Raw genomic sequence first — 131951 nt, 5'->3', positions numbered from 1 at the left:
GCCATTCCAAATAAGTAATTGTTTCCAAGAAAGGCAGCATACTCTTGTGTGTGACCAAGGGGTGCCAAGGTGTCTAATTATACTGTGTTCTTCCCTTTGAAATGAGTTTGTATCTAACTTTTCCTTTAGAATTCAAATAATTGGTAGCATGAACAATAGAGCTGTAACTAAAGGATTGTATCCAGCCAATGTCTTTATGTGACATTCTGCCCATTTCTTTCTTTGCCTTAACCCTAAAAGAATTTCTCTCAGTATGTAACCATCTCATTCTTCTGAACTGACAAGTGGTAAGTCAGCTAAGTGGACCATTACTTTCTGAAAGTTTTTCACAAATTCTGTGATGCTCCCCTTCCCAACACAATCACTGAAGACAAAATGGATGCATAAGCAACTGTGGTAAGGAAAGCTAATGGTGTCTGTCTAGCGGGCATCTAACAGGGAATCAACAAAGCCCACATGGAAGAAACACACCAGCATGAGCGATCGGGAGGAATTGATGGAATCAGGTATCAGAAGACCCAAATCAATCATATAGATGCAAATGAGAGTGGAGACCCAAAGCCCATATGTAGACAATTGGATATGCCTAATAGAAGTGCCACAAGGAAGGGACCAGTCAGTCAATGCACAGTATGACACTGAGGAAACATACAACACTCCTCTAGAACTTTAATGCTTCCTCCCCCAACTATCATGACCCTCACTTCTACCTTACAAATCCACCTAGACCAGAGCATGTATGCTGGTACTGATAAGAGCTCCTGACACATGGAATTCAGGACAGATAAACCCCCCAGGTACAATAATGAGAATGACCATACCATGAGGGTAGGTGAAAGGTGGGGAGAGAAGCAGGAGAAAGGGAGAGTACTCTAAATTATCGACGGGTAACATGGGTGAAGGGGGACAGCACATGGTGTAAGATATGATCATAATAATTTATAAATTATCAAGGAGTCATGAGGGAGGAGGAGGGAAGGAAAAAAAGAGGAGCTGGTACCAAGGGCTCAAGTAAAATGAAAATGTTTGAACATGATGGTGGCAACACATGTACAAATGGCAATACATGTACAAACGTATGGATTGTTAGAAGAGGTGTAAGAGTCCCCAATAAAATGCTTTCTGAAAATAAATTTTGAAAGCTTTTGCCAAGATGCATTTTGGGATAGGCATTTCTGTCTACCCTTCGGTGAAATTAGAAAGTTGGCACCGATTATCTATGAATGGCCAGGGTACTGCTTACATGAATATGTTGTGTTCAGGAGCTAAATTTGTAATATAATGTTACATACTTAAAGGGCATTACTGTGTTTTGTTTTCTCTCCAAATTACTTAAATTATTGTATTTCTAAATGTCTTTCTAATACTCATTATCATACTTGAATATTCATGTATTCACTAGAGGATGTGGAAGGGATATCATTGCTGATGTCAGAAGGACATTGGATGAAAGTAGACTTTTTTTTAATTGAGTAGGCTATGGCATTTGACTGTGTGGACATTAGCCAGGATAAGAATGGGAATTCCAGAACACTTCATGGTGCTCACGTTGAATCTACATAGGGATCAAGAAGCAGTTGTGTGAACAGAGTAAGGGAATACTGCAGGGTTTAAAGTCAGGAAAGATGTAAGTCAGTGTTATGTCCTTTCACCATATTTAATCAATCTATATGTACAACAAATAATAAGGAAGCTGGCTTATATGAGGAAGAATGTGGCATCAGGATTGGAGGAAGGCTTAGTGATACCCTACAAGAAGCAGATGCTACAACTTCGCTTGCTGAAAGTGAGGAGGACTCAAAACACTTGCTGATGAAGATCAGGAATTGTAGGCTTCACTGTGAACTATAAATCAAAAATGAAATTTCTCAACTGGACTAATAGGTAACAAAATGGTAAACAGAGAAAAGACTGAAATAGTCAAGGATCTCATCTTGTTTGGATACATAATTGATGCTCATGGAAGCAGCAGACAAGAGATGAAATGACACATTGCATTGTGCCACCCTCTCTAAAGTATTGAAAAGCAAGGATATTATTTTGAGAACCAAAATGTGCCATGGTCTTTTCAGTTGCCTCACATGCATGTGAAAGCTGGACACTGAATACGGGAGACGGAAGAAGAAACGATGCATTTGCATCGTGGTGCTGGCGAAGAAGACTGAAGGTACCACGGACTGCCAAAACCACAAAATCTGTCCTGGAAGTACAGCCTCCTTCGAGGCAAGGATGGTGAGACTTCCTGTCATGCATTTTGAATGTTATCAGGAGAGACAAGTCCCGGAAGAAGGATGTCACGCTTAGTAAAACAGAGGGACAGTGAAAAAGAGGAAGACCCTCAACAGGATGGATTGAAACAGCGGCTGCAGCAATGGGCTCGAACTGAAGGACAATTGTGAGGGCAGTGTTTAGTTCTGTTGTACACAGGGTCAAAATACTCAATGACACCTAACAACAAAAACCCTTAAATCAGCCATCGGGTTTCATGAGTATCCTTCTTGGTTGGTTCTTAACCAGAACATACAGTTATCTGGCAACCTGCTGTCTTCTTTCTCAGACTATTCAATTAAAGAGATTAATACGTTCAATATTAGCCAGCTATTTTCTTGGCAAACCTGATCTCCCAAAGCTCGGTTTTGTCCTCTTGGTCCCATTCCCCAACACCCTTCAAATCAGATGGGGAAAGCACATACTGGATCCAGCGCTATCCTCTCCAGGAGCTTAACGGGGTCTCGAAAGGCCCCAAGCTCGGTAATTTGGGGGAGATACTTTAATGACTGTTCCTAAAATGCACCTAGTCTGTCAGTTTGTCCTACTGTCTTGGTCTGCACGTTGCTGTGATGATGGAAGCTAAGCCACTGGTGTTTCAAATAGCAGCATGGTTCTCTGTGGTGAACAGATTCCATGGAACTTCCAGACGGACATACTACGAAGAAGGCATAGGCTGTCCACTTCTGAAACAAATAGCCACCACAACCCTGATGAGGAGCAGTGTAGCACTGGCCAATATAATGCCAAAAGATGAGTCCCTCCTTGGGCCTCTACTCAAACACTCCCTCAATACATGAATACTTTCTTCTATTAAATTGGCATTCTGTGATGCTCACCCTCCCATCACAACTGCTGAAGACAGCGGGTGAATAAGCAAATGTGAAGAAAGCTGACGGTGCCCGGCTATCAAAAGAGATAGTGTCTGGGGTCTTAAAGGCTTGAAGATAAAAAAGGGGCCATCTAGCTCAGAAGAAACAAAGCCCACATGGAAGAACACACCAGCCAGTGTGATCACGTGGTTCCGAAGGGATCAGTTATCAGGCATCAAAGAACAAAAAATCATATCATTGGGTGCACACCTCCATAATATGATCGCTGAGGACAAACGGGTGCATAAGCAAATGTGGCGAAGAAAGCAGATGGTGCCCGGCTATCAAAAGAGATAGTGTCTGGGGTCTTAAAGGCTTGAAGGTAAACAAGTGGCCATCTAGCTCAGAAGCAACAAAGTCCACATGGAAGAAGCACACTGGCCTATGCAATCACGAGGTGTCGAAGGGATCAGGTATAAGGCATCATCAAAAAAAAATCTTACCACAGTGAATGAAGGGGGAAGTGCAGAGTGGAGACCCAAAGCCCATTCGTCAGCCACTAGAGATCCCCTCACAGTGGGATCTGGAGGAAGAGATGAGTCAGTCGGGTGCTATGTAGCACCGATGAAGAATACAGCTTTCCTCCAATTCCTAAATGCTTCCTCCCTCACCCCCCCACCCCCACCCCCACCATCATGATGCAAATTCTACTTTGCAAGTCTGGATAGAGCAGAGGTTGTACAGTGGTGTAGATAGGAGCTGGAGGCACAGGGAATCCAGGGTGGATGATACCTTCAGGACCAGGGGTGTGAGGGGAGAAAAGGGGAGGGTAGAGGGTGAGTTGGTTGGAAAGAGGGAACCGATTACAAGGATCTACATGTGACCTCCTCCCTGACGGACAGACAACATAAAAGGAGGTAAAGGGAGATGCTAGATAGGGCAAGATATGACAAAATAATTTATAAATTATCAAGGGCTTATGAGGGAGGGGGGAGCGGGGAGGGAGGGGAAAAAGAGGACTTGATGCAAAGGGCTTAAGTGGAGAGAAAATGCTTTGAAAATGATCAGGGCAAAACATTTACAGATGTGCTTTATACAGTTGATGTATGTATGGATTGTGATAAGAGTTGTATGAGTCCCTAATAAAATGTTTAAAAAAAAAACAAAAGATGAGTCCCTACGGTTAGAAGGAACTCAGAATATGAAAGGGGAACAGCTACCTCCTCAAAGTCTAGACAATCTTAATGCCAAGGATGGAGCAAAATGTGAGGGGCTTTATTTGATGAGGGACATGATTCAAAACTAGAAGGGCTGCAAGCATCCATTAATAATCAGAAGGTGGGATCAACAAAGTATGCATCTAGGAAACTCAGAAAATTTTAAAAATAAAATAGAATGCAAAAGATTAATATTCCAAGCATTAGTGTGCTGATTGGGCAGGTATTTGCCATGTTGACTTGGACAATCATATGGCTTACTATACCAGGAATGACAAATTCAGAAGGAATGACATCATATACACTGCCAAAGAAACTTCTGAATGTGATCTAGAGGTCCACAAGGACATCCACTTAATAAAACTATTCTTCCAATTTACACACCAGTCACTAAAGCTAGTGGTGAAGAAATCGAACACTTCTACTAACTTATTCAACCTGACACTGATCACAAACACAATCAAGATGCACTGATAATTATGACTAGAATCCAAAAGCTGGACACACAGAGGAAAGGACAGAAGTTGGAAAGTATAGTCTTGGTGAGAGAAATGAAGTTGGAGGTACCATGTTAGAATTTTAAAAGACGGATAACTTCATTAGAAAAATCACTTCCCAACAACATAAATGAAGACTATACACCTTAACCTTGCCAGGTGAATCAAACTGACTTGATCTGTGAGAAGCTCACGATCATCAGGCAAAACAAAGGGAGGAGCAATGGTGGAATCGACGATCAATTGGTCATATGGAAGTTCACGCTGAAGTTGAAGCCAATTAAAGTCAGTCAGTCCACAAACACCACAATAACCGTGGCTATGTCCCAACAGAGTTTAGAGAACATCTCAAGAACAGATTTGACAGACTGACTACCAAGAATCAGAAGACCTGACCAATTGTGGGATGACATCAGATCGTATAGGGAAAAGTGAAAGGTTATTTAAGAGAGAAAAAAGAAGATCAAAATGGTTATCAGAAGAGACTTTGCCACATGCTTTTAAACATGTGGAGCTAACTGGAAGAAATAAAGAAGTAAATAATTTTTTTCAAATAACAGTAAAACATACTGAGAGGTGCAAAGATCTGTATTTAGAAAGTAAAAGGACACACTCAGCGTACCTCAGGTTTAAGAAACTGGAAAAAATGGAAAGTCTCAAGTGAAGAATTCTACGGGCACAATATTAAATTATGCAGGAAGCATCTGAAGATGGAAGAAATAGAGTCTCTGTACTAAAATGAATTGGTTGGCATTCATTCATTTCAAGAGGTAGCAGAGGATCAAGAACTTATGGTAATGAAGGAAGAAGTCCAAACTGCACTGAAGGCATCAGTGAAAAACAAAAGTTCCAGGAATTAATGGATTAGCAATTGAGACATTTCAACAAGCTGATGAAGCTCTGGAAGTGCTCACTAGACTATGTCAAGAAATTTGAAAGATGGTATCTGGCCAACTGAAGAAGAGATCCTTATGTGTGCCCATTCCAAAGAAAGGTGATCCAACAGAAGGCGGAAATCATTGAACAGTATCACTAACATCACATGCAAGTAAATATTTGCTGCAGGTAATTCCCAGACAGTTCCAACTGTACATCAAAAAGGCTGCTGCTAGAAATCCAAGCTGGATTTCGAAGGTGTGGAATAAGAGAAATCACGGCTGACATCAGACAGACCTTGGCTAAAAGCAGAGACTGCCGGGAAAATGTTCGTATTCTGCTGGTGCAAAGGCGTTGCACTGTGTAGATCATAATGAACTACAGATAACATGGAGAACAACGGGAATGTTAAGAACATTAACCTGTGCTCTTGCACTTTCACTAAGCAGGAGACCCAAATGGCCAACAAGCATATGAGAAAGTGTTCCTGGTCATTAGCCATAAGAGAAATGTAAATGAAAGCAACCATGAGAGACTACCTAACACCCCTGAAGCTAGCCCAAATCAGCAAATTCAAGAGTAACAAGTGTTGGAGGGGCTGTGGTGAAGTAGGAACCCTCGTCCACTGCTGGTGGTCGTGTAGATGTGTACAGCCACTGTGGAAAGCATCTGGCCATACTTAAAGAAAATAGAACTTGATCTACCTTATTACCCAGTCATAAGGGCATATACCCAGTGGAAGCAAAAATAGAACGTGACCAGTCATCTGCGCTCCATGTTTATTGCGGAATAATTCACAATAGCAAAGACTTGGAAACAGCCTAAATTTCCATCGATAGATGAATGGATTAGTAAACTCTGGCGCATACACACAATGGAGTACTATGCAGCATTGAAAAGCACAGATGATCACATGTAACATGTTGTTTCATAGGAAGATCTGGAAGGAATCATGTTAAGCGAGGTAAGCCAAACTCAAAAGGACAGGTATAAGATGAGTCCCCTCAGGTAAGTACAATCAGCACGGCAAGAATAGAAGAATACACACCTATTTCGCAATAAACGGGAGGAAGCCTAGATAGTTGGGGAGAGGGCAGACCACACCCAGGGAGGTACATGAGAGTCCAACATAAAGAAGGGGAAGGGGGTCAGGTGGAGGGAGAAGAGGGGTGGGGAGAAACTGAGTTGATGTCATGGGGGGATCAGGGCACTAAACCACCTAGGGGGAGAGTATTGGTTGTGTCTCCACAGAACTGGAATGTGCATACAGACCCAACCATGACATGCCAAACCAGGAGGGAAACATAATGTGCGGAGGAATCCACAAAAAGACTGGACCATACGCCAGCCCTAACCAGAATTAGCCTGACCCCTACCATCAAAGGGAGTACCACAGAAAGTGAAAACAGATCGTCTGGTGTGGGAAAGGAACTGACCTACCACACCCAGAAGAAAGCTGAAGCAAAGGGAGGAGAAGGAACACGGAGCAGAGCACACCTGGGTCTACCAAGATCAGAGGATGATAGCCTGGCTTGGAGGGCCCAGTGCACAGAGAGGACCATATAGCCGGCCCCATTGAGAGATGCGACATCCTGCACTGACCCATGGCCCTACACGAGACAGCACTTGAGACACAGTGGGGGGTGTGCGACTGAGCTGACCTCACCACACTGCGGCAAAACACTGGGTACGTGCAATGGAGCGGCAGAGGAAGCAGAGCAAGGAGGTCCCCAGTGAGTATAAAGGATGGACTTTGGGGCTAGGACGTGGCACCCCATCAGACTCGTCCGGAAAACACTCCTAAAGGTCAACAAACAGACCTTGAACATTAACAGGCTTTTCTTTTTTTTCTTCTTCTGGGTTTTTTTGTTTCTTTTTTTCTCTTCTTTTAAATGTTGTATGTCAGTGGCTTTTTTGTTTGTAAGCTTTTTTGTTGCTGCTGTCGTTGCCATGTTCTTATGTGCCACTTTGGTGCTGTCAAAGCCATCCACAATTTTATGCACATATTGTTATCTCTGCAAGTCCACCTAGATAAGATATGCTGGACAAACAATGTGAGAAGAAAATAACGGGACCAACAGTCCTAGAGGGGCATGAGAGTGTGGGAGGTAGGGGAAGGGATGAGGTGTTGGCCAACCCAGGCACAAGGGAACAATGAGTGGTTCAAAACTAGTGTCAGGGAGGGGATGGGAGGACTGGTAGGGAGTGACCAAGGGTAAGGTAACTGAGAGGAATTACTGAAATCAGAGTGAAGGCTGAACATGGTAGTGGGACAGGAGGAAAGCATAAGGAAATAGAGGAAAGGAGTAGAGGGTAAAGGGCATACATAGAAGCCTAAATACAGGCATGTATATATGTAAATATATTTATGATTATGGGGGAAATAGACTTTTGTGCATATATTTATAGGTTTAGTAGTAGGGTAGCAGGTGGACATTGGGCCTCCTTGTGTGTATTCCCTTAATACAAGAGCACCTTGCTTAGCTAAATGGTCATTCCATGATACCCATCCTCCCAACAGGATTGCTGAAGAAAAATGTGTGCATAAGCAAACGTGGTGAAGAAAGTTCATGGTGCCCAGCTATCAAAAGATATTGCGTCTGGGGTCTTAAAGGCTTGAAGGCAAACAAGTGGCCATTTAGCTCAGAAGCAGCAAAGTTCACAGAGAAGAAGCACACAAGCCTGTGTGATCACGAGGTATTGAAGGGATCAGGTAGCAGATACCAAAGAATAAAAACCATCTTTGTGTGATCACCTTCCCCACATAAATGCTGAAGACGAATGTGTACATAAGTTAGTCTGGTGAAGAAGGCTGATGGTGCCCGGCTATCGAGAGAAATAGCATCTGGTGTCTTAAAGGCTTGAAAGTAAACAAGAGGCCATCTAGGCCAGAAGCAACAAATCCCACATGGAAGCAGCACACCAACATGTGTGATCATGAAGGGCCGAGGGGACCAGGTTTCAGGCACCAAAGTTAGGGGGGAGTCATATCATTGTGAATGAGGGGAGTACGTGATGGGCCCCAATGTCCATCTGTAAATACATGGACATCCCTTGCAGAGGGGTAGTGGGGAGGAGATAAGTCAGGGTTCAGTGTAGCAATAATGAAACTCACAACCTTCCTCTAGTTCTTAAACGTTTCCTCCCGCACAACTATCATGATCCCAATTCTACCTTGCAAACCTGGTTAGACCAGAGAATGTACAGCGGTACAGATGGGAACTGGCAACACAGGGAATCCAGGACAGATGAACCCTTTAGGACCAGTGGTGAGAGTCGCAATACCGGGAGGGAAGGGGGAGGGAAGAGGGAAGGGGGAGAAACTGATCACAAGGATCTACATATAACCTCCTCCCTGGGGGGTGGGCAACAGAAAAGTGGTTGAAGGAAGATGCCAGGCAGTGTAAGATAAGATAAAATAATAATTTATGAATTATCAAGGGTTCATGAGGGAGGGGGGAGCGGGGAGATGGGGGGAAGGGAGAAAGGAAAATGAGGAGCTGATTCCAGGAACCCAAGTGGAAAGCAAGTTTTGAGAATGATGAGCGCAACGAATGTGTAAGTGTGCTTCACAAAATTGATGTATGTGTGGATTGTGATAAGAGTTGTATGAGCCCCAATAAAATGATTTTTTTTAAAAACTGTGCTCTTGCAACGCCTGTACATGGGCCAAAAGGCAGTTGGACATACAGAACAAGGGATTGCTACAGGGCTTAAAGTCACACAGGGTGTGAGACAGCATTGTATTCTTTCACTTTACTTATTTAAACTGTATGCTGAGCAAATGACCTAGGAAACTTAGGATGATTTGAAAGAAGAATGCTGCATTAGGATTGGGAGGAAGGTGGCTTATTAACAATCTACAATATTCAGATGACACAAACTTGCTTGCTGAAACACTTGCTGATGGAAATCAAAGACAGCTGCAACCTTTGGTGTGGCTTTCCACACAATGTAAAAGCAAAACAAAACTCCTCATACTTTGACAAAGTAGGCACGTCATGATAAACAGGGGAAAAAATGGAATTGTCCAGGATTTGATTTTTCTTGGATCCACAATCAAGGCTCATACAATCGGCCGACAGGAAAGCAAGAGAAAAAAAAGAAAGAAATCCAGCGACATTGTACACAACCAAATCTCTTTAAATGGTCAAAAAGCAAACATGTTCCTTTAAGAACTAAGATGTGCATGTAAAAGTTGGACAACTAATAAGGCAGAAGTGGTGCATCTGAATAGTCGTGTTGGTGAAAAATATCGAAGGTATCATGGAGGGCCAGCAGAACAAACAAATTTTTGTTTGAGGAAAACAGCCACAATGCTCCTTAGGAGCTAGGATGTGAAGAATTCATCTCAAGCCCTTTGAATGGATTATCAGGAAAGACTAGTCCCGGGAAAAGGATATCAAGCTCGGTAAAGTAGAAGAGCTTTGAAAAAAAATAAATAAATAAAGGGAAGAGCCACAACCAGATGGACTGACACAATGACTGCAACACTAAACCCAAACGTAACAATTCTGAGTTCCATGCAGGACTGGGCAGTGTTTGCCTCTGTTTTACACACGGTCACTAAGAGTTGGAACCAACCCACCAGCACCTAACCACAGGCTCAGAAGGAATATCCTAGTCATGTACAAATAGAATATAGAAAATGAGATGTCCAATTACTTGGTGCTCTGACATGAAAACATGAACTTGTCACAAGGGGACAGACAGCAAAAAGGGGGGAAAACACTAAAGTCGGCCTGTAGGGTTTGGTGCCCCAATAGACTGGACTGGAAAACACTCCTAAAGGCCAACAAACAGTCCTTGAACTAACTAAAAACTTTGCTTTCTTCTTATGTTTTATTTTGGCTTTTCTCATTGGTTTGTTGTTGTTGTAGTTTTGTTGGATATTGTTGCTTGGTTTTGTTGTCTTGTTTTTGTGCATGTTATTATCTCCGCAGGTCTGTCTAAATAAAATAGGCTGGATGAACAATCTGGAGGAGAAAACAACAGGACCCACAGTTCCGGGGGGATGTGGGAGAGGGGGAAGTGGGGGGAAAGGTAGTGTTAATAAATCCAGGGACAAGGGAACAACAAGTGATCCAAATCAGTGGTGAGGAGGGTGTAGGAGTCCTGGTACGATGTGATCAAGGGTATTGTAACCAAGAGGAATTACTGAAACCCAAATGAAGACTGAGCATGATAGTGGGACAAGAGGAAAGTCAAAGGAAAATGAGGAAAGAGGAGACAAAGGGCATTTATAGGGGTCTAAATAAGGCATGTTCATATGTAAATATATTTGTATATGAAGATGGGGAAAAGATCTATGTGCATATGTTAATAAGTTTAGTACTAAGGTAGCAGAAGGACATAGGGCCGATGCTCAAGTACTCCCTCAATGCAACAATACTTTTTTCTATTAAATTGGCATTCTAGGATGCTCACCTTCCTGACACAATCGCTGAAGACAAAGCAGGTCAATAAGTAAATGTGGTGAAGAAAGCTGATGGTACCCAGCTATCAAAAAATATAACATCTGGGGACTTAAAGGCTTGAAGATAAACAAGAGGCCATCTAGCTCAGAAGTAACAACTCCCACACGTAAAAAGCACACCAGCCTGCATGATCATGAGGTCCCGAAGGGATCAGTTATCAGGTATCAAAGAACAAAAAATCATATCACTGTGTGCTCACCTCCCTGATATGATTGCTGAAGACAAATAGGTACATAAGCAAATGTGAGGAAGAAAGCTGATGGTGCCTGGCTATCAAAAGATATAGCATCTGGGGTCCTAAAGGCTTGAAAGTAAACAAGCGGCCACCTAGCTCTGAAGCAACAAAACCCACATGGAAGAAGTACACCAGCCTGTGTGATCATGAGGTGTTGAAGGGATCAGGTATCAGGCATCATCAGAACAAAAAATCATAACCTTGTGAATGAGGGGGGGTGTGGAGTGGAGACCCAAAGCCCTTTTGTAGACCATTGGACATTCCCTTACAGAAGGGTCTCAGGGAGGAGACGAGCTAGTCAGGGTGCAATGCAGTAACGATGAAACATACACCTTTCTTCTAGTTCCTAAATGCTCCCTCTCCCCCACTACCATGATCCCAATTCTACCTTACAAATATGGCTAGACCAGAAGATGTGCACTGGTACAGATAGGAACTGGAAACACAGGGAATCCAGGGTGGATTCAGGACCAGTGGTGTGAGTAGCAATACTGGGAGGGTGGATTAGACAGGGGGAACCAATTATAGGGATCTACATGTAACCCCCTCCCTGGGGCATGGACAACAGAAAAGTGGGTGAAGGGAGACGTCAGCTGGGCAAGATATGACAAAATAATAATTTATAAAATATCAAGGGTTCATGAGGGAGAGGAGAGTGGGGAGGGAGAGGGAAAAAATGAGGAGCTGATGCCCGGGGGTGATGTGGAGAGCAAATGTCTTGAGAATGATGAGGTCAATGAATTTACAAATGTGCTTTACACATTTGATGTATGTATGGATGGTGATAAGAGTTTTACGGGCCCTTAATAAAATGATAAAACAAAACTGACAAAAAAAAAAAAACAACAACCAAAAAAGCAGTCGTCAGCCTGAATTGCCATGCATAGCAGTAAAGTCATAGCAAATCCCCCAGTGCCAGTGAAGTCGGGTCAACTACCAAAATCTCGATTAGTACACCAAGAGGCCAAGAAGTACTTTAATCTGTTTTTGTTTTTTAGTTTAAGTGGCAATACAACCATGATGTTGGTACAGCACAGAAAAAAGGGTCTTTGCAGGCAACAGTGATTGGATGTAGCAAAACACTTGGTTGGTGACACACACATAAATAAAGAACCTCTACCCTATGTAGTTAGAGTGATACTGAAAAACAGTCTTATTTAATGTGACTCAAAATTTACCTTGTCATTATCTATTGCTTATTTATTGAGGGTTGTAAATAACACTTATATAGAGACAGATGTGTAAAAATGAAACATCGTGAAAAAATACAATTTTCAAATTCATATGAAACTCAAGGTATAAGTTTTCTCTAATATGGAATGTACCTACATTTGTTCATAGTAGGGCTTGGAAATACATTTTAAAGCTGCTTTTATGTTGTTTTTTTTTTTACAAGAAGCAAATCTTCAGCAATTTATTGTGTTGATGACCACAAGTTTTCTTAATATGATTGAATGATTAAATTGTATGATATATGAATTATATGTCAATAAAACTATATTTTAAGAAAGCAATGGTGTTGGTTTCATCTATGCTTTTGTGCATCAAGTCAAATGACTATGTGGTTCTTTTCCTTTGTTCTATTAAGGTGGTATATTTTATTTACTGACCTTTAAAATGTTGAACCACCTTATTTTTTTTAGCTAAATCTTACTTGGTTATGGTGATAACCTTTTTTAATATTTTATTGGGGCTCATACAACTCTTATCACAATCCATCCATATATCAATTGAGTAAAGCACCCTTATACATTTGTTGACCCCTTCATTCTCACAATTCGCCTTCCGCTTAGGTTCCTGGAATCAGCTCATTTTCCTTTTTTCCCTCCCCCTGATCCTCCCTCATGAACCCTTAATAATTTATAAATTATTATTTTATCTTATCTTACACTGCCCGGCGTCTCCCTTCACCCACTATTATGTTGCCCATCCCCCAGATTGGAGGTTATATGTAGATCCCCGAGATTGGTTCCCCATTTCTATGGCCCCTTCCCTCCAGTAATCACCACTCTTACCATTGGTCCTGAGGGGTTCATCAGTCCTAGAGTCCCTGTGTGTCCAGATCCCAACTGTACTCCTGTGCCTCTTCTGGTCTAACCAGATTTTCAAGGTAGAATTGGGATCATGATAGTTGGCGGGGAGGAATATAGGCCACCATGCACGTTCACTGTTTTTTCCCAGCATGCTCAAAATGAGTATTTTCCAGGGAAGTCTGTTTTTTCATCCCAAAGTCTACTATGATTTCCTAGAAGTTGTACTGGCCCCATCGTGGAAAAATCATTTCCACGAAGACTGCGGTGGCAGCTTCTTCTGCATGAGGGGCAGTCTGAGATTTAGGAAACAAGTAGAGGAAGTTAACAGTCCAAATCCTTATGAAGGATGACATTCAGTTATTAAATTTTAAAGGCTATCCAATGGCTTTTTCCAGGCATTCAACTAAAGAGCCCGCAGAAAGAAAATCCCTCTCCACTTCTACAAATTTGATGTAAATGGATTTGGGAGAAACTCCAGGATCCACAATACAGTTATGAGACAAAAATCCATTAATACCAATCCAATCTTTGCTAAAGGTTTTGGTATTAGCTTGGAAATGTAAAAATAAGCATTGCTGTAGAGTCCTGACCTCAGCAATCCCGAGGTAGCAATAGACAATTTGGGTGGGCTCCATTTCCACCTGCAATGAGGTTTGTGCTGACAGGGTTTCCATGTCAACCCCGCCCTCCTTCCCTGGGTCCAGGGACTGTCGCTCCATGTGCGGTGAGAGAGGCCTCTCGATACATTCTTCATAGCCAATGGCATAAAGGCCTGGGCTCTTAGGAATGCCTCCTGGCAATAAATACTGAACAACATTTCCTCCAGTGGGTTTGGAGTGAGCAATGGGTATCCAGTCGACTTCCATGTGCAGCTCCAGACACCTCGCTTCGCTAATGGTGATCTCTAAGAACTTGTAGTAGACATTTTTCCAGTTCATTTTCTGTACTCGAGTCATAATGATCCGCCCTTCCGGCTTCTCTGAGTTGAAGTACTCCCGAAGTCGCTTGCCTAGGGGCACCTGGGAGCTGATTTCAGCATAATGGTACCGGATGTCCTCTTTCCAACGGGTGTTATAGCCAATTCCAAAAATGGCCAGTTTATTTGAAAGATGAAGCCTGGAAAAGTCTGTCCAGCTCTGAAATAGTTCCCATTTCAACTGTACCGATTCCAAAATCTGCACAATATTCTGCATGATATCTCTCTTCCTAGAAAGAAATAAAAAACAAAATTTCTCAGGTGCCTAGATCAACACTCTCTAACAAACTTCTTTATTGTCATAGACATGACCTTTAGTTCTACTGCATAATAAGTGGGCATTAGCACTTAAGTCATAACTATTAAGGTATTGCATCCCATACATTATTTAATTTGTAATTTAACTTTAAAAAGCCACATCTCACTAGTGGCTACTACATAGGACAAGGCAAATCTAGACAATCACAATAGTAAAATCTGAGAAACACCCCCAGAGAGATTGTCTCAAAAGTCCATAATAAACTGCTTTCCATTCTTTCTATTGTCTGGCTACATCAGATAGCAGCTCCGAGGATTTCGGGACTCTAAGGATCACACCTATGAGGAGGCTGGAAAGGTTCAAGGTGAAATGGAATTAAAAGGTAATGGAATTTTCCCATGAACTTCTTCAATCCCCTTTATGGCTCTGATCATGCATACTAATGATGGTCTTCAGACCTAACTACCCGAAACACGAAACTGTACTCAAGAGAGGGTCAAATGCTGCTTAAAATAATTAACAGTTTAATTTCTGCCCTCAAAAATCTGATGCTAGTTCAATACAGGTTTGTCTATACTTGCCTGGTGTAGCGAAATAAATCAGTGATAATGGAAGACAACATACAGATAAAATAACATTTTCTTCAATTTGTTTGTAATTCGTCACTATTCACACACTTAAATGCACCATAAATTTAGGAAGGGTAATCTCAAACCATTCACATGAAAGTTTCTACCAGAGAAGGAGTCAAGAAAATGAGTTGGCTCTTCCAGGAAATCCTTTACAAAGGGCGGCAAGGGTGTAGAAATTGTCAATTTTGACGTGTACAGTAAGAGAGTAAGAAAATACGTGGAAATTCTTGTCTCATGTGCTGTTTAACTCATATTTTGTAATGGATACAGAGGAAGGAGAAGAGTTTTGGGAATTCTCACAGAAGCCTTCCACAAAGCCATTCTTAAACTGTCCTCTTACTCTCAACTTTTAATTTGTAGGATGACAAAAGTGCTAGTATCTTGTTTGGGCTGCTAATTGAAGTCTCAAAGGGGACCTTGATTTGCCCTCCACACTTCAGTTTGGCTTACAACCGTCTCTAGTGCGATCATCTAGAGAAAATCACTCTAACTTGGGAATTATACCCACCTTCTCAGGGGACACAGAAGCACTTGATGGTGACCACTCTTACATGTTTGGTTTGTAGTACTCGAGAGGTTAAAAATATAAAATTAGCTCCACATTTCTGCATGAGTAAATATTATAATGAAAAACTATTTCTCATAAGCACTAACCTCCTGTATGTAGTTTTAAAATGTGTTTTACTGATCTCAAGAAAAAAGTAGGCTAAGGAGGTGACATGAAGGGTAGATCTTTGCCTGTTTTAATCAATGATGTATCTCAGTACTTGACATAAAGTAGACACTTGAAAAATATTTGTTGACTAAGTGGGTGACTCCTTATCACAGGTGAAGGATATTGCATTTTACTGCTGGTTAGGCCAGCCACTTCAGGTTAATTCCACCCTGAGAGTATAGTTGGGTTACACATTGGTCAGCAATTCCAAACCCCAGCCTCTCTGTGACAGAAAGATGAGGCTTTCTACTTCCATAAAGGGTTAGATTTTTAGGAACTCACAGAGGCAGTTCTATCCTGTCCTATAGGGTCATTATAAGTCAAATTTATGTGATGGCAGTGAGTGTTTTTTGTTTTTAACACCTACAAAGAAAAATAATCCAGTTAACCAAACAAAACTTATTTTTTTTCATTCAACACAGCCACTGGCCTACGGCACCTTACTCCTAAACTCAGATTTACAAGGAATAGCTCCAAAGACACTCTTGCACCAGGAAATCAACAACCTAACAAGAATCATGTGAGCTGCACAGGTTGGATATTTCAGGGAAGCCCATCAATTTCCTATGTGGTTGATTTGATCTAGGCTTGACATGCCGTGGGTTCCAGGCTAATAACAGCTATTCAAAGCCATAGAGCACAAATGAGAATTAGACCCACCAACTTAACCTTACAGTGGCTCATCGCATATACATCATCCACCAACATTTTAAGACTCTCAGTTTTCTTGGGAAGTTGCTATGCCATTCTAATAGTACTGCTACGTGTGTGCGCGCGCGTGTGTGTGTTTGGTGTGGGGTTATAAATAGTCAAAAACAAGCCTCTCTATACCAATTGTTCAACAAGAGTAGATTTAGGACATACATGTCACATAATATTTTTCCATCTTCAGATAAACTCATAATTTTTCCCTTCTATTTTAGCATGCCTTCCATTACTGAAAACACATGCTATGAACAACAAACCCCAAGGGCAAAACCGTTTGGTCATGAGAGTTAAATAGTTCCTGAGATCTGTGCTGTAGCTCCTGTTTTCTTAAGTTACAACCACAGGAAAAGTTCAGGTGCTTTGGCTTTGGTGGTAGTAATTCTGTGAAGTTGGAGTCCATCCCCAGCTACACTGACTACAGGGCTTGCTCTGCACGTCTCTAGTGGCTTCAAGGGAGAGGTAGGACATTTTGTGAAACAGCCGATGGCTAGGTTGGGGACAGAGCTCTGAACCTGTGATAACTCAGTTTTTAAAAACAGTATTCATAATGCTCCCCCTCCTTTGAGACACTTTGAGATCACAATCTTAAAAAAAAAAAAAAGAAAGAAAAGAGAAATCACCTATAATTCTCACCAAGAGATGGCCTGAAACGTACAGATCTGGACCATAGCTTGCTTGCTTTCTTCTTTGAGTGCCTTAACGATTATGAGTATGGGGAACAACTCCTGATCCTTGAAACCTGATTTTCTCCTCGGGCATGGAATCAGATGACAATGGGAATTCTTTGATTCCAAAGAGATGCTTTAAAAGAGCAATGAGTATCCACAAAGGAAAGGAAATGGCGTTGGCTTGCTAAAAGAAGAAACTACAGACACTCCTCATTTATCACGTATACATACTAGGTGTGTTATATGAAAATCAGTGCCATGTGACAAGGGATGAGGACGACACCATGTCACAGCAGAAGGATCACTGTGAGACAACAACCAAGCATCATTATTCAAAACTGCCAACGCGCGGAGAATCACGACCCAAGTCAACACGTAACCTTCACCATCATAGCCAGTGTTACTCTTGCCTCATGCCTTGACATTCACTATTGCCAGAGGTATGCTGTTCCTGCACACACAGAAACTTACTTTTCAACATGGCTGTAATGACAATATCAGCTAAAGAGAGATTTGTTAAGGGACGAGGAAACGTGTTGTTCTTTGTTGTATTATTTGTAACCAGTCTCTCACATCTTGCCCCTTCTACTTTTTCTTTAAAGTCTCACAAACACCAAGATTACATGTATGGAAAGGCATATGCAAGAACAATAATTTTCCTCCTTTTGGCCCTAAATTCCTCTATTTTATTCTCTTTAACAATTAGATTTAACCAAGGATTTACTTAAATTATTTAAAGAACCACAAATAAAAAAGTCTGGTGATCTATTTTACATTTAATTTGAAAAATTGGACAGATCTTGCCATCATGAAGTAAGCTTCATAGATACTTTTATAATATACTTTTACATGTGATAAGCTAATATGGAAAAGATCTATTAGATGCCTGAAGAAAAGATGCTTGGTAACTGCTATAGTGACAAAATAGGAATTGGAAGTATTAAAATAATGTGACAACTATTTTTAAATGGACTGTAATTCGCTGAGCATATCAACTAAAATGGGGGCTGTGGCAGGGGAATTGAAACTCAAGAAAATATTAGCATGATTGCTACTGTCGAAAACAGTGGAATTAGTCAAACCTGAGGGAGTTCAGAAATGCGTTATAAAGGGATCATGGAGACCTTCCGGTTCTTCCTATCAAAAGTAAGTCAGGAAAGGTTATACTTTCCACATTTGTTAATGATTAATGATAATATGTAATTAAAAGATTCTGTTATCACTTTAAATGAAACAATTTAAAAACTGATTCTAAATCTGAGCGTAAATAATGCTCGAATCTAGGAATTCACCTCCTAGATTCAACGATATATCAGATTCAGCAAGAACCTCAATTTGGCTTTCATGGGGCACTACCATACAGACTCGAGTATAAAGTTGACGCGAATATCAGCCGAGGCACCCAATCTTACCACAAAAAACTGCATTGAAAATGTGCTGGGAAACTCGGCTTAAACAAGAGCATATACAGGATGTCCTCTTCCACACAAAAGTCTTACTTCTCCTCCCCTCTCTTTATATTACTCATTTCAGAATTGTTTTAAAATTAATGACTCTGGATGACAAAGCGTATACTTAAAGCTATTAGACTTAGCCACAATTAGGATTAATAATACTTTCCTTATTGTTAGAAATCTCCATGGGACACTGGTATTATCTCAGTTTCCCTTTCTGAGGGATTCTGTATCTTCAATGAGGTCATAGGGGTAGAGAGCAGGAGTCCAGAAATCTGGACAGAGCTAAAGCAGAGGTAACAGCTTGCTCAAATGGTTAGATCAGAGGAGATCACGGGCCCTTATTTCATCTGAGAGAAGTGCCAGGTGAATGCTTACTACGTTCACCGGTCTATGTATTTAACGACTACAAAAGCAAAGAACTGGAGAAAAGGCTTCAAAGGTGTCCAATCACCAAAGCAGGGAAAAAATGAAGATGGCTGAAAACTGACAAGGATAAAGTGAGAGTTCTGCCAAAGTTTGGATTAGAGTGAAAGGAACGGAGAGAATACAAGAATGACATCCACTGTGGATGAATGTAAGGGGAGTCTATGGGAGAGAGGGGCAGGTAAACAAAAGCAGGGCTTTGAGATTAGCAGGATTTGGGGGTTTAACGGCAGCAATGCAGAGAAAGACCCAGGGTTACAGTACACGTAACATTAAATACAGTGCACAATGCAGCTAGCTTGCCAAAGTAAGTAAATCCAGTATTGGGTTGTATGAGCAGAGGAATCACATGTAAGCTATGAAGGTGGCTCTTCCTCTCTATTCAGCACCGGTGAGGCCACAGCTGGAGCACAGCATTCAGTTCTGGGCATCGAACCAGCTACAAGAGAGGGAAATTGTAGAGTTCAGAAAAGGGCAAATAAAATAATGAAAGGCTTGGAAATTAAGATTTTTAAGTAGGGCCAGTGGTTTCATCAAAGCCCTTTCTGACACTATGATTTTGGAATGAATAATGTTTCTTTTGCATCAATGTCTTCTAATCCTCCCAGACCCCCCCACAGAGGTTTGGCCACTCTGACTGCAGGAGGGGTTACTGGGGGGCACTGTAATGGGAGTCATGGAAAGCACCTTAGCTGTCTTCTAACCCAGACTACAGCAATTGCTGAAATCCCTGTTTCAATAGCCCTGCCAAATTGTGCTCCATTTCTGTTCAGACAGGCATCCCTAGGTGACACTGACAGGTCAGGGGTGCAAGTGCAAGTGCAGTCCAGAGAAGCCTCAAGCAATGACCTGACAAGATACTCCCCCAAAATCAGTCACTGAAAACCTAAATGAGCATACTTCTACTCACATTCACATGGGGATTCCCAGAGGATGGCAAGTGGTAAGATTTGTTGTGGATGTTGTCTTCTAGAATACTCTCTGTTTCAAGGAAGTGATTTCCACTTCTGGAAATTCTGATTGTTAGACAATCCTCCCTCGTGTTGAGCCAAAATCTGTGTTAATGTATTATCTGCCTATTGGTCTCCGTTCCTGTCCTCTTTGCCCATCAGAGGGGCTCTGGTGGCAGAGTGGTTAGGTGCTGGGCTGCTAATCTCAAGGTCAGCAGTTCAAAACCACCAGCTGCTCAATAGGAGAAAGACAAGACTTTCTACTTTTACAGAGTTATAGTCTTGGAATCCCACAGGGGCAGTTCTTCCCTGTCCTACAGGGTCACTCTGAGTCAGAATTGACTCCATGGCAGAGAGTTGGTTTCTGGGGCCACCAAGAGAGATGAAAATCAGTACTACACACCAGCCCTCCAAATATCTGAATACAGCTGGCATATTACACCTCCTTGCTCACCTCTAAGTAGGTTCTAGTTTGGGGTTTGATGGAAGTTTGAAGTACAAAGTCATAAAGGTGATACCAACAAACAGATACGGGGTTCATATTCCTTTATGGCCACACCCCTTTTCTACCATTTATCTTGGTGCTGGACAGAATCTGAGCCATGAATGGAAGGTTCCCTGTGACATGGATGGTACCCTTAGATGCAAGACTTTCTCTCTGAGACCCTTTGTTCCCCAGGTCCAAGGGCAGACACACTCTCTGTGCAGGGGGTAACCTAAATTATGACCACCTAGATTAGAACAGTTGGAAAGGGGGCATTGCCGTTCCAGTGGGATCTCAGGGGGATGTAGGATCAGGATTGGATTCAGGATGTGGGGAGTTTTAAGTGGGTCAGAGAAAAATTTAAAGTGCATGGGTGACTAGTGTGACCCCAGCTAGCCTTACTCAGCACAGTAAAGTTGATTAACCCCAAGCCATTGGTGTAGAAGTCTGGTGGGTGGTTACCTTGGCAGAGGTAGGTTCCAGTATCCAAGGGGTGGACCTCACTCAATTTCAGGATGGCTACCCCTCCTGTCGGGGGTTGGTGATACTGAAGAAGGCGGGCCCGCTTTGCCTTAGAAGCAACCAGAAGTACAGGGTCTGTGAAGAGGCAGATGAAACACACTTGTGACTTCCTGCTTCTCAGCGCCAACCCCTTTAATGCTTGGGAAGACACCCCGTCTCGCACTTCACCCCCCCCCCACAGGCCACGCCCCACCTAAGCCCCTACTGCCAACTCATGCCCCTAGCCTTTGCTCTGAGCTCTCAGGATGAGAAAGAGAGATGGGTTATTCAGGCGACACAAAGCTCCACTCCAAGGCAAAGTTGTCTCCCACTGAAGTGCTGTAATTGCAAGTCAACTCAGCAGTCGTGCCCACCGGCACGCTCAGTAGCTCAGCAGGCACCTTCACCTCCATGGCCAGCCCAGGGACTGGGGACACAGAGGTAACCCTCAGAAGATGCGTGGAGAGGTACTGGGTGAGAGTGGAGGCTAGAACCAGGTCCTGGTAATATTGGGGGTCCAACCCTTTATGTGGCTTCCACAACAGAGGTTGGGGGTCACACATGAAGAGTGTAAACCCCTGCCTTGAATCTGCTCTCATTTCTCCAAAGATTTAAAGGCGGAAGGAACTTGGCCAGGTAGTTCTGGGTGAAAGGACCTGAGCCAGGTGAGGGTGTGTTTGTAGGGCAAGAAAACAACAGCACTGTGTGATTAAGCCAGGGGTCTGAGAGGCCACATTCTCTACCCTGCTCCCATGCCCTCCCCTCTGCATGTTCGTCTCCTGCTCCAAGGCCTCAGTGCTACAGAGGGGTGACTACTCTGGGCTGAAGTAGCTCAGAAAAGTGAGGTCTCAGGTCACAACTCTCGGTGGTTCTGCCCCAACTCCTCTCCTTACCAATGATGGTGATGAAGCCCAGCAGAGCACCACATAGGAAAGGCCCAGGGAACGCGGCCATGGCTCAGAGAGACCTGCTGTCCAGTTGTCTGTCTGCCTGCAAAGGTCTGGGTCTAGGAAGGGACCGCCCAAAGGGCAGCAGCCTTTTGCTGGTCAGGAGTGAGATTGGCTATCTCAGAGCAAACAAGGAGAGAGGCCCGTCCTCTCAGGGAAGGAAACACTCCTCCTTCCATGAAACCCACTCAGCCTCTGCTTCTTCTGTGCATCCTTTCTCTTCCCCGTCTCTGCAGCTGCCAGGTCCTGGACAGGGGGTTGAGCCAGGCCCTGGACAGGGGGTTGAGCCAGGCCCTGGACAGGGGGTTGAGCTTAGTGTGGGCACCCAGAGGGGAAAGGGTCAGAACTGGAGATCAGGAGAGAAAATCACACTGAGGCAGGAAGGAAGGAGCATCGTTGAGCTAGAGCAGAAAGGGCACCAATCATCCCCTCGCGTTTCAGAGTTGGCCCCAAAGACCAGGCACACAATCTCACTTCAGAAATCTCAAAACCCCAAGGAGACACACTTCTTTCAATCTCTCTCTGTGTCTCTCTGTATGTGTGTCTCCTTTTATTGATTTCTCTTGCCGCACTACTCTTAACACATGTTGGGTTGCCATGAGTTGAAATCACTGGATGGCAACTGAGAACAGAATACTGACTCTGTTCCTCCACCTCTCCCCTTAGTCCAGCCAATAATCCCTGTAAGGATGGGAGGAAAGCAATCCTGAGGTGGTGAGCACGGGTCAAGGCTGGGTGCCGGAGCCTTACGGGTAGACAGTCTGGGGAGTCGCCTGGGATGCATCTTCCTTCGTCTCCATTTCTGGAACCCCAAGCGTGAAAAGTCATTGGCCTCTCACTTTTTATACATGCACAGCTCATCTTTATTGATGTTTACAAAATCAAAATCACATTTCAAGTTAGTTTTAAAAAGATCTTCCCTATCCCCTGCCGACAAAAGCCAAGCAAGGCAGCAGGACCATTTAGATGAATTAATGCAAGAATCTGGAGTGAGGGCAGAGGATGACATTAGGGAGGGATGCTGGACACAGAAGGGGAGTCTGGCGGAAACACTGACTGGCAATCCCACGAAGGCCATGCGGAGCAGCCAATCTGGGTGGAATGGGGAGGGAGAAGGGTCTTTCTAACACCAGGGCCACCGTCTCTGTTCCTTCTACTTCCTAGAAGTTAGCTTCTCATGAGTCTCAATTTTCCCACAAAGAGTAGTGAGAGCAGAGGATGGTTGGTCTCGAATGTGTCGCTCTCCCAGGATTGACCTCTGTCCTAGGAGAGACCCTCTAGAAAGGAGAGAAACAGAAAGTCAATGAGTGCGTGGGCCATCACACCAGAGATCCAGCCTGATTCTGGGCAGGCATGACAGCCACAGCCCCCATGCGACCCAGAGCAGAGGAAGAAAGTCGGCCGGGGCTTGGTGACCCTGGCTGAAGATGGGCTTCATCCGTTCTAGGCAGCCTTGGTGAGGGTAGGGCCTGCGTAGACAGACTGGGCGTGGGAGTTAATGTGCCCGGCCTGGGAGGGCCGTGGGGTGGTCGAAGGGCTCGTGCTGAGGTGACAGAGGAAAGGGTTCCGTTCTTGGAGAGTGTATCTGAACCCTTGGGCCAGGGCAGGGTCTTGGGTGCGATGGCATCCTCCCTAAATGTAAATAAGTGAGAGATCAGAAAGTGCATGGCTTTGACAGACAGATATGTTTTGTCTTATCCATCCCACCCCAACCCAACCCACTTCAACCCTCCCCTCCCTCTCCCTCCAAGTCTGCCCAGAGGAATGAAACAGAAACCTTCCCATTAGATGGCAGCTGCCTGAACTCCTAGGCTCTGTAAGAGGAGCTAGGAATGCCCTCATTGTGGTGAAGACCAGGGACACTTACTTGATATCATTAGCTGGCTCCTCTAGGCCATTATTCCGGCGTTGATACAAAACGACCAACCCGGCCAGCAGGCCTAATCCAATCAGCGTGCCCACAACAGCTCCAGCAACCACTGCAGGCCCAGGCCCTGCAAAAGCCTTGGTGTCAGCGAGGAGAGCCAGCGGATCCCATCTGTCTCCATCCAATCCCAACACTCTCTCTACTGCCATCATCTCTCCATTTCCATGTTAACATGGAGGCAGCTGGTCATTCAGAACATGGTTAGTGCCCATTTGTACCCAACATTTATATAAACTCTGTCCTGTGAGAACCAGGGGAGCCAGGAAACAGGTTACCCCCATTCTCCTGTAGCACCACCCTCACCACCATTGAACACAATCTTATCCACACTTGCGCCTCACTGACCTGTGCTCACTTCCAGAGTGATATTGCACTGGGCACTGCCAGCAATATTGTGGGCTTTGCAGATGTAGACGCCAGACACAGAAGCAGACAGGTTTGTCAGTCTTAAGGACCCACGAATGGGATCTGTAGACATAATTTACATAACTTAGCTCTCAGGCCAGAAATCATCTTTACCTCATACTCCCATCATTTCCTCTCCCTCCCCACCCGGCCCCTTGCCACTGCACCAAAAATCCTGCCCCTCCTCCAGAATGTCATCTTTTAACCTCTGTGGGCCGTTGTTTGATGTGGGGAATGAGTGTAAAAACTTCTACTTCCAATTGCAAGATGCTAGCTCAGTATCCCCCTCTATGTCCACTCCGCGGTCCCTGCCAGCTGATGCCTGAAAGAGGCTAAAGAAATGGTGCAAAGAAAAATCAGAACACTCATTCTTAAAACTTTCATTCATGGTGCCAGTGCGGTGATAAGAAAGAAGAACATATGGGTTGCAGAAAGACGTTGTGACATTCAGCAAGTTACCTGAGAGCTCTAGCTCTCCAATTCTTGTGGTGGGAGGTCAGATGCTCACAGGCATCTTCCCAGGAAGCAGTCCCTGCCAGACACCACAGGAGTGGACTTGCTCCCTGCTGCTAGAGACAATGGATTAAGGGTCTCTATCAGTTGAGCCAGAGAACAGGCCAAACTGATCTGTGGCATCCAAGGTTTGGATGCAAGCCTGTACCTAGGATCTGCCCACCTTGTCACATGTATACCCCCAATCCATCCTCTTCCTTTTGTGTATATTTCCCTAGACCACCCCCTCATTACTGTATTACCTATAGTATAGCCCTTTCCTGTGACGTACGTCCTCATCTGTAATTAGGGGGCATGCATGTCTCCAGAGGATATAAAAAGCCTGGGCTAGCATTAAACTCTCTCTCTCCTTCCACGTGGACCATCAAGCAGGGCTGAGGTGAACATGCTACTATGAATTGTGTCTGACTCCATTTATTTCAATATTTTGCTTCTATCTCTCATGCTCTCTATAACTTTACTATGATCTTTACTTATTATCGCTGTACAATTTGCCTACCAGATCCGTAATGATGTGTTAGGGGCTGGCTTCCCCTGACATATGGCGCCTAACGTGGGGCCCGGAGGGAAAGAACTCTTTTGAGTTATATCCCGTGTAACAATTGTAAGGCCTCATCGGACAGTGAGGGGGAATCAGGAAAAGTTTTTTTGAGTTCATTTTTTTTTAAGTGTGAAGTTTTTCATCTGAGTGAGATATGGGTCAGGCAAAGAGCACGGATACAGAGTGGTATCACTCTTTGCCACCTCTTGAAGAAACAAAATGTAGTGGTAACGAATAAGAGAATGAAGGAGTTTTTTCAATTGTTAAAGAAATGTAATCCTTCTTTTCTGGAGCCAGGAACTTTTGATATGGAGATCTGGGATAATGTAGCCATTAACTTAAGAAAAGCTCACAGGGAAGGACAGCGCATACCCATGGACACCTGGGTTCTGTGGGTGCAGATTAAAGCAGTGTTGAAGCCGCTACAGGGTTAGAAAGCAAAGAATCAAGACCAGCAGAGTAGTGAGAAACCTCTAAGCTACGCAGACATAAATCAGGTGAGAAGCAGGCAAATGAGTTTCAGGCAGAAGAGAAAATTTTACATGTAGCTAAGAAAACGAAGTTTGAATCAGGAAATGGCAGAGTAGAAGCATCTGCCCCGCCAGAGTATAGCGCAGAGAATCACAAAACTATCAAGCAAGCCAATGCTGGAGGAGAAGAAATTAGATCCAAAGAAATGCAAATAGAGAGACTTAACCTAGAAAGAGGCTCGGAAAGTGAGAGGCAAAGAGTCAGGGAGTAGGAAAACACCTTTGCTCTCACGGGTGGAGAAGAGTATAGCTCAAGAAGCAGACTTAGAATTCAGAATGGCTTATCCTGCTAGAATTATAGACAGGGAGCCTGACGAGCAGCACCCCGAAGGGAATCAAAAAGGTGATATACTGCCTTTCCCTTTAAGGTACTGAAAGATCTCAAGCAAGCAGTATCTAGTTAGGGTCCAGATTCACCATTTGTAATTGGTATGGTCAATAATATGACAGATATGGAATATTGGATCCCGGCAGATAGGAGAGCTTTGATGAAGGTGTGCCTTTCCCCTTCAGCATCTTTGCAATATCAGATGCTATGGAATGAGGCAGCCCTTGCACGAGCACGCAAAAACGCAGAAGAGGCATAGATATAGGGGTTCATCAATTGCTAGGAGATGAGAATTATATCACAGTTGAGTCTCAACTACAGTTTACTGAACAGACAATAGGACAGACACGTGAAGTTTGCTTAAGGGCCTGGGAAAAGATCATTCCATCAGAAGAGAGAAAGTCAAGTTACACAGCTTATAAGACTATGGAATGATGAGCCTTATGCTGACTTTGTGTCCCGACTGGAAGATGCTATTTCCAAATGTGTGAAGAATGTCCAGGCAGTAAGAGACCTAGTGCATAAGCTATCTTATGATTTCTCTAATAAGCACTGTAAAAATGCCTTGTGTCCCTACAGGGAACAGGGCACACTGCTAGGTTATCTTAGGATATGCAGGACTGTAGAGGCAGAGGAACACAACGCAGACCTCATGGCAACTGCCCTGGCAAATTATATTAGACCTAGAAGAGAGTGCTTTAGTTGCCGAAAGACAGGTCATCTTCAAAGAGAGTACAGACAGCACAGGCCGATCAAACTGCGGCCTGTGTCAGAGCATGGGCCGGGGCCACCTAATTCCGGTTTAAAAGAACCTGAACTCTGCCTACGCTATAGGAAGGGAACTCATTGGGCGAGCCAATGTGGTTCAAAATTCAACAGTGAAGGGTTGCCATTAGCAAAGGCTTCCCTATGGGAAAATAGAGGAAGGAGCTTGATACAGACCCCACCCAGCAGAACACGGGAGGCAAGGTGTTTGCCTGTAAAGATCTTAAAGAGAAACTGCAGGCATCCCCCAATCCCACAGCAGGAGACCAGACCTAGCCAAACTTGCAGAACTCCAGGCCCTGTTCTGGCTGCTATAACCTTGATTAACCAAGAGAAAGCTCAGAAGCCCTCACAGCAGTTTGCTGATTCTAAAGAACAAGAGCCTCTTATTGAAAGAGTAATACAGTTGTTATCAGGAAGTTTTAACCTAAGTACTCAAGAAATTAAAATTGATACTGGAGTTGATCAGAGTTGTGAAGTAAAGCCAAGCGCTGTGATTAAATCAGAAATTATTAAGAGCGGTAATTGGGGTTCGCTACCTAAAAGAACTATAGGATGCTTATTAGGAAAGTCTAATGTAAATTCTCAAGGTGTTCTGATTGTTGCTGGAATTATTGAACAAGATTATGAAAAAGTTAAGGCAGTGATGAATTCTGATATATCATGGTTTATAAAAGAAGATTGCTTAAGCCAATTTTTGCTTCCTTGCATTCCTAGAGTAAAAATGTATGTCTATCAGGAAAGAGTACTTGAGAAGTTTGACCACCCTTTAAATCAAGGGGTCTTCTGGAATGCTGTTGTGTGGAAACAACAGCTCCCCCACATGGAATTAGAAATTGAAGAGAAAAGGTTTTTAAACTTTGGATGTAGGGTCATTTTTTAGGGCATTCAGGAGGGTCTAAGACCCTCCCATTAACTTCCCCTAAATCCAGCTTGGTAAGAATGAGTGAAGTTAACCAAGGGAGATGATTGCAAGATTGTAAAATCATACAGTGTAAGAAGCCTGAAAGGCAAAGCGGCTTAATTGAGCCTGTAACCTTATTGGTAAACTTGGAGAAAAATGTCTGTTTGGTAAGTTGCTTCAAGAACAGCTGAACAAATTTATTAAGAATTTTTTCAGTCTTTCAAAGTATGGTAAGAAGTTTTCCCAATTAGTCAGCTCTCTTAATTCTGAGAGCTGCTAGACAAATTTACATAACAATGAAGGCTATCTAACTAGTCCTTATACTGGGACAAAGCCTAGCAAGTTAACTGAGATTGCTAGCAGTGCTTTGAAATTGAAGTTGTTAAAACAGAAGGGGGAGAAGAGGAATCTTATGTGTGACAAAGTTTATTTAGTCATTTTAACCAAAAAAAATTTCTCCTTAATAAAAGCTTCTAATAAAATTAGGGAAGATAAACACGCTTTCAATTCTACAGAGAAAATTGATCCTAAGAAATCCGAAGATGATGGGAACCGTATTTGGGATCCAGGTCCATTCACCTGGAGAAAGGGCTATGCATTTATGTTTTTACAGAATAAAGCCGATCGACTCCCTTTAAAAGGACACAACCACGTTTGGAGAAAGACGGTCAAGGAAGAGATGGAGAAGCCACCCAATATTAATCATAATTCCTTTTCCAGGTTAATGACACCCCAAAGAAAGGGGCTATTTGTTTATATTTTCACGGACAAAGGAGATAGGTGGATTTCTCTTTAGCCAGCAAGGCCCCGAAGAAAGGAAGAAAGCAGAGAAGCTGATGTGTGACTAGACCCTGTCCTGTTACTGAAGTTATTCAAAATATCAAGGAGACCTGGCAGATTCCTGAGAATGGCGATTGCTGACTACTGAGATATTTCTTCCATTGCTGATGCTGTTTAAGAGAAACTCTGGGACTTTATCATAACTGAACATTTTATACAATAGTGACTGGACTATTACTAAAGACTGTTGTTTTGCTGAAAGATCAAGATTTTGGACTTGTCAGTGCTATAATGTGATTGGAATGTAACTGATTTCTGTGTAACTCCTTATCTATACAATGGAACATTGTATGATTGGGATTTGATTAAGAAACATTTGCAAGGGTTTAAGGAAAATATTTCGTTAGCTGTTGACCAGCTTAAAAAGGATATTTTCTGTACATTCAAAGACAGGCTTGAGGCATCTCCTGGCTGTGATATAACGTGCTTGGGTTCAAAGTGTTTCTCATAGCCTGGGTTCCAGCCTAACAGTGCTGCTCATAATCACAATTTTTGTCCTGGCTCTCACATGTTGCTTCTATAGAAAGCTAAGGCGTATGAAGGAGAATCACATGGCCTCTATGGCACCTTTGAAGTTCTTGCATTAGGCAAATACCGCGAGGAGCAGAGAACAGGAAGAGAGGGCTTAAGGACGAATCCTTCATGGTCTCACAAAGGAGCCTGGAAGGCTAGGTTTCTTGTGAGTTGTAGGTAAGTCCTAATCACATTCTCATGACATTGTTCCTCACTTTACCCTCTTACATGGTGCTGATCTGAGGTTGTCTCCTTCAAGCACACAGCTGGTTTCTGTGTGGCCGGCAGCTTTAACTGCAGAAGCAGACATTCCTATTTGGCTCTATTTCTTCCTGCCGCGGTATCCAATCCTCTCTCATACCTTTCTGCAATAACAGATGAGGTCTTTATCCACAGTGCCTGGATTCTAAATGTTTCTATCAAGGCTAAATTTTTGGCTATGTTAATTGGATCATGAAGTTTTGCCTTGTCAGCTTTTGATATATAGAAAATAACCATGTTACCTGTGTGGCTTTTGAATTTAATATATAAAACAAAAGGGGACTTGTGGGGGGAGGTCAGATGCTCACAGGCATCTTCCCTGGAAGCAATCCCTGCCAGACTGCTGTCTCCCCACACCACAGGAGTGGACTTGCTCCCTGCTGCTAGAGACAATGGATTAATGGTCTCTATCAGTTGAGCCAGAGAACAGGCCAAACTGATCTGTGGCATCCAAGGTTAGGATGCAAGCCTGTACCTAGGATCCTTACATCTTGTCACATGTATACCCCCAATCCATCCTCTTCCTTTTGTGTATATTTCCCTAGACCACCCCCTCATTACTGTATTACCTATAGCACAGCCCCTTCCTGTGACATATGTCCTCACCCATAATTAGGGGGCATGCATGTCGCCAGAGGATATAAAAAGCCTGGGCTAGCATTAAAGCTCTCTCCCACCACGTGGACCACCAAGCAGGGCTGAGGTGAGCATGCTACCATGAATTGTGTCTGACTCCATTTATTTCAATATTTTGCTTCTATCTCTCATACACTCTATAATTTTACTATGATCTTTACTTATTATCGCTGTACAATTGTGCCTACCAGACCCGTATTGATGTATTAGGGGCTGGCTTCTCCTGACAATTTCTTTGTGTGCAAAGGTGAAGAAGTATGATGACCTATCTGATGGTATTGGAAGGATGGCGTGAAATCATGAGTATGACAGTTGACATTTATTGGATGCTCATTCTATGCAAAAACTATTCCAGCTCCTTTTTACAAACTTACTCAAGAGGAGTGCTGGTGGCATAGTGGGTTAAACATTGAGGTCCTTGCCACAAGGTTGGGGATTCATATCTTTCAGCTAATCTGTGGGAGAATGGTGAGGCTGTTCTCATAAAGACGGAGTCTCAGAAACCCGATGGGGAAGTTTGGAATGGAAGGCAGAGGCTTTAGTGAGAACTAGGTTTCTCAACAAACATACGAGGTAAGTATGGGTCCCCGCAGAAGAATGTATCCTGCCCGAAGGAAAAGTAGAAAAATGAAAATGATATGGATATCACTTGCACTCAACAACTGTGAACTTTATGCCACGAGAGGTCAGTCTCAGAGTGAAATCTGAAGATACAAGAATATTGCCCCATAAAGCACATTACCATTGCCATTGCTGACAAATTAATAACAAATCTGTAAAAGCATCTAATACTCCCACCATATTTAAGTGGTGCACCTTTGCCCTGAATGTCTTCTTAAAGCTGGTGTGTTCAAAGCAGGGTTATTAAGATGTTGCACCGTGAGTAGCAAACCTGCAATGTGAATGTAGTGATCTAGAGCCATTAGGTCAAAGGGAGATAACTGCTCCTTATAGGGCTCTTTCTCCATGCCTGCCACACCCTCCTCCATCATCCTCCCTCTCCTTAGCCCCATAGTTTTCAGTATTGCCTCCCCTTTCCATCCTGGTTCCTCTGGAAAAATCTCATCTTTCCCCTTCCTCAGTCATAGTCTTAGTTGTTTCAAGAGGTTCTCTCACCTAAAACTGGTGTATAGAAGACCTGGGAGGATGGAAGCAGCCTCTCCCACTGGTATTTGGCAGCAGGCTTACTTCTTGGGGACTGGCAGCTCAGGGTCACATTGTTCCCCACACGGGGCACGCCCTGGAGATGGCAGGATGGAGAAGCAGGAGGAACTGGGAGGAGAGACAGCATAAAAAGTGCACTTAAGGGACCCATAGGACAATCCCTGCCCCTTGTTCCCACCCCCACCAGCATGCCTTCCCCCAACCCCCCATCACCACCACTGTACATACTCCCTTTTGTGGGTCCATTTGCCTGTCTTTCCCCCCAGTCCATTTGGAAGAAAGACCTGCCTGGTCTTCCCTGAAGAGAGGAGTTGGAATTACAACCTCTGTGCTTCTCACTTACCCAGCACATTCAGATCCAAGCTTTTGGAGCTATTGCCCTTAGTTTTGTGTTGACTGTCAACCAGAATCACAGAACAACGGTAAGACCCAGAGTCTTCCTCTTGGATGTCCTGCAGCCGAAGTGACAAGTTCCGGGAGGGCATGGAGTAGACTAGAGACACTCTGGGATTTCTGGACACAACTTCATTGCTGTAAATGAACACCTGGTATGGGACACAAACCTCCCCATTATTACTCATATCCACTGTGTCCACAGACTTTCAGAAACTGCCATGCTGCAGATACCCCTCACCTGCAGCAATTCCTTCTCATCTGCCCCAGAACCCACTCTCGCCACCCTCTAATACCCCAGAATCTCCTGCACCTGAATAGTTAGAATTCTTCTCTACATGGTTTCTTCATCTCCCACATGAGGCATTTAGAAGGTGACATTATGGGGGAGCAGAGATCTTATCAACAGGAGGCTAGATTTCAGGGAGAAACCCAGGTTTTATAGGGCCTGAAATGTACAGGAAGAGGAAGGGAGGTGTCTTTAAAAAAGACAAGAAAATGTTTTCATTTTTAATAGAAGAAAAAATGACTCCGTGCTGATGCTTTCTAGGACCTTAGAAGTAGTAGCCTCTGCAAGTGAGAGGTGGTAAAAATGAAGTTTCATTCACTTTGGCTCAATCAGCCTGGGCATGTCTGCTGTGATGGCAGATAGCAGGTGGCAGATCATGGGAAGAGGTGTCGGCTCCTGGCCTCCTGTGATAGTTAGAATTGTGTGCCAACATGGCTCCCCTAGGAAGATGGACACAGAGTTTATCCTGTCAATCAGGTTGCTACTTGGTTGGAGGACCACCTAGATAAACGGCTTTATGAGGCTGGCTTCTCTTGCTCTTTCTCCCTGGAGGCAGGCCACACACACTCTGCTTCACCTTCCTGTTGACAAGCCACGCTGATGGCAGCCAGAGCCCTAGAAATGCAGCCACGAACATTGGATGTAAGGGACTTTTCATCCACTGGCCTGTGATCTTCCTGCATTTGGCATCATTGCATGTGGCTGCGTGATTGAGAAGAGGGATTTATGGACTCGTATCTGACTTATGGAGTAGGATCAGACTTACACACTTGATCTGGACTGGGCTGGGATGTTTTCTTCATATACAATTACTCTTTGATATAGAGCTCTTTCTTGTACCTAGCTGCATGTCTCTGGATTTGTTTCTCTAATCCACCCAGTCTAACACAGATCCCAGGGAGACAGTAAGGGCAGGGGAACAGGTGCCCATCATCTGAGAAGTGGCCTGTGACTGACACTCACTGGTAGGTACCCAGAAGCAAGGCAAATGTGGGTGGTTTGTGCTTTTTCACAAAACATAAGTCAGCCATGCTTAACTGGCTAACTCGATCATCTGACATTGCCAACAGTTTGCAAAATATGGGGAATTTTGATGGACTTTTCTCTTTTTCTGTCGTTGGTTTTTTGATTATTATTGTTTTGTTTTATTTTGCTCTGTCCTTTTGTGTCTGTGCTTATTAGTTTCTCTGCATATCTATCTAGATAACATAGGTGGGATAAAGCATCAATCAATATGAGAATGCAACGGGACTGATGGTTCTGAGGGGGACACAGGAGAAGGGGAGGCAGGGCAAAGGAAGTAAGTGTTAACAAACCCATGGACAAGTGAACAAGTGATCTAAAATCGATCGACAGGAGGGCATAGGATGCATGGTAGGGATTGATGAAGGCATGTAACCTAGAGGAATTACTGAAACCCACATGAAGGCCTAACATGATAGTGGGAGAAGAGGAACATAAAAGGAAATACAGGAAAGATCTAGGGGGCAAAGAGCATTTATAGAAGTGTAAATACAGATACATACATATGTAAATATATTTACACATAATGATAGGAAAATAAATTTATGTGCATATATTTATAGGTTTAGTATCAAGGTAGCAGACTAACATTGATCCCCTAGGCAAGACCTCCCTCAACGCAAGAAAAATGTGTTCTAATAACCCAGTATTTCGTGATGCTCACCTTTCTGACAATATCGCTAAAGACTAAAAGGTATGTACGCAAATGTGGAGAAGGAAGCTGATGGCGTACGACCATCAAAAGATACAGCATCTGGGGTCTTAAAGGCTTAAAGCTAAAAGAAGTGGCCATCTAGCTCAGAAGCAACAAAGTCTGCATGGAAGAAGCACACCAGCCTGTGTGATCATGAGGTGTCTATGGGATCAGGGATCAAGCATCAAAGACCCAGAACAAGAAAATCATATCATTATGAATGAGAAAGAGTTTTGAGTGGAGATCCAAAGCCCATCTAGAGGCAATTGGACATTCCCGTACAGAAGGGTCACAAGGAAGAGATGAGTCAGTCAGGGTTCTGTATAGCACCGTTGAAACTTACAACTTTCCTCTGGTTCCTTAATGCTTCTCCCTTGTCCCCCATTATCATGACCCCAATTCTACCTTACAAATCTGGCTAGACCAGAGCATGTAAACAGGTACACATACGACACAGGGAATCCAGGACCTCCAAACCCCTCAGGACCCATTTTGAGAGTAGTGGTAAAAGGAGGAGAAGGGGACGATAGAGGGAGAAAGAGAACCAACCACAATGATGTACATATGTACATATAACCCCCTCCCGGGGGGTATGGTCAACAGAAAAGTGGGTGAAGGCAGACATCAATCAGTGTAAGACATGAAATAATTCACAAATTATAAAGGGTTCATGAGGGAGGGAAAAGGGAGTGGGAGGGGAAAATGAGGAGCTGATGTAAAAAGCTCAAGAAGAAAGAAAATGTGTTGAAAATGATGATGGCAACAAATATACAAGTGTGCTTGACACAATGGATGCATGTATGGATAGTGATAAGAGTTGTATGAGCCCCCAATAAAATGATTTTTAAAAATACAGAGCATATGAACGCAGAATTTTGAATGTTGCCCTTTCCTCAACCTCCTAACTTCCACCACTCGATAATAAAGTAAAACCTCTCCCTGCTTCCCATGTTTGATGTGCTGGCTCTCTCCCGAGAGTTGGGGTAAAGAAAATATTTTAGGAAGCCTGCAAGATCTGAATAGAAAGGGAAGCTTTGAGGACATTTGCTTTTCCCTGAAAGTCTTCCCACCCCATCTTTGCTCCTGCGAAGTTGCCAGCTTTTCCCCCACAGCCTCTATGGGCTGCAGTTTGTCCACTCACCGGGTGCATTTCCTTCCCCTTCTGATCCAAGTACCAGATCAACAAAGGCAAATCCACAGGCTGAGATGAAGACAACTCCTCATTCAGGGTATACCACATGGGCAGCACCACCTCTGATCCCTCCACTGCTTGCACCCTGGACAGGCCTGCAGGCACATGCAGCTTCAGTTGGGCTCTTGAGGGTGATGCTAGGGGCAAGATGTAGGGAATTTGAGTGAGGAAGGCTGGCTCCTAGCTCCACCTGTGAGCCTGAACCCCACCACCCACAGCCTGAGGAGAGGGTCAACATAGTCGCAGAACAAGAACGAACCACCCCAGGTCCCAAAAAGGAGGCCTCAGGGATTACCCAGGGCCCACGGCCCAGGGTTTTACTTTGCATCACTGTGGGATCATTTATTTTTCTCCCCAGGTTCCTGGGTACTAAAACAAGTGTGTGCGCAGATTTCTAGAGAGAAGGGGAAGAAAGCTAGCGGGAAGGGTAGCGTCAGTACTTTTGAACTCCACTGGTATACTCCCTAATGCAACCTATTGACCAGGGTGCCTCACACCTGTCCTCTCTCCCATGGCCAGGAGTGTTGGGCGGCAGGTCTGCTGGCCTAATGATTAACCCGAGGTCTTTCTGAACTGCCCAAGCAGGAGAGGGACAGTGGCTCAGGGTCCAGGCCTTGTCCAGTGACTGCCATGCTCAGTTCTGATGGGCACGATTCTGGAAGGCAGGAGATTCACACCCAGAAAGTTCCTCAATTTCATTGTGAAGTCTAAGAGATCTGGGCAGGGCTTCTCTGGGTGAATCTTGGGCAGATCTGAGACAAAGGTCTCCTAAAGATCAATGACAAAGCTTTCTCTGTGTGTGTCAGTTTTTTGGTTTTTTTTGGGGGGGGGGTACAAGGAGGGGGTTATTGAATCAGTGTTTGTACCTTTCAGTCCAGAAACATTCACGTGTTACTGTTTATACAAGTAGTAGGGTCTAAAGGCTTCTGGGGCATAACCTTAGGGATGGTCCCTGGCAGGCCTGAAGGATGCTGGGCCCCTACTCAGCCCTAGGCTAACAGAGGCCACCACTCCAGAGGCCTAGCTCTTCACCCTCCTGGGCAGCAGCTGAAGACCTCTTTTGGCCAGGAAGTTTATCCTACCAGGATGCACGTCACCCCAGCAATTTCCGGATGTGCATCATAAGAGTCCCTTTCCCCATTCTTTGGCCTATGCAGCACCTCTTTCCCATTTCCTGGTGGGTCCCTGTGGGCAGGGCAGGAAATTTGTGTCCAGTGATAAGCCAGAAGACAATGGGAGGAGGGGCGAGCTGGACCTGAGGCTTTCTCAGGGAGGTGGGGGAGGAGACAGCACTGCCTTGAGGAGCCCATGAGATGCAGAGGTTTGAGAGGCCAGCTTTGCCTGCTTGCCTGCCCTGTGGGCTCTCCAGCTCCTCTCTGCAGCATTCCACCGCAATGGTGAGAACGTGTTCTGGACTGAGAAACCAGTTTGGGGCCAGGGAAGGGTACAAGCTTCCTTCGCCATAGGCAATCCCCAGGCCCTACATTTATAAGTGCACTTTGCAAAGCATAGAACCCCAGACCAAGGGCACTGCCTTCCAGGGGATACTGACTCACAGCAACCCTACAAAACAGACTAGCACTGCTCCACAGGTTCCCCAGGACACCAGTCTTTAGGGCAGCACGTAGCCTCCACCTTCCCTGAGGATCACTGGTGAGTGTGAACCCAACAAGTGGTTAGCTGCCCCACGCTTAATCCTCCCGGGCACTAGGACTCCTTGCCAAGCACGTAGGGTGGGTTAAAATCGGCAGTAATGGGGTGGTTACAGGGATCTGGGCAAATGTTTCCTGCCCCAAACCTCAGCTGGAAACTAGGAGCAGTGGAGGGCCCATTTCTTTCCCACTCCAGGAGGGTCTGTGGGAGGTCCCCACAACTTGTCAGCGCTTTCCACTCTCGGGGTCCCCTGTGCCACTGAGAGAGGAAAAGCGGGTAGACGGGTCTGAGTGAAGGGGACAAGAGCAGCCAAGAAAGGGAGGTTTCTGGCCAGCGAGCCCCAGTGCCCGGGAGCAGGCAAGTCCTAAAGGAGAAATTCCCTGCTCCCCAGGGCTCCTATTTTTAGTCTCCCTTTCTCTGAGAAACTTCCCTAACAGGCTTCTCACGCCCCAGGGGCAGCTCAGAAACTCACAGGCTTGTACACCAATGTTCCCTGGGGCACTATTCACACCAGCCAAAAGGTAGAAACCACCTATATGTCCATCAGAGGGGAAGCAGGAGCCTGCCTTCTCTATAACTTACGCATCCTGCAGGTATGCAGCAACACCCACACCCCTTCCCCGTTGGACCTGGACAAATTAATAACTGTGAGAGGGAAATAAGGGAGCAAATTCGCTTCTAGATGGTGTCCAGGATGCCCAGACAGCAACCCAGATGTACTCCCTTGCTTTAGAGACCTCCTGCCCCAGCAGGAAGTGAGGAGGGAGTTGGAAATAGAGTGATCAGGGCAGAAGGGAAAGGGGAACTGAACACTGATGTTGGAAAAACAGAACTGTGAAATCGAAGGATCCGGGAGCAATTTCACCAATCCTACAGGCTGTCTTGAGCCTCACGTTGTCTTGGCATCCTAATGCCTCATCTCTCTCTCCTTTGGGAAGAGATAGGCTAAAGGGGGCAGGGGTACGAGGGAGTTAAGTGCTCCCCATCTCTGTCTTTCTCATTGTAACTGAATTGCACTCCAAGTCTTTACAGAGTTTACTTCCTTGGTGGTCTTCAACCTAAGGACTCTTCCAAAAGTACCAATCACGCTCATTTCAATCCTTAGTTGGGAAGATAGAGTCCAGGAAGAGTAAAGGAACCAGTGGATAATGGATTTGGTTACTGCTGGGTCCTCCCCATCCAAAAAAAAAAAAAATGGTAATGATGCATTGGCCTATGGCCTAAGGGTGCTCCCTAAGCACTTGCTTCTAAAAAGTTCCCTTCCCCTCTGACCCATCCTGGTGCTTTCGGTTGTGATAACCCATAGGAAAATGGATCTCCTGGGAGAGGGCACAAGTCTCCTCTGAGTATCTGAACCCCTCCCCCACTTCCTGTGTCCCAAGTGACTTCAAGATCACACTTCTGGAGCTCCCCCTAGATTCACAGGGCAGGAAGAGGGTAGGGTAAGAGGGAGCATTTGGCCTAGGGAATTAACTTGAACAGCAGTGCCCATAGTGAGTCTGGAGACTAGGGAATAATTCCTCTAGGTTTTGTGTTGGGAGTGGAACTGGGGCAGGTTCAGAGTTAAGTCATTTACCCCTTTGTAGCTAGCATTTCATCCAGCAGTTCACCTCATCCAGGCCCACTAGGACAGAGTGGGACAAATGTGTCCTTGTGTTGGTAGGGAGAGGAGGAGGTTGGCGGAGAAGAGGAAAATCATTGGACAACTTGATCAAACATAATCTCTCCCCTAAGCCAGCACCCTCACTTTCCCCTACCACACATTGTGCTCCATTGGGAAGCCCATTCTGAGAGAGATCTCTACTAGTCATTGATGCCCTGAGGGGTTGCGGAAGAGGTAAAGGTGAGAGGTAGGAGCACCCAAAGACACCGCCCTTAGGGTCCGATTGTTCCCACACCCAGCCCAAGTCCTCCCCTGGTCCAGAGATCCACTCACCGAGCGCACTCAGCCCCAGGAACAAAAACTGCAGGAAGGTGGCCACAGAGGGCCCAGGCAGGAGAGTCCTGGCCCACCCAGACCGGGATGTAGTCATGGGTATTGGCTGCAGAGTGCAGGGACCAACAGGTACAGAGACAGCAGCTTGGGCAGTCCAGGAGCCAGCCAGGCCTCTGAAGACTCCAACTAAATTCTCTGATTATATGCAGGGATCGGGGTGGTGACCAACAGGGACAAGTGGGCGGGCCATTCAAAGGGGCGGAGAGGTTGCTGTCCTCCCAGGCAGGGAGAAGCTGAGACGCTCCAGTGGCCTGACCACTAGGGAACGGAAAGGGGGGCAGGGAAGCGTGTGTGCATATGTTCCAATAATCAGAATTCCCCAGTTTCTTCTCGGTTGGGCAGGAGGGCGGGGCGTGGTTAGTTGTGTCTTCTAGAGCTGGTCTGCAGGACAGTAAGATAAATGGACCCTTGAAGAGCCACTGGAAGCCAGTAAAACGAGGGCCAGGACGGGAGGGGAGTGTGGGGATTATCTGAAGATCAAGAAGCATCCACCTTGACATTGCTAAAGGCCAGGGCTCTGCCCCAATTAATCAGCTGGGAACTTGGAGCCATGTCACCTTTAGCCTACGCCGGGTGGCCTCCCTGAGGGTGGAGGGGTGGTGGTGGTCAGGAGTTGCTGTGTTCTCCATGAGCACTGCGCCTAGGCAGTGTGTGGGACAACGCATCCAGAAGGGTCCCAAGTGCCTTCTAGAACAACCCATTCTCCTGCCCTACCAACCACTTTTCCAGAGCCAGGTGTGAGGGAGATGATGGGAAGTTTGGGAGAAAGAGTCTGCTGGTCCAGATTCTTGTCTGCCAAGAAAAGGTGCGACAACACCTGCTGACGCCCAGCCTCACAGCATCTAGACCAGCGGTGGTTCTCAACCTTGGGTCGAACGACGACCCTTTCACAGGGGTCGCCAGATTCATAACAGTAGCAAAATGGGTTAAGAGGTAGTACCTAAAATAATTTTATGGTGGGAATGTGTGTCACAACAACATGAGAAACTGTATTAAAGGTTAGGAAGATTGAGAACCTCTGATCTAGACTAAACAAGTGAACATTACAGGGATGGTCCTTTGAACAAGGGCCATGTCCACCTGTGGGTAGAGAAAAAGAGGTGTTCTCTTTCTAGTTCTCTGCATCCCCTCCCATCTATTCCAATCCTTAGATTAGAACAGAATTCCCCACAGCGTGTTCAAGGTTGTAAGTCTTCACAGAGGCGGCCTCCTCCACACCCCTGCCTAGCAACTGGTGGGTTGCTTCACCAAAGCAGCCATGGCTTCTCAGGGCTCTCTCTCTGCGGTTCTCCTAAAGCACAAACCAAGGATTTCCCTGGCCTTGGTGCCTGTTTCCACAAGCAGGAAACAAGAATGGCCAAGGACTACAGCAGGATACTAATATTCCAGGCTCTGCCCTTTGCTGGAGAGGGATTGGGGGGGGGGGGGGCTGGGGGGGGGGGTGTTGCGCCGGACTGGTCAGTTTCTCAATTTCTTCTTTATCCGCAGAATCTTCGCTGCCTGTCATCCCAGCAATGAACCTCAAACCTGCTCTTATCCATTAAGTCCGGAAGTAGACCCTGTTTGCCTCGAATTTAATTTAACCACGACCTGCCCAGCCAGGCCACTCTGTTAAAAGGCACATCTGTGCCCTCTGGTGGCCACTGTCCCTTAAAAAACTTCACGCCCCCTGTTCTTGCTCCTTTGTGTCCTCCACTCCCTTCCACCACACCACTCTGCACATAGATAAAACAAACAAACAACAACAACAACAAAAAAAAAACCCAACACCCACAATGTACTAGAGATCCTGGCATAGATTAAGATCCGAGCAAAGGACAAAGAACAACAAATTCGTGCCGCTCCCCGCCATGGCTTGCAGCTTAGCCCAGGAAAGGAAGCCGGGCCTCCTGGGTTCCACTTCATCCCCATGGCTCTGCTCTCCTCACTATGGTCTTTTGCCACAGAGTCCCATAGACCCTCTCAGTCGAGGGTCTTTTGTGTGACTGGTGACTTGCCAGGATACTCTTCAAATACCCGTCATGCAGTGGTTCTGAGCAACGCCTATGCCAGTACTAGACCCCTCAAATAACTCCTGGAACCTATGCCTTGACAGCTCAGCACCAGCAAAGGCAACAAGCGGAAACAATAGCCAGACCCTACCAGTCTGGAATTCCCAAGTAGACTGGCGATATGGGAGGATGGCAGTTGTTTTACTTTAACTGCTCTATCACATTCTGATTTTTCTTAGCTTTGGTTATAATGTAAACCTCCACTTGTAAACAGCCTTTTGCACCTAGACTACCGGTAGTTCTGAAAACCAAACTCACTTCCATCGAATAGATTCTGACCCACAGTGACCCGAAAGGCAGACTAGAACTGCTCCTGTGGGTGTCAGAGACTGTAATTCTTTACAGGACTGGAAAAGCCTCATTTTCCTCCTGTGGGGCAGCTGGTAGTTGCACACTGTTGAGCTTGAGGTTAGCAGAGTAACACATACTCACTATACTACCAGGGGTACTCTGTAGGCTCCTTAAGCCATTCCAAATAAGTAATTGTTTCCAAGAAAGGCAGCATACTCTTGTGTGTGACCAAGGGGTGCCAAGGTGTCTAATTATACTGTGTTCATCCCTCTGAAATGAGTTTGTATCTAACTTTTCCTTTAGAATTCAAATAATTGGTAGCATGAACAATAGAGCTGTAACTAAAGGATTGTATCCAGCCAATGTCTTTATGTGACATTCTGCCCATTTCTTTCTTTGTCCTAGCCTCAAAATAATTTCCCTCAGTATGTAACCATCTCATTCTTCTGAACTGACAAGTGGTAAGTTAGCTAAGTGGATCATTACCCTCTGAAAGTTTTTGACAAATTCTGTGATGCTCCCCTTCCCAACACGATCACTGAAGACAAAATGGATGCCTAGGCAAATGTGGTGAGGAAAGCTAATGGTGTACGGCTGTTACAAGATATAGCATGTGGAGACTTACAGGTTTAAAGTTAAACAAGTGGGCATCTAACAAGGAATCTACAAAGCCCACATGGAAGAAGCACACCAGCCCATGAAATCAGGTGTTGATGGAATCAGGTATCAGAAGACCCAAATCAATCATATAGATGCAAACGAGAGTGGAGACCCAAAGCCCATCTGTAGACAACTGGATATGCCCTCACAGAAAGGCCACAAGGAAGGGACGAGTCAGTCAATATACAGTATAGCAGTGAGTAAAAACATACAATATTCCTCTAGAACTTTACTGCTTCCTCCCCCAACTATCATGACCCCCACTTCTACCTTACAAATCTGCCCAGACCGGAGCATGTATGCTTATACTGATAAGAGCTCTTGACACACGGAATTCAGGACAGATAAACCCCCCAGGTACAACAATGGGAGTGACCATACCATCAAGGGTAGGGGGAAGGTACGGGGAGAAGCATGAGAAAGGGCGAGTGCTCTAAATGATCGACGGATAACATGGGCAAAAGGAGACAGCATATGGTGTAAGATATAATAATAATTTATAAATTATCAAGGAGTCACGAGGAAGGTGGATGGAAGAAAAAAAGAGGAGCTGATACAAAGGGCACAACTAAAAAAGATACTGTTTTGAACATAATGATAGCCACATATATACAAATTTCCTTGATACAACTGATACATGGATTGTTAGGAGAGGTGTAAGAGCCCCCAATAACCATGATGCATGCCTTCCCTACACGATCGCTGAAGACAAATGTGGTGAAGGAAGCTGATGGTGCCCAGATATCAAAAGATATAGCGTGTGGGGTCCTAAAGGCTTGCAGATAAACAAGCGGCCATCCAGCTCAGAAGTATCAAAGCCCACATGGAAGAAGCACACAAGCCTGTGTGACCACGAGGTGTAGAAGGGACCAGGTATCAGACATCAAAGAACAAAAAGTTCTATGGGTGCCCACTTTCCCAATATGATCACAGAAGGAAAATGGGGCATAAAAAAAGGTGGTGAAGAAAGCTGATGGTAACCGGCTATCAAAAGATATAGCGTCTTGGGTCTTAAAGGCTTGAAGACAAACAAGCGGCCATCCAGCTCAGAAGCAATAACGCCCATATGGAAGAACACCAGCTGGTGTGACCTCAGAGTGTCAAAGGGATCAGGTATCAGGCTTCAAAGAACAAAAAATCACATCATTGTAAATGAGGGTGAGTGCAGAGTGGAGATTCAAAGCCCATTGGTAGGCAACTGGACACCCCTTTACTGAAGGGTTGTGGGGAGATGAGCCAGCCAGGGTGTGCAGGGTAGCAATGATGAAACACATAACATTCCTCTAGTTCTTAAATGCTTCTTCCCCCAAGCTATCATGATCCCAATTCTACCATACAAATCTGGCTAGACCAGAGGATGTACATTGGTACAGATAGCAACTAGAAACACAGGAAATCCAGGACAAATGAATCTTTCAGGACCAATGGTGAGAGTAGTGATGTCTGGCGGGTGGAGGGAATGTGGGGCGGGTGGAAAGGGGGAACCTATTACAAGAATCTATGTATAACCTCACTTTGGGATGGACAACAGAGAAGGGGGCGAGATGAGATGTGGGACAGTGTAAAATATGAGAAAATAATTTATGAATTATGAAGGGTCCATGTTGGAGGGGGAAAATAAGGAGCTGATATTAAGGGCTCAAGTAGAATGCAAATGTTTTGAGAATGATGATGGCAACAAATGTACAAATGTGTTTGACCCAGTGGATGTATGTATGGATTGTGATAAAAATTGTAAGAGCCCCAAATAAAATAATTTTTTTAAGTACCCAATAAAATGATCTGTGAAAAAAATTTGAGGAAGGGGCGAGAGAAAATGGCGACCAGATAGGACTCATCCCTCCGGAGCTCCTGCTGCCAGACCAGAAAACTGGGAGGTGAAGGAAACAGGGAGGTGACGTCCTGAAATTAGAACTAGGGTACCAGGGTCTCTCCTGAATCTCTTTTTCCGTGGGATTTCCACTCACAAAGCAAACCAAGAACGCTTTAAAGTGCTCTAGCTTTGGCGGAGGCTGCAGGCGCCAGCTGTGCCCTTGCCAGGAGCAGCGATCTCTGCAGACAGATGACCGAGAGAGGACAGAATCCCAGACTCGAGGGGAACCTCTCTCCGGAGCTCTCTGCTGCCTTGAGCCCATGGCCAGGGGAGTGGTGGCGGGTAGCCATAATTTAGAGTAAAAGAAAAAATATAGTATTACTTTAGGAAGATCGCGGTGTGGGAGAATATAAGCGGAACGTTGGGAGTCCAGGGAGCAAATTTAGTTCCAATTGGCCGAGAAGGAAGCAACCCCCCTAATAAGCTGGATCTCCCCATCTGGGGGCCAGCCTGACAGTCCCCAAATCCAAGCACATCACAAGCAAAAATAAAAAAGGGGTGAAATGTATATTATTGGTTTAAAACTCAAATCCAAGTCTGGTTGCTCAATTCCAAGGGAATCCGTTAACATAAATCTGCATAAGAAGTAACCTAGCTAAGGAATGTCAGAACTCAGCTACAGGGCCAGGCATCTTTTAGCATAACAAAGACCCCCTTTAAACAGCAAGGAGCTACAGCCCAGTGACTGTGAGAGACAATTACATTTGAGTATACTCTAGCTGGCCAAAGAGATTAAATAGAAAGATAGATGATAGATAGATAGATAGATAGATAGATAGATAGATAGATAGATAGATAGATAGATAGATAGATAAAATCCTCAGGCTCATCGGGCTTGCTTTTTAACTTTTTTGTCTCCTCTGCCTCTTGCTTGGTCTCTCACATTCTACTGCTAACCTCCAGACCACTCCCCTTAGCCTAGGGCATTTAAACCTGTACCACTCACAGCTAGGTGAGCTCCACCACACTCCAAGCTGCAGCAGGAACCTCTGCCCAACCTCCACAACACCAAAGCAGGCAACCTTTCTGGGTCACTCCCGAGACGGAAGCCACAGGAGGATAAAGTGGTAGGTTAATTCCATAGTGAAATAAGCTATAGGCAGTTCGAAGAAGCACTCCTACAAGTCTCCCAAAGAGAGCCAGTGCTCTTCGACTCCCAGGAAAATGGCACCTGGCTCCTCTAAATCAACGCAATGCAAACAGCCATCAGCCCCAACGCCCTCAGGGAAAAAACGGTGTTAGATTGGGGAAATGACCAGTTAAGATGCAAACAGTTGAGATGCAAACGTGGCAAAAGGAGTTTATTTGCTAGCTCAAGCTAGGGCTTCCTCCCTCCACTGCTCAGCACAGCAGGAACCCAAAAGGGAATCATCCCAGAGTTCTTTGTTCCCTGGGCTTCTATGCGGCTAGGGACCAGGGGGCAGTCCAGTGTTGCTGTTCTTTAAACTTATTGGAGAAAACTTCTGGCATCAGCGTTGTCCAGTGGTGGTTGGTGAGCAATTCCGCACGTATTCTCTTGACTGGTCAATTGGGGATGGTGGTCACTGCTCCCTACTGGTCAATCTGGGACAGGTGATGCCTTCTCTGACAGAAATTACCTCAGTGTCCAGGAATCTGAAATTAGAGCTTAAGCCTGCCCCAGACTTTGGTTTTATACAGCCTGTCATGGTGCTGGTGCCGGCAGTTGTAAACCAGGACCCCACAATGCCAGAAGATGTCCTGAACATAATGACATTTACAGAGGAAGCAGACATTGAGCTGCCACAGAAAGAAATTTTCAGAATGCTACTTGGAGTCATAGAGGATATGAGGGAAACTACAGAAAAAGGATGAAATGATAGAAGAGGTAAAAGCCATAAATCAAAGAGAAATACAGGAACTTAGGGAGGAGATAACAAAAACCAGTAGTACACTCATGGGCATTGAGAAGTGACTGGAGGAATCAGAGAACCACATCAGTGACTTGGAGGGCAGTCAAGCAGACTTTAACAAACGCAAACAAAATCTAAGATCATCAGAGAAGCTGAAGTAAACTTAAGAGCTATACCTGATGCTATGAAGTGGAACATTAGAATTATAGGCTTACCGGAGGAAGACACAACAAAGAAGTCAACTGCAACAATAGTAAGAGAATTCTTGGAGGAAAGCTTCCCCAGCTTAGTGAATGAAAACCAGGCAACCATTCAGGAGGGTGAGATAACCAAAGAAAGACAGGACCCCAAGAAGAAGTCAGCAAGGCACATAATAGTTAAATTATCCAACTTTGAGGAAAAGGAGAAAATCATGAGAGCAGCTAGGGAAAAACAAGCAATCACATATAAAGGTTCCCAAATAAGAATATGCTCAGACCTATCAAAAAATTGAAGGAAAACCATGCAAACCCAAGAATACTCTACCCAGCCAAACTATCGATCAAGATAGACGGAGAAGTAAGAGTCTTCCCAGTCAAGGAAAAACTCAAAGAATACGTTAGAAGAAACCCAGCCCTACAAAAGATCCTTCCCAATCCAGTATGGGCAGAAGAACAACACTGACCAAGCATAAATAAGAGACCACCACAAAGAACAACCTCACCCAGAGGGCAAAAAAGAGAAAACAACCTTCAAGATAGCATTGACTTAAATATAGAGTAAGCTTTAAAAAAAAAAAAAGGCAAATGGGGCATAGGGAAAAAGCTACGGTATACAAATATCCCTGGGGTGAGGACCAGGTAATATGGCAGGGAACAGACCAAATACAGGGATACACATGGTAGACAACTAAAAGAGGAGGTGGGGAAAGGAAAAAATAAAAAAAAAGGAAAGGGTAGAGGGGCACAGGGTATTAAACCACCCAAGGGGAGGGTTTGTGTCTCCACAGGGAAAGAGGGAAAAGATTTCATCCCGATGCTCCAAGATGTGAATGCAACATGCTGGCGAGAAGTAGGGAACCAGTGGAGAGGTCTGGGGGGCCGGCCCCAACCCCAACTACTAAGGGGACATCTGTCCCTCCCTTCAGAAGAATTTATATCAAAGGATGGCACTGAATCTACAGCTCTGGAAGAGGGACATATCTGATCGGAGCACAGGGGTGCAGAGGAAGGGGGAGGAGAGAGTGGAGCACATCCTAGCCCACCAGGCCAGATTGATGTTCCCAATTAGAACAGCCAGTGGACAGAGAAGACAACATGGCTGGCCCCACTATAAGGCATGACGTCCCTCACAGACCGACCCATAGCCCTACAGGTGACACCGGAGACAGTGAGAGAATTGCACCTGAACGGATCTGCCACACCGAGGCAAAACATTAAGGAGGTAAAACAGAACAGCAAGGGCATGGAGTAGCGAGGTCACCAGGGAAAGCTGAAGGTGGACTTTGGGGCCAGGGCATGGTCCCCCAACAGACTGGACTAGAAAACAGTCCTAAATGCCAACAAACAATCCTTGAATTAACGACAAGCTTTTCTTTCTTGTGTTTTGGTTTGTTATTTTGTTGTATGTTGTTGCTTCGTTGTGCTCTGTCTTGTTTTTGTGCAAGTTACTATTTCCAGGGGTCTGTCTGAATAAGATAGGCTGGATGAATAATTGGAGGAGAAAGCAACAGGACCGATAGTTCCGTGGGGACATGGGAGACGGGGAGGTGGGGGGAAAGGTAGTGGTGTTAATAAACCTAGGGAGAAGGGAACAAAAAGCGATCCAAATTGGGGATGAGAAGGGAGGCCTGGTTGGGAATGATCAAGGGCAACATAACTAAGAGGAATTGCATAAACCCTGGTGGGGACTGAGCATTATAGTGGGACAGGAGGGAAGTAAAATGAAACAGAGGACAGAGAGGGGAGGCAGAGTGCATTTATAGGGGTCTAGATAAAGACATATACATATGCAAATATATTTATACATGAGGATGGGGAAACAGATCTATGTGCATATATTTAAAAGGTTAGTATTTAGGCAGCAGAGGGACATTGGAACTCCACTCAAGTACTCCCTCAATGCAAGAATAGTTTCTTCTATCAAATTGGTATTCTAGGATGCTCACCTTCCCAACACAACCGCTGAAGACAAAGTGGGTGAACAACTAAATATGTTGAAGAAAGCTGATGGTGCCCGGCTATCAAAAGAGATAGCGTCTGGGATCTTAAAGGCTTAAAGGTAAACAAGCGGCTATCTGGCACAGAAGCAATAAAGCCCACATGGAAGAAACACACCACCCTGTGTGGCAAAGAGGTGCTGTAGGGATCAGTTATCAGGCATCAAAGAACAAAAAAATTGTATCATTTGTGCTCACCTCCCTGATATGATCGCTGAAGACAAATGGGTGCACAAGCAAACGTGGTGAAGAAAGCTGATGGTGCCCGGATATCAAAAGATAGAGTCTAGGGTCTTAAAAGCTTGAAAGTAAACAAGCGGACATCTAGCTCAGAAGCAACAAAGCCCACATGGAAGAAGCACACCAGCCTGTGCGATCACAAGGTGTCAAGGGATCAGGTATCATCAGAACAAAAATCTTACCATAGTGAATGAGCGGGGGAGTGCGGAGTGGAGACCCAAAACCCATTTGGAGACCACTGGACATCCCCTTACAGAAGGGTCTTGGGGAGGAGAAAAGACAGGGTGCAACATAGCAACGACCAAAAATACAACTTTCCTCTAGTTCCTAAATGATCCCCCGCCCACTGTCATGATCTGAATCCTATCTTGCAAGCATGACTAGACCAGAGGAGGTACTCTGGTACAGATGAGAACTGGAAACACAGGGAAGCCAGGGCGGATGATTCCCTCAGGACCAGTGGAGTGAGTGGCCATACTGGGAGGGCATAGGGAGGGTAGGTTGCAAAGGGGGAACCTACTTCAAGGACCTGCTTTTGACCTCCTCCCTGGGGGACATACAACAGAAAAGTGGGGGAAGGGATACGTGAGACAGAGCTAGATATGACAAAATAACAATTTATAAATTATGAGGGGTTCATAAGTGAAGGGCGGAGTGGGGAGGGAGGGGAAAAAATGAGGACCTGATTCCAGGGGCTTGGGTGGAGAGCAAAACTTTTGAGAATGAGGGCAACGAATGTACAAATGTTCTCTACACAATTGATATATGTATGGATCGAGATAGGTGGTGTATGAGTCCCTAATAAAATGACTTAAAAAAAAAAGAAGTGGAGGAAAGGGGATAATGCCATTATATTTTAATTCATTTTTCTACACCTTAAATGATACAATGTTTAATGGTATTTTTAAAATATTATATGCCAGATATGTAAAAAATAGAAAATGTTTGAAACCGACTGTGGTAGCAATGGTACAATACTGTTTTATGTGGTTGATGGAATGTTATGATATATGTAAGAGCTCCCAAAAATATTTTAAAATTTTATTGAACATTTTTGCCAATGCATTTTGGGATAGGCACTGCTGTCTACCCTTTGGTGAAATTAGAAAGTTGGAGTGGTCAGGGCACTACTTACATAAATGTGCTCTGTTCAGGAGCTAAATTGGTAATTTAATGTAAGACACTTAAGGGGCATTAGAATGTTTTGCTTTCTCTCTAAATTACTTATATTGTATTTCTGAATGTCTTTCTAATACTTTCTCATACTTCAATATTCATGTATTTAGTGGAAGATGTGGAAGGGCTATCATTGCTGATGTCAGATGGACCTTGGATAAAAAGCAGAGGTTTTTTTAATTGAGTAGGCTAAGGCATTTGACTGTGTGGATCTAATAAAACAATGGATAGCTTTGAAAAGATTGGCATTTCCAGAACACTCCATTGTGTTCACGCTGAATATAGATCAAAAAGCAGTTGTGTGAACACAGTAAAGTAATACTACATGGTTTAAAGTCAGGAGAGATGTAAGTCAGTGTTACGAATTCTCGCCATATTTTTTCAATCCGCATGCAGAACAGATAATCAGGCAAGCTAGCATACGTGAAGAAAAATATGGGATCAGGATTGGAGGAAGGCTTAGTGATACCCTGCGAGATGCAGATGCTACAACTTCGCTTGCTGAAAGTGAGGAGGACTCAAAATACTTGCTGATGAAGATCAGGAATTTTGGCTTCACTGTGGACTATAATTCAAAAATGAAATTTCTCAACTGGACTAATAGGTAACAAAATGGTAAACAGAGAAAAGACTGAAATAGTCAAGGATCTCATCTTGTTTGGATACATAATTGATGCTCATGGAAGCAGCAGACAAGAGATGAAATGACACATTGCATTGTGCCACCCTCTCTAAAGTATTGAAAAGCAAGGATATTATTTTGAGAACCAAAATGTGCCATGGTCTTTTCAGTTGCCTCACATGCATGTGAAAGTTGGACACTGAATACGGGAGACGGAAGAAGAAACGATGCATTTGCATCGTGGTGCTGGCGAAGAAGACTGAAGGTACCACGGACTGCCAAAACCACAAAATCTGTCCTGGAAGTACAGCCTCCTTCGAGGCAAGGATGGTGAGACTTCCTGTCATGCATTTTGAATGTTATCAGGAGAGACAAGTCCCGGAAGAAGGATGTCACGCTTAGTAAAACAGAGGGACAGTGAAAAAGAGGAAGACCCTCAACAGGATGGATTGAAACAGCGGCTGCAGCAATGGGCTCGAACTGAAGGACAATTGTGAGGGCAGTGTTTAGTTCTGTTGTACACAGGGTCAAAATACTCAATGACACCTAACAACAAAAACCCTTAAATCAGCCATCGGGTTTCATGAGTATCCTTCTTGGTTGGTTCTTAACCAGAACATACAGTTATCTGGCAACCTGCTGTCTTCTTTCTCAGACTATTCAATTAAAGAGATTAATACGTTCAATATTAGCCAGCTATTTTCTTGGCAAACCTGATCTCCCAAAGCTCGGTTTTGTCCTCTTGGTCCCATTCCCCAACACCCTTCAAATCAGATGGGGAAAGCACATACTGGATCCAGCGCTATCCTCTCCAGGAGCTTAACGGGGTCTCGAAAGGCCCCAAGCTCGGTAATTTGGGGGAGATACTTTAATGACTGTTCCTAAAATGCACCTAGTCTGTCAGTTTGTCCTACTGTCTTGGTCTGCACGTTGCTGTGATGATGGAAGCTAAGCCACTGGTGTTTCAAATAGCAGCATGGTTCTCTGTGGTGAACAGATTCCATGGAACTTCCAGACGGACATACTACGAAGAAGGCATAGGCTGTCCACTTCTGAAACAAATAGCCACCACAACCCTGATGAGGAGCAGTGTAACACTGGCCAATATAGTGCCAAAAGATGAGTCCCTACAGTTGTAAGGAACTCAGAATATGAAAGGGGAAGAGCTGCCTCCTCAAAGTCTAGACAATCTTAATGCCAAGGATGGAGCAAAATGTGAGGGGCTTTCATTTGATGAGGGACATGACTCAAAACTAGAAGGGCTGCAAGCATCCATTAATAATCAGAATGTGGGATCAACAAAGTATGAATCTAGCAAAATCAGAAAATTTCAAAAATAAAATAGAATGCAAAAGATCAATATTCCAAGCATTAGTGTGCTGATTGGGCAGGTAGTGCCATGCTTAAGTTATACAATCAAATGGCTTACTATACCAGGAATGACAAATTCAGAAGGAATGACATCACATACACTGTAAAGAAACTGCTTAATGTGATCTAGAGGTCCACAAGGACATCCACTTAATAAAACTATTCTTCCAATTTACACACCAGTCACTAAAGCTAGTGGTGAAGAAATCGAACACTTCTACTAACTTATTCAACCTGACAATGATCACAAACGCAATCAAGATGCACTGATAATTATGACTAGAATCCAAAAGCTGGACACACAGAGGAAAGAACAGAAGTTGGAAAGTATAGTCTTGGTGAGAGAAATGAAGTTGGAGGTACCATGTTAGAATTTTAAAAGACGGATAACTTCATTAGGAAAATCACTTCCCAACAACATAAATGAAGACTATACACCTTAACCTTGCCAGGTGAAGCAAACTGACTTGATCTGTGAGAAGCTCACGATCATCAGGCAAAACAAAGGGAGGAGCAATGGTGGAATCGACGATCAATTGGTCATATGGAAGTTCAAGCTGAAGTTGAAGCCAATTAAAGTCAGTCAGTCCACAAACACCACAATAACCGTGGCTATGTCCCAACAGAGTTTAGAGAACATCTCAAGAACAGATTTGACAGACTGACTACCAAGAATCAGAAGACCTGACCAATTGTGGGATGACATCAGATCGTATAGGGAAAAGTGAAAGGTTATTTAAGAGAGAAAAAAGAAGATCAAAATGGCTATCAGAAGAGACTTTGCCACATGCTTTTAAACATGTGGAGCTAACTGGAAGAAATAAAGAAGTAAATAAATTTTTTCAAATAACAGTAAAACATATTGAGAGGTGCAAAGATCTGTATTTAGAAAGTAAAAGAAGGACACACTCAGCGTACCTCAGGTTTAAGAAACTGGAAAAAATGGAAAGTCTCAAGTGAAGAATTCTACGGGCACAATATTAAATTATGCAGGAAGCATCCGAAGATGGAAGAAATACAGTCTCTGCACCAAAATGAATTGGTTGGCATTCATTCATTTCAAGAGGTAGCAGAGGATCAAGAACTTATGGTAATGGAGGAAAAAGTCCAAACTGCACTGAAGGCATCAGTGAAAAACAAAAGTTCCCAGAATTAATGGATTAGCAATTGAGACATTTCAACAAGCTGATGAAGCTCTGGAAGTGCTCACTAGACTATGTCAAGAACTTTGAAAGACGGTATCTGGCCAACTGAAGAAGAGATCCTTATGTGTGCCCATTCCAAAGAAAGGTGATCCAACAGAAGGCGGAAATCATTGAACAGTATCACTAACATCACATGCAAGTAAATATTTGCTGCAGGTAATTCCCAGACAGTTCCAAATGTACATCAAAAGGGCTGCTGCTAGAAATCCAAGCTGGATTTTCGAAGGTGTGGAATAAGAGAAATCACGGCTGACATCAGACAGACCTTGGCTAAAAGCAGAGACTGCCAGAAAAATGTTCGTATTCTGCTGGTGCAAAGGCGTCGCACTGTGTAGATCATAATGAACTACAGATAACATGGAGAACAACGGGAATGTTAAGAACATTAACCTGTGCTCTTGCAATGCCTGTACAAGGACCAAAAGGCAGTTGGACATACAGAACAAGGGATTGCTACAGGGCTTAAAGTCACACAGGGTGTGAGACAGCATTGTATTCTTTCACTTTACTTATTTAAACTGTATGCTGAGCAAATGACCTAGGAAACTTAGGATGATTTGAAAGAAGAATGCTGCATTAGGAGTGGGAGGAAGGTGGCTTATTAACAATCTACAATATTCAGATGACACAAACTTGCTTGCTGAAACACTTGCTGATGGAAATCAAAGACAGCTGCAACCTTTGGTGTGGCTTTCCACACTATGTAAAAGCAAAACAAAACTCCTCATACTTTGACAAATTAGGTACGTCATGATAAACAGGGAAAAAAATGGAATTGTCCAGGATTTGATTTTTTTTTCGATCCACAATCAAGGCTCATACAATCGGCCGACATAAAAGAGAAAGAAAGAAATCCAGCGACATTGTGTACAAGCAAATCTCTTTAAATGGTCAAAAGAGCAAAGATGTTTCTTAAGAACTAAAGTGGACATGTAAAATTTGGACACTGAATAAAGCAGAAGTGGTGCATCCGACTAGCCATGTTGGTGAAGAATATCGAAAAGTAACATGGAGGGCCAGCAGAACAAACAAATTTTTGTTTGAGGAAAACAGCCACAATGCTCCTTAGGAGCTAGGATGCGAAGAATTCATCTCAAGCCCTTTGAATGGGTTATCAGGAAAGACTAGTCCCAGGAAAAGGATATTAAGCTTGGTAAAGTAGAAGAGCTTTGAAAAAAAAAAAAGGGGGAAAGCCTCAACCAGATGGACTGACACAATGACTGCAACACTAAAGCCCAGATGTAACAATTGTGAGTTCCGTGTAGGACTGGGCAGTGTTTGCCTCTGTTTTACACACGGTCACTAAGAGTTGGAACCAACCCACCAGCACCTAACCACAGGCTCAGAAGGAATATCTTAGTCATGTACAGATAGAATATAGAAAATGAGAGGTCCAATAACTTGGTGCTCTGACAAGAAATAAGGAAGTTGCTACAAAGGGACAGAGAAGGGGGGAGGAGGGGGGTAGGCAGCCTGAATTGTCATTCTTAGCAGTAAACTCATAGCACAGGCCCCAGTGCCAGTAAAGCCAGGGTCAACTACAAAAAGTTCAATTAGTACGCCAAGAGGCCAAGAAATATTTTAATGTGTTTTTGTTTTTAAGTTTAAATGGCAATACAACCATAACATTGGTACATCACAGAAACAAAAGTCTTTGCAGGCAACACTGATTGGACGTAGCAAAACACTTGGCAGGTGACAATAGAAAAAGAACCTCTAAATTATGTACAATAGTAGAGTGATACCAAGAAACAGTTTTATTTAATGTGACTCAAGATTTACTTGCCATTATCTATTACTTATTTATTGAGGTTTGTAAATAACACTTATATAGAGGCATAGATGTGTAAAAAAGAAACATCGTGAAAAAAATACAATTTTTCAAATTTATATGAAACTCAAAGTATAAGTGTTGTCCAATATGGAATGTACCTACATTTGTTCATAGTAGGGCTTGGAAATCCGTTTTAAAATTGCTTTTATATTTTTAAATGAGACAGATAGCCCACCATGCACATTCACTGTTTTTTGCCAGCTTGCTGAAAATGAGTATTTTCCGGTAAAGTCTGTTTTTTCATCCCAAAGTCTACTATGATTTCCTAGAAGTTGTACTGGCCCCATCGTGGAAAAAACATTTCCACGAAGACTCCGGTGGCAGCTTCTGCATGAGGGGCAGTCTGAGATTTAGGAAACAAGTAGAGGAAGTTAACAGTCCAAATCCTTATGAAGGATGACATTCAGTTATTAAATTTTAAGGGGTATCCAATGGCTTTTTCCAGGCATTCAACTAAAGAGCCCGCAGAAAGAAAATCCCTCTCCACTTCTACAAATTTGATGTAAATGGATTTGGGAGAAACTCCAGGATCCACAATACAGTTATGAGACAAAAATCCATTAATACCAATCCAATCTTTGCTAAAGGTTTTGGTATTAGCTTGGAAATGTAAAAATAAGCATTGCTGTAGAGTCCTGACCTCAGCAATCCCGAGGTAGCAATAGACAATTTGGGTGGGCTCCATTTCCACCTGCAATGAGGTTTGTGCTGACAGGGTTTCCATGTCAACCCCGCCCTCCTTCCCTGGGTCCAGGGACTGTCGCTCCATGTGCGGTGAGAGAGGCCTCTCGATACATTCTTCATAGCCAATGGCATAAAGGCCTGGGCTCTTAGGAATGCCTCCTGGCAATAAATACTGAACAACATTTCCTCCAGTGGGTTTGGAGTGAGCAATGGGTATCCAGTCGACTTCCATGTGCAGCTCCAGACACCTCGCTTCGCTAATGGTGATCTCTAAGAACTTGTAGTAGACATTTTTCCAGTTCATTTTCTGTACTCGAGTCATAATGATCCGCCCTTCCGGCTTCTCTGAGTTGAAGTACTCCCGAAGTCGCTTGCCTAGGGGCACCTGGGAGCTGATTTCAGCATAATGGTACCGGATGTCCTCTTTCCAACGGGTGTTATAGCCAATTCCAAAAATGGCCAGTTTATTTGAAAGATGAAGCCTGGAAAAGTCTGTCCAGCTCTGAAATAGTTCCCATTTCAACTGTACCGATTCCAAAATCTGCACAATATTCTGCATGATATCTCTCTTCCTAGAAAGAAATAAAAAACAAAATTTCTCAGGTGCCTAGATCAACACTCTCTAACAAACTTCTTTATTGTCATAGACATGACCTTTAGTTCTACTGCATAATAAGTGGGCATTAGCACTTAAGTCATAACTATTAAGGTATTGCATCCCATACATTATTTAATTTGTAATTTAACTTTAAAAAGCCACATCTCACTAGTGGCTACTACATAGGACAAGGCAAATCTAGACAATCACAATAGTAAAATTTGAGAAACACCCCCAGAGAGATTGTCTCAAAAGTCCATAATAAACTGCTTTCCATTCTTTCTATTGTCTGGCTACATCAGACAGCAGCTCCGAGGATTTCGGGACTCTAAGGATCACACCTATGAGGAGGCTGGAAAGGTTCAAGGTGAAATGGAATTAAAAGGTAATGGAATTTTCCCATGAACTTCTTCAATCCCCTTTATGGCTCTGATCATGCATACTAATGATGGTCTTCAGACCTAACTACCCGAAACACGAAACTGTACTCAAGAGAGGGTCAAATGCTGCTTAAAATAATTAACAGTTTAATTTCTGCCCTCAAAAATCTGATGCTAGTTCAATACAGGTTTGTCTATACTTGCCTGGTGTAGCGAAATAAATCAGTGATAATGGAAGACAACATACAGATAAAATAACATTTTCTTCAATTTGTTTGTAATTCGTCACTATTCACACACTTAAATGCACCATAAATTTAGGAAGGGTAATCTCAAACCATTCACATGAAAGTTTCTACCAGAGAAGGAGTCAAGAAAATGAGTTGGCTCTTCCAGGAAATCCTTTACAAAGGGCGGCAAGGGTGTAGAAATTGTGTCAATTTTGACGTGTACAGTAAGACAGTAAGAAAATATGTGGATATTCTTGTCTCATGTGCCGTTTAACTCATATTTTGTAATGGATACAGAGGAAGAAGAGTTTTGGGAATTCTCACAGAAGCCTTCCACAAAGCCATTCTTAAACTGTCCTCTTACTCTCAACTTTTAATTTGTAGGATGACAAAAGAACTAGTATCTTGTTTTGGCTGCTAATTGAAGTCTCAAAGGGGACCTTGATTTGCCCTCCACACTTCAGTTTGGCTTACAACCGTCTCTAGTGCGATCATCTAGAGAAAATCACTCTAACTTGGGAATTATACCCACCTTCTCAGGGGACACAGAAGCACTTGATGGTGACCACTCTTACATGTTTGGTTTGTAAAACTCGTGAGGTTAAAAATATAAAATTAGCTCCACATTTCTGCATGAGTAAATAGTGTAATGAAAAATTATTTCTCTTATGCACTAACCTCCTGTATGTAGTTTTAAAATGTGTTTTACTGATCTCAAGAAAAAGTAGGCTAAGGAGGTGACATGAAGGGTAGATCTTTGCCTGTTTTATCAATGATGTACCTCAGTACTTGACATAGACACTTGAAAAATATTTGTTGACCAAGTGGACAACTCCTCATCACAGGTGAAGGATGTTGCATTTTACTGGTGATTAAGCCAGCCACTTCAGGTTAATTCCACCCTGAGGGCACATTTGGTTTACATATTGGTCAGCAGTTCGAAAACCCCAGCCTCTTTGTGACAGAAAGATGAGGCTTTCTACTTCCATAAAGGGTTAGAGTTTAGAACTCCCAGAAGCAGTTCTATCCTGTCCTATAGAGTCATTATGAGTTGGAATTGACGTAATGGCAGTGAGTGTTTTTTGTTTTTAACACCTACAAAGAAAAATAATCCAGTTAACCAAATGAAACTTTATTTTTTTCATTTAGCACCGTCACTGGCCTAAGTCACCTTACCACTAAACTCAGATTTACAAGGAATAGCTCCAAAGACACTCTTGCACCAGGAAATCAACAACCCAACAAGAATCATGTGAGCTGCACAGGTTGGATATTTCAGGGAAGCCCATCAATTTCCTATGTGGTTGATTTGATCTAGGCTTGACATGCCGTGGGTTCCAGGCTAATAACAGCTATTCAAAGCCATAGAGCACAAATGAGAATTAGACCCACCAACTTAACCTTACAGTGGCTCATCGCATATACATCATCCACCAACATTTTAAGACTCTCAGTTTTCTTGGGAAGTTGCTATGCCATTCTAATAGTACTGCTACTTGTGTGCATGTGCGTGTGTGTGTGCGTGTGTGTGTGTGTTTGGTGTGGGGTTATAAATAGTCAAAAACAAGCCTCTCTATACCAATTGTTCAACAAGAGTAGATTTAGGACATACATGTCACATAATATTTTTCCATCTTCACATAAACTCATAATTTTTCCCTTCTATTTTAGCATGCCTTCCATTACTGAAAACACATGCTATGAACAACAAACCCCAAGGGCAAAACCGTTTGGTCATGAGAGTTAAATAGTTCCTGAGATCTGTGCTGTAGCTCCTGTTTTCTTAAGTTACAACCACAGGAAAAGTTCAGGTGCTTTGGCTTTGGTGGTAGTAATTCTGTGAAGTTGGAGTCCATCCCCAGCTACACTGACTACAGGGCTTGCTCTGCACGTCTCTAGTGGCTTCAAGGGAGAGGTAGGGCATTTTGTGAAACAGCTGATGGCTAGGTTGGGGACAGAGCTCTGAACCTGTGATAACTCAGTTTTTAAAAACAGTATTCATAATGCTCCCCCTCCTTTGAGACACTTTGAGATCACAATCTTAAAAAAAAAAGAAAGAAAGAAAAGAGAAATCACCTATAATTCTCACCAAGAGATGGCCTGAAACGTACAGATCTGGACCATAGCTTGCTTGCTTTCTTCTTTGAGTGCCTTAACGATTATGAGTATGGGGAACAACTCCTGATGCTTGAAACCTGATTTTCTCCTCGGGCATGGAATCAGATGACAATAGGAATTCTTTGATTCCAAAGAGATACTTTAAAAGAGCAATGAGTATCCACAAAGGAAAGGAAATGGCGTTGGCTTGCTAAAAGAAGAAACTACAGACACTCCTCATTTATCACGTATACATACTAGGTGTGTTATATGAAAATCAGTGCCATGTGACAAGGGATGAGGACGACACCATGTCACAGCAGAAGGATCACTGTGAGACAACAACCAAGCATCATTATTCAAAACTGCCAACGCGCGGAGAATCACGACCCAAGTCAACACGTAACCTTCACCATCATAGCCAGTGTTACTCTTGCCTCATGCCTTGACATTCACTATTGCCAGAGGTATGCTGTTCCTGCACACACAGAAACTTATATTTAAGTGAGGATTTACTTAAATTATTGAAAAAAACTACAAATGTGACATTTCTGGGAACTGCACAGTGTGATAGCCTTAGAAAAATGATGATGCTAAAATCTTGGAGGAAGATTCGTTTTTCCTCTTAAAACTGCTTTCTATGCCACAATTATAAATGTAGAAAAGAAAAAACTCACTGAGTGATCCTCACTCATCGACCCTATGAGCCAGGATAGAATTGCTCCCTGATTTAATGAGAATGTAGCTCTTCATAGAACAAGAAAGCCTTATATAACAACTGATTGCTTCAAACTGCTGAACTTGCAGCTAGCAGGGCAAAATGTAACCCATTATGGCCACAAAGCTTCTTGCATTTATAGATGTGTCACCCCCAAATTTTGTTTTTTATTCCCAAAATGTAATATAGGAATTTCAGTGTACCTTTGGCCCTATCATCTTACCCAACGCTACATAAATTTAGAGCTCTGTGACTCTTTAAAAATACTTTTTATTAGGAACAAGATTAGATCACAATGTCTACAGATGGATATAATAACACTGAATATCAATGGCCTGAACTCAGGCATTAGAAAGCAGAAGCTAAGAGACGAGCTGAGGAAACATAACCCATCGATTTGCTGCCTCTAGGAGACTCATTTCAAGCTTGCAGATAAAAACAGTTTGAGAAAAAAGCCTAGAGAAAAATATACCACACGGTAATGCAAAAAAGCAAGGGTTGTGATCTTACTATCTGACCAAATTCATCTCAAGATACAGGTCATAACAAGAAACAAGGATGGGCAATATATAATGCTCAAGGGAACAAAAGACCAAAAACAAGTGAGAAACATATATGCACCTAATGAGAGACCTGCAAAATATATAAATCAAACACTTCAAAAGATGAAAAAAGAGATCACAGGCTCAAAAATTATAGTTGGTGACTTTAATACACAACTCTTTGAAAAAGACAGATCATTGGGAAAGAAACCCAACAAGGAGGCCAAAGATCTAAATAGCACAATTGGACGACTTGACTTGATAGATATTTTCAGAGCTTTGCACACACATGCAAAAAAAAATTCACATTCTTTTCAAGTCCACATGGCACATATTCAAAATAGAGCACATGCTGGGACACAAGTTGAACTTGAGTAAATTCAAGCACATAGAGGTTATACAGACATCTCACTCAAGATAAGCTAGGAACAGAATGAAAATTCCTCAATATTATATAAGCCATATATGAAAAACCAATAGCCAATGTGATAGTTAATGGAGAAAAGACAAAAACAATTCCACTGAAAAAGGGGACCAGACAAGGATGCCCCTTAGCCCCATTCCTAATTAACGTCATACTGGAGGTCCTAGCTAACAACATAAGACAAAGAAAAGATATTAAACCTATTCATCTGGGGAAGGATGAGGCAAAATTATCATTATCCACAGACGCTGTGGCTCCATATATCGAAGAGCCCTTAAATTCCACAAGCAACAAATGAAGGAACGGAGGAATATGACAGAGTGGCAGGATACAAAATCAACAAACAGAAGTCTACTGGACTTCTCTACACATCAGACAAGATCACAGAAGAGACGATTAAAAAGGTAGTACTCTTTACAATAGCCAAGCACAAACTGAAATACCTAGGGATATGCCTGACTAAAAAATTGAAAGATTTGTTTGAGGAAAATTATAAAACACTACTTCAAGAAATCAAGAGTGACCTCAACAAATGGAAGAATATCCCACGCTCTTGGATTAGCAGACTCAATATATCAAATATGGCAGTTCTGCCCAAGGCACTATATAAGTTCAATGCTATCCCGAGACGAATACCACCATCCTTCTTCAAAGAATTGGAAAAACAGATTACCAACTTCATATGGAGAGGGAAGAAGCCCAGAATTAGCAGAGAATCCTCAAGAAGGACAAAGTGGGAGGGTTTGCTCTACCTGACTTTACCATGTACAATATACGGCCACAATAGTCAGAAATGTGGTACTGGCATAATGACAGATGTCCAGACCAAAGGAAAAGAGCTGAAGACCCAGAAATAAAAACATCACCATACAGGCAACTCTTCTTTGATAAGGACCAAAAAAATATTAAATGGGAAGCAGATGCCATCTTCAATAAATGGTGCTGGAAAAAATGGATATCTACCTGCAGAAAAATGAAGCAAGACCCTTACCTCATTCCATGCACAAGAATCAACTCAAGGTGGATTACAGACGTTGAGATAAAACCCCAAACTATTAGGGCCATTAATGAGGGAACTGGGACAAACCTGAGAATCTTGGCACAGGGAATACATAGGCTAGCAGAAATAGGGAAGGACACAAATACAGAGCACAAATAGACAAGTAAGATAAGACACCTGTGTACATCGAAAGAATTCAACAAGAGAGTAATAAGATAGTCCACTGACTGAGAAAACATTTTAGCAGTGGCACATCAGACAAAGGCCTTATTACTAAAATCTACAATACTTTGCAAGCTTACAATAAGAGCAAAACTAATTGCCCGCTGAGGAGGTGGGAAAAGGACCTGAACAGAAGTTTCACAGTGTGAAATCCAAACGACCAATAAACATATGAGAAAATGTTCCCGATCATCAGCCATAAGAGAAATGCAAATCAAAACAACTATGAGATACCGCCTAACACCTCAAAGATAGCCCAATTCAAAAAATCAGAAAGCAACAAGTGTTGGAGGGGCTGTGGTGAGATAGGAACTCTCATCCACTGCTGGTGGACCTGTAGGTATGTACAGTCACTATGAAAATTGATTTGGCAATATCTAAAACAGATGGAAATTGAGCAACCATACGACCCAGCAATCCCCCTACTGGGCATATAACCCGAAGAGGCAAGAAACAAACCACAGTCAGACATTTCTGCTCCAATGTTCATTGCGGCACAGTTCGCAATCGCAAGGAGTTGGAAACAACCCAAATTTACATCAACAGACGAATGGATTAAAAATTGTGGTACATAAATACAATGGAGTACTATGCATCGCTAAAAAGCAGTGATGAACGCATGAAGCACATAACCGCATGGGAAGAATTGTAGGACATTCTGCTAAGTGAAGTAAGCCAAGCACAAAAGGACAAGTATAACATGAGTCCGCTGAGGTTAAGTTAACATATATGTAAAAAGAAAGAACAGAAAAGTAAATGCAAAAGGGGCACAGGGAAAAAGCTACTGTATACAAACACTCCAGGGGTGAGGTCCAGGTAGAATGACAGGGGCCAGACAAAATCTAGTACATATGGTAGCCAACTAAAAATGGGGGGGAGGGAGGAAAGGGGAAAAGAAAAAAAAAATACATGATGCGGGAATAGGGCACTGACCCACCCAGGGGAGGGTATTGTTTGTGTCTCCACAGGGAAAGAGGGAGCAGATTTAAAGTCAGCGTCAGACTAATACAGCAGCCATCAAGGAGTGGGGAGCCAGTGGAGTGGCCTGAGTGCTTGGCCCCTGTACCAGCTATGTGGACAACTGTCCCTTCCCCCAGAAGAATTTACTTGAGAGGACAGCACTGAAGCTGCAGCTAGGGGAGAGGGGCACGTCTGATCAGAGCAAATGGGAGAAAATGAAGGGGGAGGAAGAGAGAGGAGCACATCCTGACCCACCAGGCCTGGAGGATGATATCCCCGCTCCGAACAGCCAATGCCCAGTGTGGACAATATGACTAATCTCACTATGAGACACACCATCCCTTGATGGCCCAGGGCCCTAAGCGAGACAACACTGGAGATTCAGTGTCGGGACTGGCCCAGACTGAGCCTGTGACACCGAGGCAGACCACTAAAAGCGTGTGGCAGACCTACCTTGGGAGCAAAACAGGGAGCCCTTGAGGGAGTACAAAGGACTGACTCTGGGGCCAGAGCATGGTACCCCATCGGACTGGCCTGAAGGACACGCCTAGAGATCAAAAAACAGACCTTGATCTATTTAAGGGTTTTTTTTTCTTTTAAATAATTTATTCGTCTACGGGTAATTGGTTTTCTTTTTTGTTGTCATCACTGTGTTCTCAACTCATCGCTTATCTTGCTATGGTTTGGAGGTGGTGCTGACCAACCCAGGGACAGAGGAGCAACAAGTGATCCAAAACCACTGGCAAGGAGGGTGTGAGAGGCCTGGTAGGCATTCAGCAAGAGCAATGTAATGGAGAGAGATTACTGAAACCCAAATGAAGGCTGAGCATGATAGTGGGACAAGAGGAAAGTAAAAGGAAATAGAGGAAAGAACTAAGCAACAAAGGGTATTTATAGAAATGTAAAGACTGGAAAAAAAATAAATTAAAATTTAAAAAAATAAAAATAAATAAATAAATAAAAAGAAATGTAAAGACTGAAGTGGATATATGTAAATATATTTATATTAGTGCGGGGAAACATCAGCATGCATATATTTATAGGTTTAGTATTAAGCCAGCAAATGGACATTGGGCCTCCAGTCAAGCACTTACTCAATGCAAGAACACTTTGTTCTATTAAATTGGCATTCCATGATGCACACCTTCCTGACACAATTGCTCAAGAAAAATGTGTGCATAAGCAAATGTGGTGAAGAAAGCTGATGGTGCTCGGCTATCAAAAGATATAGCATCTGGGGTCTTAAAGGCTTGAAGATAAAACAAGCGACCATCGAGCTGAGAAGCATCAAAGCCCACATGGTAGAAGCACACCAGCCCCTCTGACCACGAGGTGTAGAAGGGATCTGTTATCAAGACATCAAGAACTAAAAATCGTATCAGTGGATGCCCACCTTCTTGAACGATACTGAAGACAAACGTGTCCATAAACAAAAGTGGCGAAGAAAGCTAATGGAGCCCGCCTATCAAAAGATATGGCATCTGGGGTCTTAAAGGCTTGAAGATTAAACAAGCGGCCACCGAGCTGAGAAGCATCAAAGCCCACATGGAAGAAGCACACCAGCCTGTCTGACCATGGGGTTTAAAAGGAACAAGTTATCAGACATCAAAGAACTAAAAACCATACCTGTGGGTACCCACTTCCTGATACGATCACTGAAGACAAATGTGTGCAAAAGCAAATGTGGTGAAGAAAGCTGATGGTGCCTGGCTATCAAAAGATATAGCATCTGGGGTCTTAAAAGCTTGAAGATAATCAAGCAGCCAACTAGCTCAGAAGCAACAAAACCCACATGGAAGAAGTACACCAGCCTGTGTGACCAAGAACTGTCGAACGGATCAGGTATCAAGCTTCAAAGAACAAAAGCTCAATAGCATTGTAAAGGTGGGTGAATGCAGAGTGGAGACTCAAAGCCCATTGGTAGGCAACTGGATACCCCCTTACTGAAGGGATGCGGGGAGGAAATGAGCCAGTCAGGGTGCAGGGTAGCAACGATGAAACATATAACTTTCCTCTAGTTCTTAAATGCTCCCCCACCACCACTATCATGATCCCAATTCTACCTTACAAATCTGGCTAGACCAGAGGATGTACATTGGTACAGATAGCAACTGGAAACACAGGGAGAATCCAGGGCAGATGACTCCTTCAGGACCAGTGGTGAGAGTGGCAATGCCTGGAGGGTGGAGGGAATGTAGGGTAGAAAGGAAGAACTGATTACAAGAATCTACATATAGCCTCCTCCCTGGGAGATGGACAGCAGAGAAGGTGGGGGGAGTCGTCGGACAGTGTAACATATAACAAAATAATAATTCATGAATTATGAAGGGTTCATGAGGGAGGTGGGGATGGGGAGGAGGGTGGGGTAAAATGAGCAGCCGATTTTAAGGGCTCAAGTAGAAGGCAAATGTTTTGAGAATGATGATGGCAACAAATGTACAAATGTGCTTGACACAATGGATGTATGTGTAGATTGCAATAGCAATCATACGAGCCCCCAATAAAATGATTTAAAAAAACAACAACAAAAAAACCCTTTTTATTGTGAAGCGGGAGGAAGTTTAGAGATCATCAGTTTTAAATTCAACAAGTCATATATTATTTGGTTTCATTCATTGCAATCCCCTCAATGTAAATATCACTTATCCACCTCCTTCCTATTTCTATTCCTCCTTCTTGAAACCCTTCTGAACTTTGTTCTTGGGTAAATGCGGCTCTTTTGATTCCAAATGATTGGTTGTTCTAAGCCTGCAGTGGTTCTCAACTTTCCTAATGTCACGACCCTTTAATAGTTTTTTTTCACGTTGTGGTGACCCCCTCAACCATAACATTATTTTCTATGCTAATTCACAACTCTAATTTTGCTACTGTTATGAATCGGACGACTCCTGTGAAAGGGTCATTTGATCCCCCAAAGTGGGTAAGAACCACTGTCTAAGGTATGTATTCCTCTGTAGTGTTATTCTTCCCCTTACAGACCCCTGTGAAAGGGTCATTCGACCCCAAGGTCTGTATTCCTCTCCAGTGTTATTGTTCCCCTTATAAGTCTATTGTTTGGCTGAAAATTAAGCCATTTCTAGACTTAAAGGGTGACTAAAGGTAGGAGCCCTAGTGGCAGAGTGGTTACAAGTTGGGCTCCTCACTGCAAGGTCAGCAGTTCAAAATTACTAGCTGCTCCTTAAGAAAAAGATGAGGCTTTCTATTCCCTTAAAAAGTATACAATTTCAGCAAACCACAGAAGCAGTCTAGCCTGTCGCATAGGGCCATACAATGTGTCAGAATGGACTTGATGACGGTGAGTTTGGTTTTCGGTGTCAGGCCCATAGTCTCAGGGGTTCCATTAGTCTCTATGTGACAAGTAAGTTTGGTCTTTAAAAAATGATTTTGAGTTTTCACATTTATTTCCCACGGTACCTAGCACCTTAGGATGGGATCCCTTTTGGAGCAGTTGGCAGTGATGGTCGGACACCATGTTGTTCCTTTGGTCTCAGGGTCATGGAGAGTGATGTTCACAGGGTCTTTTAAAGTCCACTGGACTAACTGTTTTCATGTGTCTTCAGTTTTTACCATTCTTCTTTTCTCCAGACTGAGAGAGACCAACAGTGTACCTTCAATGGTCATTCAAAAGCTTTTAAGACACCAGTTACTACTCATCAAAAAAAAAAAAACAGTTGTGTGCTATGTTATGTCACCTGAGCAAGCTATCTTCAAAATCACAGTCCAGTACAACCAGCCCCACCTATGACTTTATTTTTGCACCTTATTTAAAAATCTAGGTATCTACACACTCACCCACAAGCACACCACACAAAGACACAAATTTTTAGGTAGCCTATTTACTTCTTGCTCTATACAAAATTCTCCAAATTTTAGATTAGTTGCTGAGAAACACAAACTAACAAGTTGAGAAGGAATAACTATGTGTGCTCTCTCAGTAGCATTGAACCCCATTGCCACTGAGTCAAATTCTGACGCACAGTGACCCTCTAGTAAGACTGCTATCGGGGTTCCCAATATTGTAAATCTTTATCAAAGGACACTGTCACATCTTTCTATCCAGGAAGAAGCTGATGGATTCCAACTGATGAACCCTTGAGTCACAAGCTAAGCTCCTAACCATTCTGCCAGAGGGCAACAGCAGCTTTCATGGCATGTCTCAAACGCAACTTACTGCCACCAAGTCGATTCCAACTCATAGCAGCCCTTGAGGACAGAGTAGAACTGCCCTTGTGGGTTTCTTAGATCATAAATATCAATGGGAGGAAAAAATATCTCATCTCTCCCCCCGAGCAGTTGGTGATTTTCAAACGCGGCCCATCACATAGGCCGATGGCGATGAGTTTCTGAATCCTGTTAACAGCGACTTAGCTTAGGCAACACACTTTGCCGAATGGAGAAACATCCACTTACTGTGCTTCCTCAGAAGACTCTTGTTTGATTTTTAATGTTCTCTTTGTAACAGGTATTTCATCTGAAAGGCAAAATTTTTGAAGCAGATTATATTTTCTATCACAGTGGCACATGCATTTTTACAGATAAAAGACATGTTTGCATTTTTCAATGCCTGACTTACTCTAGTGTGACTGTCTAATATCAAGATTTATAAATGCAACTCTTATGTAATAAGACGCATACTTTTACATGTATAAGATTCTTCAATGTTAACAACCAGTGGATTTCTAGCAAGGCAGCTAAAAGTTTAGTTTCCCATAACCGTAATTTCAACAGAACAAGAATGAAAGTAATGCTCTTAAACTTCGATGTTCTATGTACAGAGCACTTGTTGCTCAAACACCAGAATCAACATACTCTGCAACTATGTCACATTGGTTTTGTCCCCAGAAAGGTTTGGGGGACCTACATTTCTAGAAAGAAAAAAAAACAACAGACCTCTGAGACAGCAAAGTAACTTAGATCTTATTACTGTGTTTAAATTAGAAGTTATAGGTCAATTAGCATCTTTCTTTTTTATTATACAATTTTCTTATATCATCTTAGTGTTAAATTATACAACCTGTCTTCCAAGACTTGATATATATGTAAATTATATTCTTAAGAAATAGATTAGCATTTAATCTTATTATTTTTCTCTTGATTTAGCATTTCTCTATCAGCAGGAAGTCTGTAAAACAATTCCCATGGACTTTTTACATTAAGTTAGGGAAACACAATTTCATCACCAATTCTACTTGTTACTTTCTAGAGGGTTGTCTGAGTCCCCACTGGGAGTAAGAACAGTTCCTTTAATAAGTCATAATATAACTTGTTATTATAAATGGTTCCAGTAGAAACTTAGTTCTCACTGCCACTGAGTCAATTCTGACTCACAGAGACCCTCTAGGACAAGGCAGAACTGCCCCTGTGGGCTTCTGTGACTGTAACTCCTCATGGTGGTAGAAAGGCTCATCTTTCTCCCACAGAGCAGCTAGTGGTTTTAAAATGCATGTGATTCAAAAAGAAACAATTATACATGCCCCTTTAATTAGGCAAAAAAAGGTTCCGATTTGATGGCCAACAGCATTATTTTTCTGTTTTCTTTTCTTTTTCTGTTTTCATGTATAAGTCACACCAGCTAATGTTGGGATCTTGCTGGCACCCAAATCACTAAATGAACACCAAGCACTAGCTGGCAAGCTTAAGGCTAAGCCAAGGATGCCCATAGTACCCCCCAAACACTGGTTATATGCCTTGTGTAAAGAATAAGAGTGGTACATAGTGAGAACCAGTGAACATATAAAGGGGTGTGTGTGTAATGTACATATCGACTTTCTTACCCAATTCCTGATCTGTTGGATAGCCATGGAGATCCTGACTGTGGTTTCCCCAGTCCTCTTGTGAATACTCCTCCATAGTGCTGCCATCTGACTCCAGCTCCTGGTACAACCCACTACTGTTAATAAGTACAGGCTGGCAGGGCTGAGCATCCCATCCTCCCTGACCAAACACCTGTTCCAACTGTTCAAATGTGTAACTGCTCTTTCTTTTCCCAACACCATGTTCTTTCACCCGACTGTAACACCTGCGAAGGGTCTAAGACACAAAGTCTTTTGTTATTCCTTTAAAGCTGTACTTCCTCTTCCAGGTATGGACCACAGATATTCATTACTATTAGACAGACACAGACAAACAAACATAGACACATTGTTACAGGAATGCTAGATTTCAAATTTATTATTATATTAGAAATAAATTACTAATTTAGCATTTATTGAAACATGTTATATAATTCAAACAATTATTTTGCAGTTAATTATCCATTAAACAAGAAACATTACACATTATTGCATGTAACCCACACACACATTTTATCCCCACTCCCATTTTAAAAGAATAAGGGGAAAAAACAAAACAATAAATACCAGCCAGCCAATAGGATGCACACCTGCCACAGAGGGAGAGAGCTGCGATTGTGCCCAGAATTTAGAAAAAGTGAGGGAAAGGAGGACAGGAAGAAGAATTCCCAGAGCAAAGAATATAACCTGCCTTACTCTTAATTAAAAAGGAACAAGACAAAAATAATCGCTTAAACCATTAGCTACTAAAACGTACTATTCACGTAGTCAATATTCATTATTAACCAGTCTATCTTTGGAGAAGCTGCTAAAATTTAGAATAGTCAGATCAGTAAAGCTATAAATTCCTACGCTTAAATATCAATAATCAAGAAATAGTACACTAATACCTGTGTCTGAAAGCTTACCAATAATCTCCCCACTCTGTCAGCTAAACAGACCAACAAATGAGGCCAATGATATCTTCTCAAGGGGTGGGGGTGGAGATTGTTAGGTCACCACTTTTACTGCCACATGGTACACAGAAAATATAATTGTGCAAGTCCACAGATCAAATTGAGATTAATTTGATTATCACCTACAACTCCTCAGTTCTCTTCATGGTCTTTATTTTTAACATATATTTCTGATTATTAGTCCAGTTTTCAGGGTTTAATAGCCTCTTACATGACATTTCAAAAGATAAACCAAGGACTTAGTCCCAGCTTCCAAGTTTACTTTAGCTCCATTTGTAGTCTCTGTCACCACTCGGTCTCCCTTTGCTTTCTCGAGTCTCTCTTCTACTTTACTGGGCTTCATTCTAAGAATTTTCTTCAGATGAAGGCCCTTGTTCCTGATGGCTTACTCAACTGTGTAACAAGCCAGTTCTCTGCAGGCTGAATTTGGGGGCATTAGCCAGACTACAACTTTCTCCTGAATGTGAGGTTACCTTCCATAAGCCAATTCGAGGGTGAGTAAAACAGCACTGTCACTAGGGTTCCATTCACACGTGCATGTGTTTATTTCAACCAGGCTTAAACGTGTCTCGGTGGTCATTGGATGGATGTAGACAAGTTCTCGCCATAATATACTTGTCTTGGGTGCCTGAAAAAAAAAAATCCTTGAAGAACAAAAAAAATTGCGAGAAGATCAGCAAGCTCAAAGAACTGATCTTTCCATAAGTCTTTCAAGCATAATGGATGCCAGTGAAGATGATTTTAGGAAACAAATCATAATCAGGGACTAATCTGGATTTACCTATCTCAGGGGTCCTCAAACTTTTTTAACAGGGGGCCAGCTCACTGTCCCTCAGACCCGTGGGAAGGCCGGACTATAATTTAAAAAAAAACTATAAGCAAATTCCTATCAACACTGCACATATCTTATTTTGAAGTAAAAAACAAAACGGGGCAAAAACACCCGGCAGCCTGGATAAATTCCTCAGCGGGGCACATGTGGCCCATGGGCCGTAGTTTAAGGACCTCTGAACTATATGATCCAGAGATTTAGATTCCATTAAAACAGTGGCTTCTAAGGGGTTAAGCTGAGTCAGTTAAATTAAAGGCAGAGAGGTCACCTCAGAAGGTTAAGACGACAAAGGAATAACTAATACATTTTCTTTTTTTTCTTTTTGTCTTTTATAACAGGACAATCATGAAGGCTTCTTATGAAGAGGTTTCTAGGAAAACTCCTACATCGGTGAGGAACGGCCAGGAAAATTGTACTGAAGAAATGTTTTACCATCACAGCAATGCATCAATTCATTCTTCAAGGGCACCAAGGGCTGTCCTATGAAAACTTCACTAGGAAACCTTACTTCATCCACCCTACAGCCCTGAGCTTGCCCTTCAGATTTTTTGTTCCCCAGACTCGAAGAACATTTAAAAGGAACACAAACAGGATTTGAATCCCCGAGGATGTCACAACTGCTGTTTGGACATGGTGCAAAGGGAAAAGCACCAAATCACGGTGCGGGTTAGAGAGAATGAAACACTGCCTTTAGAACTGTAGATTGAGGTGATGGTGAGAAACAACGGCCTCCCATTTTGATATTTCTGTTTAGTAATGGTTTCTGTGACTCGGTAGCAGTATTTTTTCTTTTTACAGATCCTCACACATCATTTATTCTAGTCAAAATACAACTCTTATTATTTATTAAACTTCCGTAAAATGTTCAGTACAAACTACAAGACACTCTGTCAAATACTTTGCACATCTGTCCCTTGAGGTCAGAAATCTGGGAAGACAAAACAAGTAATGAAAGCAGGCTACCCGTGGCCATCTTCCGCAGACATAAACAGAACAATAATTAGTCATGCCACTTCAACACCAGCCAGCCAGCCAGCCTATCCATTCTCCCTTTCTTCCAATCTCTTCTGGAATTACAAGCAACTGTTTTAAGAACTGAGACTGGTGATAAAGCATCCCTTCTTTCTCTTTGTAAAGGGACAGTCACAAGCCTTAACACAAAACTTTCTAGAATCAAGTGGAAATATGAACTTGGGAAAAATGTGTCCCAGGCAAACCTTCCGATGCAAGGAGACAAATGGGCGCAGCTGATCTTCCTGGACTTCTACACACTCCTTCTTCCCAGTGCCCTCTGCTTCCCTTGCAGGGACTCAAATTTGAACACAAACATCTCCAGCCAATCGCTTTCTATCTCACAGCATCTAGTTTCTGCCTCCAAGAACACCCAGCCAATCTAACTCTTCCAAGAACCATAAACCTGCTCATTTTACCCTTCCAAGAGTCATCAATGGAGATGAAAGTAAAGCCACTGCCTATCATTTATTGGCAGCCTACATACAAGTATTCCACACACACAAGAGCTCAGTGACTCTGTCACTTGGGGTAATTTTTTAAGACAAGGTAAAACAGTCAATGTTCCTTCGTAGAAAAGTCTTTAAGAACCACCACATGTATTAAGTATAAGTAGATACAAAGCCACAAATCTTAGCTTAATACCTGATGGGAGACCACAGAAAGGACTCATTTTCTTCGAAATCATCAAATTGAGCTTAAATTTTTACACGTCTAGGGAACTATGCATTGGGATGCTAGTAATATCTAATAGTTAAATATATGTAGAAAGTCTGGTGATCTATTTTACATTTAATTTGAAAAATTGGACAGATCTTGCCATCATGAAGTAAGCTTCATAGATACTTTTATAATATACTTTTACATGTGATAAGCTAATATGGAAAAGATCTATTAGATGCCTGAAGAAAAGATGCTTGGTAACTGCTATAGTGACAAAATAGGAATTGGAAGTATTAAAATAATGTGACAACTATTTTTAAATGGACTGTAATTCGCTGAGCATATCAACTAAAATGGGGGCTGTGGCAGGGGAATTGAAACTCAAGAAAATATTAGCATGATTGCTACTGTCGAAAACAGTGGAATTAGTCAAACCTGAGGGAGTTCAGAAATGCGTTATAAAGGGATCATGGAGACCTTCCGGTTCTTCCTATCAAAAGTAAGTCAGGAAAGGTTATACTTTCCACATTTGTTAATGATTAATGATAATATGTAATTAAAAGATTCTGTTATCACTTTAAATGAAACAATTTAAAAACTGATTCTAAATCTGAGCGTAAATAATGCTCGAATCTAGGAATTCACCTCCTAGATTCAACGATATATCAGATTCAGCAAGAACCTCAATTTGGCTTTCATGGGGCACTACCATACAGACTCGAGTATAAAGTTGACGCGAATATCAGCCGAGGCACCCAATCTTACCACAAAAAACTGCATTGAAAATGTGCTGGGAAACTCGGCTTAAACAAGAGCATATACAGGATGTCCTCTTCCACACAAAAGTCTTACTTCTCCTCCCCTCTCTTTATATTACTCATTTCAGAATTGTTTTAAAATTAATGACTCTGGATGACAAAGCGTATACTTAAAGCTATTAGACTTAGCCACAATTAGGATTAATAATACTTTCCTTATTGTTAGAAATCTCCATGGGACACTGGTATTATCTCAGTTTCCCTTTCTGAGGGATTCTGTATCTTCAATGAGGTCATAGGGGTAGAGAGCAGGAGTCCAGAAATCTGGACAGAGCTAAAGCAGAGGTAACAGCTTGCTCAAATGGTTAGATCAGAGGAGATCACGGGCCCTTATTTCATCTGAGAGAAGTGCCAGGTGAATGCTTACTACGTTCACCGGTCTATGTATTTAACGACTACAAAAGCAAAGAACTGGAGAAAAGGCTTCAAAGGTGTCCAATCACCAAAGCAGGGAAAAAATGAAGATGGCTGAAAACTGACAAGGATAAAGTGAGAGTTCTGCCAAAGTTTGGATTAGAGTGAAAGGAACGGAGAGAATACAAGAATGACATCCACTGTGGATGAATGTAAGGGGAGTCTATGGGAGAGAGGGGCAGGTAAACAAAAGCAGGGCTTTGAGATTAGCAGGATTTGGGGGTTTAACGGCAGCAATGCAGAGAAAGACCCAGGGTTACAGTACACGTAACATTAAATACAGTGCACAATGCAGCTAGCTTGCCAAAGTAAGTAAATCCAGTATTGGGTTGTATGAGCAGAGGAATCACATGTAAGCTATGAAGGTGGCTCTTCCTCTCTATTCAGCACCGGTGAGGCCACAGCTGGAGCACAGCATTCAGTTCTGGGCATCGAACCAGCTACAAGAGAGGGAAATTGTAGAGTTCAGAAAAGGGCAAATAAAATAATGAAAGGCTTGGAAATTAAGATTTTTAAGTAGGGCCAGTGGTTTCATCAAAGCCCTTTCTGACATTATGATTTTGGAATGAATATGCTTCTTTGTCTTCTAATCCCTCCTATGACTTTCCGGAAGTGAGAAGAATTAAATTCTTCCCAGGTTTGTTAGTTCCAAACTAAATATATCATAAGCATATATGCCACCAATTTGGCTAGACCCTCAATAATTTTCTCAAAATTTGCCCCAATTCATACAATCCAAAAATAACCACACCATGACAAAACCACTGCTCTAACAGAGCTAACAGTAAGTGAGAGTATATTACGAGGAATAGAAATAAGGCATAACAGGTATGCAAACGTGTTGTTTCAAAAATATCAGCAAACCCAGGCTAAGGTGTCATATGAAAAATCAAGTCAAACTGCAAGGATAGCTTAGTTATAAGAGCAGAAAACAAAGAAACAAACAAAAAAAGAGTTGGCAACAATGTTATGAAAAAAAAATAAGCAGAAAAGATTCTTGAAATGGTCATACTTGAAATGGATTACATAGTTTATCTGAAAACCCCATCAATTAAACATGATTAATTTGAAATTCCTTTTACCCAAATGATTACTACACAATACACTTATTGGCTAGTAAGGCCTTAAAAATATCATTTTTGCATGACACGGGAGGCCTGCGAAATAACAGAGAGTAAATCTTTAGTGACAGATTTTCTTCTAAAAGTGTTAAAATAGTACCTCAGTCTGAAGCAGCAAGTGTTTGCAAAAGAGAGCTTTCTTTTTTAAAGTAGTTAAAGTTATACTGCTTTCCTATTACTATTATAACTAGTTGCTTAGTTAACCGAAGTAACAAAACAACACTCAGTTTATTTTTATATTTTAAGACTCAAAACGTACTAAATTAGCTAAGTTTTCTTATGGAAGTAACAAAAATAGGGAAGGAAAAACAACTTTAAACTTTTAAGTAAAAATAGCTACTACTCATTTACCAACATAGCATCCTAATACTAGGCTGTTATGCAAAAATTGGCATTATGCAAAAATGGAAAAAACTTGTTTTCAGACCATTAATTTGTTCAACTGTATTTTAATTGAGAAAATATGATCATAGACATAGTAACAGTTAAGATTAACTGACCCACTGTGATAAGACCAGTTACACATTATTCCTCTGTGATGGAGGTTTAGAGCTATGATTTTAAGACCCAGGGTTTTACCCATTTCACTTTCATCCTGTGTTGGATCAACGCTTCTTTCCTTCCTGGACCCACTTTCAGGACCTCCACTCCCACCCCTGAATGTCCTGTGTTCACACCCTGGAACCTGTTGGACCCTCTGGCCTTGGCAGGTGACAGAGAAAGTGGAAGCTGTGGCACTGGAAGCTTTTGGCAGACACTTGGTCCCACAAAGCAGGAGACTTCGGGCCCAGTTTGGCTTATTAAGGGCTATCATTAAACTCACAAGCATTATTTCCAAACATGCTTCCTATGCCTTTTCCTTTCCTCCCTCCCACCCCACAGCAATTTTGAATAGCAGAGCCTGCAGTTGCAACTGGAGCCAGGACCCCAGAAAGGGCACCTGCTGACTTGCTATTGCCCGTGCTCCACCAGAGACCCAGGGCAAAGAGTAGGCCAGCCCCCCTGTGGTAACCGGACATTGTGGCAAGTGGGAGAGGAAGTTGAGGGACAGCACAGCCCAACTCCTGGAGATCAAATGAAGATCTTCCCTGAGGGAGAGGATGCTCCACATCATCACTGGCTAATGTGCCAAACAGATTCTATTGTCATAAACCAGAAATGGCGGATAACAAGATAGTAATTAAGTAAGCAGTAGAGTTCCACATTTCAGCTCACAGCTAAATGGGTAAGAATAAAGGATAAATTACATTCATAGCGTCTGACAGAGAGCTACAACTAATGAGGAGTTAGTTGTCTGGAGTAAAATTTTTGGAGCAGCACATTACCTATTTCTTTAGGTTTTATGCTCATTCCAGGACACCTCCCTCAAAAGACAAAAAAACACAACACAACAACAACTTCACTGCAGTCAAGCTGATTCTCCTTGACAGAGTTCCTGAAGGGCAGAGTGAAGCTGCCCCCAGGGATTTCTGAGGCTGTAAGTCTTTCCAAGACTAGAAAGTCTCATCTGCCTCCTGAGGAAGAATGTGGTTCCAGAGTGCTGACTTGGAGTTAGCGGCCCAATGTGTAACCTACTGTGCCACCAGGGATCCTTTTTGTACTTTAATTTCTGGCCAAAGGACTAGGCCCTTAAAAAAACAAAACAAAGAACCTAACAACAACAACAAAGCCAGCAAATGAAGTTCCCACTCCCCGCTTTCTTAGTGCTGTGAGCAAAGTTTTGGAAAGTTATCTTTCCCCTTTAAAGTGGGGGGTGGGAGGCATTTTTCCCCCTGCCTTTCTACAGCAAAGATTATTAACCTTTTAAAGCTTTGGATCCTTTGACAGTCCAATAGAAACTATAGATTCCCTTGCCAGAAAAAAATGTGTGTGTGTATAAGCACACACAACACACACACTTGTCCACATAATTTCAAGGGGTACGTGAACTCACTAAAAAAGTACACACAAGACTCTCAAGTTAAAAAGAATTTTTTTTTGTTTGTTTGACATGTTGATAAGCAGTCTGATATATTCCTCAACATAATAAAGGCTATATAAGACAAACTAACAGTCAATATCACACTCAACAGGGAAAACTAGAAATATTTTCCCTGAAAACAGGAACTAGCAAGCATGCCCCTTAGCATTACTCCTGTTCAACATCACACTGAAAGTCATAGCCAGAACCATCATACACCAAATAGAAATCAAGGAGATACATATGGGTGAAGAAGTGGAACTCTCACTATTTGTACATGCTATGATTCTACATATTTGAGAACCTTAAAGACTAGAAAAATATTGAGAAAAATCAAGGGATTCAGCAGAGGAAAAAGAATACAAAATTAGCAAGCAGATATCAACTGGATTTCTGTATACTACTGAAGAAAGCTCTGAAAAGACATAAAGGAAAAAGTACCATTTACAACGCCACGCATGTGGGAAACAAGGATTTTTCCCAAGCTGTCTCCCCCAAATGTATGCCCAACTTAGCTGCTTTATATACTTGGAGGTCATCAGAAGTAGATCAGGGGTCATTCTCCCTAAGGGCTATCTGCCATCTAGAGCAAGCAGTCACCACTGTCAATCCCACAAATAGGGCCCACTCCCTTCTGATAAGGATAGTAATTATGTTTCCTTGTAGGTGACCCCAGAGAGGTCAAGCACGCCCAAGGGTGACCAAGGGTAGGCCGCCATCATGAATCTAGGGTTGCCCTTGTCACAGTATACATCTAGTTCCTCCCCCTCCTATCATGTGCACACCCCTAGCTCATCCCTCTCCTGTCACGCTTATGCCCATTGTATATCCCCTTCCTATAATATGTATGCCTATGGTACTGCCCCTTCCTGTGATGTGTGGTTACCTGTAACCACACTCCCCTAAATAGATATAACCCTGGGTTAGCAATTAACAGGGTCCTAGAGCCTCCTGCAAGGTCTACGTCCCACCTCGTCTTGGCCCACACTGTGTGTGCACCTGGCTGGTAAGATCATGGCCATCCAGGAGGTGAGCATGCTACCATGAAATGTGTCTATTATTTGACTCTCTCTTCTACCTCACACGATGCTCTTAATGACTTTAATATAATCTTTATATATCTCAACTGTACAACTGTGCTTACTGAACCTGTGACTACTGGGGGGAGGGCTGGCTCCCCTGATTCCAACCACACTCCTGGCTGAACAGTGACTGGATTTGAACCACCCACCAGCAAAACCCTTTAACCACTGCATCACCAGAGGTCACTGAAAATAGTGTTTCCAATATCTCATCTTCTGGGCCCAGTTCTCTAAGCAACAGTGCCTCCAGATAAATACTACTGGAGCCCAGACCTCACACACTTTGGAGCAATCACTTTGCACAAATAGGGGGAAAACTCCCTTAGCGTCATTATAATTGTTCTTACCAAAAAAGTGCCATCTCTACCAAGGAGGGAGTACAGAGAAAAATGCCATGACTATAAACAGGAATCATTGCAGTTAAATCTACAAGAATTCTACCAAAATCTTAACTCTAGCAGGGACTATGTGATGATGGAAGCTGTGTATGTAAAATTCAACTCCGTATCTGCCATAATAATGCATTTACATGCCTAGATTAAAAACCACAAAATGGGTCAACAGCTGGTAAAACTTCTAGCCTCAAAGCCTCCGCATTTGAACATTCAGATCCACAATGAGAGCCACACACACAGTGAGAACTTTCCTTGCTCTCACATTCTGCACAATTCATGAAGCAATGGAAACTAGCTTTCGCAAAGGCGCTTCAGCAGAAACGACTGAGCGATCTAACTCTGGAGGCATGGACACCACAGATTAGCTACCAATCCTCAGCTAAAGCAACTTTCATTGTGTCCACTAACACCAGTCCAATAATGCACAATCTAGCTACAATCGGGTCTTTCCGATTAGCAGGGCATCGCAAATCTTATTCGTTCTTCGTCACCCAACTTGGAAGCAGGGCAAATGACACAAAAGCCGGCCTTGGGAAAGTGCTTTTTGTATGGCTCTGCCACCATCATGCCAAGAAAAGTCCACAATTAGGGCTTTCCCGGCTTCCTCCTCCTGCCCCTCCTCAATCTCAGGCCAGGCCAGTAGTGCACAGCTACCTAGGAATCTCTATGCCTGGAACAAAGCCCGCCGGCGGGCTGGCGGAGGGGTGTGAGGTGCGCCAGCGGCACCCGGACTGCAGCCCAGCACACAATGAAGAAACCACCAACTTCAGAGCGCAGGCGCGTCGTCCACTGGCAAGAAAAATGCGGGGTGGCAAGAAAAGTGGGGGGGTGGCAGGCACGCCCAACTGCAAACTCAGGAAGCGTACGGGCTGGCGGCTGGCGGGGTGGGGGTGAGGAAGGTGAGAAAACGGAAAAGAAAGCCCTTCCCGGGGAGAGAAGACCAGGGCGGCCAGGAGAGTCGCGTCCTGGGCCCGGGAGGGGCGGCCTGCCCTGCCCTCAGCCGGCCCCCGCCCGCAGGCTCGCGCCCCGCCTTCTCCCTGCGTCTGCTTGGCGGCCCCGGCCGGGCGGCGGGTTACCTTGATGCGCTCCCGGCACTGGGACGGGGTCCGCTCGTAGCCCAGCTCGGCCAGGGCCCGCGACACGCGCTCATACATGGCCGGCCCCGGGGCCTTGCTGCCGAACACCGTGCCGGCTCCCTCCAGCTGCTGGTACCTCGCCTCCACCAACCGCTCGTTGCCCCACACAGCGATGAGCGCGTTCGTCTCGGCGGGCGTCCACGACATGCCCCGGCAGGCGGCGGCCGCCGCGGCCCCGCCACCCCCGCCGGCAGGGGAGAACGCCACCGCGGCCGAGGCGGCGGCGCGGCCCCCCGGCCCCAGCCCCGCGCACGCCGCTGCCCCCGACCCCGCCGCGCAGCCCGGCCCGAGCGGGGAGGCACCCCGAGGCGTGGACGGCTCCGACAAGGAGGGGTTCCCGTCACTCAGGCCGCCGGGAGAGGCCGGGGAGAGGACCTCCATCTTCGGGATTTTGAGCGGCGAGTTGGCAGGCAGCTCCGAGCCACAGGGCGCAGCCATCTTCCGAGCGGCCGCAGCGGCACGGCCCGGAAGTGACGCGCCCGCGCATCCGGCCACTTGGAGCGCGGGGCTGCGCTCGGCCCCGGGGGGCGGTGGGCGCCCGGGAAGGTCGCTGCGGCCCTGAGGCCGCCCGCGAGCCCGCCCCAGCCGCCTGCTGCTCCCGGGGCCGAGGGGCGGGGAATTGGCTGCTGGAAGGGTGGGATCTGGAGGGCGCTCGTGGTGAGGAGCCTCCCCGCTTTCTCCTTATCTCAGCCCCGGGAGTGAGGGGTGAGCCTCGGGGGCGCCAGCACTTAGGAGAGCTGGCCGGGTCGCGCTCTCCCTGTGGGCGCTCCTCCCTTTCAGCTGGCCTTGAGTGTAGACAATGACATGCAGGATGATGGCGGGCGAACCTACCGAGTGCGAGCGCTTCTGGAGGGAGATTTGAAATAGCAAATAAGGACCAGGGTTCAAGTTTGGATGCTGATGTTGCTTCTCAAGAACTCCGAGACCGTTATTTGAATAACAGCAACTCCCTGACCCCGGATTGCCAGTTAGTGTGGGTGGGTGTGACCACTTCTGGAATTAGATATGTTTAGTACGTTTGTGTATAACTTGAACCTGTAAGAAAGTGCGAGCCCAACAGAAATGTTACTGTGCTACTCTAGAGTCTGGCCCTGGCCTGCAAGTTTCCTAATTTCTCCTCACCAGGAATGTAAGGAGCAGCTGTGGCAATGCAGTGACGAAAGCACTCAGCTGCTCTCCAGAGGTAGGCTATCGGAACCCGCAGCCAATCCAGGAGAGAAACATGCGCCAGTCAGCTTCCATGATGATTTACGGACTTGGCAACTTAGCCCTCCCTACAGGTGAAGGGCAGGTATGAGGCTCCCAAAGCTGATGAGAGGGGTGGGCTCATTGGACAGTTCGACCCTGTCCTATAGAATTAGTCGGAATCTAATGAATGGCAAGAGTTTAGTAGTAAAGGAGAGATTATATTATCCCTGATAAATTCTGGCAATAAATTAGTGTATTAATCATACCCCGAAGGCATCTTAAAGTGCTAGAATGTAAGGAATCAAATCTAGTGCAGGTTGTTGGTTGCCTGTGGCTCATTGTGACCTCAAGTGTTACAGTGTAGAAGTCCTTAGGGTTTACTTGGCTATAATCTGTATATAAGCAAATGGTCAGGGCTTTCTGCTGAAGCTGCTGGCTGGGTTGAAACCAACAACTTTTAGGTGACTGTGATAGTTAAGGTTTATTGTGCCAACCTGGCCAATGAACACGTGGGATTAATTGAAGGGAGGAGAGAAAAATGGCTCAGCGAGCCACCTCTCTTGTTTTCTGATGGTCAGACCAGTGTGCAACTGCCTTAGCTAGTTCTTTGCCTCAGCTGGCAAGGCTCACTTCCTGCGAGACATCCCAGAGGAGAAGCCACATGGACCTACGCTGATGCAGCCCTGGGTGCTGGAGAAGCCACATGGAGACCCCTGCCAGAGCTGAGATGTTTACATGCTGACTGATTCGGCTTTCCTCCTGCAGTCGGTGTCATTGCATGTGTTTTGTGAGATTGAGGAAGACTTTGTAGATTGGTGTCGGACATATGGACTAATGTTGAATTTATGGGCTTGGACAGCACTGGGTTGGGATGCTTTCTTTTTAAAAAAAATTGTTTTATTAGGGGCTCATGCAATTCTAACCACAATCCATAAATACATCAGTTGTGAAAAGCACATTTGTACATTCATTGCCCTCATCATTCTAAAAATATTTTATCTCTACCTAAGCCCCTGGCATCAGCTCCTCATTTTCCCCTCCCTCCCTGCTCCCCCCTCCCTCATGAACACTTGATAGTTTATAAATTATTATTTTGTCATACCTTGCCCTGTCCAACATCTCCCTTCACCCACTTTTTTGTTGTCCATCCCCCAGGGAGGAGGTCACATGTAGATCCTTGTAATCAGTTCCCCCTTTCCAACCCACCCTCCCTCCACCCTCCTAGTATCGCCACTCATACCACTTGCCCTGAAGGGATCATCTGCCCTGGATTCCCTGCGTTTCCAGTTCCTATCTGTACCAGTGTACATCCTCTGGTCTAGCCAGATTTGTAAAGTAGAATTGGGATTATGATAGTGGGGAGGAGAAAACCTTTAGAAACTAGAGGAAAGTTGTATTTTTCATCGTTGCTACATTGCACTCTGACTGGCTTATCTTCTCCCTGAGACCCTTCTGTAAGGGGATGTCCAGTGGCCTACAAATTGGCTTTGGGTCTCCACTCTGCACTCCCCACCTCATTCACTATGATAAGATTTTTTTTGTTCTGATGATGCCTGATAACTGATCCCTTCGGCACCTCGTGATCACACAGGCTGATGTGCTTCTTCCATGTGGGCTTTGTTGCTTTTGAGCTAGATGACCGCTTGTTTACCTTCAAGCCTTTAAGACCCCAGATGCTATATGGTTTGATAACTGGGCACCATCAGCTTTCTTCATCACATTGCTTATTCACCTGTTTTGTTTTCAGTGGTTGTGTCGGGAAGGTGAGCATCATAGAATGCCAATTTAATAGAAAAAAGTATTCTTGCATTGAAGGAGTGCTTGAGTTGGAGGCCCAATGTTCTTCTGCTACCTTAATACTAAACCTATAAATATATGCACATATATCTATTTCCCCATCCTCATATATACATATATTTGCATATATACATGCCTTTATTTAGACCTCTATAAATTCCCTCTGCCTCCTAGCTCTTTCCTCTATTACCTTTGACTTTCCTCTTGTCCCAGTATCATGCTCAGTCTTCATTTGGGTTTCAGTAATTCCTCTTGGTTACATTACCCTTGATCACACCCTACCAGGCTTCCTATACCCTCCTCACCACCGATTTGGATCACTTGTTCTCTTGTCCCTGGGTTTGTTAACACCACTACCTTTCCCCCCTCCTCCTCTCCATGTCCCCCCAGAACTGTTGGTCCCGTTGTTTTCTCCTCCAGATTGTTCATCTAGCCTATCTTATTTAGACAGACCTGCGGAGATAATAACATGCACAAAAACAAGACAGAGAAAAACCAAGCAACAGTATACAACGACAGCAAACCAATGACATCAAAACAAAACAAAGTACAAGAAAGAAAAGCTTGTAGTTAGTTCAATGACTGTTTGGCTTTTAGGAGTGGTTTCTAGTCTGGTCTGTTGGGGCACCATGCCCTGACCCCTATGTCATTGAGGGATGTCATTGTCTCATAGTGGGGCTGGCCATGTGGTCCTCTCTGTGGACTGGCTGCTCTAATTGGGGACATCAGCCAGGTGGTGCTGCACTCGCTCCTCCTACCCCTTCCTCTGTTCCCATATGCTCCTGTCAGATATATCCCTCGCCTGGAGCTGTCGATTCAATGCTGTCTTTGAAATAAATTCATATGGGGGGAGGGGCAGGTGTCCACATAGTAGTTGGGATTGGGGCCAGCCCCCGAGACCTTGCCACTGGTTCCCTACTCCACGCCAGCATGTTGCATTCACATCTTGGAGCACTGGGTTAAAGTCTGGTCCCTCTTTCCCTGTGGAGATATAAACAATACCGTCCCCTTGGGTGGGTTAATTCCCTGTCTCCCCGCTACCCATTTCTTTTTTATTATTTGTTTCCCTTTCCTCACCTCCTTTTTAGTTGTCTACCATATGTATCCCTGTATTTGGTCTGGTCCCTGCCATATTACCTGTTCCTCGCCCCAGGAATGTTTGTATACAATAGTTTTTTCCCTATGCCACGTTTGCATTTTTTTAAAAAAACTTACCTCAGTAGACTCATGTTGTACTTGTTCTTTTGTGCTTGGTTTACTTCGCTTAGCATGATTTCCTCTGGTTTTTCCCATGCAGCGATATGCTTCATATGTTCATCATTCCTTTTTAGCGATGCATAGTACTCCATTGTATGTATATACTACAGCTTTTTAATCCACTCATCAGTTGATGGAAATTTGGGTTCTTTCCAACTCCTTGCAGTTGTGAACTGTGCCGCAATGAACATTGGAGCATGGATGTCTGGCCTTGGTTTGTCTCTTGCCTCTTCTGGGTATATGCCCAGTAGGGGGATTGCTGGGTTGTATGGTTGTATGGTAACTCGATTTCCATCTGTTTTAGATATCGCCAGTACTATTTCCATAGTGGCTGTACATATTTACAGGTCCACCAGCAGTGGATGAGAGTTCCTGTCTCCCCACAGCTCCACCAACTCTTGTTGCTTTCTGATTTTTTGAATTGTACTACCTTTGAGGGTGTTAGGTGGTACCTCATTGTTGTTTTAATTTGCATTTCTCTTATGGCTAAAGATTGGGAACATTTTCTCATATGTTTGTTGGCCATTCGGATTTCTGCCCCTGTGAAACTTCTGTTCAGGTCCTTTGCTCTCTCAAGTGGGCAATTAGGTTTTTTTATTTTTGGAAGCTAGCAGAGTATTGTAGATTTTAGTATTAATAAGGCCTTTGTCAGATGTGTCCTTGCTAAAGATGTTTTCCCAGTCCATGGACTCTCTTATTACTCTCTTGGTGAATTCTTTGGATGTACACAGGTGTTTTATCTTCAGTGTATCCCATTTGTCAATTTGTGCCTCCTCTGTGTTTGTGTCCTTCCCTATTTCCGATAGCCTGTGTATTCCCTGCGCCAAAGTTCTTAAATTGGTCCCAATTCCCTCATTGATGGTCCCAATAGTTTGGGGTTTAACTTCAAGGTCTGTGTTCCACCTTGAGTTTATTCTTGTGCATGGAGCGAGATAAGGATCGTGCTTCATGTTTCTGCAGGTAAATATCCATTTTTTCCAGCACCACTTGTTGAAGATGGCATCTGCTTCCCATCAGATATTTTGGGGTCCTTATCAAAGATCAGCTGTCTGCATGCTGATGGTTTTATTTCTGGGTTTACAATTCTTTTCCATCAGTCTGAGTATCTGTCATGGTACCAATACCATGTAGTTTTGACAACTGTGACTGTATAGTATGTGCTAAAGTCAGGTAAAGCAAGCCCTCTCACTGTGTCCTTCTTCTTGAGGAGTCTCTGCTAACTCTGGGCTTCTTCCCTCTCCATGTGAAGTTGGTTATCAGTTTTTCCTTTTCTTTGAAGAAAGATGAGGGTAATTGTATTGGGATTGCATTCAATTTATATAGTGCCTTTGGCAAAACTGACGTCTTGACTACATTGAGTCTCCAGTCCATGAGCATGGAATATTCTTCCATTTGTTGAGATCACTCTTGGTTTCTTGTATTAGTGTTTTCTAGTTTCCTCCATATAGATACTTTGTTCTCTTAGTTTGGCATATCCCCAGATATATCAAATTGTTTTGGGCTATTGTGAAGGATACCAGCTTTTTGATCTCTTCTTCTGTGGTCTTATTTGATGTGTATAACAGTCTGATGGACTTGTGTTTGTTGATCTTGTATCCGCCACTCTCCCAAAACCCTATTGCTTCCAGTACTCCCCTTGTGGAGATTTTGGGATTTTCCATATATAAAATCACATCATCTGGAAATAACATTAGTTTCACCTCTTCCTTCCCCAGACGAATACCTTTGATGTCTTTTCTTTGCCTTACGCTGTTAGCTAAAACCTCCAGCATGATATTAAATAAGAGTGGGGACAAGGGGCATCCTTGTCTGGTCAACTTTTTCAGTGGGATTGTGTTCATCTTTTCTCCATTGACTACCATGTTGGCTGTTGGTTTTTCATATATAGCTTGTATTGTCTTGAGAAATTTTCCTTCCATTCCTATCTTCTCAAATGTCTTAAACAGGAATTGGTGTTGGATGTTGTCGAATGCTTTTTCTGCATCTATCAATATTATCGTGTGGTTCTTATAGTTTTCGTCTCAATGTGACTGTATTGGACAGGGTTCTCTAGAGAGACAAACCAGATTGCTAGTAATTATATATAAATATATTTACAAAGATAGATATATAATTCAAGAAATGAACTGTTAAGTTATATACAGATAGAGAATACAAGAAATTAACGTTTACATTATAAAGCAGTTGAGACACTAGCAGTCCTTTAAGGCTTGAGAGCTGCCAGTTGCCAGTCCCCTTCTGTAGAGAGAGCTGGGCTATATATTTCCAGGCAGCAAACACCAAGGCAGGTCCCCAACTGTCATCAACTGTTGGTCCCCAGCTCCAGAGATTAACATTCCAATCGTGTGGGCTTAAAGGGACCTCAACTTACAGCGACACATTCCACAGACTAGGCATCCCTCAGGTAGTGTACCCCTTTAAACTGAGGCACAGAACAACCAAGGTGAGGCTCACCGAGCCATTTATCCCTCTGCCCTTCAGTTAATCCTACTTGTGTTTATCGGCCAGGCTGGCACAATAAACTATAGCAGTAACGAATAATACTAATGGTCTTTCCTATGTTGAACCATCCATGCATGGGATGCTTTCTTAATGTACACTTACCCTTTATATAAAACTCTCTCATAAAATATAAGTGTCTATGAATTTTGTTTCACTATTTTACCCAGACTAACTCAGTTACCAAAATTAAACACTAACTATTTCAAAGCTAAAACTCCAATTATTAATCTTGGAACTTTTAACATCAACATCTCTTTTTTTTTTTTTCAAACCAGATTTGCAAGTAAGGAGGTTGACAAATGAATTAAATTAATATATTTTAAAATAGCAAATATGTTAGGTTTAAAAAAAACGCTAAGTTCATCTACATTTGTAACTTTAATGATGACTAATACTTATGCTTATTTTTGGAAAATCAAAGAAATAAGCAATAGGAATTAAACATAGGATAAGATGATTGGTTTTCATACATCATGTTAAAATGCCATCATAAGTATATGTTAACAGTATGAAAAAGCTTTAATGGGGTTCCAGAATTTATGCTCTCTCCCTTTATTTCCCCTCCAAAGAAGTAGGCACAATTCAGAACCATGTAAAAAATAATGTATTCTAGAGTCCACAGGTCTGACTTAAAATTTCAATTCTGTCACTTACTGGTGTCTGATCTCAGACAAGTGATTGAACCAGCCTCTGACTACCTTGATTTACTCTTTTGTAAAATGAGGGTGAGCTCACAGCATTGCTGTAAAAATAACCTAGCCTAATGCAATGGCACTGGCTCAGAGGGAACATTGTACAATTTTTGCCTTGCCTGTATTTTTGTTGCCGGAGCCCTGGTGCCATAATATGCTATGTCTTGAGCTGCTAACCACAAAGTCCATGATTGGAACTCACCCCGTGCTGTGTCGGAGGAAGATTGGGCTGTCCCCAAAACATTTTAAAGTCTTTGAAACCCAAAGAGGCAATCCTACACTGTCCCTTAGAGTTGCTCTGAGTTAGAACTGACTCAATGGCAGTGAGTTTTGGAGTCTATATTCTAGTTCAGGATCCCTGGTGGCACTGTGGGTTAAACACTGGGCTGTTAACCCAAGGTCCATGGTTCAAACCAAATAGTAGCTCTGAAGGAGACATGAGGGGGTACCTCAAAAAAAAAACGTGAATTTAAAAAATGTTTCCCCCAAAGCTATGTATCTAACTTTTTTTTTTACAAAACAACACTATCACCTTCAAAATATTCTTCATTACACTTAATACATCAAATCTGGGGTTTCAGTCTTTGAAACATAACTTTTCAAACTCATCTGTTTGGATGGCTGACAGTACCTCCCTGGTTTTTAATTTCACCTCTTCTATGTTGTTAAATCACTGTCCTTTCATGTCTCTCTTCATTCACAGAAACAAAAAGAAGTCACATAGAGTGAGGTCAGGGGAGTAAGGTGTGGGGTAAGAAACATGCTGTTTTTTGCCAAAAAATGGCATAATGAGATGGCTGCAGGAGCAGGTGCACTATCATGGTGGCAAAACCAGTCCCCTGTCTGCCACAGATGAGGCTTTTGTTGCACACTGTTACACAGTCTTTTCAGAACCTCTCAGTAGAAAGTTTGATTAACAGCCTGAGTGGTGGGATGAACTCCAAACGCACTGCAAGTCGACATTTTCATCCATTCAGGAAGTTGACGGATAACCAGAACGAGGTTTGTCATCAATCGACATCTCACCTTTTTGAAAGGAGAAAACCACTTGTACACTTGAGTTTTTCCCATGGCGCTGTCCTTGTAAGCTTTGCCCAACATCACGACAGTTTCTGCAGCGAAGCCACTCTTCAGCAAATGCTTCTGTAAAGATTATCCAAATCCAAACCTACTGCCGATGACTCTATGTACAGTTTCTGTAACTACTGAAGCAGACAGCCTTATCTTTTTCCTACATTGCAACTGGTGGGTTTGAACCAATAACCTTGTGGTTAACTGCTAAGGGCATAACCCACAGCATGACTGGGCTTCCCATAAAGTGTGCAGTCTCAGAAACCCAAAGTGCTCGGTCTTATAGGATCACTATGAGTTAGAAGCAACTCAGTAGTGGGTTTGCATTTAGGATTATATTCTCATTAATGGACTCTTCCCTTTGGCACTTTTTCTCCAGCATTGGTTTTCAGTTTTTACTTTCATTTTTCATAAAGATCCAAATAGAATCCAACTATCAAATCAGAATTCACTTTAATTCTGCCCAACAGAATTTGGGCAGAATAAGCTATTTCTGCGTAAGAAAGGGAATTATTGGTTGCTGTGGATTTGGTACTATGCCTAAATTACATCTGACCTCAAAGTTTTAAATTACTGCATTACCACATTCTCATTGTCCCCCATGCCTGAAAAAAATAAATCAATTGACTCAGGCAAGAATCTATTCCAGTGGAATTGATCTCAAGATCAATCTATAACCCCCTCCCAGGGGGACAAACACAGAAAAGTGGGTGAGGGGAGATGGAAGATGATGTAAGATAGGAAAATAATAATCTATAATTTATCAAGTTTGGGAGGGAAAGCAGGCGGGGGAGCGAGGGGGAAGAAATGGGGAGCTGATATTAGGGCCACAAATGAGAAGAGAATGCTTTGAAAATGATGATGGTGACATGTGTAAATGTGCTTGACACGCTGGATGAATGTACTGATTGTGATAAGAGATATAAGAGCCCCCAATAAAAATATATTTTTAATCCTTCCCAGTTAAAAATGCATCAATAGAGAAATCTCCCTTGTTACAAACTGTTATTTCTAGTCTTTATTTTCATAGCACTTCCCATATTTCTGTAGTCTTAAGTTTACCCGAGATGAAAAGGCTTGAAAAATAAGATTTTCTAGTTAGCATTCCTATGAAATTTAGTTTGCTGTGTTTTAAGAAATTTGACGTTTCTCTTGATTTCTTCTTAACCCATTGGTAATTTAATAGTGTGTATCTTAATTCCCATGTCTGTATATTTAAGCAGCATTTCTCTCTCTAATTTCTTCTCTCTAAATATGTATTGTGCTGTTTGGAGTAGATGTTTCGACATGTCTGTGAGATCTAGTTGGTTCATAATGTCGTTCAGAGCCTTTGTTTTCTCGTTCTTGTTGCTGCTCCCTATTGCTTCCACGGGCATTGATTGGGGATCTGAGTAGAAAGAAATCCTTGGCAACGTCCATCTTTTTTCTGTTTATCAACATGATGTTGCTTATCGGTGCAGCTGTGAGGGTTTCTATTTTCTTTATATTGAGTTGTAATCTATACTGAAGGCTTATTGATCTTTATCAATAAGTACTTCAAGTTCACTTCCTTTTCAGCAAGCAAGGTTGTGTAATTGTTGTTTGTAAATGAGCCATCTTCTAGTCCAGACACTGCGTCCTTATAGTGTAGCTTCTTGAATTGTTTGTACAATATACAGATTGATTAAATATGGTGAAAAGATACAACCATGACACACACTTTCTTAGCAGTATCCCCAAATTCTCTTTGAACAGCTAACTCTTGGTCTACGTATAGGTTCTGTATGAGCACAATTAAGTGTTCTGGAATTTCCATTCTTCACAATATTATCCATACTTTGTTATGATACACCATGTATTGGATTTGTGTAGGCAATAAAGCACAGGTAAGCATCTTGATAGCTGAAAGTGAAGAGAACTTAAAGCATTTACTGATGAAGATGCAAGACTACAGCTTTCAGTATTAATTACAACTCAATATAAAGCAAGCAAATAGTTCTCAATTGGACCAATGAGCAACATCATAATAAATTGAGAAAAGAATGAATTTTCAAAGATTTGTTTTAGTTGGATTCCCAACGCAATCAACACTCATGGAAACAGCAGTCAAGTATGTGATTCGGTCTAAGAAGTTCTCCACTTACTTCCTTGGCTTTGGTTGAGACTGGGTAGGGATTTTTCCCTAACTACTCCCGGGCTTTAAGGGGTTGGAGTGGGGACTCTTTTCCCTTTCCCTATCTTCCCCTGAGTCAGTTTGGGATATTTGGCCTTTCTGTGTACATCAGAGGACTACGTGTCCAGTTGACTGATCTCACAGTATCCTTGGATGAACAGAGGGTCTTGATTGTGTGTTCTCATCCTGTACTAGATATATAAGTTTTATCAGGAACATATTGTTTTAGTTATGAATAAGCTTTGTATAAACAGACTGGCAAACTGCCTGGAACAGATGATGAAGCCGAGGTTGTGGTTACTGTGTTTAGTATATAAGGAAGCCTTTTGCAAAAATAAAATTGCCAACAGCTCCAGGATTGTTGAGCTGTTCGGTCCTCCTGAGCCCTTCTGTTCTGTCATTTGTTTCTTCTTTATTTAAAGTCCCTCTCCCTACCTTCAGACCCTGTTTCAGGTTATCTCTGACAGAGCTGGACTCTGGCAGCCAAGAAACAAAACTATATTGCATTGAGCAAATCTGCTGCACAAAACTTCTTTAAAGTGTTAAAGAATGAAGATGTCTCTGAGGACTAAGATACACCTGCACCAGCTCATGGGGTTATTTTCAGTTGCTGCACATGGATATGAAAACTGGAAAATGAATAAGGAAAACTAGAAAAACAATTGATGCATTTAAATTATGGTGTTGAAGAACAATATTAAAGTACCATGGACATCCATAAGAACAAGCAAAAGAGAGATGTCAGACAGTATAAGATATGACAAAAAATAATTTATAAATTATCAAGGATTCATTAGGGAGGGGGGAGTGAGGAGGGAGGGGGAAATGAGCTGATGCCAGGAGCTTAAGTGGAGAGCAAGTGTTTTGAGATGATGAGGGCAATGAATATACAGGTGTGCTTTATAAAATTGATGTATGTATGGATGGTAATAAGAGTTGTATGAGCCTCCAATAAAATGATTTTAAAAAAAGAACAAGCAAAACTGTCTTGAAATAAGTACAGACAGAATGCACCTTAGAAGTTGCGTATGGTAAAAGTTCATCTCATGTATTTTGGACATGTTATCAGAGAGATCAATTCTTAGGAAAGAATATCATGCTTTCTATGATAGGTTTTACATCATCTTGGCTGGTTTGGATTCTTACTGATTTGACAGTTAAAGTCCAGGGATCCCCCATGATGTGACATAATGCATATTAATCAACTCCATAATGGGATCTGCTGTGAGCAACCGACCAGTTGTAAGATTAGGGTGGAATGCAACCCCTTATTCTAATCACAGCCCTGATGCAATAGAAAATGTTTCCTTGAGGGTGTGACCTAATTCCTATATAAGTGGATGTTGTGGGGAAGAATGTTGCTTGCTCAAATCCAAAGAACTTCTGGTTAGTATGTTAAGCTGATTCTTTGAACAACTATTTGAACTTGAGCCAATAGCCTGCCAAATTACCTATTAATCCTGGGCGCCATCAGCAGCCTGCCTGCTGGCCTGCTGGCCTGGGATTCATACATCTTTGTAGCCTATGGTGTTCCTGGTGGTCTTGGGATCATTAGCCACTGAAGCTGTGTGAGTCAGGAGAAACTTCAGCTTGACATCTTACCCATGAACTTGAAACTGGACTCAGTTTAGCTGTGTCTACACCTGTGAGTCATTTTCTTGATATAAATTTCGATATCTCTATTTCTATCTCCCTCTTGCCATTAATTCTGCTTCTCTAGAGAATCCAGCCTAACACACCAATACATGTGGTAAAGGGTAAGCAAAAAAAACAACCAGACCATCAGTGGTTACAACAGTGAACTCGACAATTGAGACTGGAGCATGACTGGGCAATGTTTTATGCTATTGTTAGGTAGCAGCACAGGAGCAGGAGGGTTGTCCTCTCCATGCCTGAAGGCCCTTACAGGAGGTTGGAAGAGAATCAGGTGAGCTCTTAGCCAGCCATAAAGACTGACTAGGCATGTTCCAAATTTAGGGCTCCCTGCTCCTCCCAACCCCCACCCCCCCGCAGCCAGGTGGGCTTAATTCAGCCAATAGGGTCAACCAATCAATACCTTCAACCATGTCTACCAGCCAGAGGTTTCAAATACCTTGACAGTGAGATCACCAGCCTCCTTTTTTCCTCACCCTTCAGCTCCTGTCCTGTGTCTTAATCATGCTGCAGTCTCTCTGGCCTCAGGCTACCATGTGTGGGTATGCAGTCCCACGAGGTTACCTGTGTTCAGGAGTGAGCCCCAGCACAGTTTACACATGGTTTGGCATGCTTCCCTAAAATAATCTGTACTCTTTTGAGACTGTAAAACCTAAAACTCCTTCCATCCTTTATTAAAAACTGTGGTAGTTACATAATCTGGTGTCAATTTGATGATTCAGAGTGAAGGTACTCTCTCTTCTCTTCTTTCTCTCTCTCTCTGCTCATTCCCTGCAAGACATCCTTGTGGAGAAGACACACAGAAAGAGGCTGATGGAGCCAAACCTCTGGAGCCAGAGAAGCCATGTGGAGACCCCTGCCAGCACTGAAATGCTTACAATGACACTGGATCCACAAGACTTCCCACCCACTGGCCTGTGATCTTCCTGCATTTGGCATCAATGCATGTGTTTCGTGAGTCTCGAGTACTTTATGGATTGATATTGGACATATGAGCTAATATCCGATTATGAACTTGATCTGGACTGGGCTGGGATATTTTCTCAATATTCAACTGCCCTTGTATATAAAACTCTTTCTTATACACATATGAATGTCTATGGATTTGTTTCTCTAGTCTACCCAGACTAACACAAAAACCCACTTGGATCACAAACCAGGCTTCAGTGTGAATTCTTTCTGGTGTGAAGCCAAGAACCAAGGTATTTCCCAACCAAGAAATCTACCATCTGTGGTGCTGTGACTCAGATGTAGCTTTTGCACTATGCCTCCAGACTGAGGAAACAAGTGGCTCGATCAGACTTTAAAACTGCATAGCGAGTGGTTTGGAAAGGACGTCAGCCTGGACCTTTGGCACCCAGACACAGCGGTGGATGTCCCAGGGACCGGCCATGGGTCCACACTCCCGTCTGCCTTTCTATCTGTGCCTTCTATCCTATTGGTATGTGGGGCTGCCTTTCTGTACTTCTGGGGCCTTGCATGTTTCCCCCAGCCTTGCTTCCTGGGATGTGATTGAAAAACTGCAGCCTGCAGTGTTTGGGAATTTCGGTACCAAAAGCCTTTTTGATGTTCAGTTGTCCGCTTTGTGTTCCGGCCAGCAAAACGGCCGCATGCACACACGTGTAAACCCTGTTGGTCTCTGGTTCCCTTGCTTGCTCCTGCAGACTCCCGACTAGACCACACGCATTGGCCGCCATTTTCCGACCACGTGACTCCCTGATCCTTAACAAGATTGCTCCAAACAGTGTCTGCAGCCATTTTGGTTGGAAGACAGCTGACCCTAGACAAGATGGCGCCCAGCGCTCAAACCACGTGGGGGTGAGGACAGTACTTCGTGGGCTGGCTTGCCCAGTTCCCCTGGGGACCTTTGTTTTCTCCTGGTTTTACAAACAAGCTGCATGGTCCTGTTTGGTGTTAGCTTTAGCGTCCTGCCAGTGTGCTTGTTTGTTTTGTTTTTCCTACTGGCTGGTTTTCCTTTGCCAAAACTCCAGCAAAAGGCATTCGGAAACTAAGCCCCTGGGCAACTGCTAACTTTTATTTTCAAAGGATTTTCAGCACTTCCATCTCCACCATGCATATTCCTGGTATAGCTCTGCTGTGACAGTATGTATCCAGCCAAGGATCCCAATTTCCTTAGAATGTTCCCTGAGCCAATTGACAGGTCTCTCCTCCCCTTTAAAGGTTGTGGACAGCTGCTCACGGTCACCTCGGAAAGCTACTAGAACGTCACTCACTCCAAGCAGTGGTCTCGCCTTCAGAGGCTTAGTGAATGGCTCATGCCAATAGTTTCCTCATAGGTCACCCAAGCCGGTGGTTATTGCTTGCTGCCTAGAAAACAGTAGGGGCGCAGTTTGCTGGCAGAGACTGGGCCCCTGACCCCTCCCTCTGGCAGGGGCACCTGCTTGCAGCCCCAGCACCCTAGTGGGCACCCTAGTGGCGCGTGCTGGAACTACAGTCATTACCTCGAGGCATCTAGCCCTCCTGACATCTCCACTGATTGTGTTCCCTAGATGGGCAATGCTGTCCCCAAGGAATGGGTGTTACACTGTGGCCTGTGTAATTGGGATACATTTAACACAGAGACGAAGGAGAAACAGAAGCTGATCTGGTTCTGCAATGCCATCGGGCCTCAGTACATTCTAGGGGACAGGGAATCCTGGCCAAAGAATGGCACACTTTCCCTTCCAACTCTGATTCAGCTAGAACATTTCTGTGGAAAGATGGCGAAGTGGGAGGAGTTCCCTTATGTTAAAGACTTTTTTTATTTTGAGAAACAGTAAACACCTTCATTCCCAGTGTACCCAGGACCACCTAAGGTGCCTTGAAGCTGAAGGCTACTATACCCCAGCCCAGCCACACTACCCTTGGACGCTAAACCTGTACAGGCTGGGAAACAGGTGACCCTGCCAATGTTCTACTCTTAGTAGAGATCGTGGGAGTTTGATCCCCAGGCAATTCACAGGCCTTTTACCCTAATTGAACTCTGGCAGATTAAAAGTGACCTGGGCAGTTACTCTGACAAACCTGAATAGTGCATAGAGAGCTCCCAGTACCTCACGCTAGACTATGACTTGACTTGGAAGGATGTATACTCATACTAGGACAGACTATGACAGACTTTGAGAAAGAACGAGTGCTAAAAGGTGCCGGGAAGTTTTCAGAGAATTACACGTGATCAATGATAAGTACCCAATAGGAGAAGCAGCTGTGCCTGTTGCTGACCCTGCTTGGGATTATAATGATCTAAAGGATGGGTGGGCATGGGAACATTGGCTGGTGTGTATCACAAATGGACTGAAGTGAGGTAGACACAAGGCCATTAATTATGCTAAAGTGACAGCTATTCACCAGGGGTCTGTGGAAAGCTCTGTATGCTTCTTAGAGTAGCTAAAAGGAAACACCAGTATAAGACATCGATTCCTATGAAGGGCAAGTCTTGCTCAGGGACAATTTCTCATGCAGGCCACACCAGACATTCCGAAAAAGCTTCAGAAGTTAGTGCTGAAGCCTGAAGGCGTTACCCTAGAAGAGATGGTCACTAGTGCTAACACCACCTTTTACACCAGGGACAAGGAGGGGGAGGCCCAGGTTTAGGAGAAGGAGAGAAGGAAGACTATCCGGCATGTGCAGGTACTGACTGTCATTACTAACTGATACCCATCGAATGCCTCCCAGGTTTCCCAGACCCCTCAACAAGGCACCAAATGCTATGTGTGCCAGCAGCCTGGTCAGGGGGGTAGGAATTGTCCTAACCAGAATAGGCCTCCCCGAGCGTCATGCCACCACTGCAAACAAACTGGCCACTGGGCAGCGCTCTGCCTTATGGCGAATAACCAGAAGGGGAGGTGCCTGCAGGTCAGTGGCCATTGTTACTGATCTGAAACCTCAGGTGAGCAATCAATGTGGCAGCGAGGTCAGTAAATTTCCTACTAGAAACTGGGGCTGCCTTAGCTTCTTCCCTGGACCCTGGGCACCATTCACAGGTGAAACCGTGGAAACTGTTGCAACCAGCCCCTTCCGAAGCAGAACACATAGACAAGTACTCTTGTGAGCCATTGGATAGTTTTAAGATGGTGTTTCACCACCACCCCAGGACAGATCAGTCTCCAGAGAAACCCTACCTCAGACGCTTCACAGTCTTTAAACTAGTAAATGCTTTTACACAATTCCTGTATTTAAAATAAACTGGCACCCATGCCTGTCAGTCCTAAGATTTCTTTCCTAAACTTTCCATGACACTAACCCACACCTCCAAGGGCACTGCTATCTCATAGCTCAGCCCCTGCCATACCAAACTGTTCACCTGTTTTCTTTTTTCCAGAAGTCATCAGGTTACCAAGGTCTCTGAGCCAAGTGTACCAACCCCAACATCACCGGCTTCTGCATCATCCCGACCTCATCCATTATGGGTACTGAGGGGACAACCCCTTCCAACAAAGAAGGAAGGGTATGGACCCAAAGTCCCATGTTATGCACTTTTTTTGCCAGCAGGAAGCAGCTAAAAAGATGTTGTTGCTCAGTACTTCAAAGATTTAGGTCTGTACTCCTTCAGTGGGGAAATATGAAGTAGCTGCTCAATGACAGAGGATTGTCCTTCTCCAAGCCTGAAGGCCCCCTACAGGAGGTTGGAAGAGAATCATGGGAGTCCTTAGCCAGCCATAAAGACTAACTTCAAATTCAGGTACTCCAACCCTCCCCCCTACAGCCAGGTAGACTTAATTCAGCTAATGGGGTTAATCAATAGCTTCAACCATGCCTCCCAGCCAGAGGGCTCAAATACCTTGACCATAGGACCACAGGCCTCCCCCCTCCTTTATTCTTCACCCTTAGGCTCCTGATCAGTACCCACTCAGCCATGCCACAGTCTCTCTGGCCTCAGGCTGCCATGGGTGGGTGTGCAGTCCCAGGAGGTTGCTGGTGTTCAGTAGTGAGCCCCGGCACAGTTTACGCCTGGTTTAGTGTGTACTATTTTGAGACTATAAACCTGAAACTTCTTCCACCCTTTGTGAAAACCGAATTGCATCACAAACCAGGCTTCAGAGTGAATTCTTTCTCATGCAAAGCCAAGAAGCGAGGTATTTCCCACCAGGAGAAATCTAACACTACTATACATGAGCGTCTAACTGGCTGCACCTAAGAACCACAAACATCTTTCTGAAATTCTCTGCTGGTGGCCAAGATCCACCTGGCATCAGAAATTACAGTCCACATTCTGCTCTAACTCTGGCTTGCAATTTTGGCAGTTCTCTATTAATGTACTACTTCAACTGTTTCTTTATTCATCAAAAGTTTACACTATTAGCATTATTCAATAATTTCTGCATTCATTTGGATCATCACTCTTTGGAATAGGCACATACATGGATTTCTTTCAGTAATCACCTCCTACATGTCTTGGCATAAATGAATGAGCACTTCTAGCATGCTATCCATTTATTGAAACATCTCAATGATCACAACTTGTGTTCTGTTAATTCCTGAACATTGCTTTTCACCAGTTCCTTTAGTTTAGCTTGAAATTTTCTCTCGGGACCGTTGGTTCTTGATCATATGCTACCTTCTGGAATAAACTATTATATTCCCCAAATCAATAATCATGCTGGTGCTATTTCTACTGTTAATACAAGCAATGTTTAAACACAACTTTTGCAGATTAATGGAACTGAAATAAGCCTTTGGATTTAAATTTGAAACATCCTATGGTGATAAGCTGCTATCCCAAGGTCATGGACTTTGAAGTCATTGGAACTGAATTCAAATCTCTTGCTTAGGAGATTGCCCAATAATTGAAATTTATGACCAATGAATATTTGCTATTTTCTTTGGTTTTTGAGACATGTCTTATTCAAACACACTTTTGTTTTAGTGAGTGAGTGTTATTGAAATGTTTACTGCTGCCCAAATTTTTAAAAATATTTTATTGGGAGCTTTTACATATATCATAACATTTCATCAATCACATAAAACAGTATTGTACAATTGCTACCACAGTTGGTTTAAAAACATTTTCTTTCTTCTTTTTAAATAGATGGTATATAATATTTAAAAATACCATTAAACAATGTATTATTTAAGGTTAAGTATAATATGAGGGGATTTTTAAAAAGTGTACAAAATATGAATTAAAATATAATGGCATCTTCCCACTTTCCCCCACTTCTTTTTTTAAAAAAAATAATTTTATTAGGGACTCATACACTACCCATCTCGATCCATACATACATTAATTGTGTAAAGCACATTTGTATATCTGTTGCCCTCATCATTCTCAAAACTTTTGCTCTCCACCCAACCCCCTGGAATCAGGCCCTCATTTTTTCCTCTCCCTCCCCACTTCCCTTTCCCTCATGAACCCCTGATAATTTATAAATTATTATTTTGTTGTATCTTGCTCTGTCCCACGTCTCCCCCCACTTTTCTGTTGTATGTTCCCCAGGGAGGAGGTCAAATGGAGGTCCTTGAAATAGGTTCCCCTTTCCAACCCACCCTCCCTATGCCCTCCCAGTATCGCCACTCACTCCACTGGTCCTGAGGGAATCATCCGCCCAGGCTTCCCTGTGTTTCCAGTTTTCATCTGTAGCAGTGTACCTCCTCTGGTCTAGTTAGGTTTGCAAGGTAGGATTCAGATCATGACAGTGGAGGGGATGGGGTGGGGCAGGAAGCATTTAGGAACTAGAGGAAAGTTGTATTTTTGATCGTTGCTACATTGCACTCTGACTGTCTCATTTCCTCCCCAAGACCCTTCTGTAAGGGGATGTCCAGTGGTCTACAATGGGTTTTGGGTCTCCACTCCGCACTCCCCCGCTCATTCACTATGGTAAGATTTTTGTTCTGATGATACCTGATCCCTTGACACCTTGTGATTGCACAGGCTGGTGTGCTTCTTCCATGTGGGCTTTGTTGCTTCTGAGCTAGATGGCCGCTTTTTTACCTTCAAGCCTTTAAAACCCCAGATGGTATATCTTTTGATATCCGGGCACCATCAGCGTTCTTCACCACATTTGCTTATGCACCCATTTGTCATCAGCGATCATATCAGGGAAGTGAGCACAAAATCATACGATTTTTTTGTTCTTTGATGCCTGATAACTGATCCCTTCAGCACCTCTTGGCCACACAGGCTGGTGTGCTTCTTCCATACAGGCTTTATTGCTTCTGTGCCAGATAGCTGCTTGTTTACCTTCAAGCCTTTAAGACCCCAGGCACTATCTCTTTTGATAGCCGGGCACCATCAGCTTTCTTCACTACATTTAGTTGTTCACCCACTTTGTCTTCAGCGGTTGTGTTGGGAAGGTTAGCATCATAGAATGCCAATTTAATAGAAGAAAGTATTCTTGCATTGAAGGAGTACTTGAGTGGAGGTCCAATGTCCCTCTGCTGCCTTAATACTAACCTTATAAATATATGCACATAGGTCTATTTCCCCATCCTCACGTATAAATATATTTACATATGTATATGCCTTTATCTAGACCTCTATAAATGCACTCTGCCTTCCCTCTCTTTCCTCTATTGCCTTTGACTTCCCTCTTGTCCCACTTTCATGCTCAGTCCCCACCAGGGTTTCAGCAATTCCTCTTAGTTACCTTGCCCTTGATCATGCCCAACCAGGCCTCCCACACCCTTCTCACCACCAACCCAGATGGCTTGTTGTTCCCTTGTCCCTGGGTTTATTAACACCACTACCTTTCCGCCCACCTCCCTGTCTCTCATGTCCCCACGGAACTATCGGTGCCGTTGTTTTCTCCTCCAGTTTTTGATCCAGCTATCTTATTCAGATAGACCTGCGGAGATAGCAACACGCACAAAAACAAGACAGAGCACAACCAAGCAACAATATACAACAAAATAACAACAAACCAATGACAAAAACAAAACACAAGAAAGAAAAGCTTGTAGTTAGTTTGATTGTTTGTTGGCCGTTAGGAATGTTTTCCATTCCAGTCTGTTGGGGCACCATACCCTGGGCCCAAAGTCCACCTTCAGCTTTCCCTGGGGACCTCGCTGCTCCATTCCCTTGCAGTTCTGTTGCACCCCCTTAATGTTTTGCGTCTGTGTGGCAGATCCGATTGGGTGCAATTCCCTCACTGTGTCTCCGGTGTTGCCGCCTGTAGGGCTATGGGTCGGTCTGTGAGGGACATCGTGTCTTATAGTGGTGCCGGCCATGTGGTCTTCTCTGTCAACTGGCTGTAGTAATTGGGAACATCGACCTCCTGGCCTGGTGGGCAATGATGTGCTTCACTCTCTCCTACTCCCCCTTCCTCTGCTCTCATGTGCTCCGATCAGATATGTCCCTCTTCCAGAGCTGTAGATTTAGTGCCAACCTTTGAAATAAATTCTTCTGAGGAGTGGGGCAGATGTCCCATTAATAGTTGGGGTTGGGACCGGTCCCCCAGACCTCTCCACTGGTTCCCCACTCCATGCCGGCATGTTGCATTCACATCTTGGAGCATTGGGATGAACTCTGGTCCCTCTTTCCCTGTGGAGACACAAATAATATCCCCCCCTTGGGTTGGTTAGTACCCTGTGCCCCCTCTACCCTTTTCTTTATTATTATTATTTTTCCTTTCCCCACCTCCTTTTTTAGTTGTCTACCATGTGTAACCCTGTATTTGGTCTGGTCCCTGCCATATTACCTGGTCCTCACCCCAGGGATATTTGTATGCCGTAGCTTTTTCCCTATGCCCCATTTGCCTATTTTTTTTAAAGCTTACTTCAGCAGACTTTCAAGTATTTCTTGTTTAAGTCAATTATATCTTGAAGGCTGTTTTCTCTTTTTTGCCCTCTGTGTGAGGTTGTTCCATATGGTGGTCTCTTATTTATGCTTGGTGAGTATTGTTCTGCCGCCCATACTGGGTCAGGAAGGATCTTTTGTAGGGCTGGGTTTTTTCTAACGTATTATTTGAGTTTTTCCTTGTCTTGGAAGACTCTTACTTCTCCGTCTATCTTGATCTATAGTTTGGCTGGGTAGAGTATTCTTGGGTTTGCATGGTTTTCCTTCAATTTTTTGAATATGTTACTCCACTCTCCTCTGCTGATTGGTCTGAGCATATCCTTATTTGGGATCCTTTATATGTGATTGCTTGTTTTTCCCAACTGCTCTCATGATTTTCTCCTTTTCCTCCAAGTTGGATAGTTTAACTATTATGTGCCTTGCTGACTTCTTCTTGGGGTGGAGTCTTGCTGGGGTTCTTTTAGCCTCCTGAATAGTTGCCTGGTTTTCATTCACTTAGCTCGGGGAGTTTTCCTCCAAGAATTCTCTCACTACTGTTGCAGATGACTTCTTTGTTGTGTTTTCCTCCAGTAAGCCAATAATTCGAATGTTGTTCTGCTTCATAGTATCAGACATAGCCCTTAGGTTTTCTTCAGCTTCTCTGATGATCTTATTAGATTTTTGTTCACATTTGTTAGTCTGCTTGGCTGTCTTTGAAGTCATTGATGTGGTTCTCTGCTTGCAGTTGATTCTCGAGGTCTGTGTTTCTGCTACTGGTTTTTGTTACCTAAGCTCCTGTATTTACCTTTAGTTTATGGCTTTTATCTCCTCTATTATTTCATCCTTTTTCTGTATTGTTTCCCTCAATTCCTGTATGACTCCAAGTAGCATTCTGAACATTTCTTTCTGTGGCAGCTCAATGTCTGCTTCTACTATGTATATTGTTATGTTTGGGACATCTTCTGTCATTGCCTTTTGTTTCTCCTGTTTTTTTCCATTGAGGTCATTGGGGCTGATGGCTGTTTGCCTTGCATTGTTTTAGAGGAGCCAGGTGTCATTTTCCTGGGACTCGAAGAGCACTGGCTCTCTCTGTGAGACTTGTAAGAATGCTTCTTTGAACTGGCTACAGTTTTACTATGCGGTTACCCTATCACTTTATTCTCCTCTGGCTTCCCTATCAGGGGCGTTCCCCAGAATCCTGATGGGGTGACTGCTTCGGTGTTGCAGAGGTTGGGCAGAGGTTCCAGCAATAGCTTAGAATGCTGATGAGTGTTGGCAGAGCTGCCTTACGCCCCCAGGTACACAGGCTGGAATTCCCCAGTGAGAAGTTGGGCAGAGTATCCCTTGGAGGGGAAGTAGGGCTTTCCCTAGCCTCTGGCTCGTTAGAAAGAGTAGAGCTCACGTAGCTGGATGTGGTGAAGGTGTAAATGCCCTAGGTTAAGGGGAGTGGTCTGGAGGTCAGCAGTGGAGTGTGAGAGGACAGGAAAGAGACAAAGAGGAGGAAAAAATTTAAAAGTAAGACTATTTAGACTGTGGGAATATAGGGAAGAGAGGGAAACAAAAGCAACTATGTAGCTGAGTCCCACTCCCCACCTGTAGAACTGCAATGGTTTAGTCCCTGCCCTGAGGCAGCAGTGGCAAGCCACAGCTGAACTGAGAAAAAGCCCCTGGGCAGCCCTCAAAGACAATGGGGGTCCAGTGTGCATAGATGTAAACAAAAGCAACAATGTAGCTGAACCCCATCCCTGTTCATGGAGCTGCGAGGGTTTAGTCGCCATCTCAAGGAGGTGGTGGCAAGCTGTGACTGTGTTGAGAAAAAGGCCCTGCACAGACCTCCAGGACTGTGGGGGATCAGAGAGCCGAAATGTAAACAGAAGCAACAATGTAGCTGAACACCGATCCTTTCCCTGACACAGGTGGGGGCAAACTGTAGCTGTGTTGAGACCAAGCCCCCCTACGGGCTCCAAATGGTCCCCACTCTGGCCGAGGCAGTTGGGAGGAAAACGTCAAGCCCTAGCCGGCTTCCACTAAGGTAAGTTAAAAGCCCCCAACCCCTCAAAACCCCATGGGTCGGTGCCTACTTATCTTTATGATGTTCCTCCTGCATTCCAGCTGTGCTAAAGTTCCCTCTGAGCAACTCTCCTGGGCTGAATTCTGCAGAGTCCCTCTGTTATGTGTCACTTCATCGCCATATTCCCGGAAATCTCAAAAGAAAGAAGTTTTTAAAAAAAGGAAAACCTGTAAATAGATCAAGGTCTGAGATTTTATCTCTGGTGTGTCCTTTAGTCAGGTACAATGGGCTACCACGCTCTGGCCCCAGAGTCTGTCCTTTGTACTCCCTTAGGGACTCCCTGCTCTGTTCCCACAGTTGCTTTGTCGCATGCGGTTAGTTGTTTGCCTCTGTGTCACAGGGCCAGTCTGGGCCAGTCCCAACTCTGAGTCTTCTTTTCGAGTGTTTGATTTATGAATTTTGCAGATCTCTTGTTAGTTGTATATATGTTTATTATGCTAACTGGTTCTTGGTCTATTGTTCCCTTGAGCATTATATAGTGACCCTCCTTGTCTCTTGATATGACCTGTATCTTGAGGTGAATTTGGTCACATATTAAGATTGCTACCCCTGCGTTTTTGGCATTATCCTTTGCTTGGTATATTTTTCTCCAGCTTTTAATTCTCAACCTGTTTTTGTCTGGAAACTTGAGATGAGTCTCCTGCAGGCTGCAGATCGATGGGCTATATTTCCTGAGCCAATCTCTTAGCCTCTGCCCTTTAATGCCTGATTTCAGGCCAATTATATTCAGTGTTATTATATCCATCTGTGGACTCTGATGTCATCTTTTACCTTTTGTCTTGGATACATTCCCGTCTACATATCTTATCCACTTGTTTTGTGTGTGGTTTGTTTGCCTTCTTTCCACTATTGAGCTGATGCTATCCCGGGGTCTGTTTCCTCTTTGTCACCCTATGGTTGGAGTCAATCTATGTGATGATCTCTTATTTTCCCTCAGTGAGTTTTGATCTTCTGCCCATACTGAATCGTCAAGGAACTTTTGTGGGGCTGGGTTTCTTTTTATGTATTCTTTGAGGTTGTCCTTGTCTGGGAAGACTCTTACTTCTCCATCTATCTTTATAGATAATTTGGCTGGGTAATGTATTCTTGGGTTTGCATTGTTTTCCTTCAATTTTTGAATATGTTACTTCATTCCCTCCTCTTCTTCATTGTTTCTGCTGATAGATCTAAACATACTTTTATTGGGTACCTTTATAAGTGACTATTTGCTATTCCCTAGCTGCTTTTATGATTTCCTTTTCCTCATAGTTGGATAATTTGACAATTATGTGTCTTGGTGACTTCTTGGGATGCAGTTTGGCTGATGTTCTTTAAGCCTCTTGAATGGTAGCCTGATTTTCATTTATTAAGCTGGGGAACTTTTCCTCTAAGAATTCCCTTGCTATTTTCGCTGTTGACTTTTTTGCTGTGTCTTCTTCCGGTAGTCCAATTATTCTAATATTGATTCTTTTCATAGCATCAGACATGGCACTCAAGTTTTCTTCAGCTATTTTGATTGTCTTATTTGACTGTTTTATCACTTGCTGAGGTCTGCTTGGTTATCCTCTAGGTCACTGATGCAATTCTCTGCCTCCTCAAGCCTATTGGCAATGTCTTTCAATTTGTCACTGGATTTTGTTATTTCATCTCTTTACTCTTGAATTTCCATTTGGTGTGGTGCCTTTATCTCCCCTATCATTTAATCTTTTTCCTGCATTGAATCCCTCATATCTTTTATGACTTGAAGCAGCATTTTGAAAATTTCTTTTTGTGGCAGGTCAATATCTGCTTCTATGCCCATCGTTAATTTTATGACTTCTTCCAGCATTGTTTCTCCTGCTTTTTCGTTGAAGCTGTTAAAACTGGTTGCTGTTTATGTGTTATTTTAGAGGAGCCTGGAGCCATCTTTCTGAGTCGTAGAGCTTGTGCTCCCTCTTGGGGGATTCATATGAGCACTTCTATGAACTACCTGCCGGTTGCTGTACTGAGGGTCAGGCTATCATTTTATCTTCCTGTGGTTTCATTCTTTTTATTGCTGTCCAGTATTCCGTTATTTGGAATGTGTGTTGGATATTCCTCTCATGTGACACTGGTTGTGTTTTTGTGGGCCCACTAGGCTATTGCTTCCCTGGCCAATCTTTAAGTAGCCTTCACAGTTCTTGGAGCACCTTGGCTGGCCTGCGGTGTTTTCCTCTGCAACTGGAGTGCTAAAGAGGGCATGTGGCTATACCCTCCTTGGTGTAGAGCTCTTTAGCTGGCAGGGGAATTACCGTAGATGGAGAGATGGCCTTGGTGATTGGGTGGATGTTGCCGCAGTAGCGTGGAGCCCCACCAGTGGTGGTCAGGCATTTCCCCCAGTCACTTGTAAGGCCTCGGGATTTAGGCTGGGGATGTCCCCACTGTTTGTAGTGGAGAACCTACTGCTGCTTGCTGTGTTGAAGAGGACTGGTGGGAATTCCCCAGCTGCTTGCCAAGCCAATAAATGCAGGTGGGAGCTCCCCTAGTTGGGCCTTCAGAGTTGTGCTAGGCAGAGGGGATTGGCCTGGAGGCCACTAGTGGCTTGTGACAGGAAAGATAGTGAAAGGAGAGGAAAAAGAGAGAAAGAAGAAAACACAGACTGGAATAATGCCAAGCAGACACACACACACACACACACACACGCACAACTAAGTTCACAGAGTACACAAAATTGAAAAGAGTTAAAAAAAGAAAGAATGAAAAGAAAACAACAAAAGAGGAGAACTGAATCTGCTGGGGCTGTGGTAGCAAAGAGAGAGCAGCTAGAAGAAGTGGATAAAAGAAGAAAAAGTGAAACAAGAAAGAAAAAAAGAGAATGAGAGAGAATTTTAAAAATAGATAAATAGTTGACCCTGTGCTGTGCTGTTTGTGGCACTGACTCGTCTTGTGTGCAGTACTCTCTTAGGGGTCCGGATGCCCACTTGGTGGACAGCGTTGCCCTAGACTGAGGTGCAGGTGTCTGGGAACCAGCAGTGGCATGTGAAAAGAATGAGAGAGAAGACAGAATTATACAACCAGAGAGCGAAGCAAAGAGAACAAAGACAGAAAGAGTAAAGAAAGAAAAAGAGAAGAAAGAGAAAAAAGGGGGGTAAACCAAATGTGTTCACTGAGATTGGCTGTGATGGCAAAGAGGGAGGAGAGAGAGAAGGAGAAAATAAAGAATAAAGGGATAGATGATCCCTGATTGCTTGAATGTCAGGCCATAGGGGTTTTGACCCTGTCCCACAATGGCAGATTGGTATGCTCTTTTAATGCAGGGACTCCGTAGTGCTGGCCAGAATTTCCCTAGTTGATGAGATCACCTTAGAGGTCTGACAGAGGTTTCCTCAGCAGTGCAGCGCATTGTAGATGTTTTTCCTAGCTTCCTTGTGTGGTGTACATCACTCCCACTGAGAGCAGGCTGGAGTTCCTCCTGCTATTTGGGTCAAGTTGCCCTAAGTGGAGGTAGTGACCTCAAAGCCAGTAGTGGCGTGTGATAGGAGATAATGGGATAGAAGTTGAGAAAGATGGTAAAAGAGAAAAAAAGGAATAAAAAAGAAAGAGGGAAAAAAAACAACACAAACCTGAGCTCATTGAGACTGACTGCAGTGGGAAACATAGAAGGGCTAATGAATAAAAGGAGAAGAAATAGAGTAGTAGGTAAGGAGATAACTCAGACTTGATCACCTGTGCATGAGGCTGGAGGAGTTCCAACTCTTCCTCAAGGGAACAAGATGGCGTACCTGTTTGATGTAGGTTTCCACAGATGCTGTGTGGGATTACTTTCAAAGGCAACATCGAACCCATGGCCAGGTTATCAGTTGAGTGCTGGATTTCCCTGGTATACCTGCTGTGTGGTCTAAGTATCACTGTATCAGGGGCGGGGGCTGGGGTGTTCCCACTGCCCCATCTAGGGCCCCAGGACAGGCAGGGCCTCCCCAGCTATGTGTAGAATCACTGACAAGGAAGCTGGACTTATTGTTCTTTCTAGACTGCTGTTGCCCTACTAGATCAGAGGACTTTATTTTTAAATTTTTATCCCCCTGTCCAGCTAGAATGAAATCAAATTAAATTATCGCCCACAGTCTCTGGGCTGCAACACCGTGCTGTTTGAAGCTGAGACTTGCTACAGTGGGCCTTTGTTATGCAAACAGCCACCAGGCCCTTTAGCTGAGTCCTGGCATTCCTTAGCTAGGTTTCTTCTTATGCTGATTTATGTTAAGCCTCCCTCCCCCATGTGCTCCTTAGAGCTGAGCAACCAGAGTGGGGTTTTTAACCAATAATATATATTTCACCCTTTTAAAAATTATGCTTGTGATATGCTTTGATTTGGGGACTGTGAGGCAGACCCCCAGAGGGGGTGATCCAGCTTATCATGGGGGTTGTTTCATTCTCCACCAATTGGAACTAAATTTGCCCCCTGGAATCCTACTATCTGCCTATTTTCTCCCACATTGCGATCTACCACAGGTAAAAATCTGCTTTTTCTTCTACTCTAAATCATGGCTAGCCGCCGCCGCCACCGCCACTCCCCATGTTGTGAACTAAAGGCAGCTGTTAGGTTTCTCTCTCCAGCCTAAATCTCAGCCTCGGTCCTTAGCTCCACGCGAGAAAGATTTCACGCCGAAGCCGGGCTCGTGATCCAAGTGAATTTAATGAAAGTTCAAAGAAGCATCAGGTTTTACGCGGCACCCATAGGATTCCTCTGACTATGCGGCCTGGCAGAGACTGCCCCAGGTCACGCAAGGATCTCTCTCCTCCCACGAAGACAACCAGACCACCCAAGCAAGACAAGCCAAAAGACCAGGCGCCCAAGAGCCCAAGAGAGCTCTCCCTTCCGGTCCCTGCCTTTTCAAGGGTTCCCGGGGGAGGTGTGGTGAACGACCCCAGGTCGATCCCATTGGCTGAATTGCAATCACCCAGCCCAGGTCGGCTGCTCCAGGTGTAACGCCCATCCAAGCCCACCGGCGGGAAAATCCAGCTTTTGTCTTTTGCTGGCTCTCCTGGGCATGCGTAATGGACTTCCCAATTCCCTAGGCTAAGCTACCTAACACAGCCAAAGCGTGGAGAGCTCCAGTGTGGGGTTCTCCTTGTGTCTGGGATTCTGTCCCCTTTAGGGCATCGGCCTGGAGAAATCGCTGCTTCTGGCAAGGGTGCAGCTGGCGCCCGTGGGCTTGCCAAAGCTAGAGCGCTTTAAAGCATTCTTGGTTTGCTTCGTGAGGGGAAATCACATGCAAAAAAGGGTTCAGGAGAGACCCTAGTACCCTAGTTCTAATTTCAGGAGTCTACCTCCCCATTTCCTTCACTTTAACTCCCAATTTTCTGGTGTGGCAGCAGGCGCTCTGGACTGGTGAGCCCTATCAAGTCGTCATTTTTTCCCAGTCCTGATAGATCGGTTTTATGTCAACTTGACTGGACCAGGATTCTCAGTGGTCTAGCAAATGAGACTTCTCCCATGATGCATCCTAGGATAATTTAATTTCCTCCATAATGGAATCTGCTATAACAGCAATGCATTTATAGGTGAATTAGGGAGGAGTGCAGCCTCCCTACTCAAGTCACAGCTCTGCTACAATTGAAAGGAAATCCCTCCGGGGTATTGCCTACTTGTAGTTAAGCACACTCTATGAGAAGGCTATCTCATGCTGGTCTGGATCCTATATCTGATGCAGACCTTTGGTTCGTAGGACTTCTGCCAATGGCCCACTGTATTGCCTGCTGGCCCTGGGAGATATCAGTGCCCTTGCATTGCCTCCTTGGATTTATTCAGTTTTTCAGCTGTGAGCCTGACTTGCTGATCTTGAATTCTTCCACATCTGCCTCCACCAGTCTATGGCCTTCCTGCTTCCAAGTTTGCCTTCTTGCTTTCTGGTTCATCAGTCCAGCAGCTACATGGGATAGAAAAGCCTTACTCTTAACATCTGATCCACTGACTTGACCTATACTGGGTTTACCTGCTTCCACTTTATTATCAAGCTATTTTCTTGATAATAAATTTTTCTCTTTATATACACATGTAAAGTTGTTAGAGTAAAGCAGCATCTAACATCCATGGGGTCTGTAGGAGCAATTATAATATATAGAGATCATAGTAAAGTCATGGAAGATAGGAGAGATATGAGAGTGAAATAAAGCAGTCAGACAAATTTTAAGGTAGCATGCTCACCTCTGGGATGGCCATGATCTCAGCACCCAGGTCTGTGCAGAGATCAGTAGGACGGGGAGGGAGGAGAGAGCTTGCCTCTTTATTTCTGACCAAGGCCTATATCTACTTAGGGGCGTGATTACATGGAACCACACACATCACAGGAAGAAGCTGTACAATAGGCATACACATCACAGGAAGGGGATGAGCTAGGAGTGTACATGTAACAGGAAGGGGAGGGATTAGGGGTATACATGTGACAAGATGGGCAGACCCTAGACTCAAGATGGCAGCCTAAACTTGGTCATCCTTGAGTGGGCTTGGCCTTGCTTCTAGACTCTCCTTCAAAGAAACAGTCCACAACTCTTATCAGAAGGGAGTGGGCCCTACTTAGGATGGGACAGACTATGCAGTCTGATTGCTCTAGATGGCTGATAACTTTTAGGAAGGATAACTTCTAAGAAGCTTGCGTTGACCTTCAAGTGTACAGTCATTTACTATGTGTAGCAAGCAATGTCATAGGTGTGGCATATATTTGGGGGAGACAACCTAGGGAGAAACCCATTTGCATCCCACAATACGTGTCACTGGTTTTGCTTCTCTGAAGAACACAACCAAAAACAAAACTACAGTATCAAGAACATAAAACTATTCTATAATCCTCCCACATGGAGTGAACCACTTTTAACACATTAATATGTTTGTTTAATATCTTTATCTCAGATCATGCGCTTCCTTCTTGTCCATTTTGCATTATTATATAGTCATTGTACAATATTCTGACATCTTTGTTTACATAATTTCAAATGGCTCTTTAGTATAACAGTTATGGCTATGTTGTATTATCTATACTATTTTTACATTGCTTGTCTCTGGCCATCAACTGATGCAAACAGCATCTTTGTGCAGAAAGCATTTTAAAGCTTAGGAACTTACTTAGAAGCTGGGTCTGAGTGCTCCAAAGCGTATGTTGCTACCAAGCTACTTATTTACTCTGAAAAACACTTATTGATGGTTTCTTATGTTGCATCCTTTAAGAAACTTACTTTAAAAGGAAATAATGGTAAGAAAATTGATAATATTAACACAATGTAACAAGGTTTCCCATAGAGGGAGATAGTGGATGATAAACTAACACTCAATAAGGGAAGGCAGTGGGGGTGGGAGGGTGGGAGGAGGTATGGGAATGCTTCTTAAAGAAAACAAGCCTGGGAGGCTCAGTGAAGAACAAAGAAAGGCTTCCTAACATTAGGGACAGCTTATTAAAGTGTTCGCTTCATGGGAAACATGAAGGGTAAGCACGTAGTTAATTTGAGTTGAAGATGTATATGGAGAGAGAACAGAGGAAAGACTGAACTACTAGGCAGGGTGTGGATCATGAAGTGTCTTGGACTTTCTTTTTTGCCCAATTACAATAAGATGACATTGATGAAGGTCTGTATACCAGACTCTTGCTTGCTTTAGGTGAATTTAACTAATTTTATTAGAATCAACATAATTTTTAAAAATTATTTTTAAAAAGAGGGTCAATATGGCTCATGCAAAAATTCTCTGAAGGAATATATGATGTGCAATCAAATATGAAATGTGAGACAGCATGGTATTGTGCAGTGAACATGCTCTTTGGAGTCAGATCAAGGTTTTACTAAATGCAGGCTCAGGAACCAAAGCCAGTGTGAGAAGTGGGTAAGAGAGAAGGGGCTTAACAGGCCTTTCTTATTTGTCATGTTAAGTTACAAGTGGTAGTTATTCAATGTGGTTGTGGTGGTGGTTAGATGCAATCCAGTCTACTCTGACTCATAGAAACTTTATGCACAACAGAATAAAACACTGTCCAGTCCTGCACTGTCCTCACAATTGTTCCAGTGTTATTCCATAAGAGGGAGTAAATGTCCCCTTGGAGTATTAAAGACATAGTTGGTTTCATTAAGAGTTGTGAATGAATCCACAGCCAGCCTCTAATCCCACCTCTTGGTGAATGAAGTCCTTCATTTGTTGTTCGATGCTGTCGAATTGATTTTCAGCTTATAACGACCCCAGAGGCTTTTCTAGATTGCAGTCTTTAGAGCAACAGGTCATCAAGGTTTTACCCGTGGCTATGGTAGTTATATAATTTCATGTCAACTTGAAGATATATAATAGTGTAGAAATGGTATTCAGCAGGTCATAGCCTAATGGTAGCTTCTTGTGGGCTTGGCCATTTCAAAAGGAGGGCCATGGAAACATCCCCTCTCTTCCTGCTTTCACCTTCCTGATGGTTGTCCTTGATGGCAGCCAGAGCCCTGCAGATATGTCCATTGCTATAGGAACCACAAGACTTTGCCCTGACTGGCCTGTTGTCTTCCTGCATTTTACATCATTGTATGTGACCGTGTGAGTCTAAAGAGGGGCGTATGAACTAGTATCAGGCTTATGGACTTGAGCTGGACTGGGCTGGGATGTTTTGCCAATATCTAACTACTTCTTGATATAAAACTCTTTCTTACACATATATGAGTGTCACTGAATTTGTTTCTCAAGTTAACTGACCATCACAGTGATTGATGAATGATTTGGACCAACAATCTTTCTGTTAACATTTGAGCACTTAACTGTCATACCTCAAGGACTTTTAAAAAATCATTTTATTGGGGGCCCATACAACTCTTATCACAGTCCATACATACATCAGTTGTGTAAAGCACCCCTCCCTCCCCACTCTTCCGTCCTTCATGAACACTTGATAATTTGTAAATTATTATTTTGTCATATCTTACACTATTCAGTGTCTCCTTTCACCCACTTTTCTGTTGTCCACCCCCCAGGGAGGAGGTTATATGTAGATCTTTGTAATTGGTTCCCCCTTTCCACCCCACCCTCCTTCCATCTTCCCGGTATCTCCACTCTCATCGCTGGTCCTAAAGGGATCATCTTCCCTGGATTCCCTGTGTTTCCAGTTCCTATCTGTACCAGTGTACATCCTCTGGTCTAGCCAGATTTGTAATGTAGCATTTGGATCATGATAGTGGGTGCGGAGGTAAGCCTTTAGGAACTAGAGGAAAGTTGTATGTTTCATCATTGCTACACTGCACCCTGACTGGCTTGTCTCTTTCTGAAGGACTTTTTAATAAGTACATGTGGACACATCAAGGCTCCATCCATGACTAATGCATGCTCTTGGCCTTATTCTCTGTCTTTCAGTGCGATGAGAAGATTATCCATTCCTTCCATCATTATCTCCTGGCTCACCTGGACAAGACTGATAACCTCCACAAGTCAATCTGGGCAAGTTAATGTTAGTAAGATTTCAGACTACAACCAAGAGTTTCCAGGGGGTTTGCATCCTTATGATTCTTTTACTGGATTGCCCAACTTGCTCTTTGGTATAAGATGATTGCGCATCCTAGAGGAACCATGGGACAAATGTTGTTGCAAGGACCTGCCTTTAGATCCTTCTTTCTTTGTAGAATGTCTAAGGCCTTATTTATATTTAAACTAACCTTATTCACTGTCTAGGGAACTCTGTGGCACTGTTAGATGGCATTTCAAGTCTACTAGCTGCTCCAAGGAGGGAAGAGGAGAGTATCTGCTCTCATAAAGATTTATAAAGCTTCATACACCCATGTAGGGCTACTGTAAGTTGGTATCAATGTCATGGTAATGGGCTTTAGTATCTCTGGAGCAGTGGTTCTCAACCTTCCTAATGCCATGGCCCTTTAATACACTTCCTCATGTTGTGGTGGCCCCCAACCATCAAATCATTTTCATTGCTACTTCATAAATGTAATTTTGCTACTATTATGAATTGGGCAACCCCGGGTAAAGTGTCGTGACCCACAGGTTGAGAACTGCTACTCTAGAGCGATGTTTTTAGTTTATTGATTCTTCAGCTCCAGCTTTAAGATTCATTTTTATTTCTTGATATCCTTTAATCTTTAAGAGAACATGATACAAAATAAGTGACCTTCAAATTAGCCATTCTAATGCAGGGTTTTGAACTGATCCATCCTAGTTCAGTCCCATACTGTGAATTTGCATTTCCACCCCAGATGTACAGAATCAGATTCACCTGGAGACACATAAAACCTACCTCAGTATTTTCTTAAAACGTGTATTTTAATTCAATGTATCTGGGGTGGAAATTCAAATTCTCAGCAGTGGGCTGAACAGAAATGAACTTGTTCTAAGTTCTATTCTAAAGTGGGTATTTTTGTGGGTTAGTATATGAGTCTTTTAAAGAATGAGAGAGAGATTTTTACTCTCCGTAAGTTTCTGGGCTCCATGCTGTCTTAGCTACATGGGTTCAACAGATACACAATGGGTGGGGTGTTTAGGTTTCAAGGTCTCTAAGCCAGCCAATAAAGTCATGAAATCCACCACCGTGTCAATGTTCTGCTTCTGGGTGGTTGTGTCCTTTAACACACATAAGGCACTCAGCCAGCTAAAAGAGATTAGCTTAGAGGTGTTGGCTCGAAGGAAAAGAAGGATCACATTAAGGTCATTGAAGGGGCATCCCAGCCTCTTTCTGCTGAGGAGATCAAAAGCGGGGAGCATCTCATAGATGGACAGGAGTTGTTTGTCCCACCTGCACAGCTGGGTGATGTTGTATAGTATCACTGGAACCAATAATGTGTACATGACTACACAAGAGAGACTAACAATCTGGAAAAGAGACAGGAAAGTCAGCCTGCATGTGATAAGATGGGGGACATGGGTCTCATCATTTAGCAGCCCTCTCTTGATGGAACAGCTGAATTCCTCTTGGAAGAAGATATCCAGGTGGAAGTGGCCAAGGTACAGGTAGATGGTTGAGATGAAGATAAGCAGGAGGGCATTCCTGAGGAGGTAGGAAGCCACTAGTGAATGTGAGCGCTGCTTGCATGCCAGGTAGTGCTCCAGCAGAGGGAACTCAAAGTATCGGTTTCTCCGAGCCCTGGGCAGAGGAAGAAAGGAGGCAAGGTTAGGAGTAATCTAAACCAAATCTTTTGATATCCATGTGGGGGAAGTCACAAAGGATTCATGCATCCAACATGAAATTTTTGACTAACATGAGAATCTAGCTTTTCTGAGCACAAACTACTCCTTAAGTATGAAGTGTAGTGCAATAAACGCAGAGAATCATCCATGATAAAGGAGTGGTCACACTGAGCTTCCACTCAGCAAGGCAGACTAAACCTCTTAGCTGAAGTAGACTCCTCAGGAAGCAGTAATGCTTATTCAGGGATCACATGCATGGTGTTGAAATAACTACATTCGAGTTCTGGGCCTCTGTACTCTATTTACACAGAAAATCAATTCATTTTATAAACATAAATCTGTACATCAGTGATTGAGAGCTGCAGTGTTTCCTACAGAAACTTATCTGGCTTGTAGGGCAGAAAAGACATGTAAATATGAAAGAAAAATTGATTTCATGTATTGCTAAAGGATAGAGAACTCTTGATAGGAATTATAGAAAGATAGTGGGATGATATAGGTGTGTTCTTGAGAAGTATGATTCAGAGGATAATTTAAAGAATAATCGGAAAGGAGTGAAAGAGACAACTCACTTCTCCAGCTCATCCCAGAAAACATGCACGTGGGATTCAGAGCTCTTCTGGATCTTCACCATGTGTTGCACCAGGCGGATGGAGCGGTTATAGGATTTGTCCAGTTCTCTGATGATGAACAGAAGATCTGAGCTGAGCGCCGGCACTGCTGTATACTGCCACAGCAGAACTGGCAGGTACATAACCATGGTCAAGGCCAGCAGGGAATAGGGGATAACCTGCAGGGGGAGAGTTAGTTGAGGAGGGAGTCCAGAATGCTAAGATCTTGTGCAAAGACTTCTGCCATAGAAAGTAAGGTATTGTGATGTAAGACCCAGGATGTAAGGTTCCCTATGGACTTAAATGAATTTAAGGAGGTTGGGAGAGGCAGGATGGCAAATCTCCATGTTCCTGGGCTCCCTTTTTAGATCTAGGGTCTGTCTAGAGATACAGGAAGTGGGTGAGAGGAGAGGAGAGGGAAAAGGACAGAAGGTGAGAGTGAGAGAAAAGAAGGGAGGGATGGATGAGAATGAATCCTTGTGGGAGCATTTTCATTTAACTTTTAAAGCCCATTCAGGGGCTCTAACACTGTTGACTTTTACTTACAGTCTCTAGCTCTCACCCACTGCCATTTTAATTTGATTCCCACTCAACTACTACGGTGACATGAAATTAATTACTTATGGTTCTTCCACCTCTTTCTCTATATCTGCTAACAAATGATTGGGTGGACCATACAGAAAGGTGTAGAAGACTACTGAGTGTGTGGGTGTGGGTGTCAGTTTTGCCTTCCTCTGTGGATATAAGGGCCATCTCAGAAGCAAGAAGACAGAATCCCGGGACTATCAAAGAACAGGCACTAGTGGAGAGCATGTGAGATCCCTGTCTCAAGTGGCAGAGACTTCCACATGCGGGATCCTCTTCTAAAGTGGTAGAGATAGAAGAAGCAGCAGTGACAAGAGCAGAGACCGTGAACCCAGACCATGAGGCAGAGCAGCCGGCAGGTTTTCTGGCTCACATAGCAGAAGCCAAGAGCCCATGTGGCCGAGAGGTTGAGGACTAGAGAGAGACTTGGTTGCTGTCTGAGGAGGGGGACTGCTGTGGATCAAAGATGGCATCCTTACTGTTTACTCATCCTGATAATGGTCAATTCCCTAAGAATCCCCCATAATTGCGAGTATTATCTGTTAGTTTTTTGGTTTTATTACACTACCCACTGTCTCCCATTCACCCATGTTTCTGTTGTTTGTCACCCTGGGTTGGGGGTGGTGGAGGTTATATGTCAATCATTGCAATTGGTTCCTCTTTTCTCCCCACAACTTCCCCCTATCCTCATGATGTCCCTACTCCCATTATTGTTCCTTAGGAGTTTGGGGTCCTGGATTCTGTGTGTTGAGAGCTCTTATCTGTATCAGTGCACATGATCTGGTCTAGCCAGATATATAAGGTAGAACTGTGGTCTTGATAGTGGGGGTGGGGTGGGGAGGAAGCATTAAAGAGCTAGCGCAGCGGTTCTCAACCTGTGGGTCGCGACCCCTTTGGGGTTCGAATGACCCTTTCACAGGAGTTGCCCGATTCATAACAGTAGCAAAATTACAGTTATGAATGAACGATGAAAATAATTTTATTGTTTGGTGGTTACCACAACATGAGGAACTGTATTAAAGGGTCGTGGCATTGGGAAGGTTGAGAACCACTGAACTAGAAGTATGTTGTATGTTTTGTTGGTGCTATAGTGCACCCTGGCTGCCTCATGCCTTCCTGTAACCCTTCTGAGAGGGATGTCCAATAGTCTACAGATGGACTTTGGGGCTCCACTCTGTGCCCCCTCGCACCATTTGCATCAATATGATTGTTTGGGGTCTTCTGATGCCTTATACCTGATCCTGCGGCACAACATGATCATACATGCTGGTGTGCTTCTTCCATGTGGGCTTGATTGCTTCCCAGATAGATGGCTTTTTATCTAAGGCACTTTTATCTCAAAACCTTTCAGACTCCAGATGCAATATCTTTTAATTATCGGGAACCACCAGCTTTCTTTAATACATTTGCTTATACACCCATTTTGTATTCAGTGATCATGTTGGGAAGGTGAGCATCACAGAATGCCAGTTTATTAGAATAAAGTGTTCTTACATTGAGGGAGTATTTGAGTAGAGGCCTAATGTCCGTCTGCTACTTTTTTTAATTAAAAGATCATTTTATTGGGGGCTCTTACAGCTCTTTATTTTTGTTTTTAACCATTATAGATACATTTTATTTTATTATTTTAAAAGATTATTTGATTGAAGGCTATTCCAGCTCTTGTAACAACAGTTGTATCAAGCATATTTGTACATATGTTACCATAATTATTTTTAAAACATTTATGTCTGTGAGTTTTGTGTAACAATTTCAATAGATTATTAAACCCACCAGAGAAGTCGAGTGCTTCTGGGAGGATGGTGGGTTTCAGAATAGCAATGTCTGACCTCTGTCTTGAGACTGTCAACCTATGGTTGGTGTAGAATTGGATTTGTTTCCAAATTGAAGTTGGGGGAAATCAGTTGTGCCCCTCCCTTCACCCCATGCTCTTTACTCAGCTACCCTATATAGGGTTCCCCAGGCTGTAAATCTTTACAGGGACACATAGCCTCACCTTCCTTCCAAGGAGAAGCTGGTGATTTTGAACTGCTAACCTTGTGGTTATCAGCCTAATACTTATCCATCAGTGCTAGCAAGGCTCCTGAAAGCCTCAATAGATAGAAGGTCTAGTCTTTTCTCCATGTAACATTCCTTGAATCATGATGCATATTGATCTTTCCTTATCTCTGGGTTATTGCTGGTGCCAAACACCATCAGGTGCTATCTTGGAATTATTTGGGACATCTATATCATTTCAAGTATGTGTATACGTCTTTGCTACTCAACCACACCATTAGCTACCTGAGATAAAAAGTTTTTCCATCTATTTCCTCATAATGCCTTTCATATTTCAGAAGTTTATGTCCAATATCTTGACCACAGTAAAAACTCTACTTGTAAAAGCTTTTTTAAAGCTACATTTGTGTTATATTCGTAACATGTATTGTTTCATTTGATCTTCATCACGGTGCCATCAGCTTGGTACTATTAGTGTTCCTATTTTACAGGTAGAGAAAGTGAAGCGTTACACATTTAGTTGGTAAGAGAGCCAGAATTTTCAACTAGGCTATCTGATTTTGAACTTATACCTTCTGAACCAGAGATTCAGAAGCTATTAGAAGAGCATTAGAAGAAAAAGAGACAGGAAGCATATTTGATTGCTGTTGGAGAGAGGAGAAAGTTGATGTGGTGTGTGTATGCGTGCCCATGTGTGTGTGTCTTTCCTGAACTGAATGAGAGACAAAGCAAGGGAAGCGATAATGGGCCATGAGAGAAAACTAGAATCATTGCATTTTTGTCTAAGAAATGATTCTTTAAAGTATACTCTTACCCCTTGGGAGTCTGTTTCAACTATCAGGATTACAGTAGAACATAAAAGCTTGTTTTAAAATTTTCCAAATGATCCTGATGATGAGACAATTTAACCATCTGACACTAGTGTCTTTAACCTATAGCCATGTAGATTCTGCTTGAACTTTCTGTTCTAGAGACCTTATTTATGGTTTTCATTAAGTCAGTCATTTGTTTAGGTCTTGAACTATAGCATTTTGAGGCCTTGAAAACTGTTGTGACTAGAATAAGCTATGAGTGGCCTCTGATTCAACATTGTACTAGACATGTACAATACCTCTACTCTTTTGTCAAACCCACCCAGAAATACTAAAGGAGAAAAAACTCCCATAAGAAAAGAGAACAGGACAGGGAACACAGGCCAAAAATATGTTAAAAATTGAGAAGCAGTAGCATAATATGAGATAGCAGACTTTAGGGAAGTTGGAAATTTGAGTTAGGGGCAAGGAAATGGTTTTGTACCAAGAAGACTCAGGTTGGAGAAACCAAGTCCAAAAGCCAAACCAAATGCCATGGAGTGAGTTCTGACTTGAATGGTTTCTTTGACTGTTTCTGAGACAAGATCTTTAAGAGAACAGAGAGCCTCATCTTTCTTCTGTGGAGCGGCTGGTGGGTTTGAACCACTATGCCACTCTACCCCTCCTCTTGGCAGAAAGCTTGAGATTTTTCCTCTTTGGAACGAATAAACCAAAAAGATTCTGCACTTAGATCCATCAAGGGCACAGAACCATACCTAGGACAAAGGAGCTAAGCAAACATATGAAGTAAGACCTGCAGCTGAGTTCCCAGAGGGCTAGCAGCTAAACAATATCACCTGAACCCAACCTCCTTACACATTGAGAACTCTTCTTGGGGGAAACTGACCATCAGACAAGAAATGACCCATAGAGTTTACTCATGAAGTAATCCAAGGGATCCCCTGAAACGGAATGCTGCCAGTCAACAGGCTTTACCAGTATGCACAACCCTTCTAATCAGGTGTAAAGATCACTAAACATTTGAGGAATGCCTGAAACTTGGAAAAGACCAAAAGAAACAAAAACAGGAAGAAAGAAGAGAAAAGAGGATGGAATTGTGCATTTCTATCCTACTCCACTTAGTTGTGGGCAGCCATCGAGTCCCAGCCCACTTTACCTTGTGTGGCCAAAGAGACTTTGTCTTGTATTGGCCCTCTTCATCCTGCTTGTAGTGAACCAGTGAGTCCCAGCAGGAGCTGTCCACATAGGCAGCCTGGTGTGCACTGAAGTTACTTGGAGCAAAGCAGCTAATCGGAGTCCCTGGAACAAAAATACAGCTTTAAGGCAGTCATGAGTTAGAGGGGAGGCTAGGAGTATCTAAGTGTCCAACATTCTGAATTTGGCGGCCACTGCCCTCCTGTGCCATTTCCTGGGTTCTGCTCCCATTTTGCTATATTAAGACATGCTGTATCGCACTGTTTGCCCACTCCCACACCACCCTTCTGACTCATGGCATTGTTTCAGTGTTTCTGCCTCATGACTATGTTTCAGAGCAGAACTGTGCTCCACAGCATTTTCGATACTGTGACCTTTTAGAATTAGAGCTCCAGGACTTTCTTCTGAGCTACTGCTGGTAGATTTGAACTGCTAACCTTTCAGTTAGTAGTGAACGCGTCACCATTTGTGCCTCCCAGGAATGACTCATATTTGCTTTAGGCCTGCTGTAAATGTGCTCTCAGCCTTTGAAATCTGGCAGTTCTTTTTTTTTATTTTAAAGTTATCTCTGGATGCCCAGAGTAGCAGGCAAGTAGCACCGTTAGTTGTCCCATAATTATCTCCTGAGGCCTGGCAGTTTTTGTTTATTTTAACAGTCTTGTTTTAGATGCTTTATAATGCACATTGGGATATGTAATAAGCAAGCATAGTTAATAGTTTTTTTCCCCAAAACCATTTTATTAGGAGCTCATCTCCATAGTTTAACCCCATTAAGCTGTTATACAGTTGCTATCACATCAGTTTCAATGCTGACATCTTTTGGACTTAAATATTTAGAATATGTTTGCCTGAATGAGTCCCTAATAAAATGATGTTAAAAAGAAGAAAAAGAAAAAGGGTGGGCGAGTGGTGATGGAAGGAATGAGAGCGCGCAGGGAGCCTCTTGCCTTTTGTTGTCCCATCATTCCCCAGAGAGAGGCAGAGGTGACAACCAGTATTTCTGTCATTTTGGGGCTAAAGCAGGGGGAGACTGAGACACTGTGGAAACCATAGTAAGTGACTAGCATGGAAAGGAAAGCTAGAGTCCCCCATTCTCAGGAAATCCACTTTCTCTCTGAAAGAGGCAGTGTGCTTGTTCAGTTTCTCTAGAGCCGAAACCACATGATATATTTTTATTTCTAGCTGAGATGGTAGAAAGATGGAATAGATTCATCTATTTCCTATTAGGTGCCAGTTTTGTCAGGAACTTAAAATATGTGCCCAAATCTATATAAAGCCCTAGTTGAGAGTGGGAAGAAGACTCAGAAAATAAGTCATTTTTTCCAAACTTTAGACTCTAAAACCTGAACCTTTAGTGCTTCTTTGTTCCGAAGAAATGTCACCCAATTTTTCATCTTGAAGAGAATTAAAATAAAATTTTAGTTATTGAAATACCATAAAACATTAATGCTGAAGCTAAAAGAGCATATTTATAAGTTGTTGGGTTTTTTTACTGCAAAAGATTAGAGCTGATGAAAAAACATTTTTTAAATTGTGTTAGTGTTCTAAACATATGCATACTCTGCCTTTGGGTAATCCCACCAGCCCAAAGTCAGCAAACAGTCTCTGTGAGCTCTCACTTCAGACCTTATACTAATGAAATAGCTAGACTTTATTTTGTACAGGATCTTGGAATCAACTTACCGAAGGAGAATTCCTGGGCAAATGCGAGGGATATCAGCAACAGCGGGAAGCCCACAGCTACAAACTTCACCATCTTGTCGAGAGGAAGTTCCAAGCGCAATCCTTTGAGTTGGGGGCTTTTGTATTCAGGCAGGAGGGCATCTGAGAGCATGAATTCTGAGACTGTGTGTGCAAGTGACATGATACTGGTGTGTGTGTGTGTGTGTGTCTATGTGTGTAGTTGGTAGACAGGAGACACTCGGAGGTGGCAGTGTGTCTGTGTGTGTGTCTGTGTGTGTAGTTGGTAGACAGGAGACACTCGGAGGTGGCAGGATGGTCCAAGGCAGATGAGAGGAAATGGCAGCTTCAAGCTACTGACTTTGAACAGAGTATCTGCAGTCTAGCCTCATGGATATCATTGCAAGGAGAAGGGGTGGTTCTCTCAATAACTGGCCAGGCCTAGGGCCAGGCACCCTAGTAATTAAAGGGAGGCATAATCTTAGTGGTAGTGGGTACTTCTTGGGTATGGGCTGGACTTTACCTAGGACTGATTGCAGGCTGCTTTCCCTGGGGCTGGTCCTAAGCACATGGGAGTTCCACTGTGGCTTTATGCTGCCCTCTCATTAATAAAGTATTTTCTGCTGTGTGGTGGAGAGGAGGATGAGGGCGTGCTCTGGAATCATGCCTCTATAATCGGTGTGGAATTTAGGTGGAGCAGGTTTCAATCGATTCAAGGTCTTTATTTTATGGATTATGGTTGCGGATGTACCTTCCAGGCTAAGTCAGAATTACCACTAGTCTTTGTCCCAATGATGATTGTAGTTCTGAGCCCTGGCTCTTTCCTAGAAACAGCCCTATCTATACTTGATGTTAAATTTCATTCTCTGCCTTTGGTCTTCTAAAATATTTCTGCCATGTATTTTCAATTCCTTTCTAGACACGCCTACTCTCTGGAAAAGCTTCGTGGGATGGATGCATGGCAGTGTTGAGTAGTGGAAAGAACATAAACTTTTAAATTTGGAGGGAAAACCGTCCACCTGTCAGTACTCATTTTTTATTATGTGACCTCGATTAGACCTATATTGAAGTTTTAGTAAGATTCAACTTGCCTTTAGTACTTCTATTCCTAGAGGCTGACTGTGGGATACTAACACTGAGGGAAATAGAACTGGGATTTAATCCCTGATGGGTACGGAGGGAATCTGGAAAACCACCACTCTGGTAGTTGGAGATATAGTCCAAGTACATTTTCCTGCAGTAATCTCTCTTTTCCACACTTTCTTCCTCTGCAGCTGTGCTGCCTTAAAGTGAGCACATGGTTGATTTTATCTCCCTATAGAAGCAGCCATTCCTATTGGCTCTATCTCTTCCCACTGCGGCATCTTCTCATACATTCCTCCAATAGCAGATGTGCATAGGGGGACTTTATCCCCCAGGCCTGAATTAAAAATGTTTACCACAAGCCTGGATTTTTGGCTATATTAATTTTGTCATTAAGTTTTGCTTTGACAGCTTTCAATGTATAGAAAATAACCATGTCGCCCATGTAACTCTTTTGAATTTTTTTAACATGCTATTAGGGACTCATACTCTTATCCCAATCCATACATACATCAATTGTATAAAGCACACCTGTACATTCTTTGCCCTCATCATTTTCAAAGCATTTGCTCTCCACTTAAGCTCTTTGAATCAAGTCCTCTTTTGTCCCCTCCCTCCCCGCTCCCCTTCCCTCATGAACCCTTGATAATTTATAAATTATGATTTTGTCATATCTTGCCCTGTCCGGCGTCTCCCTTCACCCCCTTTTCTGCTGTCTGTCCCCCAGGGAGGAGGTCACATGTAGATCCTTGTAATCGGTTCCCTCTTTCCAGCCCACTCACCCTCTACCCTCCCCATATCACCCCTCACACCCCTGGTCCTGAAGGTATCATCCATCCTGTATTCCCTGTGCCTTGAACTCATATCTGCACCAGCATACATCCTTTGCTCTATCCAGACTTGCAAGGTAGAATTTGGATCATGGTAGTTGTGGGGGAGGAAGCATTTAAGAAATGGAGGAGAGCTGTATTCTTCACCGGTGCTACATCACACCCTGACTGACTCATCTCCTCCCCTAGACGCCTCTGTGAGAAGATCTCCAGTGGCCAACGAATGGGCTTTGGTTCTCCACTCTGCACTTCCCCCTTCATTCAGTATGGTGAGATTTTTTTTTTTTTCTGATGATGCCTTATACCTGATCCCTTTGACACCTCGTGATCACACAGGCTGGTGTGCTTCTTCCATGTGGGCTTTGTTGTTTCTGAGCTAGATGGCCGCTTGTTCACCCTCAAGCCTTTAAGACCCCAGACACTATCCCTTTTGATAGCCGGGCACCATCAGCTTTCTTCGCCACATTTGCTTATGTACCAGTTTGTCCTTGGTGATCGTATCATGGAGGTGTGCACCCAATGATATGATTTTTTTGTTCTTTGATGCCAGATGACTGATCCCTTTGGAACCACGTGATCACACAGGCTGGTGTGTTCTTCTGTGTGGGATTTGTTGCTTCTGAGCTAGATGGCCACTTGTTTATCTTCAAGCCTTTAAGACCCCAGACGCTATCTCTTTTGAAAGCCGGGCACCATCAGCTTTCTTCACCACATTTGCTTTTTCACCCGCTTTAGCTTCAGCGCTTGTGTCGGGAGGGTGAGCATCATAGAATGCCAATTTAATAGAAGAAAGTTTTCACGCATTGAGGGAGTGCTTGAGTAGAGGCCCAAGGTCCTTCTGCCACCTTGATATTAAACCTATCAATATAGGCACATAGATTTATTTCCCCATATATATATATATATATATATATATATATATATATATATATATATATATATATATATATATATAGCTGCATATGTGCATGTCTTTGTCTAGACCTCTATAAATGCCCTTTGCTTCCTAGCTCTTTCCTCTATGTCCCTTGACTTTCCTCCTGCCCCACTATCATGCTCCGTCCCACCTGGGTTATAGCTATACCTCTTCGTTACCTTACCCTTGATCATTCCCTACCAGGCCTGCCACTCCCACCTCACCACCAATTTGGATCCCTGTTGTTTCCTTGTCCCTCAGTTTGATAACACCACTTCCTTACCTCCCACCTCCCCCTATCCCAAGTCCCCCCGGAACTGTTGGTCCTGTTGTTTTTCCTCCAGATAGTTCATCCAGCCTATCTTATTTAGACAGACCTGTGGAGATAATAACATGTACAGAAACAAGACAGAGGAAAACAAAGCAACAGTATACAACAAAACAATAACAACAAACCACTGACAAAGAACAAAACAAAACACAACAAGAAAAAAAATGCTTGTAGTTAGTTCAAGGATCATTTGTTGGCCCTTAGGAGTGTTTTCCAGTCCAGTCTGTTGGGGCACCACGCCCTGGCCCCAAAGTCCACCTTCAGCATTCCCTGGGGATCTTGCTGCTCTATTCCCTTGATGTTCCGCTGCACTCCCCCAGTGCTTTGCCTCGGTATGGTGGGATCAGGTCGGGCACAATTCCCACACTGTCTCCAGTGCTGTCCCCTGAAGGGCCATGGGTCAGTGAACGACGTCAAATCTCACAGTGGGGCTGCCCATGTGGTCCTCTCTGTGGACTGGCTGCTATAATTGGGGTCATCGTCCTCAGGACCTGGTGGGCCAGGATGTGCTCCACTCTCTCCAACTCCCCCTTTTTCTGATCCAGTGTGCTCTGATCAGTTAAAGTTTACTGTGGCAACCTGGCCAATAAACACACGTGGGGTTAATTGAAGGGTGGAAAGATAAATGGCTCAATGATTCTCGCCTTTCTAGTTCTTGGGTCTCTTGCTTTCTGATGGTTGGACCAGGGTACCATTGCCTTAGCCAGTTCCCTGCTTCTGCTGTCAAAGCTCATCCTGAAAGACATTCCTGAGGAGAAGCCACATTGACCTATCCCGATGCAGCCCTGGGTGCTGGAATAGCCATGTGAAGACCCCTGAAAGCGCTGAGATGCTTACATATTCACTGATTCGGCTTTCCTCCTGCAGTCGGCATCATTGCATGTATTTTGTGAGAAGGAGGAGGACTTTGTGGATTGATGTCAGACATATGGGCTAATGTTGAACTTCTGGGCTTGGGCAGCACGGGGTTGGGATGTCTTTTTTATGTGCACTTACCCTTTATATAAAATTCTCTCATACATATGAGTTCCTGTGGATTTGTTTCTCTAATGTACCCAGAGTATTACCTGCATGGAGTGAGGTAAAGGTCCTGCTTCATTTATCTTCAGGTAGATAACCATTTTTTCCAGTACCACTTGTTGAAGAGGTTCTCTGCTTCCCATTTAATATTTTGGGGGCCCTTATCCTAGATCAGTTGTTTGTATGCTGATGATTTTATTTCTGGGGTTTCAGTTCTTTTCCATTGGTGTAATTATATGGCATTATACCAATACCACACTGTTTTGACCACTGTGTCTGTATAATAGGTGCTAAAATCAGGTAAAGCAAGCCCTCCTACTCTATCCTTCTTGAGGAGTTCCCTGCTAATTCTGGGCTTCTTCTCTCTCCATATGAAGTTGGAGATCAGCTTTTCCAATTTTTGAAGTAAGATGATAATATCTGTATCGCCATAACATTAAACTTACATAGTGCCATGGGCAAAACTGACTATATTGAGTCTTCCGATCCATGAGCAAAAGATAGTCTTCCATTTGTTCAGGTCACTCTTGTTTTATTTTAAGCATGTTCTGTAGTTTTCCTCATACAAATCTTTTGGGTTTTTTTAGTCAGGTGTATCCCTAGATAGTTCAATTTGTGCTTGGCTATTGTGAAGGGTAATAGTTTTAATTCCTTCTTCCATGGTCTTGTCCAATGTGTATAGCATTTGGATAGGCTTCTGTTTGTTGATCTTGTATCCTGTCACTCTGCCATATTCCTCTATCAGATAGTGTCTATCACTTCTAGCACTCTCTTTGTGGAGCTTTTGGGATTTTTCCTAATATCATATCATCTGCAAAAGCAGAGTTTCACCTCTTCCTCTATCTTCCCCAGGTAAATACCTTTGATGTCTTTTCTTTATCTGATGTTGTTAGCTAGGACCTCCAGTATAATGTTAAGTAAGTGTGGGGGACAAGGGGCATCTTTGTCTGGTCCCCTTTTTCAATGGGATTGCTTTCAGTTTTTCTCCATTGATTACCACATTGGCTGTTGGCTTATATACTAGCTTGTATTATATTGAGGACTTCTCCTTCCATTCCTATCTTCTTGAGTGTCTTAAACAGGAATTAGTGTTGGATGTTGTTGAATGTTTTTTCTGCATCTATCGATACTATCATGTGGTACTTTTTCATGTCAATGTGCAAATATTACTAATAGTCTTTTATATGTTGAACCATCTATGCATCCCTTGTATGAATTCCACTTGATCATGGTGAATTATTTGTTTTATATACATTTGTATTCTATTGGCCAGTATTTTGTTAAGGATTTTTCATTGATATTTATTAGGGATATTGATATATATTTTTCAATTCTTGTGGGCGCCTTGCCTGCTTTAGGTATCAGAGTTATACTAGCTTCATAGAAAATGTTCAGGAGTTTTCCATCTTTTTCTATGTTATGGAAGAGTTGTGTAGAATTGGTATTAATTCTTCCCTGAATAGTTGGTAGATTTCTCCTGTGAAGCCCTCTGGACTGGGGGATTTATTTTTTGGTTGATAATCCCTTGATAACCTTGTCTATTTCTTCCATTGCTATGGGTCTCTTGAGATTCCTGACGTCCATCTGGGGTAAACTAGAGTGGGATTATTTTCCAAGAATTAGTCCATGTCTTCCAAGATGCTGAATCCATTCAAGTACAGACAGTATTTCATAGTACTGTGTAATTATCCTTTTAATTTTATTATGGTCCGTTGTAATGTCTCCTGTTTTATCTCTTATCCTTGCTATTGAAATTTGCTCCTTCCTTCCTTTGGCTAAATTTGCCAGTGGGCTGCCAATTCTGTTAATCCTTTCAAAGAACCAAGTATTAGCTGTATTCATTTTCCCCATAGTTTTCTTGTTTTCCTTCTCATGAATATCAGTCCTGATTTTTATTATTTCTTTTCTATTAGTGGGATTGTCCTGCTGACTCTTCTGTAATTGGTGTACTTTTTGTGTTAGCATATCAATCATAGGTCTCTCTTCCTCTTTCATGTGTGCATGTATGGCATCAAGCTTCCTCTGATAACTGCCTTTGTTGTGTCCCAAAGGTTTTGGTATATCATGTTCTAATTATCGTTCATTTCTAGAAACTTCCAAATTTCATCTCTGATCTGGGATAGTACCCACTAGTTCTTCAGTAGAGAGTAATTCATTCTCCAATTGTTTTCTTAATTGTTAGTTTGTTGATTTCCAGTCTTATGGCATAGTGGTTGGAGAAAGAAGCCTTTGTGATCTCTATCTGCTTGAATTTACATAGATTCAACTTGTGTCGCAGCATGTGGTCTGTCTTCGAGTATGTGCCATGTAGACTTGACAAGAATGTGAATTTTTGCCTTTGAGTGTAGAGCTCTGAAAATATCAGGGCAAATCATCTAATCGTAATGTTTAGATATGTAGCCTCCCTCTTAAGCTTCTTTCCCTGTGATCTATCTTTCTCAGCCAGTCGTTGTTGAGCCTTTGATTTCTTTTTTCCTTTTTGGAGAGTTTGATTGACGAATTCCATAGGTCTCTTACTGGGCACATACATATTTTTTATGCTCACTGGTTCTTGGTCTGTTCCCTTCAGCATTATATAGTGTCGTTCCATATCTCTTGTTATGGTTTGAACCTTGAGATCAAATTTGTCCAAGATTAAGATTGCAACCCCTGCTTGTTTTGAATTGCCATTTGCTTGCTATATTTTTCTCTAGTCTTTGATTCTCAGCCTATTTTTTCTGTAATCTTGAGATGTGTCTCCTTTAGGCAGCAGGTCAACAGGTTGTGGTTTCTAAGCCAGTCTGCTAGCCTCTGCCTTTTAATGCCTGAATTCAGGCCATTGATGTTCAAGGTTGTTACATCCACCTGTGGACTCTGTGATGTCATCTGTTACCTTTTGTGTTGGTGTTTTCCAACCTCCCTTTCTTCTCAGTGGTGTGTGTGTTTCATTCTTGCCTTCTTTCTACTGTTGATCCAATGCTATCTTGGGGACTGTTTTCTCTTTGTTACCCTTTGGGTGGAGTTTTCTATGTGACATTCTCTTATTTGTGCTCCATGAGTGCTTTTCTTCTGATGACACTGGATCGGCAATGATCTTTTTTAGTGCTGGGTTTCTTTTAAAGTATTCTTTGAGTTTTTTCCTGTCTGGGAAGACTCTTACTTCTCCATCTACCTTGATAGATATTTTAGCTGGCTAGAGTATTCTTGGTTTTGCGTATTTTCCTTCAATTTTTGGAGTATGTTACTTCACTCTCTCCTCTTCTTCATAGTGTATGCAGATAGGTTTGAACATATTCTTATTTAGGTTCCTTTATAGTTGATTGCTTTTATCCCCCTAGCTATTCTTCTGATTCTCTCCTTTTCCTGAAAGTTGGATAGTTTAACTATTATATGTCTTTATAACTTCTTATTTGGATTCAGTCTAGCTGGTGTTCTTTCGGCATCCTGAATAGTTGTCTGGTTTTCATTCATTAAACTGGGGAAGGTTTCCTCTAAGTATCCCCTCACTATTTTTGTATCTGACTCCTTTGTTGTGTCTTGCTCAAGTAGTGCAATTATGCTACTGTTCCTCTTCATAGCATCAGATATACCGCTCAGGTTTTCTTCCGCTTCTCTGATTATCTTATCTGACTGCCTTTCCTGTTTGTTGAAATCTGCCTGGTTACCCTCTAGGTCACTGGTGCAATTCTCTGCCTCCGCAAGTCTGTTGGCCAAATCTGTGAATTTGCTACTGGCTTTTGTTATCTTGTCCCTTAGGTCTTGTATTTCCCTTTGATGTGTGGCCTCTCTCATTATCTCCTCTATCATTTCCTCTATCATTTCATTCTTTTTCTATATTGCTTTCGTCATATGTTGTCTGACTCCAAGCATCATTCTGAAGATTTCTTTCTGTGGAAATTCAATGTCTGCTTCTCTATGCACGTTGTTAGGTTCGGGACATCTTTAAATATTGCCATTTGCTTCTCTTGTTTTTTTCGTTGAGGTTGTTGAGGTGGGTTGTTGTTTTCATTGTGTTGTTTTAGAGGAGTCCAGCACCATTTCCAGGGAGTCAAAGAGCACTGGGCTCTGTCTTTTGGTGACTCGTAGGAATTCTTCCTCAAACTGCCTGCAGCTAAGTTCGCTGGGGGATTGGTCTACTGCTTTATCCTTTTGTGGTTTCACTCTTTCCCTAGCCAACCAGTATTCTGTTAGAGCAAGTTGGATGGTCCTCTCAGGGGATGCTGTTTGCTTGGTGTGGATCTGCGAGGATGGCACTTCCCTGGATGTTTTCACAGGAAGCTGTGGTAGTGTGGCCCATGGCAGCCTGGTGTGCCTCAGAGGGCATGCAGCAGTGCCAACTGCAATGGGAGTGCCACAGATGGCAGGGTGTGTGCCCGTTTTGGTGTTAAGCACCACGGATTGCAGGAAAAATCACAGCATAAGTCATGCCAAGTTTTGCACAGTAGCGTAGAGCAATGGAAAGGGTTGGTGGAGTTGCCTTAAGTTGTGTGAAGCACTACGGGAGGTGGGAGGAAGTTCCCTCTGCCATGTTGGACCATGGAAAATGCACAGCGGTTCACCCAGCCTTGTGGAAGTCAGTGCCATGGAAGGCATGCAGAGGTTCCCCCAGCTGAATGGAGCACCACACAGGGTGTGTGGGAGTTCCATGACCACTTAAAGGGCCTTGGATGTTAGGTATGAATTCCCCTGCAGCAGAAAGTAAGCAGAATTTCCCTAGCCATGTATAAGGCCACAGAAGGTGGGTGGGTGGTAGCTCTCCCAGCTGTGTGGATGGTAGGTCATTTTCCTAGGGAAAGGGGAGTGGCCTGGAGGCAAGCAGTGGCATGTGAAAGGAAAATAAACCAGAAGGGCTGGGTTGGAAACTGAGCCTGCTGAGCTTGTGGAGGGAAAGAGAGAAGAGAGAGAAGAAAAGAAATAGCTGATCCCAGATCGCCTGACTGTGAGGCTAGAGGGGTTTAAACCCTGCCCAGAGGCAGTGGAAAACTGTGGTTGTGTTGAAGTAAAGTTCTTGGGCTGGCCAAAGGAGCCTGGCTCCAGCCCAGACTATGGCACGGCTAAGGCTAAGCCCTAGTTGGCCTCCAAAGTAGCAAGCCAAAAGTCCCCAGCTCTTCAAAACCTAGTGGATCTGTGCCTACTGAACTTTATGATGCTCCTCCTATAATCTGAAAGAGTCGAATTTTCCTCTTAGTAGCCCTCCTGCGCTGATTTCTGTGGAGGCCCTCTGGCCTGTGTTACTCGGTTGCCATCTACCCAACCAAGATTTTATTGAACATCTTGATATCTATATTCATTGGAAATAGTGATCTATAATTAATTCTGGAGATGTCTACCTGGCTTCAGTGGCACAGACATAGTTGCTTCATAAAATGAGTTTGGCAGTGTATTGTCCATTTGTATATTTTGGGGAAAATTGTCATTAAGTTTTCTCTAAATGTTTGAAAGAATTTACCAGTGGAAGCATCTGGTCCTGGAATTTTTGATGTCTGGAGGGTTTTAAAAAAATTTTTAATGACTAGTACTATTTATTTTGGAGTTATGTACTTGTTTAAATTTTCTACATGATTCTGTGCATATTTAGAAATTTATACATTTCTCCCAGATTTTAAAATTTGTTGGAAAATAATTATTCATAACACTAGATTGTTTTTAAATTTCATTTGGTTCTGTTGTAATATCATCTGTTTAATTATTTGTAGAATTTGCCTTTTATTATTTTTTCCTTTGCTAGGTTTTCAAGTAGTTTATCAATTTTGTTACTCTTTGTTAAAAACCCACTTCTTACTGTTTTTTTTTTCTATAATTTAAATTTTTTTCCGATTTATTTATTTCTGCTGGTGATAGGTTTATTGTGTCAAGTAAGCTGCCATAGGAACATGTGGGCTGAGTTCAAGCAAGTTGCACCTTGATTAGAGGACAACCAAGATAAATGCTTACTGATGCCATGAATTTTTCTCGCTCCCTGGGGATTAGACCAGTGTGCTGCTGCTGCTTGAGCTACCTCTTTGCCTCAACCATGTGTTGCAGTAACTATGGGCTGAGCCAACCCTTAGATCCTGTTGCCTTGCCTTACATCACTAGAGTTTGAGGCTCCTTAGAGACCAGCTTTGCCACGCTGTTGGTGGATCATAGAGGCTCTACCTTTATTATTTTTTTCTTCTAGTATCTGGTGTTTTTTTGTTTTTTTTTAAGGGGGGGTTCTTTGCCAATTGTAGCTGATGTGTTAAAGTGTTTATTTTAATTCATTCTGCATTTTGATGTTTGCAGTTATTTCTGTAAACTGTTGTTTTGCTTTTGTCATGTCTGTTTTTCATATGTTGTATTTTAATTCTTTTTTTGTTGTTGTTGTTTTAAAATTCTTATCACAATCTGTACATACATCAATTGAGCAAAGCACCCTTATACATTCGTTGCATTCGTCATTCTTATAATTTACCCTCCACTTGGGTTCCTGGAATCAGCTCGGTTTCCCTTTTTTTCCCCCTTCCCCCTCCCTCCCCGCTCCCCCCCGGTCCCTTGATAGTTTATAAATAATTATTATATCCTATCTTACACTCCCCGGCATCTCCCCTAATCCCGCCTCCCCATTGCCCATCTCCCAGAGAGGAGGTTACACATAGATCTCCAAGATCGGCTCTCCCTTTCTACACCCCCTTCCCTCCTGGTGTTGCCACTCCCACCGCTGGTGCTGAGGGGTTCGTCTGTCCTAGATTCCCTGTGTTTCCAGATCCCTACTGCACTGCTGTACATCCTCTGGTCTAACCAGGTCCGCAAGGTAGAATTAGGTTCATGATAATTAGGAGGGGAGGAAGCGTTCAGGAACTAGAGGAAGGTTTTGAGTTTCATTGTTGCTACACTGAACCCTGAGTGACTCATCTCCTCCCCACTACCCCTCTGGAAGGGATGTCCAGCTGTCTACAGATGGGCATTGTGTCCCCATCATGCACTCCCCCTCATTCACGGTGATGTGATTCTCACCACCACCCCACCTTTGTTGTTTGAGACCTGGTCTCCTCTGTCCTTCACGATCACCTATGTTGGTGTGCTGCTTCCGTGTGGCTTTGTTGCTTCCGGGCTAGATGGCTGCTTGTTTGCTTTCAAGCCTTTAAGGCCCCAGACACTATATCTCTCAGTAGCTGGGCACCATCAGCCTTCTTCACCACACTTGCTTATGCACACTTTCGTCTTCAGCGATTATGTGAGAAGGTGATCACACAATGATTGTTTTTGTTCCTTGGTGTCTGCTACATGGTCCATTCAACACCTTATAGTCTCTTATTTGTTTTAAGAAATTTTTTATTGTGTTCTTTATTTCTTCAATTACCCAGTGGTTCTGAAATAAAGTGTTGTTAAGTTTCCATGTATTTGATTTTTTTGGAGTTATTCTATGATTCTTTTCTAATTTTATGACATTGTGATCTGAAAATATAGTTTGTAGTATCTCAATATTTTAAAATTTATGGATGCTTCTCTTATGATTTAAAATATTATCTATTCTAGAACTGGTTCCATGAGTACTAGTAAATAAAGTTAAATGAATTTAGGGGGGTATATATCTAAGAACGAGTTGATTGTTTTTTTTTAATTTTTCTGTATCTTTGTTGATTTTCTTCCTAGTTGATTGATCTCTAGTAAAAAGTGATGTATTAAAGTCTACTAGTACCGTACTCTGATCTATTTAACCTTCATTTATGTAAGAATTTGATTAAAGTGTTTTAATGGCCTTTCATTTGGTACATTTATATTAATTATGATTATGGGCTATTGTTCAATTAAAATTTCATAATTATATGATGACATTTGTCTTCCATTATGTCATTTAGTTTCATGTATATTTTGTCTGAGATTAATATTGCTTATCTAGCTTTCTTTTAACTGTCCTTAGCTTGGTATATATATATTTCATTTTAGTCTATGTTTATCTTTATATCTAAAGTATGTTTATTGTAAGTAGCATATTAAAGGTTCATGTTTTCTTAACCATTTTGTTAGACTTTGTCTTTTAATTAGTGAATTCACTGTATTTACATTCAGTGGTGTTCTAAATAAATAGATTTGTTGGTGTCATCTTGTTCTTATTTTGGTGCTGCTGGTTTCAATTTTCATGAGAGTTTTTGTATAGTGCTTCATATTGTTTGTCATCTTATAGATACTTTGTTTCTTTTATCTGATTGTCTTACATGATTTTTGTCTTGTTTTTTTTGTTGAGGTATTAATTTTTTCTTTGAAGGTTGTTTTATTTTATTTTGTCCCCAAATTCAAAAACAATTTGATGCAGTTTGTTAACCTTTTTATATTTTCCCTATTAGACTATTTATTGTCTACTCACTTGCCTCTGCTCTTATCTTTCAATTTTTATATTCATAGCAGAATGCTATATCTATGAGTACTTGTTTTAATTCATTTAGTTCTATTTTACTTTGAATATTACTTAAATAGAATGTTTTCTCCATAATGATTTCTTTTCTGACACTTTTAGGTTTCTGTCTATTGATTTTCTGTCCATAGAATTCCTTTCAATATTTTTGTAAAGGTGGTCATTTTTATCAATTCCTTTATTTTTTCCTTATTTGTAAATGTCTTTTTTCCTCCCTCATATTTGAGGAATAATTAT

General features: G+C 43.1%; 3 protein-coding genes and 1 pseudogene across 9 annotated transcripts; all 4 read right to left on the bottom strand.

Moving 5' to 3' along the window:
• Positions 1-13753: 13753 nt before the first annotated feature.
• On the bottom strand, positions 13754-22142 carry LOC142422711 (myb/SANT-like DNA-binding domain-containing protein 2 pseudogene; annotated as a pseudogene).
• Positions 22143-22200: 58 nt separating this feature from the next.
• On the bottom strand, positions 22201-38739 carry LOC142422710 (endothelial cell-selective adhesion molecule-like). The gene is made up of 7 exons (XM_075528002.1): positions 38643-38739; positions 35003-35190; positions 31806-32007; positions 31415-31570; positions 24408-24530; positions 24003-24129; positions 22201-23767 (listed from the first exon to the last, which is right to left on the bottom strand). The coding sequence occupies exons 1-7, from the start codon at positions 38737-38739 to the stop codon at positions 23455-23457; spliced, it is 1206 nt and encodes a 401-aa protein (XP_075384117.1). The 3' UTR covers positions 22201-23454.
• A 15068-nt stretch (positions 38740-53807) lies between these two features.
• Positions 53808-78748, bottom strand: MSANTD2 (Myb/SANT DNA binding domain containing 2). 7 transcript variants are annotated; one of them, XM_075564146.1, is made up of 5 exons: positions 78069-78657; positions 69170-69324; positions 67723-67822; positions 66359-66419; positions 55210-55349 (listed from the first exon to the last, which is right to left on the bottom strand). In XM_075564146.1, exons 1-4 carry the CDS (start codon positions 78564-78566, stop codon positions 66390-66392), a joined length of 783 nt encoding a protein of 260 aa, XP_075420261.1. In that variant the 5' UTR covers positions 78567-78657; the 3' UTR covers positions 55210-55349; positions 66359-66389. The 7 variants fall into 7 exon arrangements, with proteins under 7 accessions (XP_075420259.1, XP_075420258.1, XP_075420260.1 ...); XM_075564144.1 differs by lacking the exon at positions 69170-69324 and having other exon boundaries at positions 53808-55349; positions 67723-67978; positions 78069-78748; XM_075564143.1 differs by lacking the exon at positions 69170-69324 and having other exon boundaries at positions 53808-55349; positions 78069-78612.
• A 32869-nt stretch (positions 78749-111617) lies between these two features.
• PANX3 (pannexin 3) lies at positions 111618-119365 on the bottom strand. Its single transcript, XM_075528001.1, has 4 exons — positions 119185-119365; positions 117464-117606; positions 112874-113091; positions 111618-112257 (listed from the first exon to the last, which is right to left on the bottom strand). Exons 1-4 carry the CDS (start codon positions 119363-119365, stop codon positions 111618-111620), a joined length of 1182 nt encoding a protein of 393 aa, XP_075384116.1.
• Positions 119366-131951: the final 12586 nt, after the last annotated feature.

The sequence above is a fragment of the Tenrec ecaudatus genome, chromosome 12 (assembly GCF_050624435.1).
Source record: "Tenrec ecaudatus isolate mTenEca1 chromosome 12, mTenEca1.hap1, whole genome shotgun sequence".
NCBI classification, from domain to species: domain Eukaryota; kingdom Metazoa; phylum Chordata; class Mammalia; order Afrosoricida; family Tenrecidae; genus Tenrec; species Tenrec ecaudatus.
This window is presented reverse-complemented; position numbering and strand designations above follow the sequence as displayed.

What these genes read in the sequence shown, in the direction of transcription:
- LOC142422710 (XM_075528002.1), bottom strand. Translation starts at nt 38,739, where the DNA reads ATGACTACATCCCGGTCTGGGTGGGCCAGGACTCTCCTGCCTGGGCCC. An exon ending in CTTGGATCTGAATGTGCTGG is followed by an intron (nt 31,571 to 31,805) that starts GTAAGTGAGAAG and finishes CTCTCCTCCCAG; the next exon opens with TTCCTCCTGCTTCTCCATCC. An exon ending in CACTCTGGAAGTGAGCACAG is followed by an intron (nt 24,130 to 24,407) that starts GTCAGTGAGGCG and finishes AGGCTTTTGCAG; the next exon opens with GGCCTGGGCCTGCAGTGGTT.
- MSANTD2 (XM_075564144.1), bottom strand. Translation starts at nt 78,566, where the DNA reads ATGGCTGCGCCCTGTGGCTCGGAGCTGCCTGCCAACTCGCCGCTCAAA. An exon ending in AGTGCCGGGAGCGCATCAAG is followed by an intron (nt 67,979 to 78,068) that starts GTAACCCGCCGC and finishes TTTGTGTCTTAG; the next exon opens with ACCCTTCGCAGGTGTTACAG. An exon ending in TCCAACAGATCAGGAATTGG is followed by an intron (nt 66,420 to 67,722) that starts GTAAGAAAGTCG and finishes TTTGCCTTTCAG; the next exon opens with ATGAAATACCTGTTACAAAG.
- PANX3 (XM_075528001.1), bottom strand. Translation starts at nt 119,365, where the DNA reads ATGTCACTTGCACACACAGTCTCAGAATTCATGCTCTCAGATGCCCTC. An exon ending in AGTCTCTTTGGCCACACAAG is followed by an intron (nt 113,092 to 117,463) that starts GTAAAGTGGGCT and finishes CTCCCCCTGCAG; the next exon opens with GTTATCCCCTATTCCCTGCT. An exon ending in TTCTGGGATGAGCTGGAGAA is followed by an intron (nt 112,258 to 112,873) that starts GTGAGTTGTCTC and finishes TCCTCTGCCCAG; the next exon opens with GGCTCGGAGAAACCGATACT.